The sequence below is a fragment of the Labeo rohita genome, chromosome 3, assembly GCF_022985175.1.
Source record: "Labeo rohita strain BAU-BD-2019 chromosome 3, IGBB_LRoh.1.0, whole genome shotgun sequence".
Classification (NCBI taxonomy): Eukaryota; Metazoa; Chordata; class Actinopteri; order Cypriniformes; family Cyprinidae; genus Labeo; species Labeo rohita.
The window spans coordinates 9,513,997-9,626,552 of NC_066871.1; the positions used below are offsets into that span (position 1 = coordinate 9,513,997).

Here is a 112,556-nt window from a genome sequence, read left to right on the forward strand (position 1 = left end):
TTGTCAGTGATTTACAGCTCTTTGTATAAATTGCCACTCTATCTGAACACACATGATGGAGATTTACTACTAAACAAAGTACCGGCTTTGCTTACTAAACGCGCCTGATTTATCGTGCAGCCCTATTCTAGACAAATATGCTAGTGAATTTTAATGTGAGAAGACAACTTTGGCGAAAATGTTATTATGAATTATGGACTCATATTTTGGCCAGGATCAAAATTTACAAATGAAGGATTTGTTTGTTACAAACATGCAGATTTTCATTTCAGAAGACAATAATGGATAGTCTAGAATCGTGTGGATTATTGTGATGTTTTTATCATCTGTTTGGACTCTTTCTCATTCTGATGGCACCCATTCACTGCAGAGGATCCATTGGTGAGTAAGTATTGCGAAATTTCTCTAAATCTAAATGGCCTGAGGATAAGTAAAGTTTCAGCATATTTTTATTTTTTGAGTGAAGTAGTCCTTCAAGTAGTATTTAGTATGGTAGATGTGTTGGGAAGTTGGGTAGATGTGTCACCTCCTTAATCTAGTAAGCTACATTTATACACTTAAACTCTTATTTATGATTATATTCCATAGTTAGAAAGAAAATACAGCTGTTTGTAGTTGAGCAATGCATTTTTTATAAAAAATAATATCTGACGGGTGAAGTGTTTCAGTATCAACTAATAGCGATAGTGGGCTTTGCCTCTGAATGGAAATATGAGTATATTATAAAATGTGAGAAAAAAAATTCTGTCATTACACAGTTAGTTTATGAATATATATGCAGGAAAACAAGACTTAAGTAAGTACTTTTTTTCTATTTTGTGTTCATATTTTTATTTACATGTAAATCACATTCTCCTTTCCATATCTCTGTATCATCAATTCTTTATATAATCTCTAAATAATTAAAATATAATTTCAAGATATACTGGTGACACTTAACAATAAGGTGTCATTTGTTAACATTAATGGATTAACTAACATTAATGAACAATGAATAATACATTTATTACACTATTTATTAATCAAAAATACAGTCGTTCATTGTTTGTTCAAGTTAAAAATTAACTAATGGTAACAACTTGTGATTTTAATAATGCGTTAGTAAATGCTGAAATTAACATTAAGATTAATAAATGCTGTAGAAGTATTGTTCATTCTTAGTTCATAATGTAGTTAACTTACTGTAAAATATTACTGATATATTAGTTTTATGACATTAGTTCTTCGTGGCTCTCTCTCTATGTACTGTTGTAGCTGTTTTTGTTTAACCTCAAATAGCTTAATAGCCCCATTTGAACTCATTTATTTAGAGGTCCCAATTAAACTGGTATTTCAGATGTATTAATTCAGTTGCAATTAAACAATGCAGTTTGCTACTTGAGTAGTATTGTTTTCCAAAAATCTGTTGTTTTGTCATGCATCACAGGTGTACAGCTCAGGTTAAGGAAAGAAAAAAACAAAAACAAGCTTTGATCACTATCATTCAGTTGAGGAATGTAAAATATGCCTTCAGGTATGTAGTAGCAGCACAACTTGATTTGTTTTGTAACCTTAACTTAAGAGTTTTCTTCAAACAAGCATAATAAACATCATATAACTGACTATATAAAAATAGTGAGTGTTGGTGCAAAGATTAATGGAGTTTTCTCAATATATATATATATATATATATATATATTTAGTTAACAGACTCTTTATCCAAAGTGACTTGCAAATGAGGAACAGCAATACATTATTAATTCATTTTCATGAGAAGTGCTAAAATACTAAGTTTTACAAATTACAATAACCCTTTTTCAAATGATAGACACTAAAACTATTTCTGTTTCACACAGGTTGCCAAATAAACAATTGTTCAGAATTCTAATTGAGTTCTGTTTTGTTTTACACCATTTGTTAATATGACAGCGTTTTTGCCAAAACACTGCATTTACTAATCAGAATGTCAGAATTTCACATCTGTTTCATAAAATGGTTAAGCAGAATTGATTGTTTTATGTTTTACTTAAGCAAAATTATGTTTACATTACATTTACATTTATTCTTTTATCAATGTGTCCAAAATGACTTGGAAAGGAGCAACACTGCAAGCAATTTATCATTTATTTTCCTTTTTTTTTTAACCTTGAAAAAGGAGCCATTTATAATTGTCAGATGCAAAAACATCACTGTCATCACTGTCATTAAAAAAGTTAGCTCACGTTGTCATCCTAACCACAACCCTTTTTTGTTTCTAAAAATGAAATGATGAAAAAACGCTGTGGCAGTTCGATGGTGAGAAATGTTTGATCTACGTACAATTTATCTCCAAAGAATGATCCAACTGAACTGTGACCATGCGTCACCCTGACTTCTTAAAAACCTTAGACATGCATAACAAGATACGCCTATTTCTCACATAGCAGGACATAAAGGATATAAAAAAACTTTTTTTTTTTTTGTTTTTTTTTTAGAAAGTGTTTTCCTAATGCTTTGAAGAATAATTTGCAAGGTTTACTTCCTCAAAACAACTTGTGACATTAAATGGGTGTAGCCTTGATAACATGTTTTTTAATAGACATCAGGTACATCACTGCCAGCAATATACGTGACGCATATAATTTTGTACAAAAAAACATGCTACGTGGATTGTGTGAGGTTTGCATCTAAAGAAGATTTTTTTTTAAAGAAGATTCATCACAAAGTTATGTATAACAGTTAAAAATAATAGTTTTTGCTTCTGTCCAGAGCCACTTACAAATCAGAAAAGTGTATAGTTGATTGTTCTGTTTATGTTGTACTGTTAATAATTTCAGAACAAATTATAATTTTAAGTATGTTACCTTTATGTCTTTTAAACAAGATATCAAACCATAAATTTGTAAGGATAGAAACCAGGTGCATGTACACTATGTAATGCATCTTTATTTAAAAGGTCACATTAAATTGATCAAAAGTTCTTCTGAAGTTTCTTATGCAGCAAATCAGCATATTAGAATGATTTCTGAAGGATTATGTGACACTGAAGACAAATACAGCTTCACCCTCACAGGAATAAATTGCATTTTAAAATATATTACAATTGAAAATGTTGTTTTAATATTTCACAGTATTACTGTTTTTACTAAATTTCTGATCAAAACAAATCCTTATTGCTATATATATATATTACTATGTAGGGAGCACAAACAGAAATATCTAATTGGTTAGTATCAGCAAAACAAAAAATACATTTTTGTTTATCGCTGCCATTTGAATAAAAGAAAAAAAATGCAATGGATGCAAACCAGATATGAAGGGAAGCAATTGAAATCTTGTCGCATATATCCAAACCATAGACTGTAAAAAATATCGACGTAGTAGCTGTGTTTCCATCCACCTATTTTTATGTGCATTTTGGAATATCGCATAAAAAAAAACTCTGGATGGAAACGCGAAGATGCGCATAAATTCTAAAAATGCGCATAAAAACCTTATGCGCACAAGTGAGTAGGATAAACTGTTATCCGATAAGAAAAAATGCGCATAAACTATATAGAAACACTTTTACCGAATAAATTCTTCCATGCGCATTAAAAAAAGTCATGTGACTTTTCCAAAAAGGTGATTTTGGAAGCTTTTGGAAGCTCATTGGAAGAACATAGTTTCTTATTTATTTGGTTTTTATTCATTTTGTTTAGAAATTAATCATTTTATGTTCAATATAAGTGAGTTTGTCCTGTTTTATTGTCTGTTCAATCAGTTGACGCTGAACTGCCGCTAATTCAAAACTGAACGTAAAATGTTCACGGGCATTTAAAAGCGAAGAAAAACGTGCAAAAGAAAGAAAACTCTAACAAACTACCCCACAACCTCTCTCCCCGGTGATACCGGTATTACCGGTGTTGACACATGTTGATTAACCGGTGGGAAAATTTCCTTGCACGTCACATCCCTACTGCTCGCCCTGAGGTGCAAGCAATTCATATATTTATTTGAAAATTATTATTTTCAGTGGCTTCTCCTACACTGTTAAAAATAATTTCACCATTTAGTTGTTTCAATTCATTTTTTTAAGTTGACACTACTTGCAGCTACTGAATTTGCTCATTCAACTTAACATCTTAAATTTTACTGTCTCAACTAATTCATAAGTTGACAAAACGTTTTTATTTGCCCCCTCAACTTAAAAAAATGTGTTGGATTTAATAAGGAAATCACGTTCTTAACGTCACATATCGCGAGATCTCGTAAAGACCGTTGCAGAAAGAAGATGTCTGTCAGCCATAGTGAGCTTCTCCACAGAGTTGAAAAATGTTCTCAATCAACAAATTTGGTAAGTAAATATTTGTATTTATTCGTTTAATATATGTACATTTATATATGTTGCCTAAGAAGAGTACAATATGGTTTAAAGCATCGTATTTTCTAGTTGGTTATATGTACTAGTTTCGCGGCACTCTAAGCCTCAAAATATACACGGATCCACAGTATTTTCGATATAAATATTATATTCTCTGCTGCGGTACTGAGCTGAACTTATATGGAGAATGATAAATATACAGTTTGGTTTGTATTATCTGAGGCCAGTGCTGCATTAAAGAGAGAGAACCGTTCAAACAGAGCGCGAGACGGAGAGGAACAAACAACTGTGTGGATTTAGAACCGCGGGAATTTAAAAAAATGAACTTATGAGCGATTAAAATTAAGGGGAGAAAAACAAGATTACTACTCGAAGTGTCATTTTAATGCATGTTATAAGAGAAACAAATGAGCAGCTCCCTCAGAGTTCGTTTGAAGCTCGTATATTTGATATTTCTGACACAAACCAGTAACTCAGTTAACGTGCCTCACCGGAACCCACAGCAAAGCTGCATTAATATACGGTCAGTCTCGTAAATATTTGTATTTATTGGTTTATTATATATGTACATTTACATATGTTGTCTAAGAAGAGTACAAGTATGGTTTAATGCGTCGTATTTTCTCGTTAGTAATATATATTATTTTCGCGGCACTCTGAAGCCTCAAAATACACGGGGTTCGAGCTTGGGAGTTTACGTCACTGCGCGTTGCATTCTGGGTCGTCGCCGCCATGTATTAGGACACGCTAAATAGCGTACAATGACAATAAATACAAATCACTAGAGGAAAAAACGATTGTTTTTGCGTTAATATTTTTAAGAGCTGCTTGCAATTGCTTAGAATAAATGTACCAATATTTGAATCCAATATTTTCATTCGAGCACTGAGTGGTGTGGCCAGAACACAACACATACACACTCACAGAAGTCATATGGCTGCCTTCTATTGTACCACACACAGGACCGAATTAATTTCTCGTTTGCAGTTTTTAATAACTAGATGGCACTGATGTATCTGCCAGATAAAATAAACACACCATAGCTTGATCTCTGCCAGTTGATCATGTAAGTGAACCACCGCTCTGCACATTTTGTGTATCTCAGAAGTCTGTTCTATTCAAAAGTAAGTGCCCTGCGAACTTGAAATATTCCGCCCTGATTATTACAGTTCGAAGACTGTAATCGTATATGTCCCATTCAACGAGCATTAAAGTGTGCAAGACATGAATTTAAATTGCATTTATTTACAATTATGTCACGCTTCTCTAGTAAGTTTAGTCTGTGTGTAAAGACGCAGGTGGTGGCTTAGCGCAAATCCATGAATGAATATTCCTAAGTATTCGCTAATGTATTTAATCATATCGCCCTAATTTCATTAAGGGATGAAGTGCAATAAGTTTGACTGGACTTAAATTGAAAAAAAAAAATACATGATTTCTTACAAAGAGCTGCTGAACAGTAAATCAGATGAGTTGCTTTATGAACAAGGAGCGTGATCTCAACGAGTCATATCACAGATTAAATTACATTTCCAAACGTGTTATTCATAGCGTGTGCACTTAAAAAAAATGTGGATTGGAATTTATGAATCTGTAATAAATAATAAATAGAAACGAGATTTTGAAGTTGTTTATTTTCATTAAGCTGCATTCGGCATTGTGTTGTTTCAAGCTGAAAAGCATAAAATTGCACTTCATTTTAGATCGGTTCTCCACTCCGGTCATGACAGCAGATATGGCAGTTTATGTCACAGTTAAGCGCTCTCCATTCTAATGTGTTTTTAAATGCACAATATAAATTTTAACATCTACCTCCACTATTACCCAGTCTAATCTGTAGTGCCCGTGTCCGAAAGTCCCAGAATGCCGTGCGTTGCTGACGTCACGTTCCCATTCTCTATAAATGTTATACCAAGTATACTCCCATGCGGTACTGAGCTGGCTTTATGTGGAGAATGATAAATATACAGTTTGGTATGTATTATTAGAAAGAGAGCGTTCATGCACAGCGCGAGATGGAGAGGGACGAACAAATGTATGGATTTAGAATGGAGAATTAAAAAAAACTTAACGATTAAAATTAAAAAACAAGATTACTACTGGAACTGTCATTTTAATGCATGTTATAAAAGAAACGAATGAGCAGCTCCCTCAGAGTTCGTTTGAAGCACGTATATTTGATATTGCTGACACAAACCGGTACAAACTCTTCTCTTGGTTATTGAAGTGCCTCACCGGACACATACATTATGAAACTATAGGTTTTTGAATAACAATAAAGGCGTATATCTTGTATAAATAGCCCTGCGATAAGGATTGTCACAAATGTGTACAATTAGCTGTTTTTGGTTGTTCTAATTTCCTGTGTTACGTAGTTTAAAAGCCTTTTCTGTATTGTAAAATGGGTTTTTGGTAATTGAAACGTAAACTTGCAATGACATTTGGCTTTCTCTGTCAAGATTTATTTATTTTTATTTTTAGTGTTGTTTTAACATGTTTCTGTATTTTTCATGTTTGTGATATTCTGGAATGACTGATGATCAACATAGAATTCCACGATCTTGTGGTTGGACCTCAGCAAGTCCTTTTGCAGTTGTAACCATCAGTGCTATGCAGACAAGGGATGATTATCACATTGAACAGCTTGTACATGTTGTAAGTAAATGTATTTATTTATTGCACATATTTACTGGAGTTTGTGAATTAATATTATAAGGCATAGTTTAAGGCTTCCCTTTGTTTTTATTAAAGCACACAGGTTCTCGAGGTATTCATCCAGGACATGACTTTTGGCATTATAGTTGTGGGTGACCAAATTGAGCACCATCAATCTGCAGTGATGTGTTCCTGGTAATAGAAGAAGAATTCTTATTAGCGTATCAGCAGCTGTAACACGTAAGTTTTCGATATGGTACACAGTACTTACTGTATGTCATGATACATGGTACATTCACGATACTAAAAAAGCCAAAAAGTGTTAAAGGGATAGTTCCAGCCCCAGCAACAAAACTGTACCTTTTTTTGAGAGGGTTGGAGTTTAGACTTCGGAGCGAGCAGGGCACATGCATGCCATTATGTAGATATTTGCAATGCACTTGGCAAAGGGAGCAACGTAATTTCCTCATTACCTTCAGCTGGCATGTTTCCGTGACAATACAGCATGGTGTCCGTCAGCAGATGTCGCTGTTTTAATGGCATAAATGTCTTTTTTGTTGTTAGCATTACTGTTGCAAATAAACATACAGTTTATATTTTAAAAAGTTTTATATTAGTTTTAGGGCCCGAGCACTGCAGTGCGAGGACCCTATTGGAATTGATCCATTTATTATTATATATTGTATGTTTAAAACATAAAATGTATGTTTATTTGCAGCAGTAATGCTAACAACAATAAAAAGACATTTTCTATGTCATTAAAACAGTGACATCTGTTGACAGACATGTCGCTACCTTTGCCAAGTGCATTCCAAACATCTACATAATGGCACGCAGTTGCCCTGCTCACTCCAAAGTCTAAACTCCAAGGGCTCTGCCCTTTGAAGGAGTAGGGCATATGGATGACCACTTCCATTTAGAATTTCCCCTGTGAATCGTTCGGTTCTAATACACATACCGTAACACCCCTAGTTGCTATTGTAATTTTTAATATCATTTTATATTAGATTTAAAAAATGTAATTTAGTTTTTTTCAGTCCTTGATGCACATTCACAAGAGTACCATGACAGGCGTGTGCATTCCTCTGTTCGTAAACAAGGCGCAGCGCATGCATGTTCTACATCAGCACCACATACGTGTCGTGATGCTCTTGTGAATGTGTGGGCAAGACTAATAATATAAGTAAATATTTATTTACTAAAAATATTTTGTAACATTATGTAAAATGTAACATTAAAGTGACAATACTTTGAATATAGTCTTTGTAAAACTGTGAAGCAAATATGTCAGAATGTGCCAATAAAAAAATTTAACGACTGGTATTTTCAGCATCGACTAGCAGCAGTAGAATTTTGGCAACTAGTTTCATAAATCCCTAATAGCTACAATTTCAGATAAACAATGATAGGACTAAGAGTTCACAACCAAACTCTTAACATCAACCGAACCTGGTGCACACCAAAAGTGCTAGTGTTGAAACACCCTTATATTCTGGAAATTAAAGTACTTGTTCCAGTTGGTCTAATACTCCCAGCCATGCTCATGTAACTTACACCTTTTTTTAACTTTGCCTCTTAATTGCTGTTTGTTGAGGTTGTTGTTGTTGTTATTATTATTTTTAATGTATTACTATAGTTAAAGTAATGTACAGTAGTATTCTATATTGATTTAATTGTTATATTTGCATGTAAAGAATTAATTTTTTTTTTTTGTTGTTGTTTTTTTCAGGCATCTCATGAAATTGAAGAATTAGTGAAGGGCATAGAAATGGACAACTTGATTGTGACTGAGGAGGAGCAATGGGAAATGCTTCCAAAAGAAACCATTGCCATTGCCATCATTTTGGAAGAGCGTCTTGACCTCACCGATATCTGTGACGTCCTGAAAGCATCTGTGCTTTCAGGACGAAACACTGATTACCCAAAACACATGAAGCACACTTCCGAAGTTCTACAAAAACTTTTCATGAACATTGGCGGGAGCAGCTGTTCTTAGTGTGTTTACGGGCTACGCAACATGCTACTCTGCAAGAAATTTACAATCCCTCATCTGTTCTTTTGATTAAATGTGAATTAGTGAAAGGAATGTAAATATGTACTGCAGTTGTTACACAGAAATGAAATGTCAATGTTTATCTATGTTTTTTAAAGTTAGGGTGTTTTAATACTAAACACAGTAATACTAAGTAGGAGGTTGTCTATTTTGAATTCAAATAAAATAGCCTTCAGCATGTTTTTCAGTGTCCATGAGGCTATTTTCTGCAGTATTGTTAGAAAATAGAAACTTGAGTTGTGTGGGCAAATTACATAGTTCAGCCAGCTGTCAGTCAGTTGAATGAACTTAACATTACAAGTAAGATGAACTATTCTTGAAAAAGTAACCTGGCTGCCTTAAAAATATAAGTTGATTTAACAAAATGCTTAGTTGAGCCAATTTTTATTCAGTTTGCACAACTTATAATTATAAATTTAAACTTAGTTGTGTGGGCAAATTGCGTAGTTCAACCAGTTGAATGAACTTAACATTACAAGTAAGATGAACTATTCTTGAAAAAGTAACCTGGCTGCCTTAAAAATATAAGTTGATTCAACAAGATGCTTCGTTTAGCCAATCTTTATTCAGTCTGCACAACTTATAATTATAAATTTATTCAACAAAATGGTTAGTTTAAACAACTAAACGTTTGTTGGTCTCACTAAGTTTATGTTGTTTCAACTTGGATTTAGGTTAGCACAACTTTCTTGTCATGTTGGTCTCACTAATTTTATGTTGTTCCAACTTGCATTTAGGTTAGCACAACTTTCTCATCTTGCTGGGCTAACTAAAAACCTAAAAGTTGACTCAGCTTCACCTTTGTTATCCCAACTATTAATTCTAGGTTTAAGGAACTCCAACATATGTTTAAACAACATACGTTTTTTAGCTTATTTAACACAACATTTTAAGGCAGCCAGGTTACAAATTATTTTAAGTTGAATCAACTTATTTGTTTTTACAGTGTAGTTTTTTTAGTGATATTTAGTGCATGTTTATCAAGAAGTGACGATTTTATTCTCTTTGTCTCACTGGATGGAAACGGTGCTTTATGCGCAAATGTTTTATGTGATATTCAAGTTTTGCGCGCAAATTAAATTCGCATCTTTGGATGGAAACATAGCTAGTGTCCGTGACGTCACCCGTAGGTTTCTGAAGAGCATTTTTGAAGCTCTTAGTGGGCGGGAGTCGGCCGTCGCCATCTTGGAATCACTCCTGGATAATCGAAAATGGGCAAAGAGGTGGGACGTGTGTGGAGCTGGTTGCTGAAACCACGCCCGCCTAGCACAACAGTGGTGACAGCAGCGGCAATCCACCTGTCACTCAAGTGGCCACGCCCTAAATTATGCAGAAATTTAAGGCTTAATATAATTTAAACGGATGAGTTATAAAAAAAATTCACCCCCCTCACAGGTGACATGAAGGGCACAATTAGATATATAGATATATATACCAAACCCACTTTTTGTACCAGGCTGTAAACATTTTTTTTTCTGCTGTAAAGTTGGGCATTTTAACATGGGGAGTCTATGGGAGTGATTCCCTTTTGGAGCCAGTCGATGAATTGCAGTTTAAGTCACTTCTGTGTTGGTTTCAATAGAGAGAGCGGGAGGTTGCTGCTTGATCCAAACATGCTTTTGCCAGAAGCTTATTTTATTTGTCTGTAAATTAAATTCAGTCTGAATTTTTTTCCTTGCACCAAACTAAATCTATGTGATACATTGCAGACTGTGGGATCAAAGTGTTGGGGGTAACACATTACAAGTAACATAATCAAATTACTTTTTTCAAGTACCTAGTAATGCTTTACTTTTAAATTTACAACAAAAAATCTGCTTGTTGTACTTCTTCAAATACGTAATGCAAGTTACTATTTTTTCACCTTTTATTCACTGACATTATTCTCTTGTTCCCATGTTGAGAAGAATTCACTTTTGGTTTACAGTTGCCAAAAATATAACTTTTGTTGTTGTTGTTATTGTTTGCAGCCCAGGTGACAAAATGTAAAACAAAAGTAATGTAACACATTACTTTCTATAAAAAGTAACTAAGTAATGCAATTAGTTATGCTTTTATGGAGTAACTCAATATTGTAATGCATTACTTTTAAAAGTAACTTCCCCCAACGCTGTATAAAGGTCGCTGGGTTCACAAATGAAATATGATACAAATGTAGGTTTAGGTTTAGTATTTATCATAGAAATTATATTATTTAGAAGAATACTTCAGTGTGAACTGAATGTGATGCTTTCAGACACTTAACTGCATGTCAATTGCATTTAAATAAAAATACATTATTGTTTACGTTTATTAAATCCAATTAGCTGAACTGCTTTTTGGACACACCTAAGGAGCACTTACACAGGCCTATATCTTCATATGTAATTTTAAAGTTCTACTATAACTACACTATAAGTGCACATTCAATACATTTAAGTGCTTTATCACAAGGTCAGCTGACATTAAGAAATGCGCTACTTTCACCCAAAGAATCTAGAATTTCCAGATGGTGTTTTTTCCCCCTTCCTCATAGATTTCTTTTGCATAGATGCCATTGGGTAGTTTCTTCTTACTGAAGTCAGCCGCAAAAACTGAAAGCGAATCACAAACTCGGAGAAATTCACTTCATTTTACTGATGCTTACTGTTATTTGTGTGACTCACTACATTAATATCATAACCAGGTGCAAGGAATTACATTAGTATTTAAAAAGTGAATTCTCCACTGATGATTTTTATACCCAGTGCATTAGTTGTCATAGTTTAACTGAGAAGCAGGTCTGTAAATTAAAGTAGTCATTTCGTTTCTTATCATCCGATAATGTTGTTAATGTTCAGTTTTAAATTTGTCACAGTGTCCTAAAGTGTTCTTTCGTTTGTTCCATGCCACATGAACTGAATGCAGCAGAGATTCCACAGATTTGTTAGATGACACTACCTACAGTCTCAGATGTTGTCTGTGACCATCTGACATGTCTTTCTGCACAAGTGCATGTGTATCGCTTTAAAAAATCTGGAAAATCTGTACTTCTTAACAGATTCCATCACAGATTAAGTAAATGCACAAAAGATTTCCTGGCTATCACATCTCGTCTGATAGTTTCACAGATATTTTCACAGTAGCTTTCGGTTTCCAATTTGTTACACGGCTGTTGTTTTGTGTGTGGTTAAGTTTTGTTTCCAGTTTATCTTGTGCAGGATATTGTTTTAGAAACACCTGTTCCAGACATGGCATTTAACACATTGCATTTCCACTCCACTGGGTTCTAAAGGCATAAGGTCTGGTATTGTAAAAGTCTGGCGGGTTGCATCTGAAAGCGGGACACACAATCTAAACAGGTTAAGTTTGTTTAAATAAATGTTGTTGCACAGCAAGTGGCGCCTGCCTTATTCACTTTGAACAGCATCCAGATGTCATTGTGTGAAGTTAAGGCTCAATTAGGCTGCTGACAAAACATACAATAGAGCACTTCATGTAATTAGGCACGGTATATAAACTACTTATTGAAGGTTTTACTAGATACAGTATGTGTGGGATTGACCTGTATATTACATTTATGTTCAACCTCAAAAGACATTACATTAAAGGGAAAGCTCACCCACAAATGAAAATTCTGTCATCATTTATTCACCCTCACGTCGTTTATTCTGCTAAATGCAAGATGTTTTGAATAACATCGGTAACCAAATAGTACCCATTGACTTACACAGTGTAATTTTTTTTACCATACTATGGAAGTCAACTGTTTGTTTTTCAACTTTTTTATTTTGCATTCACAGAAGAAAGACATTAATACAGGTTTGGAACAACATGAGGGTCAGCAAATGATGACAGCATTTTCAAAGGTTTTAAATTGAGCATTAATGTTTTAAATAGATGGGTCTACCAGTGAAACACTTCCAATGCAACTGGCAACAGCCTAACCAGAAACAGAATATTTGTAATTCACTCAAACGATATTGGTTATTGATAATAAACTGTACGGCTAAATGTACAAACAACCACTTACGGTAAAGTAAATGATACCTTTTCAAACTTGTATGTCATGAATTTCAATATAAATTTGTAATTACGCATTTACAGTAATGAATTTGAAACCTAGTGCATTTAAAAAAAAAATTAAGTATCAGATAACACTTTGCTACAGTTCATGTACTTTATATGTGCTTTGTAAAAGCACAACAAAAGACTTGATTTAAATGTACTTTAAAGTAAACATTTGTGCACCAAAGCTGCAACTTTTACCAGTATAAATTTTAATTTGAAGATTAAACTGTTAAAAAAAAAAAAAAATCAATGCATCACTGTACATGTATGTAGCAGACACATTTTTGATAACAGAAAAATGTGATGTAGTACATTCCCACCTGCTTGTTTTGCCCTTTTCCAGAATGAGTTGTTGGTCTTGTTTTGGATTTACTGACGTTTGTGGCCCACACCCTTTTAATACCTCTGTTAATAGTGCACCTGCTAAGCTGCCTGACAGACACACAGATACTCCTGCGACAGGTAAGTGCTCCGGTCCTTGCACACCTTTCACGCCTTATAGTTAGAATAATATTTGTTATAACTGAAATAGTTATAATAAGAACCGATAATTAATTTAATTAATATATCATATTTAAAAGTACGCATCATTGATCACTACTGCAAGTTTTTATGCAGTTTATTTAAAATAATAATGCTGTGCAATTGTGGCTTGTTAGGATCAGGGGTGTCAGTGTGAAAATGGCGCACTTTCAGCTTTCTGCGCTTATTGCTTTAGGTAAGTAAAGTTTTTTTATTGTTCTAATTAACTACGCAATGTGAGAATTATTATTATTATTTTTAATATTATAGATTTTTAAAAAGACACTTTTTATGAGATGCACTCATTTTTATCTCTTTTAGGTTTCGTCACACTGATAAACGGCCAGGTATTTAAAACTTTCTGCACAACATTATTTTGTCGATGCCTGCATTCAGTCATTTCAAATTTGATTATTTTCCTAGTTTTGCTTGATCAAAATAATGTTCTTATTTTAAGAGTGTGCTCGCACACCAACTAGTTTTCACGGGTTGACAAATAGAACTTGCTTGATTGTGCTTGATTTACCTTTAACAATGAAACGTTTCATGGATTTGATTTATTTCTTTTCTGTTTCCTCAAAGTGTCTGGTGGATTATCAAAATGGTGCGTTTCTGAATACTTAATAATTGCTCATATATGTTATGTTATTGTTTATTTATATTTATTTTATGATTTATTTTACAGGCATAGTTTCCAATAATGGCTCCACATGCACTTCAGTAAGTATTCTTTATGTGGTGTAATACGATGTAATATCATGGTAATATCATGATAATATCATTCCTTTTTCTTTCGTTTTTTCTCGTTTCTGTTTCAGTTCTCACAGTCAGTGTTCAACAACACTCTCACTTGCTCCGGGATACAACAATCAGACTCATCGCAGGGAAATCTCAAAAATCTCAAAGCATTCACTGACGCTGCCTTTGATTTGTACACATTGCTGGTACAGTGAATCTGAATATCAACATATTTCAAAAACATACCCATTTTTAAAAGGAAGTCATCTAATCAGTACCTTTACATCACCCAAACAGAGATCTAGACTTGACGTTAGTAAGGTCGTGCAAAACATAAATCAAGCGAGGGCGGAAGTCTCAGTAGTGGGTTCACTGAGTGATCTGAATTTTACGGGGCTCTGGTTCCAAGTGAAGCTCAATCCATACCTGTCATCACTGTCCAGAGACACGCTGTCCTGTCTGAGTCAAAGCAACCTCGTCTGCAAAAGCTTCCAACAACTGTGCGTATTTTCCACACATAAAACATGCTGCTATTCTCTATAGTTATTTGTTGTCCGAGAAAGTCAACTTAATTCACATGTTTTTTTTGCAGAGTGAGTGATCTAAGCTTCCATATTGGTTCTGAAAGGCAAAAGATGGTGTATCAGAACTTCATAAAGCCTTTTCTGACAAGAAATACAGCTGACGGTAACGTTAACCGTTTTTGTCCACTAATATTAAATGAACTATACTACTGGCCGTTGAATTCTCGAATCTGATTGGCTGACGAACGCACCGCGAACGTAGATCCAGGCAGGTCTTGACCGCATTACATGTCCATATCACTCCGCCAAATGATTTCGGTTATTTCAAACAGGAAATTGGACTACTTTAACACTGTTGCCGCAGATTGTTTTGATGTCTGTGGGGGTTGAATCGACCTCAATAACGTCATATTTAGCCGTTAATAGCGACTTTACCAGGGGAACCCAAACAAAAAACGTGTATTTTATCCCCCTCGAAACGCTAGTTTTGGGCTAGTTTCAAGTAGCATTTGGTGGGGGGGAGTTGTTGTGAAAACCTGGCGTGCCTGATTTCAACGATACTTACAGCCTATAGCAGGAAAATAACCAAAGCGAACAATGGGATAAAAACTTTTTGGCACAAAATTACGTTTTATTATGTATGGAAAGCACTCTAGTTCTCCCGCTCTTTCTGCCTTATTACAAACGCACATTTGTAACGTTACACACGAAAACGCTACTCTGACGATTTTGTCTGTAAAACAGTTTAACAACTTAAAAAAGCTATTTGACATTTCTCATTAACGAGGTGAAGGCGGTATTCTTGAAGAAAATGACAAAAAAAATCAAACAAAAGCGGACGAATGCCTTGAAATATATAATGCTATCCAAGACTTCCCTGGTGAAAAAAACAGCATATGCTGGTTAGGTAGGTTTTGATGCTGGTTTAAGCTGGTCCTTTGCTGGTTTTTGCTGGTCATGTTGCTGGTCAAGGACCAGCATGAACCAGCAAAGGACCAGCTTAAACCAGCAAAGGACCATCATAAACCAGCTAAGGACCAGCTTAAACCAGCAAAGGACCAGCATAAACCAGCTAAGGACCAGCATAAACCAGCTAAGGACCAGCTTAAACCAGCTAAGGACCAGCTTAAACCAGCAAAGGACCAGCTTAAACCAGCATCAAAACCTACCTAACCAGCATTCCAGCATCAAAACATACCTACCAGCATATGCTGGTTTTTTCACCAGGGTTGAGGTTTGTTAACTGTCGTAATTGTAAACAAGGCGTTGAATTATTGGAAAATAATGCACGTTGTTGCATTAGTGCATTATTTTCTAATAATTCAAGGGCCCATCGTCAGTTATTCCTTGCTTAAAAGATAAGTTTCTGGCTATGAGTTTGTGTCTTGAGTTGCTAATGTTGAGTTTTTGTTTTAAAGTTGGCTGTGTGAACAGTACAGTCAACGTTCGGGACTGGTTTCAGCTGTACTTCCAGAAGTTCTCTGCTAGCGCAGCTCTAGGAGATTTCATAGCTCTGAATCCCAACTTTGATGGGGTACGTGAATTAAACCGGGATGTTTTATGGTATAAATCAAATCATAGCATTATTGTTGAGGGGATTCATTTGAATCTTTGTGCTTCTTTTCAGCTGCTTGTCCTAGATTTGCTCACCCCAGAGCAGAAAGCTGAGCTGATCTTTCAGCTGGAAGCATCTGCTAAACTAGACCTCAGTGACATCACTCAGATTTTCCAGAGTTTCCTGCAGCCGCTCACTAACGTAACACTTAACATCACCAGTGTGAGTTCAAATGGACTTGAAAAGGTTAGACTTGAATTTATGTACTTGATTATGATGATGTAGCTGGAATGGTTCTTGTTAATCAGGTCAGAGATGATCCTAATTCTTTTCACGTTTCTGTTTAGAATCTCACCGATTTCCTGGTTTCTTTGAGACCATTGGGAAGATTCATCAGATCATGTGTGATCATTTCTCAGACGGTATGTCTTCTTTTTTGTGTCTATAATAAAACAATTTATAATAGGCCTATTTAAGAATGTTGAACAACTTAACATGTCAAATAATTAATCAGATTATTTGCATATATCAATGCATATATAATCAATATTTGCTTAGTTAATAATTCAAAGACATTACATCGCATGAAAACATTTAATACATATGACAAAATATGGCTTTAGAAGTCAAAATAATGTTCATTTATTTCCATATCATTGCACATTATGCATCTCTTTGTTTTTCAGCATCTTGTGCCACGAGCATCACATTTTTTAACCATCTTAACTGAGAGCCCTAATATGTATAAACCTATTTCTTCTTTTCCAGACAAATGTCAGCAGTATCAGAAATGAAACGATACAGCTTCTGGTGAACTGGACCGAGACCTATGTCACCCAGACCTTAATAAATACTTTCAACATCAGCAGCTTCAGTGATTGGTTCCAGTATGTGGTTCTTCCCATAGTGAGGAAAGCTCTGCTAACTAACCAGACTTTGGCAGAGAACACCACAGAAATATACAACTATGTTTTGTGAGTAGAGTTTCTATCTGCACTATAAACCAAATTATAGCTCTAAGAACAAACAAAAAATGTAAAAGATTTGCAGATTGCAGAGAATTTTTGATCTCTTTAAAAGGCTAAACAGGATTAGTGTCACAGCAACAGGGTTTTTATCTTGTTTTCTAATAAGAAATAGCTGAACATCTTAAAACATGACACATTTTGCAAGATATAAAGACAGATGTTTTCAGAGAATTTGGAAATGAATGCTAATGTTAGCCCTCTAGCAGTGAAAAATTAAAACTGCATGTGTCTTGCAGAAGATCATAGTTTTGGTGGTTTGAGGCAGTGTAGACATATTCGTGTTGTATTTATTTTTCTTTTTTTTTACAACTGATGATTCACCAGTTGTTTTTCATTTCTTTCTGACCAACTTAAAAGTTTTTTTTGCACTCTGTAATTAGTATGTTTGATCAATAAAAAATAGCTTAAGTTTATTTTTCTATACCAATTTCTAGTATTTATTGTTTGTTTATTTTATTTTATTTATTTATATTTATTTTCTCAAGTCCTTTTTTTTGAGGATTATTACATATTTGAAAAAACAAGACAAACATTTAATAATAAATAAGACAGAATTACTGATTAAGCCAGTGTTTGCAATGCATGTTTAGGTTTGCCACTGAGATAACTGGACTGCAATTAGAAACATATGTACTTCAGAGCATCTCATTTGATTTAACTAATGCTGTGCTTTTTATACTTTGTTCAGTGCTGCAGAAACTCAAATCACAGACCCTGTCGACAATTGTAAAGTCACCAGCAATAACAGTTCCTGTTCTGTGAGTCTGACTTTCACAAACCACAATCTTTCAATCTCGCACGTAATTAACCACACCCTGATCAAGTCCAACAAGCCTTCTGGCATGTCACACATCTAAAGAATGTGAAAAGTAAAACTACTGTACAATGTGGTTTTGTTCTCACATGCAAAAATTAGAACACCTAGTGTTATATCTTAGCTCTTTATCTTTAAATGCTGTTTGACTATTCTCAGTCCTTGCGTGGGCCCATGGAAAGAATTATAAACATAATTCTTATATAAACATAATTCTTTCAAGTTTATTGTCTCCCACATTAGATTATAAAGATCTATTTTCAGGGGGTGGTGCTACATATGTGCATTATACAAAACTAAGACATTATTGTGCATATAATGAAGTATCAGATATAGATCTGGGTGTACAATAACCTCTTCCTAAACTCATCCTGTTATTCAAACGAACTATATGTAAAACTGATAAAAACAAGGGGTATAGGGAGGGGGAGTACAGTAAATAGGAGATATCATTTGACACCAGTACATGGTGTAAATGCCTCAAACTGATTTACAGCCCAGATAGCAGTAGCTTGAAATCTTAAACTAAAACTAACAGTACTATCTTCCTGTGCAGACATCACAGGCTGAAGAGAATCTGGCGAAAGTGATAAACTGTGTCGCTAAGACAAATCTGAGCTTCACTGAGGAAAACCTGAAACTTCTGATTGCTGAACTCTCCAGTTCACTACAGACATTGATGGAGCAGTCTAAAGTGGTAATAATAAAAAAGAAAAAAACTTTTTTTTTTGTGCTATATTCAAAGTATTGCCTTTTTTGACAAGGCTTTTTGTTTGTTTGTTTGTTTGTTTCAGGCGACCAACTCATCTCAAAGCAACCTCACAGGCTCATTTGCAGAACTGCCAGCAGAAAGCTTCACATCTAGAAATCTTGATGATGCAGAGTTCATGAGGTTCTGGTTCCAAATCAAGATGAAGCCAATGCTGCCTCAAATTCCACGTGAATTCCTGTCTTGCATCAACACACGTAGCTTCACCTGTCAAGCCTACAGGGCACTGTATGTTCTTTATGTTTTTTTTTTTGTTTTTTTGTTTTTTTTTACTGATGTCTGATAGCTGTTCATTATCAGATTATCACATACCCGTTGGTTTGCACCTGATAAGTTAACAATCAAATCCTTTTTAAGATTGATTTCCTTGTTGTGTGTGGCTAAAAGAATAAATAACAGTTAACAAAAAACAACGAATTAACAAATAATAATAGACAATAGAAATGATAATTATTAAAGCAATAGTCCACCCAAAAATGAAAATTTGCAGAAATGTACTCACCCTCAGACCATCCAAGGTGTAGATGAGTTTGCTTGTTCATTGGAACTGATTTAGCATTACATCACTTGCTCACCAATGGATTCTCTGCAGTGAATGGGTACCGTCAGAATGAAAGTCCAAACAGGTGATTAAAACATCACAGTAATTCAATAAGTAATCCACATGACGTTTAACTTAAAAAAGTATATATATATATATTTTTGGGTGAACTGATTGTTTTAAGCAACTGTATGTACTTTGTGTATTTTGTGACTTTGGAGCCCCCTACAGTCAAATGAGTTGAAGTCACTGTTGCAAATGTAACATTACACTCTGGCTGTATTAAAGGAGAATTTCACTTCCATAACAAAAATGTACAGATAATTTACTCACCCCCCTTTTCATCCAAGATGTTAATTTCTTTCTTTCTTCAGTCGTAAAGAATTTTTTTTTGAGAAAATAAAATTTCAAAATAAAACCTTACATACAGTTGATTTAAATTGACCTATTACAAATAAGGTTGTAATGCAAACACTTTTGTAATCATCATCTCTAACTGTTTTATTGCTACAGTTATGTGGAGCTAAATAATAATTTTGGACTAATGGACAGTGCGACACAGAGATCTGTCCTCAATGACTTCATTCTTCCATTCCTGTTCAAAAATCAAAACACAGGTAGATTTTACTGATCATTTGACTTAACAGACTTATGCAAAATGAATAATTTGTTGACGTATAAAATTTGTTTATGCTGTTTAAATGCTTAATGTGTGTTTATTGAACATTTTTTTGATACATAGTACTTTACAGGTCTTCATTAAAATTAGCTCTCCACTGATGATCAGTAATGAACTAAGTATTTCATTATTTTAATTCAGGTGTCGGATGCACGTTGCCATTTAACAACAGTGTGGACTTCATCCTGCAAAACTTTGGCAATTTCTCTACGCTGGCACTGCTTCAGGATTTTTCCACTTTCAGCCGCAATTTTTCAGCTGTAAGTCAGAAATAGTTCTTGTCATTGAATATTATAGACTGACTGAAGACACATATGCAAAATCTTTGTGAATGCATGTCAGTGAAGTCTCATGTCATTTGCAGGTGGATGCTCTTCCTGTTCTCACACTGGCGCAACTGGGTGAACTGGTGTTCAGTCCTCCTGCTAGACCAGAAGACAGAGGAAACATCCTCACAAGAGTCTTTGACTTCCTTCTTCAATCCTCCAACAGAGACAAACTAAAGGGCTTCATCCCTTCTCTTCAGACACAGGCCAGAAAGGTGTTTAATGCAACTTTACATATTACCTGTGCAGAAATACATTTAACAACAACAATAATAATAACAGCTGTAATAATCAATATTATTTCTACTAATATTACTGTTATTATTATCATTGTTATTATTTGTTTTTTATTTAAAATAAAATTACACATTTATTGTTGTTATTGTTTGTTTGGTCATCAACTTTATTATTAGTCTTGATCCTGTTCAACAATGTCATCATCTCTTTTTTGTCCTGCAGGCAAACTTCAGTTGTGAAAACTACAGAGTCATGTAAGTGGCTTTTATTAAGCAGAACAAATATTGATCTGGATGTGTTAGTCTTGAATAAGATCACATTGATTGTGTTTTTTTTTCTGAATCAGCTTTGACAGGATGGATCAGGCATTATCACCACTCGCTCCAAACCAGACTGAAGCGCTGCTGACGATCAGAGACTCAGTGATGATGATTCCTCCTGATGGTGAGACACAACTGAGCAATAACACTTTGCTCCTGAATACATGATCATATCAAAACAGTTGCATGGAAAATTCTACCAGAATTAAAGTGTGAACTGTGTTTTATTTCCCTCTAGAGTGCATCGAGAGAACAGCCCAAGTAAGTAATGATGAACAGAAAGATCAAGTTCATGTTGAGGAGATTTTATGTCTGTTTTTATATTTCAACAAACAAAATAATTATAATACAATATTTGTTCTCACTCCTGCAGTGCACAACAATTCCTGTAAATGGTGAGTGACTGATCATGTCTGATTAATTTGAGATGTCAGTGATGTTGCTAAAACTCAAAGTCTTTGTTTTGTCCTTTTCAGAGTCTGTCCTCTGTGCAAATGTCAGCAGGTGAGCTGTTCTGTCTGCACTCAAATGACTTAAACACTGAGCCCATGATGGTCTGTAATAAATGCTTCATGTTCTTCTGGTTTGCAGCTCTGCTTTGGATCAGTTCTTGAGCGGAACGGCTCCAAATACAACAGGAATTTGTGACTTTACTGTGTTGCAGTTCGCCTGTCTACCAACGGTAATAGTCACTGCCTCATTATTCATTCTTTATGTGCATTATTGTTTCAGTTTTGATAACAGCTCTTTTCTGTCATCAGCTGTCACAGTTAAACTCTCAACAAGTGGCTGACCTGTTGGCTTGTAAACTGTCCAGCAATGTGACAAAAGAGACGTGGAAGCTTTTCTTCACCAAAATCAGCACAAACCTTGATGATGCACTTGTGAAATTTTCCAACAAGGTATGAAAATTATAATTGATTGAATTTTACTTTATTTTGTTTATACACTTTCAAGCTGATATAAACTATAAAATATGTTTAATTCCAGACTCTCAATGAAAGCAGTGTGGCTCTATCCGATGTGCTGGATGTGATTGCTGACGCCCGCATTAGTCGATTTAGTCCCCAGAGACTGAGAGATCCCGTCTTCATTCAGTCATGGTTCCAGGGGCGACTAAAAGCCTTCCTACCATCGGTATCTCAAAGACTCCTGTCCTGCTTCAGCACCAGAAACTTCACCTGTGAAAGTTACCGCACTATGTAAGTTTATCTTACATGGCAACACACAGTATTGGTCTTTCTTTCCTTAATAAATCAGTGTTTTAAACAAATGGGTTGAGTAAACGATTCAATGATTCCCTCATAAAACAGTCACTTGCATTTGTTCATGAATGAATCAGTGTTTCTGAACAAGTCAGTTTATTGAATGATATAATGATTCACTATAATGCATCTTAAGGTTTGCAAGTTCACATCATTGCACCCTCACATCTCTGTTTTTTTGCTACAGTTATGTGGAGCTAAATAGTAAATTTGGACTGATGGACAGTGCGACACAGAGATTTGTCCTAAATGAATTCATTCGTCCATTCCTGTCAAGACAATACAACACAGGTAGATGTTACATTATCATTTAATTTAACACACTTTGAATAAACTAAATCTATAAGAAATACTGATATTGTTTGAAGATTTGTAAATGATTTCAGTTAGTATATACTATTCAAATGTGTAATGTATGTTTCTTGAAATTGACATAATACTTTACAGGACTCTATTTAAATGACCTCTGATGATCAGTAATGAACAAAGAATTTCATTATTTTAATTCAGGTGTCCAGTGCACATTGCCATTTAACAACAGTGTGGACTTCATTCTGCAAAACTTTGGCAGTTTCTCTCCACTGGCACTGCTTCAAGATTTTTCCAGTTTGAGCCGCAATTTTTCAGCTGTAAGTCAGAAATTGTTCTTGTCATTGAATATTAAAGACTGACTGAAGACACATATGCAAAATCTTTGTGAATGCATGTCAGTGAAGTCTCATGTCATTTGCAGGTGGATGCTCTTCCTGTTCTCACACTGGCGCAACTGGGTGAACTGGTGTTCAGTCCTCCTGCTAGACCAGAAGACAGAGGAAACATCCTCACAAGAGTCTTTGACTTCCTTCTTCAATCCTCCAACAGAGACAAACTAAATGGCTTCATCCCTTCTCTTCAGACACAGGCCAGAAAGGTGTTTAATGCAACTTTACATATTACCTGTGCAGAAATACATTTAACAACAACAATAATAATAACAGCTGTAATAATCAATATTATTTCTACTACTATTACTGTTATTATTATCATTGTTATTATTCGTTTTTTTATTTAAAATAAAATTACACATTTATTGTTGTTATTGTTTGTTTGGTCATCAACTTTATTATTAGTCTTGATCCTGTTCAACAATGTCATCATCTCTTTTTTGTCCTGCAGGCAAATTTCAGTTGTGAAAACTACAGAGTCATGTAAGTGGCTTTTATTAAGCAGAACAAATATTGATCTGGATGTGTTAGTCTTGAATAAGATCACATTGATTGTGTTTTTTTTCTTCTCTGAATCAGCTTTGACAGGATGGATCAGGCATTATCACCACTCGCTCCAAACCAGACTGAAGCGCTGCTGATGATCAGAGACTCAGTGATGATGATTCCTCCTGATGGTGAGACACAACTGAGCAATAACACTTTGCTCCTAAACACATGATCATATCAAAATAATTGCTTGCAAAATCCTGCCAGAATTAATGTGTGAACTGTGTTTTATTTCCCTCTAGAGTGCATTGAGAGAACAGCCCAAGTAAGTAATGATGAACAGAAAGATCAAGCTCATGTTCAGGAGATTTTATGTCTGTTTTTATGTTTCAACAAACAAAATAATAATAATGCAATATTTGTTCTCACTCCTGCAGTGCACAACAATTCCTGTAAATGGTGAGTGACTGATCATGTCTGATTAATTTGAGATGTCAGTGATGTTGCTAAAACTCAAAGTCTTTGTTTTGTCCTTTTCAGAGTCTGTCCTCTGTGCAAATGTCAGCAGGTGAGCTGTTCTGTCTGCACTCAAATGACTTAAACACTGAGCCCATGATGGTCTGCAATAAATGCTTCATGTTCTTCTGGTTTGCAGCTCTGCTTTGGATCAGTTCTTGAACGGAACAGCTCCAAATACAACAGGAGTTTGTGACTTTACTGTGTTGCAGTTCGCCTGTCTACCAACGGTAGTAGTCACTGCCTCATTATTCATTCTTTATGTGCATTATTGCTTCAGTTTTGATAACAGCTCTTTTCTGTCATCAGCTGTCACAGTTAAACTCTCAACAAGTGGCTGACCTGTTGGCTTGTAAACTGTCCAGCAATGTGACAAAAGAGACGTGGAAGCTTTTCTTCACCAAAATCAGCACAAACCTTGATGATGCACTTGTGAAATTTTCCAACAAGGTATGAAGATTATAATTGATTGAATTTTACTTTATTTTGTTTATACACTTTCAAGCTGATATAAACTATAAAATATGTTTAATTCCAGACTCTCAGTGCAAGCAGTGTGGCTCTATCCGATGTGCTGGATGTGATTGCTGACACCCGCATTAGTCGATTTAGTCCCCAGAGACTGAGAGATCCCGTCTTCATTCAGTCATGGTTCCAGGGGCGACTAAAAGCCTTCCTACCATCAGTATCTCAAAGACTCCTGTCCTGCTTCAGCACCAGAAACTTCACCTGTGAAAGTTACCGCACTATGTAAGTTTATCTTACATGGCAACACACAGTATTGGTCTTTCTTTCCTTAATGAATCAGTGTTTTAAACAAATGGGTTGAGTAAACGATTCAATGATTCCCTCATAAAACAGTCACTTGCATTTGTTCATGAATGAATCAGTGTTTCTGAACAAGTCAGTTTATTGAATGATATAATGATTCACTATAATGCATCTTAAGGTTTGCAAGTTCACATCATTGCACCCTCACATCTCTGTTTTTTTGCTACAGTTATGTGGAGCTAAATAGTAAATTTGGACTGATGGACAGTGCGACACAGAGATTTGTCCTAAATGAATTCATTCGTCCATTCCTGTCAAGACAATACAACACAGGTAGATGTTACATTATCATTTAATTTAACACACTTTGAATAAACTAAATCTATAAGAAATACTGATGTTGTTTGAAGATTTGTAAATGATTTCAGTTAGTATATACTATTCAAATGTGTAATGTATGTTTCTTGAAATTGACATAATACTTTACAGGACTCTATTTAAATGACCTCTGATGATCAGTAATGAACAAAGAATTTCATTATTTTAATTCAGGTGTCCAGTGCACATTGCCATTTAACAACAGTGTGGACTTCATTCTGCAAAACTTTGGCAGTTTCTCTCCACTGGCACTGCTTCAAGATTTTTCCAGTTTGAGCCGCAATTTTTCAGCTGTAAGTCAAAAATTGTTCTTGTCATTGAATATTAAATTAAAGACTGACTGAAGACACATATGCAAAATCTTTGTGAATGCATGTCAATGAAGTCTCATGTCATTTGCAGGTGGATGCTCTTCCTGTTCTCACACTGGCGCAACTGGGTGAACTGGTGTTCAGTCCTCCTGCTAGACCAGAAGACAGAGGAAACATCCTCACAAGAGTCTTTGACTTCCTTCTTCAATCCTCCAACAGAGACAAACTAAAGGGCTTCATCCCTTCTCTTCAGACACAGGCCAGAAAGGTGTTTAATGCAACTTTACATATTACCTGTGTAGAAATACATTTAACAACAACAATAATAATAACAGCTGTAATAATCAATATTATTTCTACTACTATTACTGTTATTATTATTATTGTTATTATTCATTTTTTTATTTAAAATAAAATTACACAATTATTGTTGTTATTGTTTGTTTGGTCATCAACTTTATTATTAGTCTTGATCCTGTTCAACAATGTCATGATCTCTTTTTTGTCCTGCAGGCAAATTTCAGTTGTGAAAACTACAGAGTCATGTAAGTGGCTTTTATTAAGCAGAACAAATATTGATCTGGATGTGTTAGTCTTGAATAAGATCACATTGATTGTGTTTTTTTTTTCTCTGAATCAGCTTTGACAGGATGGATCAGGCATTATCACCACTCGCTCCAAACCAGACTGAAGCGCTGCTGATGATCAGAGACTCAGTGATGATGATTCCTCCTGATGGTGAGACACAACTGAGCAATAACACTTTGCTCCTGAATACATGATCATATCAAAATAATTGCATGGAAAATTCTACCAGAATTAAAGTGTGAACTGTGTTTTATTTCCCTCTAGAGTGCATCGAGAGAACAGCCCAAGTAAGTAATGATGAACAGAAAGATCAAGCTCATGTTCAATAGATTATATGTCTGATTTTGTGTTTTAACCAACAAAAAAATAATAATACGTTGTAATATATAACATATGTTTGTTCTCACTCCTGCAGTGCACAACAATTCCTGTAAATGGTGAGTGACTGATCATGTCTGATTAATTTGAGATGTCAGTGATGTTGCTAAAACTCAAAGTCTTTGTTTTGTCCTTTTCAGAGTCTGTCCTCTGTGCAAATGTCAGCAGGTGAGCTGTTCTGTCTGCACTCAAATGACTTAAACACTGAGCCCATGATGGTCTGTAATAAATGCTTCATGTTCTTCTGGTTTGCAGCTCTGCTTTGGATCAGTTCTTGAGCGGAACAGCTCCAAATACAACAGGAGTTTGTAACTTCACTGTGTTGCAGTTCGCCTGTCTACCAACGGTAATAGTCACTGCCTCATTATTATCTCTTTATGTGTGTCATTGCTTCAGTTTTGATAACAGCTCTTTTCTGTCATCAGCTGTCACAGTTAAACTCTCAACAAGTGGCTGACCTGTTGGCTTGTAAACTGTCCAGCAATGTGACAAAAAGGACGTGGAAGCTTTTCTTCACCAAAATCAGCACAAACCTTGATGATGCACTTGTGAAATTTTCCAACAAGGTATGAAGATTATAATTGATTGAATTTTACTTTATTTTGTTTATACATTTTCAAGCTGATATAAACTATAAAATATGTTTAATTCCAGACTCTCAGTGAAAGCAGTATGGCTCTATCCGATGTGCTGGATGTGATTGCTGACACCCGCATTAGTCGATTTAGTCCCCAGAGACTGAGAGACCCTGTCTTCATTCAGTCATGGTTCCAGGGGCGACTAAAACACTTCCTACCATCAGTATCCCAAAGGCTCCTGTCCTGCCTCAGCACCAAAAACCTCACCTGTGAAGCTTACCGCGCGATGTAAGTTGGTTTTACTTACACGGTATGAACTGACAATGTAATTTTGGAGGTACTAAAATATAAAGTAAATACGTTGTTTATCTTTCAGCACTACAACTTTTGTGAATGCACCTCTACGTGATGGACAAGACATTTGCAGTCTCAATGTCACTGAAAAACAGCAGCAGGTCTACACAGACTTTATGAAAGCCTTCCTCTCTCGCAAGGACATTGATGGTTGGTTTAAAATATTTTCTTAACTACTTTAAATTCAACTTAAAAGCATGAAAATGCTTACAGTATAAAGTCATCTGCACAAACATCTCTTTATCTCCTATTATGGATGAGGAAAAACACCTGAAAGGTTCACATAATGGATCTCAATGTAAATGTTCTCGTTGCTCTTCCAGATCCCGGGTGCCTTAAAGACACATCCGACAGTGCGCAGTGGGTCACCAAAAACTTTGGGCCGTTCGTTCAGTCAGCTCCCCTAACTGACCTTGTGACACTAAACAAAAACTTCACAGCGGTTAGTGCTAAATGATGCAATTTCTGCAGAATTCCTCTTGGTAAAAAACATTGTAACAGCTGTTTTGTTTTTGGATTTAGGTGGATGTTCTACCTCAGTTGGGTCTAAAACAACTAGCTGAGTTCTCTCGCACTCCTGGTGCACTAACTACTCTTCAAAACGTCACCAATGTCATGCAGTATGTTAAGGATTGCCAGCTTCCTGCTTTCTTTGACCTATTTTCTGAGAAAGTGCAGGTGCGAAAAGAACATTCATGCTAAAAGAACTTCCTCTGAAAGATCCAGAAAACATTGCTTATGCTCTGATTATATTATTTTCTCCTGTACAGGAAATCCTGCCCACACTAGAAGTAAAAACAGCTCTGATTAAAAATGTATTTGACAGACCCATCTTGTCTAATCTAAGCATCACTAATCAGGAAGTTGTAGTCTGGCTCCAAAAGAGACTAAATCCTCTGTTAGCCAACTTTTCAGAAAGTCTGGTGTCACCATTTTTCACCATCCTTAACACAAGGGACTGCAATATCACTCAAACAGCGTAAGACCGATAGACTTTAAAGGCAATACATTTACATTTGCAGTGTATTATGCTAATTTATTTGACTGTAGACATTATACATTGTTTAATTTCAATTTACAGACTGGTGCTCTTAGACGCAGTTCGGCCTTCATTACCCATAATCACCACAAATGCAATCTACAATAACATTCTCAACTCCTTCAAAGGTATTTTTTCATGTCGCTGATATTAACATCACATTAAAGTCTTTTTCAAAAATCCACCGCCCCTGTGTGGCTGGATAATAAATCAGATCATAAAAAGAAAGAAAAGGTATAGAAAGATCTTTTTTGTTCTTGTAGGGCCACAGCCACTGAGGTGCTACATAAGCAACAGCTTTATCAAGTTCTTAAATGAAAGCCTGTATGGCTTTGGGCCACTTCCGGATCTGGCCACCTTCCTCACTCTGATACCACCAACTCGAAAATCTGAGGTACGCTGCGTATCAGGTCTACAGTTCTGATGCTCAATGCTCAATGTAAATGTAAACTGACGTTTGGCTTGTGTTTTTCAGCTTATAAACTCTATAGCTCCTTCTGAGCTGGGAAGCTACTTGAGACAGCCGAAAGTGGTGAACAACGATTCACAAACCTGTGCCGTTTTTAACAGCTTTACCAAAACCCCTGAGTTCTTGGAAACCGTGAGTTTGAAAATAAATTATGAAATGTTCAAATCACATTTATGTAGAGAAACTTCAGTGGAATAATTTTTAAATTCATCTTTTTTTTTTTTTTTTTTTTTTTACAGGAAGAGGTTCCAGATAATGTTAAAAGCACCATCCTTCCCTGTGTCTGGCCTCTGGCGTTGACAAGTGACAATGAGACAGAGGCTGATTTGTGGTTTAACCGTAGGCTGAAGCTTTACTTGAAGTTCCTGAATAAAGATCTAATGGGGTCAAATGACACACTGAACGCATCTTGCCAATCATACAAGACTATGTAAGTGTAATTGGCTGTGGTGAAATTTAGGTAGTAAAAGTCTTCAGGAACGTTTCAAATGCTTTCTCTTTTCTTTTAGGGTCGGTGTTTTGGGCAGCAGTTTCAACTTTACTGGCTCTCAGATTACCAAGGGCGATGTGTACGCCACCATCAAGACATATCTGAAAACAGGTAAATTAATCTTTTTTTTCTTCATAAGCATGTTTGTTCTTTGCTTAAAGGAGACCTGCTGCGCCCCTTTTTACAATAGGTGTCCTCAAAATGTGTCTGTGAAGTTTCAGCTCAAAATATCCCACAGATCATTTATTATATCAATATCTATTTTGAGTGGAAGCAGAAAGCAGTTATTTTACGTGCATGTATTTTTAAATGCAAATGAGCTGCTGCTCCCCGCCTCTTTTTGCAGAATAGGACTGTGCCTTAACAGCTCGTAACTCAGATTGCCAAAAAACTGATCAAAACTGACCTGTTTAGTTTTGATTATCATGTCTTTGTACTGAAATCATGCGGTTTAAAGACACGTTAGTCTAAACTTATAATATATATACGGTTTTCTGAGCACACACATCACACGGCGTGTGAGTACTAAACTAAGTTCTCTTTCATGTCTTATTGCGCTTAAACTGTCAAATACACACAAGTTTAAGTTAAAAACACACGAGAAACAAAAAAGACAGTTATGTCAGTGAAAGCAAAGAGCTGGGAAAGAAATCGCATGGTTATATTAGAACTGTGTGGCAGCAGCGTGATATACAGTAAATAAATCAATAAATCCACTGCTCTCTTGTCTTGTCTGAGGCTGGGACTTTAAATAGTGTTCTGTGCTCATCTGTGTAGCCAACGACAGAGCAGATAGCATGCTTTGCTTGAACTTTTGCCATGGCGTTAGAACTGGTACATTGTGGTCACTTGTGCCATGGGTGGAAACGTGCAGATTAAGGGGTGGTTATATTATAAGAAGTTCCCCTTTCTACGTCACGGGGGGAGCGAAATCTGAGCGGCTCTTTTTTCACATGCTTGCAGAGAAAGGCTTACGAAATCAAAGTTACTGGGTTGTCCTTTTTCACGTTTTCTGGGTTGGTAGATCCCCTGGGGACTCGACTTTAGCAGTTAAACATGGAAAAAGTCATATTTTCATGATATGTGTCCTTTAGGAATGCAATAAGAAAACAATCAAGCTAAGCCAGTTGTAGTTTTAACAGTGTCATGTAAACATGGCTGAAGATGCAAAAAAAGAAACAGATGAACCAAATCAATTGAGTCATTTACGCTGGAACTGCTCCGATTGATTCAAACTCGTGACTTTGATCATTCATTTCAAGTGATTCACTAGCAAAAACCAGATCAAATTACAAGAGACATCCATTGTCGAATTGAATGATTCAAATCAAATGGTTTGTGATAAGCAATTTGAACGTGGATTGCGAATCATTTGATTCAAAGCGTAACTTCAGAGTGCGGGTTGCGAATCATTTGATTCGGATCGGGACTTCGGTGCGGGTTTGTGAATCATTTGTTTTTGATCAGGATTTCAGAGCGATTTTGCGAAAGTATACAAAAATTCAAATCCTTCAAGAAAATTAACAGTGGTTGGATGATAGTAAAAGTATAGTATACTTTGTAATACTTTAGTGGTAATACTTTGCATGCGCGTCACTTTATTTTTTCTATTTTTTATTAGTATGAGTTTATTTATCTGTTTCTCTTTTTTTAGAATTTGAAATGGAACACATTGTTTAAAAAGTGAGATCTCTTATTGAAGTCCTTGAAAATAAAAAAAGTAGTGCTTGAAAAGTCCTTGAAAGTCCTGGAATTTCATTTTACGGTATCTGTATGAGCTCTGATATTATGATTTTTTTTCTTTTAGATGCTGAAGCAAAATGCTACAGCTCCACTGACGCAAAATTAAGTTCAACTGCGTGGTTTGTCAACTACATTGGCGTATTTATAACTTCATTGACTCTGGACGATCTCTACTCTTTCGGCCCTGATAAGACGGTATGAACCGTATTCACTTGTTCATATAGACCATCAATATTTACATTATCATACCATGTTTTGTGTGACGTTATATTGGTGAAAGCAAATGAATGCATATTGTTAATTCCTGTCTGTTCTTGTTGTTTGCAGATGAAAATCTTCGCTGTCAACTCTGAGAACATAAAGCTGTTCAATCAAAAGGAACTTCCGAAGAAAGTCATCAGCCGCTACACTGAACTCATCTTTCTGCAAAACTCCAGCTTTAATCTTTTTGAGTTAGTTTGAATAGAAACCAGAACAAAATCTCAAACGTTCTCTGATTTCAGCTTGTTTAACATGTTCTCTGTGCTCCACTAGATTGCCTTCGGTTTTGCAGTGTGATGCCCCAGTATCAGCCTTCACTACACTAAGTGAAAGTCAAGCTAATACTATTCTTGGAAACTTCAAGACATCTTGCTCAGATGTGGATCCTGCGGTAAGCATTCCATTAAAGCCTAAAGTCAAGTTATTTCTTCATGTTACCGTGATGTAACCGAATATTCCTTGCACTCATCTTCAGATATCTACTGCCCTTACGGGACACATCAAGACCATAGATGCTAGTACTATTACCACCTTGGGAAGCCAAATTGTTGGCCTAACAACTACACAAATAAACTCGGCACCTCCAGGGGTTTTGGTCAACAGTGTCTCAACACTGGGCAATATGTCTGGATGGTCACTCGGACAAGCCAAGGCAATCGTAGAAGTGCTTCTCAGTGAAAATTTTAAGGTAAAATTTAATTCACCAGTGGAAGACATTTGCCTTAAAACGTGTTAAAATGAACGTGCAAAGATTTAAGATGCATTTAAGTACTTTTTTTTTTCAAAATATCCTTCTCAGTAGACCATAAAATCCTACAAAAGAAATGACTTTTCTTGACTTTCTGACAGATCGAAACTTCCAGCACGTTGCTGACTCTTGGATCCCTGATTGGAGGGATCCCTTCAACAGTACTGACAATCATTCAGCCAGCACAAATTCTTGAAACATCTAAAAACACAGAATTTGTAAAAAACATAGTGGCTGCTCCAGAGATTGTTCAGAAGACCGTTGTGAACCAGGTAGGTGAACAGCATTTAAGCATATTAAAAGATATTTCAAATGCAAAAAAAAAAAAAAAAACGGGCATTTAACTATCTTTTTTTATTTAATCTCTAGATAATCAAAGTGGGATCGACACCATCTGTTTTAATGACAAACGTTCCCAGTGACTTGGCCAGTCAAATTCCAAGACAGTTCCTGGATCTTACCACCACTGTAGATGTAACAGTTCTGCAAGAGTTTAACAAAAAAAAGTGGAAACCTGAACAGGTACTATAGCAAAATACAAATATAAACCAAAATAAAGGGGTTTTCGCAGTGAAGATCCATTTTTGGTTCTCCAATGAACCTTTTCTTGAACAGTGCTTAAGAGAACCTCAGACGAACAGTTCAATAACCTTAAGAACCTTTTTCCATTATAAAGAACTTTGGATGTTTAATGGAACCATCGATGTCAATGAAGATCCTTTATTTAAGAATATAGTTTTTCAATGTTCTTCTGCTAATGTCATTTTTTTCATCTAAAATTTTTTATAGGCAGTTCTTTTCTTCGATTCTGTGGCAGAGGCTTTTACTGAACCTGATAAGTAAGTATTTTTGCTTTTTTAACCGTTGCGTAAAAAAATACCTTATGAATATGCACTGAAAGCGAAATTTTGACATTTGTGATTTTGTTTTTGTCTGCAGCGTGTCAGTGGAAGTTTTGCAAGGATTTACATGCTCACGAGTGCAGACATTCACCCAAACCAAAATCAAAGGCCTGATCAAAGCCTGCCGACCAAGATCAGGCAGAAATAGGGTGGTACTGAGCGAGACTCAGGTGAGATCTGACGAAAACGCTATTCAAAAATGTGATTAATTGAGCTTAAAGTCGGAACACGAACAGTGAATATGCTTTGTTTCTAATTGTTTTCCCAGCTGACATGCATGTACAGCTTTATCAGAAAGGAACCAGTTGTTGATTTTGAGAACTATCCTTCAGATGTATTGCTGTACTTCGAGTAAGTGCTTACTGCCATTTTTTAACCATTTAATCTATTTCTTTAAAAATGTATTGTTTGCAAGTTGTAAAATGCTTTGTTGTCCTCTTTAGTTACGGTACAATCAACAAAACCCTCTGCAAGGCATATTTCACACAAGTCGGAGCAGCAGATCTCTCAATCTTTTCAAGCACACTAAACGGAAGAAAGGAGATTTTGTTAAGCAATGCTATAGATTGCTTGGTAAGTATTGCCTAATGATATAGATCATTTAGGCCCAGACACATGAAGCTGATATCAAAGAACTAGTGGTGACGAAAGGCCACTAAAGCTGTGTTTACACTAGTGCGTTTTTATTTTAAAACACATAACTTTTGCTACAGTTGCACTTATCGTTTACACTACTCCGGCATTTTCGACCCTCGAAAACTGAGACTTTCGAAAATGCTGCAGGTTTTAGTTTGAAAACTCCAGGGATGCTTTTCAGTGTAAATGGGCCAAAACTGAGACTTTTGAAAACGATGACATGGCTGCCCACATTCGCTCTGATGACCCTGTAAACAATAACATAATGCTCATTGTTGTACCTATAGATATGTGTAGGTAGATTCCCCATACGACCACTTCAAGCATGTTGACGCGTCCGCCATCTAAATAATAGGGCACCTACCTATACATATCTATGCTTGTACCTGCATGAATGCTCATGTGGCATACATTTTCAGTTGTGTAGTGTAAACGGAGATTGTTTCTAAAACGCAGTGAAAATGCCAGTGTAGATTATGATCGTTTTCATTTTAAAACGTGAATCCAAATGTAATTCCGCGAATTGAAACACTTCATTAATTATCACATTTCATTTCCCCTTTTTTCTTGAATTTGTGTTGGCATTTTTGCCACAAGCCCTCGTTAAAGGTAAAGTCCACTTCCAGAACAGCAATCTACAGATAATGTACTCACCCGCTTGTCTTCCAAGATGTTATCTTTCTTTCTTCAGTCGTAAAGAAATTGTGTTTTTTGAGAAAAAACATTTCAGGATTTTTCTCCATATAACTCGGTGCCCCGAGTTTGAACTTCCAAAATGCAGTTTAAATGCGTCTTCAAACGGTCCCAGATGTGGTTGTAAATGATCCCAGCCGAGCAAGAAGGGTCTTTTCTAGTGAAACCATCGGTTATTTTCATTAAAAAAATACAATTTAAATACTTTTTAAACTCAAACGCTCGTCTTGTCTTGTTCTCCCTGAACTCTGTGTATTCTGACTCAAGACAGTTATGTCGAAAAACACCAATCATATTTTCTCCCTCAACTTCAAAAATCATTTTAAAGTCATCCTACATCACTGCAGAAGTACTGACCCAGTCTTTGCAAAGTGAATATGCAAAGAAGATCAAACACCCTCAACAAAAAATGGGAGTTTTTCGACGTACCCTAACTGTCATGAACCGGAAAAAAACAGAGGTTGGGAAGAGCAAGACAAGATGAGCGTTTGACATTAAAAAGTATATAAATTGTATTATTTTTATGAAAATTACTGATAATTTCACTAGATAAGACTCTTCTTCCTCGGCTGGGATTGTTTACAACCACATTTGGGATCGTTTGAAGCCACATTTAAACTGCATTTTGGAACTTTAAACTCTGGGGCACCATGTCATTCCATTATATGGAGAAAAATGTTTTTTCTCAAAAAACACAATTTCTTTACGACTGAAGAAAGAAAGACATGAACATCTTGGATGACAAGGGGGTGAGTACATTATCTGTAAATTGTTGTTCTGGAAGTGAACTTCTCCTTTAATTACCTAACCTTGTGAGAGAAAATAACTCTACATACCAGCAGGTGGCAGTAGTTTGTGTTTATTATTCAAAAAGGGAAATTGGAAGAGCTGCGGACATACAAACCATAAACGAAGCTCTATGACTTTGTTGACTGTTTGGCTTCATCAATTCAGTTTTTCTTCTGGTGCACTGGTTCACTAAGCTAAACCATCAATCGGAGTGCTCTCTTTTACCAACAGACTCTGCCGCCAATTCAACATGGTCACATGGCAAAAAAGCAAATTAGTGGTCCAACTAGTACAGTGCAGAACAGACACTGGCTGAAGGCCGATCATGTGTCCCAGCCTTTAGATATTATTATTTAGTATTATATTAAAACTGTAATTATTCTTATTTTTCAATTCAGGGCATTAATAGAACAAGCATCAAGAAACAGGATCTGACAGTGCTGGGCAACTTGGTATGTGCTGTGAGCAGTGACGTCATCAGAAACTCAGACCCAGAAATACTTGAGAACCTGAAGAACTGCAAAGATCTCTCAGATTCACAAATATCAGCCATGCAGGAACTTCTCATGAAGGGAACTTCAGTATATGGGCAAGTTATCTTGAGTCGATTTATCAGTATGCAGGAGAATCTTATTTTTAGTCCATATTCGGTGCACTGGTTATGGTTGTGTGGTAATGGAAGATTATGTCTTTACTATTTAGACCAACAAGCAAGTGGAATCAGAAAACACTTGATGATCTGGGAATTCTGCCTTTGTACTTCTCACGAAGCTTTTGGGCATCATTCTACGAGGTACATTACATGTAAACATCAAACACAGCCACATTATAAAATACTGTAAATGAAACAAATGCTATTGGATTTCAGTCTTTTACTCTACTTCAAATTTCAGTGAGCTATTTGAAAATTGTTTTAAAGTAAATCCTACACCATTTTTTTTTGAGTGACAATGCCTTTACCTAACCCTGTTATTTTAAACATGTCTCTTGTTTTATACAGAATGATTTAGCCAGGTTCATGAAAACCTTTTTGAAATTTGTGCGTGGACGAAACACACCAAAGTTACAAATGAAAAAGCTGTTCCAAGCAATCATTGTAACCTCAACTAGAACCAAGAGGGCAGGTATGCTATCTTTATCTCAGTTTTTTTTTTGGATTCTCAGCTAATTCACAAATCTCCACAATTAAGCAATATCACACTCTTATTCATGATGATGTACTGAATACTGAATCAGATGGCCTTCATTCTGCCTTAGGCAGTGATATTCATCACTAAATACGGTTTAAAAAATACAAAATTTCCTAAATTATGTATTCACTTGTGTTCCAAGCGAGTGACTGTATCAAGGGCAACATCACTAGTGTTATCATCAACGATGACTCCTTCCCCTTTGGATATACTGAGGCGCAGTTTGGCCACTGTCTGAGTTCAACCGTAGTGAAGGAAAACCTCGCTAGCCTGTGTGAAAAAATTGATGATAGTGCCTTTCAGAGAATAATTTTGGACAAACTTAAAGAGGTAATATGACATATATTAAAATCAGTTAAAATCTTCCAGGAAATCCAGGACGGTTTTAATGTGGAGGTGTTGCTCTTGTCCATCAGGTGCAGCCAAATGGCCTTTCAGAAGATCAGGTCCAGGTGCTGAAGTCTGTGTCCAGGAACGCGACAGTGGATGAAATAAGTAAATGGAACATCACTAAATCTGACACACTGGCAGCGTTAATGAACGCCAATGATGGCGACTGGTCCTCTGCGCAGGTGAATTTTCAGATCAATCCTTCTTATTTTACAGATGCTAAATATTTAGGTTTGTGTTAACGTGTTAATTTATCTTTCAGAGCGAACTAATCATTACCAAATACCTAAGTGCCAAAAACAATCTGACCGCCACTGAGATCAATCTAGTGAAAGGACCAAATCTCTGCTCTCTGAATGCCAGCGTATTGTCAACAATATTGCCTGAAGATCTACGGTAAAGAAAATATCCTTTACGCCAGTCTTCAGTGTCACATGATCCTTCAGAAATCATTCTAATATGCTGATTTGCTGCTCAAGAAACATTTCTTCTGGCTACCACTATTAGAAAGTTCAAAAGAACCGAATTTATTTGAAATAGAATCTTTTGTAACATTATAAATGTCTTTGATCACTTTATTGCCACCTTGCTGAATAGTTTTACATATTTGCATGCCATTTAAATGCTTAATAACCAGATTTCTCCTTATTATTCTCAATAACAGGGGATCTGATGCCTTGAATGTGGTGAAATGTTCCTCTGAGAAAAAGAAGGCACTCTTCACCATCGCCAACAAAGCATTTCCCATATCCTCCACAAGGAGTTCACGTAGCATCCTGTCAGCCTACCAGCTCATTGAAAGCTATCTTGGTAAAACGCCCTTTAAATGTCATTTCAAGCCCGTTGAATGTACAGTTGAGGTCAAAAGTTTACATACACCTTGCAGAATCTGCAAAATGTTAAGTATTTTACCAAAATAAGATGGGATGATACAAAATGCATGTTATTTTTTTATTTAGTACTGACCTGAATAAGATATTTCACATAAAAGATGTGTACATATAGTCCACAACAGAAAATAATAGTTGAATTTATAAAAATGACCCTGTTCAAAAGTTTACATACACTTGATTCTTAATACTGTGTTGTTACCTGAATGATCCACACCTGTGTTTATTTGTTTAGTGATAGTTGTTCATGAGTCCCTTGTCCTGACGTTAAACTGGCCGCTGGTCCCACAAATCAGGGTTCCTACAAGGTGCTTAAAGTCCTTAAAGTGCTTGAATTTGACTTTTTGAAATTTAAGGCCTGGAAAGCCATTAAAAATAGCAGTATTCCTGAAGAGGTACTTGAAAAGTGCTTGAGTTATTGAAAGGCAATGTATCTATGAAATAAGTGTTTAATTTATTTAGAAACACATATCTTTTCATGCAAAATTCACACAATTAAACGACAGTGTTGTGTAAACATGATGCAAGAAGAGGAACAGAAAACTGAATCTATTGAGTAAATCATTTAAGGTGGAACCGCTCCCATTGATTCAAACTCATGACTTCTTTTCATTTCAAGCGATTTACTGAAAACTACCAAAATAAAAGAGCCATTTATTTCAACGTCACTTGTAATGATTTTAAAAAGTATTTGAAATCATTGTGTTGCAACATGATCCACTGTTTCGAAGCACCCCAATTGGATCGCGAATCATTTGATTCAGATCGGGCCTTCAAATCGCATATCATGAATCATTTGATTTAGATCAGGACTTTGGAGCAGGTTCACAAATCATTCCATGATTTGAATCATTTGCGAATCCTTTTTCTCTCACACAAACAGTAGAAAATATCAAACCATAAAGGAGATCACTGATTGAAGTCCTTGAAAAAAAAATAATGCTTGAAAAGTCCTTTTGTTTTACAGTATCTGTGCGATACCTGACAAATTTTTGTGTAACAGTGACTGTAGAATTTTGAAAAAATCTTCTTTTCACACTGAGGACAACTGAGGGACTCATATGCAACTATTACAGAAGGTTCAAACACTCACTGATGCTTCAGAAGGAAACATGATGCATTAAGTATGCATGAAAACCTTTTAAATTTGATTATCAGGGTAAATTAAACTTATTTTGTCTTCTGGGAAACATGCAAGTATCTTCTGTAGCTTCTGAATGGCAGTACTAAATGAAAAAAAAAAAGATATTTAGGCAAAATAAGAAAAACGCATACATCTTTATTCTGTCCAAAAGTTTTCACCCCCCCAGCTCTTAATGCATTGTGTTTGAACTTTCTAGTTATAGTTGCATATGAGTCCCTCAGTTGTCCTTAGTGTGAAAACATGGATCTCAAAACCATACAGTCATTGCTAGAAAGGGTTCAAATACGCAAACATCCTGAAAAACCAAAAACTTTGTGTGACCTGAAGGATTTTTTTGAAGAACAGCAGGCAGTTTAACTGTTCAGGATGGACAAAGGACTCATGAACAACTATCACTAAACAAAAAATTCAAAATCATTCATGTAACAACACAGTATTAAGAATCAAGCGTATGTAAACTTTTGAACAGGGTCATTTTTATAAATTCAACTATTATTTTCTTTTATGGATTATACTTTTTACCTCAACTGTACATACAATTTAAAATGATGTCAGTCAACATGTCACTTTTAAATACCAGCTTTGGTTCGCACACGGATTGACAGAGAGTTAGCTCACGTTAAGTATTTGCTTTTTGATTTGTTTATAGGAGGTGCAGATCTAGGCTACATTAGGAATCTGTCATCATATAATGTCAGCATGAGCCTGTCCACTTTCATAACTCTGGATACAAGCGTGATCTCGGTGAGCAAAGAAAATGTTTTTGTAATGTTATTCATTAATGTCTTCATCACAGATGCACTGTTTAAAGGAGAAGTCCACTTCCAGAACAACAATTCACAAATAATTTACTCACCCCCTTGTCATCCAAGATGTTCATGTCTTTCTGTCTTCAGTCGTAAAGAAATTATGGTTTTCGAGGAAAGCATTTCAGGATTTTTCTCCATATAATGGACTTCACTGGTGCCCTGATTTTGAACTTCCAAAATGCAGTTTAAAAGCAGCTTCAAAGGGCTCTAAACGATCCCGGCCGAGGAAGAAGGGTCTTATCTAGTGAAACGATCTGTCATTTTTTTGGAAAATAAAAATTTGTAAACTTTTTAAGCACAAAAGCTTGTGTAGCACAGGCTCTGGGATGCGCGTTCACGTAATATTGAATCATGTCGAAAGGTTATGCTGAATGTAGGCGGAACCACAGACCCAGTGTTTACAAAGCGAATGTACAAAGACTAAGAAAGTGCAAGTAAGTCAAACGCTGTTTACAAACAAAACGATGTCGGACAATTCTGAAGTTGTAGGAGAAAATAAGATGGAGTTTTTCGCCATACTCCTTTTTGAGCCAGAGTACACAGATGATGAACTTAGACGTGATCGTTGTAGTGATGGGAAGTTCGGATCATTTTACCGACTCGGACCTTTGAGTCTCGTTCAGCAAAATGAACGAATCTGTTTTTGAGTCATTTTGTTCATTTTGGCAAAATATAATTAAAATGTTATGTGTTACTTCCCTAACACATCTACTGCTTACACAAACTTTGATCACACTACAAACAAGACAAAACTGTAATGCTATAAGAAACAGAAAAGATTAATTCATTGTTTACCTGGGTCTTTAGTCTATGATTAGCTCACCTCACCTCTTATCTGACAAGTTTTCGGGTTTGAGTCGTTCGTCATCACGTGACAGCCCCATAAGATGAAAGAACGACTCGAAAACCTGAAGACTCGAAACAGGTGAACTTATTCCAGTACAGAACCTAACAGGATGTTGCGCATGCGTGACTGAACGAATCACTCCCTGAGACGACTCGTTCTTTCCGAGTCACATTAAAGATCTGTTCAAAATGAACTAATCATTCAAGAACGACCCATCACTAATTCGTAGCATTGTGGACGTGCATTCCAGAGCCTGTGCTACACAAGCTTTTATGCTTAAAAAGTATACAAATTTTTATTTTTCGAAAAAATTACAGATCGTTTCGCTAGATAAGACCCTTCTTCCTCGACTGGGATCGTTTAGAGCCTTTTGAAGCTGCATTTAAACTACATTTTGGAAGTTCAAAATCGGGGCACCAATCAAGTCCATTACATGAAGAAAAACCCTAAAATGTTTTCCTCAAAAACCATAATTTCTTTACGACTGAAGACAGAAAGACATGAACATCTTGGATGACAAGGGGGTGAATAAATTATTTGTAAATTATTGCTCTGGAAGTGGACTTCTCCTTTAATGTTCATATTTGATCTGATATCCCGACGTCCACTTGTTATATATTACAGAGCCTCACCATAGCAGAGGTAGTGGGTCTTCTTGGTATCAATTTGCGGGATCTAAAAACATATGAAAACGATACAGTCGTGCGGAGCTGGATCTCCCTGCAGTTACAGTCAGAGCTGGATAAACTCAATCTCACTCTGACTGGAGGAAAAGCAACAGCAGACACAACCACTGCGTCTGTTACATCTACTGTGACTGTGACTGCGACTGCGACTGCGACTGCAACTGCGACTGCAACTGCGACTGCGACTGCGACTGCGACTGCGACTGCAACTGCTACCACGTACAACAACACTTCAGGCGCTCGAGGTGAGGCGTCACACACACTGTAAAGATATGTTTAAAATGCTAAAGTCCATTAGAAATCATAAATAAACTTTTCATTGTTGTCATTTTTATTTTTCTAGGAATTGGACCCAATTGGTGCACAGTTTCCTTCAGCATTCTTGTGCTCATTTTTACCATCATCAAAGTTGAGATTATATAGCAGCACTGACCCCAAATCAGCCACACTGTAATCTTACCAAGATGGTATATCTGTGAGACTCTGCAGTTGAAGGAATATAAATATATAGAATATTACTTTCTGCTTAATCAGTTAATAATCACGTATTTTCTTTGGCATTCTGTTGTTCATCCTATTCATCCTATTTTTATATAGTTATCCTATTCATTATATATTTTATATAGTATACAAGACATTATAATTGACATAAAAAGAATTTTGCACTACTAGTCAAAGCAAAGATGATGTAGCATTTTGATAGAAATACTTGTACAACTATCTCTAGGTGTTTCAAACGTTTAGAATTGCTATATGAATTCCTTGTACCCTTTTTGCCCATGACCAAAAAATGTTAAATGTTCTATGACTGGTACCTGTTTATTTGTGACAGTGATCATAGCTAATAAATGTAGTCATTCAGAAATTAATAAAAGGTACTCAATGATGAACAAAACAGCTATTCGATTGGATTCTTTCTTTGCAGGTCTTTACATAAGTTTATAAAGAAACAATAAATCAGAATGTAGGTGGTTGGGAGTATCTTCCTCCCTCCTTTTTAAAATCAAGATGGGCTTGAATAGAATATTTAAATTATGTAATTTTTGCTTCTAAAAAAGAATCATTGTCGATCAGACAGGAAGGATCTGTTCAAGAAAATGTACTCTATTTTATGCATGTTGATGTACTGCTTTTTTGTGACTGGTACTAGCCAAAAAAAAAAAAAAAAAAAAAACAGCGTAAGGTATGAGGGTAGTGGTTTCAGAAACTATAGGGATATAAAGTCAAAGACAAGGAAAAAGATGACAAAAACGCCCCCAATAACGGGACGCTTATATAAATGCGACCACTGGAGGGCGCAGCCAGATATAATACAGATAAGGTCAAAAGTTTACCCACACGTTAATCATTTTACCAAAAGAAGAGGGATCATACAAATGCATGTAATTTTTGATTTAGGACTGACTTGGAAAAAGATATTTTACCTAAAAGGTGCTTACATAAAGGACAACTAAGGGACTCATATGCAACTCTTAAAGACGTTTTCAAACGCTCACTGATGCTCCAGAAGGAAACACGATGGATGAAAACTTGTTGAATTTGAAGATCAGGGTAAATTTAACTTATTTTGTCTTCTGGAAAACATGTAAGTATCTTCTGTAGTTTCTGAAGAGCAGTACTAAATGAAAAAATAATAATAATAATAATTACGCAAAATAAGAAAAATTTACACATCTTCATTCTGTTCAAAAGTTTTCACCCCCCGGCTCTTAATGCATAATTTTTCCATCTGGAGCATCAATGAACGCTTAAACGTTCTGTAATAGTTGCATATGAGTCCCTCAGTTGTCCTCAGTGTGAAAATATGGATCTCAAAATCATACAGTCACTGATGGAAAGGGTTCAAATACACAAAAATGGTGAAAAACCAGAGAATTTGTGGGACCCGAAGAATTTTTCTGAAGAACGGTGAGCAGTTTAACTGTTTAGGACAAACGGGGGTCTCATGAACAACTATCACTAAACCAAAAAAAAAAAAAAAAAAAAAAAAAAAAAAAAAACAGCTGTGGATCATTCAGGTAACAGCACGCACAGTATTAAGACTTAAGCATATGTAAACTTTTGGAGGGGGTCATTTTTATAAATCCAACTATTATTTTCTCTTATAGACTTTATTTAAACAGCTTTTACATGAAATATCTTATTCAAGTCAGTACTAAATAAAAAATAACATGCATTTTGTATGATCCCTCTTATTTTGGTAAAATAATTACATTTGCAGATTCTGCAAGGTGTATGTAAACATTTGACCTCAACTGTATATAATATATAAATTGGAACGGCCTCTTTGACAGTCTAAATTGGAAGAATACAGTCCATGCAACAACATTTCCTCACAAAGTAAAAGAAATATCTTTTAAATTAATCCATAACATTCACCCTGTCAACCCATTTTTCAAATTCAAATCTGATATTCACACTAAATGCTCCATTTGTCAGATCGACACTTAAAACTCTTCTTCATCAAATATTATCTTGCAGTGTTTTTTTGTAAATCAATGTTTTTGGATGTTTTGAAGCAGATCTAAGTGATTGTGTTGTAATACATTACATTATTTTTCTACGTAGATTCTATATTTACACATGTACATTTTTGGACTGTAAACCTATTTCCTAGTATTCTTATAAGAGATACATTTTCTCATTAACTACTGTGATTCTTAAAAATTATGTTCTAATTTTGTTGTACTATCCGCACAGAAGTAAGCTGTTTTCTGGAAACAGCGAGAAGAATAGGCCCTTTCACAAGACTGTAATGACGAGTTTTTCATATTTTGACTTAAAAAAAAAAAAAATTATGTAATGTTACTGTACTGTACTTTGTATTATATCACCTTTAAATCAAATTACAAAAAAAAAAAAAACTAAACGCTAATGCGTTTCTAATGGAGCATCTATGCGAGGAACGGTAAATTTGACATTGTTCTCTTCTCTTCTGTCTGCTGTTTTCAGTCTCTCAATTTTTTTCCTTTTTTAAAAGTTGTGAAAACACTATCAAGGAGTTTTTCTATTTGAGCAAATGGGAATGCAAAAAATATATTTGTGGTACTCTCCAAAAATGTGAATTCAATTCAAATGTATTTGTATAGCGCTTTTCACGATGCATATCGTTGCAAAGCAGCTTTACACCAAATTGACATTTTTACAATATATGTAGTAGTAGCTTGATGTACATATGGAAGAAATGTGTGGTAAAGATCAAGTAATGACGTAATCAAACAGACAAAGAACGCTATAAATTAGTAGCAGAATTTGGTATTGCTGTATGTTTTTAGGGTTGGCATCATCTGAAGTCCTCTGTGGGGCTGGCATCATCTCTTCTTAAGTGTTCTGGATCCACACTGAAGCTTGTGAATTCCTAGTTACCATGGGATGTCAATCCCAAGGCAAAAACAGAGAACAAATAGGAACGTAATTAGCGTAGCTGCTGTTCAAACTAAGAAAAGGAAGATTTGTTAAACCAGAGCTAAAAGATTAATAATGAACATTTGATCAGATATAGCTGCAGGAAAAGTTTATGAGATGCATTATTGGAATGCTTGGCTAAAAAGATGTATCTTTAATCTAGATTTAAACAGAGAGAGTGTGTCTGAACCCCGAACGTTATCAGGAAGGCTGTTCCAGAGTTTAGGAGCCAAATGCGAAAAAGCTCTACCTCCTTTAGTGGACTTTGCTATCCTAGGAACTACCAACAGTCCAGAATGCCTATAACAAAGTGCAGTAAACAGTCAAACTGTTTGCACTACAAACCACTGTGTTTATAATTAAGATAATACATTAAAATAATATGGTAAGACACACCAGTTTGCAAAACGAGCTGTTTTGTACAGCTAAAAATAGCTGGACACGGATGAGACCGGAAGCCAGACCCGTAAATTTGACAAATTCGGCAAAAATAAGGTGGATACTGTCAACTGAATGCTCAAATAAAGCTAAAATAAATAAATAAATATAAATTACATTACACACACGTACGTATGTGTGCATGTACGTATAGCTTATTTATACTGTTAAATACAGTATGTTATTAAGTGGTCTAAAATGAACAAAAATATTTCGTCTCTCCAACATTAACTCAAACGAGTTGATGGTACTTGTTTCTACTGTAAAATATAATATCCTGTGTGCCTTTATTTTGAAACAAGTCGTCACGTCCGGACCGTTTGTTTTTTTCACCCGTGTCAAAAACATACCGCGTTTTTAAGCAGCAGTACTGAAGATGATGGGAACCAGCTTTCTGAGTGCAGACAGAGCTCGCAGTCCGCCGGTGAAAGTGTTGTCCAGCCAGCTGCGTGAAGGCAAAGAGTCCCAGACAGCAAGCGGGAAATCAGAGTATGTTATCAGACGACTGGGTCCCGGTGAACAGCGCTCGTTACAGGTGTCTGTGGTCTGGATGCAGGGGACTGTGCTGGAGGTGCAGTCCGATCTAAACACAGCGCTCATCCTGGACGAGACCGGGAACTTTGTCGTCAGCGGCATTAACAACGTGCCGAAAGGAAAACCCTGTCTGAGTCCTGGTTAGTAGATTTATTTTGCAGTGTTTTAAGGCACCTCCTAGTTAGAAACATATATTTTCTCTGGGTCCTTGTTGACGAAGGGGAAAAATATACACAAGGTGAATAAAATATACATTAGTTACAAGTCAAAAGTTTTTGAACAGTAAGATTTGTTTTAAGAAGTCTCTTCTGCTCACCAAGCCTGCTTGTATTTGATCCAAAGTACAGCAAAAACAGTAAAACGATGAAATATTTGTACTATTTAAAATAACTGTTTTTAAAATGTATTTTAAAGTATGATTTATTCCTGTGATTTCAAAACTGAATTTTTAGCATCATTACTCCAGTCACATGATGCTTCAGAAATCATTCTAATATTCTGATTTGCTGCTCAAAAAACAGTGTTAAAACAGCTGAGTTTCTTTAATGAATAGAAAGTTCAGAAGAACAGCATTTATCTGAAATCTTTTGTTACATAAATGTCTTCATCATCAATTTAAAGCATCCTTGCTGAATGAAAGTATTAATTTATATCATTTCTTTCCCAAAAAAGAAAAAAATATATATACTGACTCCAAGCTTTTGAATGGTGTAGTGTATAATGTTACAAAAGCTTTTTATTTAAGATAAATGCTGATCTTTGGATCTTTCTATTAATCAGAGAATCCTGAAGAAAAAGTACTTTTTCAAGACCTTTTGCAACTCAGAAGTTTTAAATATTGATAATAATAATAATAATAGTCATATTAATAATAATAATTATTATAATAAATGTTTCTTAAGCAGCAAATCAGCATATTAGAATGATTTCTGAAGGATCATGTGACACTGAAGACTGGATTAATAATGCAAAAAACATTGCTTTGATCACAGGAATAAATTACATTTTTAAATATATTCAAATATAACGCAGTTGTTTTAAATAGTAAAAATATTTCACAATATTACTGGTTTTGCTGTACTTTTAATCAAATACACGCAGACTTCTTTAAAAACATTAAAAATCTTACTGTTCAAAAAATTTTGACTGGTAGTGTACGTTTAGTTTTTCTGTTTGTGTGTTTACATGTTCTATATGACAAAAAAACACAACTCATGAATATTAATTAGGTCACGTGAGCAAACAATCCACAAAGTAAATGTTTTAAATACTGATGTACTTTTGTATTTTTAACTTTTGAATTTGCTTGGAGTTTTCTGATTTACAATGAAAACAAACAGCCATTTTTATTTATATATATATTTTTTTCCCCACAGGTAAATACGTCATGGTTATGGGTGTCATCCAGTCACACAATCCAGAGCCGTTGCTGCGCGCTGTGAAGATGGCAGATCTTTCTGAAAACGCTTTGATTCACAGGAAAAACTGGATCTATGAAGTAGAAGATCTCCAGCAGATTTTGCCATAATAATTTTTTTTCACAAGACTGATGTTTTCGTTCCGGTGCAGCACTTATATTTGCCAAGCAAACAGAGGGAACAAACTGAAATTGCATTACACGACAAGACTTTTAAGGGTGAAAGCATATACATATTTATTTATATAATATGTTTCTTTATTTGTTTGATTACAGAAAGAACTGAGATAAATTGCACTGTAATGTTAGAGATTTCTTTATATTTGTGAGGTTAAATAAAATTATTTTATAAAATATTAAACATTATTTTTCGTTAAATCACATTGAGAAGACAAGTATGTGTGTGCGCCTACATATGAATACGTGTTAGTGTGTCGGTGGCACAGCTACTGAATTAACTCTTGCTAAATAAGTTCACTGTAACTTTTTCCCCGTATAAATACAGAGTCAGTTATTACACGACTCTTTCACATTTTCTGCAGCTGCTTTAGATTCTCTTGTAGACTCCTAAAACGCTGCTGCAGTTTGGACAGATGTGTGTCACATCCTTCAGGCTGTCCATACAGAAGGGAATCAGGCAGCAGCCGTAGATGCAACTACAACATGCGAGACGTGAACAGAACAATCAGGGGAGTGTCTTTTTGTGAAAGAAGAAAACCGTAAGAGTGTATATTACATAATGTTTCGTCTTACCCAAAAATGGCCAGACCTGCGCAAGAGAGCCAGGTTAATGCTCCTGATGTATGCTCAAGGCGAGTTATCACGTTCTGTGTGCATGCTGGGCAATGCGCCTGCACTGGAATACTTCCGAACACCAGACCAGGCTGAACGTACACCGTCTGAACAGATACTGAAGACAAAAACAAGAGTGCTTAGAAATGCTGTGCTGCATATGTTTAGTATTATTCAAAGACATAGACTTCTTATTAACTTAAACTTTAACGGTTTAAATAGCAGGGTCTTAACAAAAAGGATGTGCTGGAATCAATGTGTATGAATTTATATTTTAGTCTATCCTATTAAAAAAAAAAAAACATGTTAACTGTAAAGCTAATAATCTTATTATTGAATGTAACTCTTGAAATATGTAATGTAAGATGTATTTGTCAATGTAATTTCTTATATAAAAGAAAAATAATTGTTTGAATGTAAATAAATTAAGGTTTTGATTAATGTATTAACCAACATGAACAAACAATGAGCAATACATTTATTACAGTATTTATTCGTCTTTGTTAATGTTAGTTAATGAAAATACAGTCGTTCATTGTTGGTTCACAGTGCGTTAACTAATGTTAACAAGCACAACTTTTTAAAAATAATGCGTTGGTAAATGTTGAAATTTACATTAACTAAAATTAATAAATGCTGTAGAAGTATTGTTCATTCTTAGTTCATGTTAACTAATGAACCTTATTGTAAGTGCTGCCATAAAATCAAATATTTATTTTATTATTAAATATATATATATTTTTAAAGAATAATTGTTTAAATAAATTGTAATAGATAGATTGATATTAAATATATTACATGTAATTCTTTTATAAAAGAAAATAACTGAAAAATGATGTACATTTTAAGAAATTATGCATAAAAATAAATATTTAAACTCATTTTTATTTAAATGAAGTTAAATATAATTTCTTATATATAAAATAAATTGACATTTTCTAGTTTAAATTGTAAATAAAAGAACTGGAATCAGTGTGTATGAATTTAGTCAATGGAAACGTATTTTTTTAATTTTATTTACAAAAAACAAACAAACATTAATATGGTAAATAACTAAGGCTAAAGGAATCATTTTTTATTGAACGTAACTCTTAGAATATGCAATGCAAGTAATATTTGTCAAATTAAAATATTTTTATTTTAAAGACAGCTTCTTATATACAAGAACAAAATAACTGTTTAAATGTAAATATATTATATATAAGTATATATGTGAACCTGGTCATAAGGGTCAGGATAGGACAATATTTGGCCGAGATACAACTGTTTGAAAATCTGGAATCTAAGAGTGCAAAAACATCAAAATATTGAGAAAATCGCCTTTGAAGTTGTCCAAATGAAGTTCTAAACAATGCATATACATTTTAATATATTTACTTTTATTTATATATATATATATATATATATATATATATTTTTTTTTTTTTATGTGCTAGGGTTTAACTGGAAAAACCAGATTCGGCCAGCTTCTGTTTCAGCTTGCCCAGGTTGGTTTAGGTGGTTGATCAACAGCACTACCAATCAATGAGACAGAAGTCAACCAGGTTAGTCTTTAAAAAAAACTCTACATTCTTCTCTTTTGAGTGATGTATACAACCTTTTTCTTGTAAATACTTGCGTTTTAAAATGTGTGATCAGAAAAGGCCATAACATACAAAGAGTAAGGGTCATTACCAACGGGACTGGTGACAGGTTGACCTTGTTGAGGTGGTGGTGGATACACATGGCCGTAGGCTTGCATTGGATAAGGAGGCACAGATGTCTTGGCATCGCCTGGAGCATAGGCCATTGGTGGATAAGGTGGATTTGATCCCAGTGCCTCCTCATATGATGGAGGAGGTGGGTGTCCCACAAGTGTCGCTGTCTCCAGAGGAGGTGCGCTTGCCATCGTCTTAATGAGCGTTTTAAAACATAATAACAAAGCTTCTTAGTAAGCATTACGGTTGTGGTTATAATAGTATAACGTCATTCATAGTCTTGTCCAATTCTTGACAGATTCGAACTTTACTTCTCCAAGGCGCTTTTAAAATACATGTAAACTACTAACACAATGTTCAACACGAGAAATAAAAGTTGTAACTTCACCTTAAAACGTTAAAAACGATAAACCGACACTTGTTCAAAACAATACAACCAGCTGGGAATGATTAACACTTACGGTTAGTGTCGCTGTCTTGAGAACACACTCACGAACGATCCAGAAGAAACGTTTCCTGCTTCTTAGTTTTGTTACGTACTTGCTGTATTTCCGCAATAGAGATGGGTGGGCTGAGCTCTCTTTTAAGATTATCAGACCAGAACGGAACACCGTCGACCAAAAGAGCTCTTTATAAAGTCAATACGTATGTCTCAGTGCATTTAGTAAGTAGCGACTGAGGGGTTTTTAAACGTAGGAAAGACTTTTAGACGTTCCCGTTAAGTTCCGCATTTGGTCACATGAGTTACAGACAGCGATTCCCTCGTGATTATAACAACTGCTTTGTTTGTGTTTATTGTTTATCCTGTTCTTGGCTAAATAATTTTATATGATATGACTTTTGGGTAGGTGTATGTGCAGTTCTTTTTATTTTTATTTTTTCCTTTTTTTAATAAAAATCAAACTTGCAATTGCATCAACATATGGATATATAACGTATATATAACGTAAATATAAAATGTGCATTTACACGTCCTTTGCAAGATGCGTAAATAAAAGTAAACAATTTAAATTTTATTTGAGTAACATACGTATATTAATTAAAATGCATGCAATTATTTTTATTATAATGGTTTGACTGTGTTTTGCCTTTTCTATTTTTATCTATCTCATCCAAGGGATTTAGAAAGAATGTGCACATATTCTGCGAAAATGGCTTCTGAGTCATTTATCAGTGCAAAACATGCGCGTGTCTGTAGGTGGGAAGATATAGCAGTGCGTTTCATATTAACAAAGAAATACATAAATGAATCTCTTTCCATTTGTCTGTTAATGCAAAACAAATGTCACGCATAGGAACAATCTGTACTACATCCGCTTCTCGGACCACCTCGTCTACTGGTTAAAACACCATTGCTTTTAGGCTGTTTGATTGGATATTTGCCCTTTTCACTCGTGATCTCATTTCCTGTACAGCGACAAGCTATTTATTTATTTATTTATTTATTTCTACGCTCGGGCTAGGAATGTGAGCGGCTGGCTTTAGATGTTACTGTATATAACATAACAGCTGGATCTCTGGAGACTGAGGGAGTGTTTATGCATCTGTCAGCACGCGCAAGCGTCAACTCTAGTCAGTGCACGAAATGATTCGCAAAACGCACCTAAGCGTTATTCTTTGATAAAAAAGCGGCCTAGTTTTGGTAAGCTTCTCTTTAAATGATTCTTTCTTCATGTTATATTAGTACTTGTCTAGAAAGAAACTGTCTGTTCTATTCAGGGCTTCTTTAGATCGCGCGTAAATCGCTGTGATTGTAAATAGGAATCTGGTAGTTAAAACTGCATGTGAAAGCAATGTGAAGTTGACCGCTTGCATTTATCTGTATGGGAGCAAATGCTTTCTTTCCGTTCAAAAGGATTGTTTAGGTAAAGATATCAAACGGCTGCAACGATATTTGCTACAGTCCGCGTCGTAAAAGCACGAAAAGGCGCATTTAACACTGACGCGTGGGCAACATGGAAAGTCTTTTCGCCAAGATGCTCGCAGCAAATGCGTTGCATAACCTGTGGCTTTCGTAAAGGGAACCATGACACGAGCAGTGGTGGCTGGTAAAGCTGTATGAAACGTTTTTCCCATTTCTCAAAAATGAGTGAGAGTGATGGGAGAAATAAAGCATTTCGAAACTTTGAATAGTTGAACCACTTATTTGGCAGAATGATTCACTGTTTCGAAACGCTAGAAACACCACACGAAAACTCTGGCCGAATATGCTTAAAAACACCTTTTACAAACCAATTGCAAATGTGTTATTGGAAGGTGAATCTGTTAAATATGGGAAGCCCGTTTCCGCTGCTGAATTTAAAAAAAAATTCTCAGAATTGTGAGATATAAAGTCAGAATTGCGTAATATAAACTCACGATGCTTACTTTTTTCTCATAATTTCGTAATATAAACTCGCAATTGCGAGAAATAAAATCAGAATTGTGAGATAAAAACACAATTTTGACTTTTTTTTTGAGTCATAATTCTGACTTTTTTCTCAGAATTTTATGATATAAACTCAATTACGAGTTATGAAATCAGAATTTTTCTTCGCAAATGCTAGTTTGCCTCACAATTCTGAAATTTTTCTCAAAAATGCGAAAAATTTTGACTTTGAAATATGAGTCACAATTCTAACTTTTTTCTCACAATTCTTTTTTTCTCACAATTTCGTGATATAAACTCACAATTGTAAGTTATAAAGTCGCAAATGTGAGTTTGTCTCGCAATTCTGACTTTTTCTTGCAATTCTGACTTCTCAGAACTGTGAGATATAAACTCGCAATTGAGTTATTTGCAAGGTATAAACTCCTAATTATGAGTTATAAAGTCAGAATTGCTAGATATAAACTTCATTGCGAGACATAAACTCAAAATTGCGAGTTATAAAGTTACAATTGTGTGATATAAACTTACTTGGAATTCTGACTTTCTATCTTGCAAATACGCGTTTGTGTGACTTCTCAGAATTGTAAGATATAAATTTGCGATGGAGAGTTACTTGCGAGAAAGTCAGAATTGTGTGATATAGTCAATTCTGACTTTTCTCGGAATTTCATGATATAAACTCACAATTACGAGTTATGAAGTCAGAATTCTAAGATTTGCAGTTCTGACTTTTTCCTCGCAAATGTCAGTTTGTCTCACAATTCTGACATTTTTCTCAAAAAATGTGAGTTTATCTCGTAATTCTGACTTTTTTTTTGTTTTTTGCAAATGTGAGTTTGTCTCGCAATTTTGACTTTTTTCTTGCAATTCTGAGTTCTCGGAATTGCGAAATATAAACTGGCAATTTTGACTTTGAAATACGAGTCACAATTCTAACTTTTTTCTCACAATTCTTACTTTTTTCTCAGAATTTCGTGATATAAACTCACAATTGCAAGTTATAAAGTCGCAAATACGAGTTTGTCTCACAATTCTGACCTTTGTCTCGTAAATGCGAGTTTATATCTCGCAATTCTGACTTTTTTTTTCTTGCAAATGAGTTTGTCTCGTAATTCTGACTTTTTTCTTGCAATTCTGACTTCTCAGAATTGTGAGATATAAACTCGCAATTGAGTTATTTGCAAGGTATAAACTCCTAATTATGAGTTATAAAGTCAGAATTGCTAGATATAAACTTCATTGCGAGACATAAACTCAAAATTGCGAGTTATAAAGTTACAATTGTGTGATATAAACTTACAATTGCAAGTTATAAAGTCAGAATTGCGAGATAAAAACTCGGAATTCTGACTTTCTATCTTGCAAATGCGCGTTTGTGTGACTTCTCAGAATTGTAAGATATAAATTTGCGATGGAGAGTAACTTGCGAGAAAGTCAGAATTGTGTGATAGTCAATTCTGACTTTTCTCTGAATTGCGTAATATAAACTCACAATTGCGAGTTATAGATGAAAACTCGCAATTCTGATTTTTTTCTTGAAAATGCAAGTTTATATCTTGCAATTCTGATACTTTTTTTCAAGTTTATATCTCGCCATTCTGACTTTTTTCTCGCAATTCTGACTGATATAAACTCGCAATTGCGAGTTATAAAGTCCAGTTTTGAGGAGAAAAAAAGACAGATACATTCCCAGAATTGAGTTTATATCTCAAAATTCTTAGTAACTCACAATTCTGAGTTTGTCTTGCAATTCTGACTTTATAACTTTATAATTCTGAGAAAAAAAAAGTCAGAATTGTCTGTTTACATTTCGCAACTGCTTTCAATCTCTGCTTTGAAACAAATGATTTTCAAAGGTTTCGATGATTCACAAAGCAGTGTTTCGATAACATTTATCGCTAGTGAGAACGTTACCAGAATGTTTCTCAGAATATGGGCTCATTTGTAGAATCATCCTAATTTGTTTCTTTCAGATGTAGCCGCAGTGACAACCCAAACCTACAGCAACTCTGCAGAACTGCCTCACGTGGACTTTTGAAGGCCTGTTGTTGTTGAACTTCTCCCGACTGACAGGATGTCTATCACGGACCATAGCCCCACCACTGGGGTCGTCACAATTATTGTAATACTCATTGCCATTGCCGCACTGGGGGCTTTAATTCTCGGTTGTTGGTGCTATTTGCGGCTGCAGCGCATCAGTCAGTCTGAAGACGAGGAAAGCATTGTTGGTGAAGGTGAAACCAAGGAGCCCTTCTTGCTGGTCCAGTATTCGGCCAAAGGCCCGCGGGTGGAGCACAAGACCAAGCTCACCCCAAACGGCACCGAGAGCCACACCTAAGTCCTCTCATCTCCCTTCACAATGCATACTGTGTCGTGTTTGTACACTCCGTCAGTCTTAAAGAATTTCAAACCTTACAGTGTCGCTCAACACTGAAATGAAACCACTCCACCTTTTCAACAAGCTGATGAACAAAGACAAACCTAGTGCATGCAGTTATCTAGTTGCTTTGACTTGATTTTTTTTCGCCCATTTTGTGGTGGTAGAGCCCTGTTATAATGTGAAATCGACAACTGTCAGCGTTTTGTGCAATGCTGTTTTTTTGTTAAGCCGTAACTGAGTTCTCAAGCTAAATCAGACTGAATTTTCCTTTATTTTTTTAAATTATTCTTTATTTTTGCATCCAGAGCTGGCTCTAGGATTCAGAAATTCAACACATTTAAACAGACTGATTTCACAACCATGTCAAAGTTTTTTATCCAGTTCATTCCATTTACTTTTAAAAATAAAGGTTATTTATTGGCGTCTGTGGTTCCATAAAGAACTTTAACATCCATGGAATCTCTCCATTACACAAAAGTTTGTTCATAGTGGAAAAACAATGTCTCTTCTATGGCATTGCTGTGAAAACCCCCTTTTTGAACGTTTATTTTTAAGCGTTGAATTGCAATACAAAAGGAAACATGGTTTTCATTACAAATAAGCAATTCAGGATACCATAACTTGCCAAATTATGTAACTGGCTTTGAAAAGCTCTTACATTATATTTAGTCCTGTTTAGAAACATGGTTTCATTAGCACTTTCTATCTTTAATGTGACATACACGTGATTTTGTAACAGCGTTTGCTGGTGCTGGTTTAATTCTGCTAGGAAACCACTATAAGAACGAAAGCCAATGACTGTGGTCTTTTTAAATAGTATTGGGACACCAGAGGCGTTCGTTTTTCGTGGTTGAGCACATTTCGACATCGCAAGGTGTCGTTTGAAAGTGTAAATATTATTTTTATAGATGGCTTAATGCGTAAATGGATACTGAAAAGTCATTGTCTTGAGTTTTTAACCTGTTCCTTCACCGTATTATTTTTTTGTTCATTAAATCCAGCTGGTTTTTGTGATATTGCAGTGTTTGCTGTTTGTACATGTAAGATGAAAGTGAGAGAAATTATTTATTTTTATACAATACTCATGCAAATGTTGTCTGTAGAAGCAAAATCAAAGGTCAGGATATTAGGGAGGCAGATGAAGCCTAAAAATGCAGCTGAAATGATTTATTTGATGTCACTAATATCAGATGTTTAGGGTTCTGTCATACATTTGAAGTCGACAGATTTTGTGTGTGTGTGTGTGTGTGTGTGTGTGTGCACTATGTGCTGTTCTATATAAAGAAAATACAAGGACAGCACATGCATGTTATTTTAATCTGCATATTTGAGAAAAAGCTACTTTTTATCAGTAAAGCGCTCAGTATATTGCTTATATCACCCCAGCCAGTGTCTGTCCAGTGTGTTTGACTGTCCTGAACAATAAAACCTCTGTTAATATGGAAATGTCTGCTTGGGAGTTTTCTTCGCATTTGCATTGTTTAAAAAAAATCTAAATCCTAATGTAGGATTGTACTGTTGTTAACTCCTGAAATACGTGTAAGTGATAAGCATTTATGAACCGTTTTCTTATAACATAATAGGTTAGTCTAGTAAACTTACATAGTTTTAGGGTATATGCCATACCCTGAAACTATGTAAGTTTACTAGACTAACCTATTATGTCGATGTTAGTCATACAGGCTTGTGTTTGTGATGGAAACAGTTTTTGGTTTTGATTCAAAACCCACATTTAAGGTCTGAGGTTGACTTGCCTAGATCTAACGCAAAGGTCTTTTTTTAAATATATATAAGCTATAGAAGATGACCACAGTGATTTACTGGAATCAGTTGCTGCTGGTGTATAACAACACAAAGCAGATGAAGATATTTTAGATGCATCTAACAAGCTCAGATGAAGGCAAACCACAGTATATGCAGAGCAGAACTGTGAAGGAAATGCGACACATTTCTAAGCGTGTGTGCAGTGTACACTATTCATCAGTGTTGTTTGAAGGATAGTTTACCAAACAGTTTTTGCATGCAACTTGTGCTTCAACTAAGCCTTTCATCTAGAAAGACAATTAAACAATAAAAAAGGTGAGGTGAGATTTGGAGAAAAGAAGCTTTTATGCTCACAAAGGCTACATGTATTTGATTAAACATACATTAAAACAGTAATACTGTGAAATAGTATTACAGTTAAAAATAACTTTCCTATTTAAAAATATTGTAAAATGTAATTATTCCTGTGATGTCAAAGCTGAATAGTCAGCATCATTACTCCAGTCTTCAGTGCCACATGATTAGCAATGTTAAAAATAGTTGTGCTGCTGATAGATAGACAGACAGATAGATAGATTATGCTCAGCCATTCATTTTAATACTTCATTTGTTCTAACTATTTTTGAATTTTTCGGATCATCAGTAATTAAATATTATAATTTATAGTAATTAAATATTATTAAATAAATATTATAATATAATTAAATATAATTGGTAAATATAGCTGCAAGCAGCGATGACGGGCCCTCGCCGCCAGCGCATCCGCAACCCTGGTGCCATCAGAAGAACGGTGCCCAGCGGGCACATGCATTAACAGTAACCCTGTACCAGTTTGTATTGAAGGGTTACAGCAATGAAAGGGTTAAAATCAAAATGCTTTTAAGTCATTCTGAAACAATGAGACTGAAATGGGATTAGAGTTAAAAAGATTCCTTATCCTATGAGGTCATCTTGTGTTCATCCTTGGTATTACAGTCTTTATCTGCCAGTTTAGAAATGTGATTTTTTAAATATTTTTGCGGTCTCTGAAAACATGATAAACATATTTCCTAAGAATGACTTGTTTTTCATATGTAAAAAGTTGTGAAGAGTTAGGATAATGCACTTTAAATGCACTCTGTCTTCTCTGTCTCTCTCTCTCTCACACACACACACACAGCCACCCAACTACCCCCAGTCACACTTACACACACACATACACAGACTTAAGCCCATCCCCCCGAGACAGAGTTAGAGTGAGAGAGTTAGAGTGAGATCAGATGTTTAATAGTTTTTTAATTTTCTATTTTTTGTAGACTATTTTATATCGATGGAATTAAGCATTTATTTTTCAGAATGGCTAGTTCTGTGTATGTAAAAAGTTTTGAAGTGTTTGGATGCTGCATTTTAAAGATTATGGATATGTTTTTTTAACTGCTACTTTAATAAATCACCATAAATCAACTGTTCAAGATATCCCAAATCCGCTCACAATTTAACATCCTCAGTATGTTGGCATCATGTTGACAAAGTTTGGTGTGACCTGCTTATTCCTGCTTGGAGGAGTATGAATTTATTTATAGCCTGATTTTTCCAGAAATCCACATTCAAATCAAAATAGCAGACTTCCTGTTGGTCGCAGCTAATGGGTGTAAATTAGAAAGTTGTCCAGCTTGATGAGACCAATATACATGCTGAGTTTGGTGTCTGTAGCTAAAACTAACCCCCCCCCACTTTTGACAAAAGGTGGCGCTATAGAGCGCCTCCTCCATGCCCATTTATGACCTTTTGCCAGTGTGTTGAGTTTCATGAAAATCTAAGCTTATTAAGTGCCCCAAAAACACAGGAAACAAATGTTAAAGTTTGACACGTTGCCATGACAACAGCATTTAATGTATCAACAACCCCTTTACAGATTCTCATCGGCCGTGTTTTGACATTATTCTGATGAAGTTTGAAGCAAATCGGGTAAAAATAACCATGTGATGTCAAAGCATTTTTAAAAGAGACACACTTCCTGCTGCCAGTTGGTGGCGCTATAACTTTGACTCCTAATAGTCACATCTATGTGATCGGCATCATACAACAAACAAACCGCTGAAGTTTCATCCGAATCAGACAATGTGTGCAATAGTTATTAGCCATTTCCTGTTTCTCATTTCTCGCCATAATTTCAAAGCCTCGCCACGGCCAAACTGTTCGAGATATCAAAAATCCCCTCACAATTTTTCATCCCCAATGTCTTGAGATCAGGTTGACCGAGTTTAGTGGCAATTGGGTAAAAAACCTAGGACTAGTATATCAAATTACAGAGCATGTGTTTTTGACAAAACCCAGAATAACCAACTTCCTGTTGGGATTAGCTAATGACATAGAGTGCGAAAGTTGTTCAACTTGATGAGTTCTATATGTGTACCGAGTTTCATATGTGTATGTGCAAGTATGTGTGCTATATGACCCTCCAAATTCCAGGGGGCGCTGTAGAGTCCCCTTGCCACGCCCATGTACCAGTCTCTGCCCGGCCCTAATGGCCGCAGATTCCAAGGTGTGTGCCAATTTTTAAGAGTTTTTGAGTATGTTAAGGGCCCCAAAACCCCCCAAAACCTTGAAGAAAAATAATTAAAAAAAAAGAATAATCTCGCCCTTTCAGGGCTTGGGCCCTAAATATGGTCATAGACACTGAGATTTACTTCAGATTTCACCAAGCTGATTACTCAATAAACACTCCCACAGATCACATTGTCATGCCATTTTATATCTTATTTTAACTTAACAAAGTGGTTATATTTAAGTGTGTGAGTTGTTTACTTACCTTTTAATTTAGTCTTCCCATTAACGCCATATTGCTCATTCAGGCTGATTCGCAAACGCGCACGAACACAAGAGGCGGGATTTATCTCATGAACCATTCACAGCCAATCATAACCAATCCAATTATAGACCCTTTTCCTTACCAATTTACGAACTTATTGTGCTTTTTAAAAACATTTTAATATGTTTAACATCAGATTGTAAACTCGGAAAATATGCTAATTTGACTAGAAACACTGGAGACCGGAAATGCAAAGCATTCTTCCATTTAAGAGTCAGACGTGACTTCGTATCGCGATGGAGGCATTGCCTCCTCTCACCTTATTTTCCCCCATTCATTCTCAGTTACCCCAAACTTACCACGCTTTAGGGCAGGGATAAGCAACTTAGTCCTGGAGGGCCGCTGTCCTGCAGAGTTTAGCTCCAACCAGGGTTGCCAGGTTTTCACAACAAAACCCGCCCAATTGCTACTCAAAACTAGACCAGTCGCGATTCGAGGGGTGTCCCCGTTAAATACACTTTTTTTGTCGGGCTACCCCTGGTACATTTGTATTTCAGGGGCTAAATATGACGTTTTTGGGGTCACTTAAACCCGCGGATATCAAAACAACCCGCGGCAACACTGTTAAAAGTAGCCCAATTCCGCGGGAAAACCGCGGACTTGGCAACACTGGCTCCAACCCCAATCAAACACCTGAACAAGCTAATCAAGGTCTTCAAGATCACTAGAAACAGAAAATTTCCTCATATGGGGAGATGAGAGGGTCTGTATTAATTACTATTTGAGAAAGTGTAATAGTAAACTTGCATCACGTGCGCCTGCCAAACACATTGCAGCCTTGACATCGCTGCATTTCAGTTCAGAGTTGTGCCAAAGCATAGGAATGAATTGGAAGTGCCCTAAGCTGAATCCCACCTGTCGCAAAAAGTCAGTGACTTCTTTTATAAAACCGCATTTTTCGCTGTTAACTAAAAATAGTTAAATCCAAAAGTATTTTTTAGTGTAAAACAGGTTGAAAATTAGCCAATACGCAGTCTTTTCATTAAATGATAAGGTGTTTCTGATAAAAAGCCGTTTATTCAGGGTTAGAGAAGCCTCTCCTCCATTGACATCATTTTAAAGAAAACTACTAAAGGTTGTAGGCTTGCCTTTTATTGGCTTTGCTAGAAGCAGCATTTTTCTCATCCAATATTTTGAGTAGACACTGCTCCTCAGAAGAAAAGCCCCTGATTTTTTTTTTTTACCTCAGGATTCTTTAATGAATATAAAGTTCAAAAGAACAATATTTACTGTAATTTTAAAGTTTGATTAACTTATCACATCCTAGCTGAATATAAGTATTCATTTATTTAAAAAAAAAAAAAAAAAAAAAAAAAATTCAAATGAATTGAAATAATTATTACAGGGAACGCACAGCAGATCCAACCCATGATGCGTTTATTCATATACAGAGGTGCAGCTGGCAGGTTATCGCTTATTCAGTGTCTCCCCCTAGTGGATAAAATACGTCTTGACATAATTCGCATACAGCATGGCAACTCCTCGTTTTACATTTTCATCAATCCACTGTTGCAGTATTATATCTCTCAGTGTTTAGCTTTCAGGAACTGCGGACACTGAACACAAGAAGACTTTATTGTGTTTATGTCGGTCCATAAATAATACCAACAGGCATTAACACAGCAACAACACAACATAGTAAATTGGTGCAGATGTAGAATAACAGATTCAGGACCCAACATTCCAAAACAAAACGCAGTTAAGAAAAAAAAAAACGAAAAGGCGGGAATTTGATGCTGGAATCTCAGATGCCATACACATACTGCACTTCTGCTTTGGGTTTTAAGAGCAAAATCCAGTTCCTGAAAGGTGATCCGCTGTGTGCTATTTAATAAAAGAAACATAAAAGGCGATGGTGCGTATTTTAACCGGTGATAAAAGCAACAAAGCCGTGATTACTCTGAACACAAGGCCAGCTCTGTGCTTTCCGTGAAAACCCAGAAGGAGGACGCCCTCTTTCTCCGGAAGAGCCACACCGCGCTCGCCCGATTCAATACTGAACTCAAGACATCATAGTTCCAGAACACCCTGCATTAACAGATTCAGATTAATTAAAACATTACTTAATATCTTTAAGCAGAAAACTATATTTGCCAAAGTCATTATCGTTTGGTGCTATCAAGTGATCTTTTCTGGCTTTGGCAAGTTTCATCAAAAGGAATTCTCTTCGGTCCTTCCATTCCTTCAGCTCCTCATCTCCATGTGCCAGCTTACAAAGCTCCTCCTCCGTGCAGGTGCCCTTGAGAAACCTTGAAGGAATCAAAACCAATCCGTTAGCGACGGCTGTTAACTGTTAATGCGATATGAGTGGCGTTACACATTAGCGTTAGACTCACCGTTCGCAAACTTTGAAGGTTCCTGTGGGGAAGCGATACTGCCAGCAGTTCTGATCGTCCTCAGAGTTGAACACTCGCTCTTTGTGCTTCTCGGAGGTGATATGCTGCTGCCACTGCTTATCGCTGTTGCAGTTCTTCCCACACAACCAGCAATGGTTGCCAGTCTGATGAAACAGCATTCAGAGGTTATGAGGAATACATTCATGAAAATTTATTTATGTGAGAATGTGAGAACGTGTACAATGTGCAGTGAAAAATGAACACGTATCGAAGACTGACAGAATAGAAGATATAGTTGCAGTCATTATTTTTGTTTTCTTTGTGCACAAAAAGTATTTGTGTAGTTTCATAAATTTACGGTTGAACCACTGATGTCACATGGACTATTTTAGCGATGTCCTTACTACCTTTCTGTGCCTTGAATGTGGTAGTACCTTTGTGGTATTACCGTTTGTGTTCTGAAGATGAACTGAAGTTGTTAATTAATATTACTCTTCAAAATATTAAATTACTTGAAGGACTTTCCCATGTGAAACTTGAAGAGTTTAGAATTACATGTTATCTCACTGCAATGTGCTGTTTCCTTGGTTTGAGAACAGCAGCCAACATGTTAAAGCATACATTTACTGTTTTGACAGCTAAGGTCACAAAGGTCACAAGGACCTTTCATCTACATGATCAATTTACAATTAAACCATTTACTTTATTTTGCATTTTTAAACATTTAAAAATAATGAAGAATATTGTCTAAAAACCTCTAGCTGAGAAAAGTACTTCATATCTGTATGTTTGGGGAAAGCTGCTGATTAGACCTTGGGTTTGAACAACTCAGCCTTGAAGTTAAAGCATATTCTCTATGTGTGTGTGTGTTAGTATCTGTCTGTGCAAGACTGGTCTCTAGAGAGATTCGTAACAGGAGTCAGGATGGAATACACATATGGACATCTACCGTCACCCTGATGCCTCTGGGGCAGTTATGTGTCTTGGGAGTGACACGTTGCATGTGAACTCTAATTGATTGCCCTTGGAGATAATGTAATTAATTCCTGTAGGTTTCTTGAGGAGCAAATCAGCATATTAGAATGAATTAACTGAAGACTGGTGTAATGATGCTGAAAATTCAGCTTTGAATCACAGGAATAAATTATATTTTAAAATGTATTCACATAAAAACAAAGTTATTACAAATTGAAAAAATTCTCACAATATTACACAATATTTTTGTATTTTTGATCAAATAAATGCAGCCTTGGTAAGCATTAGAGACGTCTTTCAAAAACATTTTAAAAATCCTATTGATCCCGAACTTTGGTTATATATTTTAAATTAACTAATAATTTTTTTTTTTTTCCATAGTATTTTTGTTCTGAGAGTTGTGCGCGATGTTGCACTTTTTTTTTTTTTTTTCCCACAAGATTGTCCCACACACACAGATCAGCTGTGCAAGACTCAACTGGTGCGATGTTAATGTCAATACATTACTCTTTATCAATCGTCACTTACAACAAATGTAATAAAATCAGAATCATTCTCGCCGAAATTACTCAAAACGCACTACACAATTTCTTATAGAATTTATGAAATTTACATTTTGGTTTACATTTTTACTTTCCCAGGAAGTAAATCAGAGGCTGTCCAAATATCCGACGTTATGGCAATTTCGCACCGACTGGAAGCAATTACCACACTTAGAACATTTAATGACTTTTAATGCTAATTAAGGCCTTAATTTTCGTAAAAATCAATTTAATGATTTTTAATGCTGATATGCTGTTAACTTTATGTATATCTGTTAAGATTTTAACAAATCAGAATTCTTTTTACCCAAGTGATGACGTCATTAGTGACCTCTGTTAGACAGGGTTCGTACAGATACTGTAAAATTGAAATTCCAACGACTCGAAACTCACCAATCACTACATCCTTTTTAAAATGGTTACAAGTAATGACTAAATTTAAAAGTGACATTGGCTCTTTTAATTTTATCAGTTTTTTTACTAGTGTATTGCTTGAAATGAATGATCAAAGTCACAAGTTTCAATAAGTCGGTGCGGTTCCAGCGTAAGTGACTCACTCAATTGATTCAGCTAATTTGTTCCTCTTTTCACATTTTCAGCCATGTTTACACAACACTGTCAGTAATACTTCTCGCTTAGCTCGCCAGTTTTATGCTTTATTCCATTTCTTTTTTTTACTAGTTTTAGTAACCTAAATATAAGAAAAAAAGTTTTTTTTTTTTTTTAATTGCGTGAATTTTGTGTGAAAAGATATTAAAGATATATAAAATATTAAACACCTATTTTATAAATACTTTGTCTTTTAATAATCCAAGCACTTTTCAAGCACCTCTGCTGTACTCAGAGTGTACGCAGAGCGGCCTACGAACCCCTCGCTAGTTGAAGCTGACTTCTGCTGATGAAACTGCAAACTATTTTTATCAGCTGATTGCATCTCTGACTTCTGGTCTTCGTTCATCATTTCTGTTCCTTGGGTTTTAACTGTAAATTCCCCTACAGAACGAAGGTCTTATGGGTTTGGAACGACATGAGGGTGAGAAATTCATGACAGAATTTTCATTTTTGTATGAACTAACCTTTTAACAAAAAATTATTATAAAGCACTAACAATCCATATACAAACCCCCTTTGGTTTTTCAGAGTCACTATGCTGTATTTTACTTGTAAAGTCCTATTTGGGTGAAGGATTTTCTCATGAATATTAATTGCATTAAGTGACATTTGCCCAGTAGGCCAAACTCACTGCTTGAAATACAGATGTTGAGTGTGTGCTAATCAGTTGACAAACTAACATGGTTCATGAATATTTATTATGTTTCGACAGTTCTCCCAATAAGGTTACAAAGCAAAATTGGAATGACACAATTAGTATTCGCTCACTATATTCTCTACCTTATTAATTTGAAATACAAGACGTGTTTAGTGTTTAAACAGCTAGAGGCGGGACTGGAACACACTGCAGATGTCGAAAGAACTATTTTTGATTTGAAACGCCAAATTGTAGTCCAGTTGTAGCCCTGGGCATGTATGCCATCCCTGCCAGTCAGCATTTTGTAATTTCCCTGACTACATGTACAGGACACTCTGAGATAGACCAAGGTTGTGTCAGAGAAAGACAAGCGTGATGATGATGTGTGGAAATATAAATGCTGCTCAAGTTTCCATACCAGTTCTTCAGCATAGTCCGTGGGCATGTGAATCTGTTTGCCATTCTCTCGGGTAGCGCTGTTGCTGCTGGTCTCCTCGCTGCAGCCCGGCTTCTGAGACTGCATCCACATTTCATACAGCTGCTCCACGTCTGCAACTACGTACACACAAACACAAATATAAGGGTACATGATAAATCAGTCACAATATTAGTATCTGTCAGCACTGGGACCAGTTGTTTAAAAAGCTTAATCTGGATCAGAATGATCTGGATTTGGAAATCCTGTGTTTTGCCATCCAAGATCTTACTTTCTGACAGTTTTTAAAGCCAAATTGGATGGGATCACAATCCAGAAACACACTTTTTCTAGATTACTAGTGCTCTACATGGTGATGGAAAAAATATGAGGGAGTGGGAGGAAAAAAGAAAAAAGAAAAAGTGTCGATGTTTTGCATTCTCTCAGGAATATTTTGCATTGCACTGCATTCACACAGAAAACTTTCCATTTGCTCACAAATAACACAAATAACTACTTTTGACTGGTTTGACTGATTGTGCCAACATAGTTTACGAACAGTCAACAGCCAAGCACATCTCTTTTTAATGTACTACAGGCTACTGAAAGGCTTAAGAGGTAGTGTAATGTGTATATTATATGCTAGTTTCATTTAAAGGCGCATGCTATGAGTGACAAGCAGACAGCCAATAAGTTGTGATGTCTGAGTACACAAACACATGCAGAAATGAGTAACACGCCTACCTGCAATGAGGAGATTGGGAATTAAAAAAGGGAGTATTGCATTTAAAATAAAAATTTGCAGTCAAACTTTAGGTGTGCGTCAGGGAGACTTATCAGTCGTGCATGAGATGCAGTGATGATGATGTAAGTGTCGTTCAGCATTTCAATATTACTTGATAGCCTATCCAATAGTACCCATGAGATGGCACTGCGTTTTCATTCAAAACAGAAATATAGAAGCTCAATGCAGAGAAAATATTGGTTAGGTTAAAACCAAAACCAAGCCATTCACACAGAACACATATTCGGCACATTTCTGAGACAAACAACTGTGAGTGTTGTACTCGCATCTCGCACAAGAGATCCATAGAAAGCCAGGTCTCAAGAATTGGTGGGCGTTTTTATTTCATTCCACTGAGTCTCATGTGTTTTTAAATGCAATCTGTATGATCTGCACTTTGGCTCTTTGTATTAGGCCACACATAACACTTGGCGCTGCTTTGTTCATAACCGATTATGCAATTTACGAAATTATACTTAATCTATAAACGGTAGTTTAGACATTGGGCTTTTTTTTTTTTTTTAAATAGACAGTCGTTATTTAATTGTATTGAATAAACTATTTAATGCAGGTGCATCATTTTGCTTATTGCACCCTCCTGTGACTTCAGGAGACAAGCCAAAAGGTATCTCATTACTTATTTAATCTGCATTTAAAACAAAGGAGGTCTTAGTTAAAATTGTATTTTGTGTTTGACTGTTAAAACTAAAATTATTTGTTGTTTGTCTAAACAAATTGGGCAAATTAAAAATACAATGGTTAAATAGAAACCTTTTCTCTACTGCTCTTTGTTTATAAAGGGTCATAAATGTCAATTATTGATACCAAATAATATGAAACATTATATCAATCAATTTTTTGGCTATATCATCCAGCCCTATTTCAGAATAATTCTTTTTTTGAACAACCCTTTTTCAAGAATTGATCCAATCTGATAGCTGAAATTACTACTGAAGTATTTTAAGAACATAATATTTAGGGGTGCTCTGATCAGGATTTGAGGCTGATCACGTATCCCCAATCACAGAAAGCAGTATCTGCCGATCCAATCACCAATACTGATCTTTTTAAAGCTTTCTTATCATCATGTATAATTATTTACAGCGATACTCTAATCAGAACTTTTAGACACTTATTCAGGGCCTCGTCTAACATCTCACCTAAATGTTTGATCATGCAGTGCATTTTTTTTTGGAATTGTGCAATTATTGCACAATAGCTTACACAGAGCACAAGCTTGATTTCCACAAATGCATTCATCCATTATTTTGATTTCATATCCAAACATAGTTATTGAAATTCTTTTTTCTTTTACACAGTACAGTAATCTTTCAGACGGGTTTAAAAGCAATAAATATAAGCAACACATTACGAAATGTTTTTACTTTTGCATTTACTTCTAGATTTATACATTAAACTGCTCAAGCAAGTGGCTAAACATTTAAACTACTTACAATACTACTACAATAAATTAAAAACGTACTATAGACAGAAACAGTCAGTTCTACTGCCTTTTTGTTTGCATTTATTACAAGAAATCCTGCTGATAATAAAGAACTTTGTTTTCCTACCTCCATGAGTGCCATCTATTATTGCCTTGTTTATCTAAATGTGCTCTTTTTCTTTAAAACCTAGGCAAAAACTCATGTGTATGCAAGTAACAATTCCTGTGTCATCTGTGCAGCTCGCTTATCAGACGCAATATCGTGATTGGAAGCTATTTGCGCAATTTTGAGAGAGAAAAAGAGAGAGCGCACGGTCGTTCACATGCACTGTTTGTGAAATGAGGGCTCACATAAGGTTTTCAAATTACTTATTTAATGAAGGAATAGGAATTGTACCTCACCTTCAGCATTATAATTGTTTTACCCACGCCGAACAAAGACTGAGATGGTGTGCCAAACCTCACACGACAGACGCGTTATCAGTTTTAGTTCGGTTTATGGGATCAGCCTTTTTAGAGACCGCCGATCAAACGTCCCAAAGAGATTATCGCTAGATAGTGATTGGTAGCCAATCAATCAGAGCGCCCTTACTAATATCTAGAAAAGTAGGTGTCCATGAAAATCCTTGAACTAAACTAGAATTAAAATGGGCGAAACGATCTGTACTGTATAAACCGCTGTATATAAAGGCAACCAAAAGTCACAGTAAAGACATTCACAATTTCTTTTTCAAATAAATGCTGAACTCATGGTTTCCGCAAACATATTAAGCAGCACAACTGTTTTCAAGAGTCATAATAAATGTTTCTTGAGCAGAAAACCAGCATATCTGAATGATTTCTGAAGGATCATGTGACACAGAAGACTGGATGATGCTGGAAATTCAGCTTTGCCATCACAGGAATAAAGTTTAAAATAAAATAATGATTAAAATAGAAAATGGAAATTGTAATAATCCACAGTATTACAATTTTTACTGTATTTTTGATATTGACTTTTTTCATAAACATAAAATCTTACCGACCACAAGCTTGAACAGTAGTGTTTGTATAAGCTTTTGGTTAATATTGACTGATGTCAGCAGAACAGGAAATTTGTTTACGAGGAAGAGCGAGTTAGATTATTTTGATTAAACATTAATTTAAACATAGTACATAATATTACCGCTCACAGCACTGATTGTCTTCATCCGAAAATAAATTACCTATAAATCCTAAACTAGAGCAAACCTTGAACAACAATTTTGTAAATCAAACTGAACAGAATAAACATATTGTCCCTAAATAATTGGCATGCACTCAAACGCATAGTGAACTTACTATTGTTATCTTTCATGAAGGTCCACAGATCTCTCTCCTCTGTGCTGTGAGCAAAGGTGCAGTTTCCAATGTACTGACACTTTTTGCCAGATGCCACATGCATACAAATCTGCAAACATCCAGGAATGACAATTATTCAAGAGACAGTGACAATATTTACAAATGATCAATTTCTACTGATATAGAAAAAAAGGCCAATTTTTAAAGCATGAAATAAAAATATTACACTTACTTCAAACTGAGCAGGAACAGGCTTTTTGGTTGGGAGAGGTCGAACCGTTGTCCACTTTTTCCGTTCAACAGACATAACCAGAACCACCCGTCTCTCTTTAGACCAACTGGTCAACAGAAAGTGACAAATTATGAGATGTTATCAGAAGATTAAATTTATATTTGCTGTTTCACCCAAACATTCTGTCATAATTTATTCCATGAAACAAGGGAGCATTTTTGAAAAACAAACTAGCCATTTTTACCTATAAAATATAAGGGGATTCATATTCTTCTATTCACTTTCATAATCATTTCTCCTTTAGTGTTCCACGAAAGAAGGTTGTGTGGGTTTGATACAAAATTAGTGGATACATATGAGCTGGACTCACGGATGCCGGGCCTTTGCACTGCAGTACTTCTTGTTTTTGTCTGGCTCGCTGACTTGGCCGTTCCTCCAACACTGAGCACATACAAACAGCATCCTTAGGTTAGCTGGTCCAAATCTACGCAGGGCCGGTGGGAGCTCCTATGGGATTGAACGTCATAAGACCAGTTTTAGAAATGATCCTTTCCATTAAGGGGCAATATTTGACCTTCTAAAATAGACTTCCAGGGGCATTTTTTTTTACATTTGTGAGAGCATTATTTTATATAATCACCATATTATTATAATAATCCCCACACTATGTTGTCTTCAGTGTCAAATACTTACATTTAATTACTTTAATCAATATTTTAAACTGTTGTCAATAACAATGGACTGTGTAAAACTGTATCTAAATTATACAAGTAAAAAACAGGAGCTGATGTGCTTCAATATTATGACAAAAATCAATACTGTAGATTATTGTTCTTCATATTGTAATAATGATTGTTAATACCGATACAGAATATTGTCTGCATTTTGGGCACGTCACATTACTTCACAGACAAACATGTCAGTACATGACGTTAGTCTAGTCTAGCGGAAGTTATACAAAAACCCCACTTACAAGCACTGAAGCTATGAAATTAATAGGGCTGTGCCCTAATAGTCGACAGAAAAAGGCTTGGTCATCCAAAAATTGTATTAGCTGCAGAAAAAAAAAAAATCCACAGGAAGTGGAGGTCTATGTTGTAATACAGTACACCAGGCAGGACATGCAAGTGCTCTCCTATCACTCATCAACCTCAAATATAGCTTGTAGCAGCAACTTTACATGGCTGTTAACATAGAAAAATATGCGCTATTCAAGTGTCTGTGTGGAGTGTGGAAGAATAGTGGTGCGTTCACTGCATGACAGGTGGAGGCGGTGGTGCGCTCACTTGCACTTAAAATACTCCGTCATTTTTGGTCATGCAGATAAAAGTACCCTCCTTCGAATCTGTACAGTCTCTATGTTTATTTGTGTGCACTCACAATGAAACGTTGCACTTTTGTAAAATAAAACAAACAGGATGTGCTTTCTGCCATCTCAGTCTCTGTGAACTTGAGTGCAAAACTTCGAAACTTAGTATGCTTGCCTTACAGACAGGAAAAATGTATCTATAGAGCATGAAATGTCTACTTTCAAATAAACCAATTCAAATAGAAAAATATAGACTATGTCATCTGTATAAAACATGCATACATGCGCATCACTACTGCGGAGATAATGAGTCAGTGTCACAGACTTCATCTCTTAAGCTGATAAAAAGCACTAGTTTATCAATAAATTATTAAAACTTTAATGCAGTCTCCTTGCTGTTTTTCCCCAAACATTCGTAATTATTATATTTGCAGATGCACTGTAGCAAACATTTTTTTGCATGCGCTTGAGCGCTTATTAGGCTATATAGGCAATTAAAGGCTCATTATTATGATTTATATGGTTTATTAATAAACGTGCGGCTAATAGTCGACCAATGCTTAAAATGAATGATCAGAAAAATCTTTAGTCGAGGACAGCCCTAGAAATTAATCTTTCATTTACATCATATCTGTACTCGGTTTATGATGAAGGAACTTCATGCACGTATGCACTCAACGCAGCTCCGGCATTCACAGCGCTGCCTAATCTAAGACCTTCTGATTGGCAAATGCGTTCCGAAGTTAATCAGAAATGCGTCTGATTGGTTATAAGACTTAACGCTGCACAAATCAGTGCAACAAAGCAATGTGATGCAGTGTGAGTGAATTTAGATGTAATTTTGCAAATTGACCCTTTACATTTATTTTTACATTTTATTTTAATCATAACAGCAGTTGTACACTTAATTGTGCAGGGGCATTTTTCCTTAATCAGAATTTTGTCCATTTATAGGGGTGGTATTTTTGCCACAAGCCCTCGTTAATTTCTGACCCTGCATAAGACTCCTCTCATAGGAATACTATACTATCGATCAGTACTCATGCATAAATTCTACCTGGGCATGAACAGCAGCATCCATATTCCAATATTTCTGTGACTCCTGGACAATACCTTCATGTGTGATACCTGAAAGAAACCAATACAGTTAGTGTTTCCTCTCAGGCTTTGTGTCGGATAATTCATGAGTCCCGAGCGACAGCTCACCTCGTTCACTCTGCATCATCCATACTTTGAGCTCGATGAGGCTGTGGGCGTAAAAGCAGGAATCCTCTCGCTGACAGCCATACCGCACCTCATGCCTACACAGGTCCATCTGGCAAAGAGGGACGTAAGGACGGATTTTGGAGTACCTCACCGTTTTGTCCCTTAAATAGTGTACAAGGCACCTGAGAAATAAAAAGTGTGTTAATTATACATGACTAAAAAAAAAAAAAAAAAACCCACACACTACCTAGGGCCAGGCAATATAGATTATAAAATCTGAGAATCTAATCACTATAGCTCTCTAGAAGGATTTATACACAAATATTTGACCCAGTAAAAACTCCAAACTGCATCTGATTGTACACGTCTAGAAAATCACCTACACCTAACACTTTTTTTTTTCCTCAAATAAAGAAATGCTTTTAAAAGCTTTATTCTTAATGGCACATTACCATTTTATTACATACCAATATATTGTAATATTGGTAACCATTTACAATAAGGTTCCTTAGTTAACATTAGTTAACTGCATTAACATAAACTAAGAATGACCAATATTCTACACCATTTACTAATCTTAGTTAATGTGAATTTCAGCATTTACTAATGCATTATAAAAAAAACAAGTTTGTTAACATTAGTTAATGCACTGTGAACTAACATGAATTAACAATGAACGACTATATTTTTAACTAAGATTAACAGATTAATAAAGTGTATTAAATGCATTGTCCATAGTTTGTTCATGTTAGTTAATACATAAACTAATGTTAACAAATGACACATTGTAAAATGTTACCGTAATATTTAAAACTACATTTATTTTTATGAATACTTTATATTTTTAATACCATATTATTAATACTACCTAACAGAGCAGATCTGTATGTAGTGCTAATGTACTGATTCACTAAAAGAGTTTGCCTAAATGAATTTTAGTCTTAAGACTCTCATACAAGTCATGACAAGGTGTGGCTGTGAAGATGACCTACTGACACAGTTTCGAAATTTAATGGTCAAATAAAAAGGCACTGAATATATCGCCCAGCCCTGATCTGGTCAGATGTAGTCATTAATTCAGACCAACGGCATTCACTGCAAAGCATGAATCTGCACATCTGGACATGTCTTCACAAGAAGAGATGCTTACTTCTTATCCTCAAACACATGCTTTGTCACTGGGTGAGAGCACAGATTGGGGTTGTCCTTATTGGTTTTGCTGATTATTCGGGGTTTGTGATCAAAGCACACCTACAGATCAAGTCACACATGTTAGGTATTCGTACAGCTTCTTTACACTGTAAACCAACACAAATTTCAGCAATGATGTAAGACAAACAGCTAAACTAAAAATCCATTCTTTGAAAACCGGTCATTCCAGTTCAATGACGAAATGAGAAGGCGTGTTACACACACATACAGTCAGCTGCTTAAAAGAAAGAAGTGCTAACTCATAAACGTGATTTATTTTGACCTCCAGGTGTATAATGGATTAGTTATTCATTCCAGCTATTAATTCAAACAATGGCACACTTTACCCCACAGAGGAACATAAAAATCCCATGGTGCTCCTGTAAGATTTTGGCCACAGTCAAATTGATCGTAGGTTTAGATCCATAGGGATCACACAGATTTTCCCTGCAGATGAAGCCTTTGCGTTCTAGTGTCCACACATCAATTTCTTCTTGGCAATAAGCAAAGGTACAATGGCCAAGATACCGGCATTCTTGTCCAATGGCCACATCTATAAAGCAGAGCATTTTAGTAAACAATCTGTGAAACCATTAAACAAAGCCATAAAGGAGATCACTGCAATTACCTTTGCAAATATAATAAGGCCCCATGTACTGGTTTTTAGTGGGTCTCGGGCGAATAAGCTTCCATGTTGGAAGTTCAGAATGTTTTGTTCTTCCCAAAAGCAAATCTTTTTTGCATTTGTGGTCCTCTGGATGGTAAGTGTAATCCAGCACCCCAGGTCCTGTAAGAACAATCAGGTGACAAATATGCTTATGCAAAACCTCAATGTTTTCATGTGCGCTTAAAAGGTCATACGCTAAAAACGCTGCTTAGCAACACTCCCGCATGACTGCTGCTTACCGGTTTTAATGTAGCATGAGGAGCAGGCCTGTTTAAATTCATGGGTATCAGCAAGTGGGTTCTTGGCAAGGTCTAACTGCGGTGGATAATCCTGCGCAAAGGTCCCATCGGATGTGCTGAAACCCATGCCGATGGGTGGAATGGTTGGCACTGACATGTCGCTGTTACTCAGCTGAAAGAGCAAATAACTGAGATTAAGCAAAGAGCACAGTTCAGGAATGTTCAGGGAAATGTTTACCATATTGATGCGAATTAACTCTTACCGGCATAAAATGATGCTGGCTAAAAGGTTTATCTGGTCCGTAACAAAAACAAAAGGGAAATCAGAAATGAGCAAAGAACAAAAAAATAAATAAAAATAGTGGCAGGAGGGTCCAAAGTTAATATTTGTCAAGAGCCAAATGGGACTAAATTTAAAAAGCACTGCATATACACAGCACTACGTAGCACTAAGATCTTTCTGTCCCTGCATGGACAGCAATGCAACTGACACGTTCAAGGCCCAGAAAGGTAGTAAGGACACTGGTAAAATAGTCCACGTGACATCAGTGGTTTAACCGTAATGTTATGAAGCAGGGCTGTAGATGGAGACCAAACGGTCACATTTGCGATCATTTAAGAATGTGCAAATTAAAATTTTATGTTGTCGCATTTGAGCGAGTGCATGTTCTTAGTGTTGGTCACAAAAGAACAACCAGTGGGAAGAATGAGTCTATGAGTCTAGAGCCCTATGAAACTATGAGAATACTTTTTGTGTACAAAGAAAACTAAATATTTTCCGTGCCTGACACGGAAGAGCGTCACAAAATTTCAAATGAACAACCGATGACACAAGGAACAGTTTTAACAATGTCCTTACTTCCTTTCTGGGCGTTGAACGTGGTAGTTGTGTTGCGGTCCATGCAGGGTCAGAAAGCTCTCAGATTTCATCAAAATATCTTAATTTGTTCTGAAGATGAACAAAGGTTTTATGGGTTTGAAACGACATGAGGGTGAGTAATTAATGACAGGATTTTCATTTTTGGCTGAACTTTGCCTATAAAGTTTCAGTAAATGACAATGACTCATGCCATTTATTACAAATATACCAGGAAATGCGCTCAATAACGTCACATTGCTCAGTAACACATGTATTGCTGGTAAGTTATTGAAATTCACTCAGCATTTTTTTTTAGGTGAGACAAACAGCTAATTTTGGACCCTGGTTGCAAGTTAGTTGAGACGGCTAAAGCCCAATGTACAATTTTTTACTGTATTAATACGATGACTTGGGGTACAGCCTTTCTAACATATACACCATTTAACATATACAACACATACACCATAACATGCACAGAAACACTCGACACGTATGCACTAAATTTGTCTTTGTCCAGTGTCTGCACATTTCTTCTCCAGAAATTATAAGCACTAAAAATGTGTTTGTACTATTTTATACTAGATTTCAACACATGGTCCTATTGTTGTTGCGTCTCCAGTAGTTTGTTATTGTTTTGTCTCCTCAATTTCTTTTTTCTATTCAATAACAGAAGACAGGGCCAGTGTTGCCATAAAACTACTGCAAAATATTTGGCTGCACTTGTACTATGCTAAGGCTGAATACTGCATCACATACATCATGTACTGTATGCAAACCCTAGCGTATTTATTAAATCTGAATAAAACTTTGCCATTAAAATACAAGCCATAGCCATAATGAGCAACATACCTGTCGGAGAATCTGAAATTGACAAACTATCCAATGAATCCAGAGGTGATGAAAAAGTATCCAGACCAAGAGCAAATGATGAAATTGGCTTGTGATACAGTTCAGGCAAATTTACTGTGCACTGTGGAGCCATACTCATAAACGGATGGCTGAGGTGGGAAGGCATGAGCAAAGAACTCTGTATCGAACTGCTGACTGCAATACTGGTTGGTAAAGGAATAGGTCCGTCCACTGTGGGAATATCCTGAGTGGGAAAAAAAAGAGAGACAAATATTACCATGATGTCTTGTATGGACTAAAACATAAGCAAAAATGTGGTCCTCCTTAAGCTTACCATAGACGACTCAGGAGGACTTGCTCTGTCCAACAGCTCATCCAGATCATCCCCGATTATATCTGTATCATAGTCCAAGCGGGTGTCTGGTACCGCGTAAGAGTCACTGGGCCTGGTTCCATTAACCAGAGGCATATGTATGGGCATGGTAATAGGGTCTGGATTATGCATCTCAGCTGGGACGACTGGTGGTGAGATGACACTGACAAGAAGCGTAGACTCTACTTCTTCCTTCTCACTTACTGCAGAACACGACGGCATGCTGACTGGTACCGGGCCACCCATAACCTGCATAGACTCGTCCAATTCTGTGGAGACAAGGAGGCATTAATGAGCCGATTTATTTTCTCTTATGCTCAGCAAGGCTGCATTTATGTGATTAAATACACCGAAAAAGAAAAAGCTATACTGTTAGATATTATAGCAATTTAAAATAACTTTTAATTGAAAATTTGTTTTTAATTAATTTTATTCCTGTGATGGTAAAGATGAATTTTCAGCAGTCAATTGTCATATGACCCTTCAGAAATCAGTTGTGTCACTTAATATTTTAAATACATTATAATATTTATACAACTTTAATATTACTTTCAGGACTTTGATAAATTGAATTGAAAACCAGTCTTTGAAATAAAAATCTTAGAAAAATAGAAATAGTTTGTACACTATTTTACTATCACTTTTGATCAATTTACTGTACACTACCAGTCAAAAGTTTTTGAACAGTATGATTTTTAATGTTTTTTTAAAGTAATGACCAAGCCTGCATATATTTGACCCAAAGTACAGTAAATATGAAATATTTTTACTATTTAAACTAATTGTTTTCTATTTGAATATATTTTAAAATGTAATTTATTCCTGTGATCAAACTAAATGTATCATCATTACTCTAGTCTTCAGTCTAACATGATCGTTCAGAAATCATTCTAATATGCTGATTTGCATTTTTCATTATTATTATCAATATTTAATACTTATCAGGATTTTTTGATGAATAGAAAGACCCGAAGATCAGCATTTATCTGAAATAAAAAGCTTTACTATATTAAAATAGAACACAGTTATTTTAAATAGTAAAAACATTTCAAAACTTTACTGTTTTTGCTGTACTTTGGATCAAATAAATGCAGGTTTGGTGAGCAGAATGATTTTTTAAAACATTAAAAAAAAATCTTACTGTTTTGACTGGTAGTGTATGCTTGCTGAATAAATATTTTAACTTCTTAAAATAAATTAATAAAATAAAATATAATTTAATAATATTAATAATAATAATAATAATAATAATAATAATAATAATAATAATTATAATAATTATATATATATATATATATATATATAAAAAATATACCAATATTATACAAATATTATAAAAATATAAATCTTACTGCACCCAAACTTTTGAACAGTAGTAAACATTACTCACAGTAGGTATACACTAACTTACCCATTTCAATATCCTCCACAGAGGCAGAGCTTTGAGAATGCTGTAAGGAAATAAAGCAGCTCAGTAGGTTTGCTGAAATTAGTCTTTATTTTAAACACACACACACCCACAAACACACCCACCCAGCATCTTACCTTATCATTTGCTGCTCCTGGTAGATTTGTACCAGGCAAAACATTTAAGGCAGGCTGATTTCAGAAAAGAAAAGAAAGACTGGTCAGAGATGATTACAGATTATGAGCTTTATTTTCCCTGGCACAATTATAACCAATTATTCTAATTAATTATTTTTTCCATAATTATCTAGAACGTAGACACACCCCTTTTTCATTTTTTTTTCTTTACCTTGCTTCTGACATAAGCCTTACGGATTTTTAATCCCAACATTTTGGCAAGCTCCTGTGTCATTTCAATCACGTGAGTATCCTGCAAGGCAAATGAAACATGAAGAACACGCAATAATGTAAAAAAGGCTTGATTAAAACCTCAGAGTAAAGTGCTCTGACCTGAGGCACTGCCATGGAGCATTTAGCAACCGCCTCATAAGCCTCTTGATGTCTTCCCATTTCTTTTAGACACCGAGCTTTCCGGTAAAGTGCTCTGTAGTTGCCCTCATTGAGATGAAGAGCTTTTTCAGAGTCCTCCAGGGCTTGATCGTGCAGTCCCTGCATCAATAACCACAAACAAATTACAGTGAATTAAAAAACCAACTGGGACAATTAACTTTGCAGCATAAGCAGTCATCAAACACTGCATGGAGGAAAAAAATAAATAAAAAATAATCACTGCTTGCATGTACATTTCCATTCAAAAGTTTGGAGCCTCTTATGCTCAGCAAGACTGTATTTATCAAACTGAGCAAATGTACAGCACTAATTGTGATAATTACTTAAATGATCAGTTTACTTTTTTAAAGTGCAATTTATTCCTGGGTTCGCAAAGCTGAATTTTCAGCATCATTACTCCAGTCTTCAGTGTCACACGATGCTTCAGAAATCCGACTAACATGACGATTCACTGCTCAAGAAACATTTTTTACTCAATGTTAAAAACTGCTTAATATTTTTGTGAAAAGTCTGATACACTTTTATAGGATTTGAACAACATTACAAATGTCTTTGCTGTCATTTTTGATCAATTTGACGCAACGCTGCTGAAGAAAACATGCATATCCATATGCAAGCATATTCTTACAATGTTCAAGTAGGACGCAGCACGGTTCGCATGAAGCTTCTCTCTCAGGTCTTGAGATATCATGATGTCCTCCGATTCTGCATACTCTGCTATGTTTAAGGCCTCTGTGTGTAATTCAACAGATCGCGCCCATTCGCCTTCAAGGAACACATCGTTTCCCTCACCAAACAGATTCCTCACCAAACTCCGGATGAACACCTAGAGAAACGAATCGATGCATAATATAAACATCTAACCCACAACTGCAATCAGTGCTGGACTGATTGCGAATGGAAACCACATACCTCATACTGCTCTTGACTGCCAGGAAAAGGTAGGGTAGACCTACGATTAAGCAGAAGATTAGAAAAAACATTTGCAACCATTAAAACACAGGTGCAAAGAACATGAGCAATGACAGATTTGCCTGAGAAACTTGTCATGAATTACTGAGGTTTGGTGGCATGAAGCCGTGTGCGATTTGCATTCCAGAAAGTGTTTGAACTGCAACCAAATTCTTTTCACAGGACAGAAATAAAGCATGGATGAAGTCAGGCTGAAACTATTTCTCTCTTTTTCCCTCTATAACACAAACTGAAGCTACTTTAGTTGTCTTTTGATGACCAAAACTTGGTGCTCACAGGTTTACTTACTGAATGAACTGCAAGCCCTTCTGAATGTCCTGCCACCGGCTGCTTCGGTCTTGGCCCGTGGCTGACATCTTCCCATATGTGTGTAGGACTTGCCTGTGGTCAACACCTATGATTTATATAAATATATACAGAAATCAGAAAGATATATTGATTGAACAAAGATTTCCCCAAGTATCACAAATTGACAAGTGTCTTACAGCAAAGTTACAGTGGGATGCTTGACTTTTATTGGTTCTTCAGAACAGTTTGTTCCAAAGAATTGAACAATGAAGTAAAATCGTGATACATGTGTGACCCTGGACCACAAAACCAGTCATAAATAGTATGGGTATATTTGTAGCATTCTGCAGAATGGCCCATCTGTCAAAATTATAGGTTATTAGGTAAAGATCACATTCCATGAAGATATTTTGTAAATTTCCTACCGTAGATGCATCAAAACTTAATTTTTGATTAGTAATATGCATTGCTAAGAATTTAATTCTGACAAATTTAAAGGTGATTTTCTCAATATTTTGATTTTTTTTGCACTCTCAGATTCCAGATTTTCAAATAGCTGTATCTCAGCCAAATATTGCCCTTTCACAACTAACAAAACAACATAGGAACGCTTATTTATTCAGCTTTCAGGTGATGCAATTTCTAACAAACCCTTATGACTGGTTCTGTGCTCCAGGGTCACATATGCTCAAATACACATTAATTTTACTGTTTTTTTATTTTTTTTTTTTATCTTTTGTTAGTTTCAAGCAACAATAATTCAGTTTTGACACACCTAAGTAACCTAAAAACTAAATACGTGACCCTCGACTACAAAACCAGTCTTAAGTCGCTGGGGTATATTTGTAGCAATAGCCAAAAATACATTGTATGGGTCGAAATTGTCGATTTTTCTTTTATGCCAAAAATCATTAGGATATTAAGTAAAGATCATGTTCCATGAAGGTACAGTATTTTGTAAATTTCCTACTGCAAATATATCAAAACTTATTTTCTGATTACTAATATGCATTGGACAACTTTAAAGACAATTTTCTCCTTTTGTTTTTTTTTTTTTTTTTTTTTTTTTTTTGGCTTCCTCAGATTCTATTTTTTCAAATAGTTGCATCTCAGCCAAACATTGTCCTAACCTAATAAACCATGCATCAATGGAAAGCTTTCAGCTTTTCAGCTTTCAGATGATGTATAATTCTCAACTTCAAAGAAACTGACCCTTATGACTGGTTCAGTGGTCCAGTGGTCCAGGGTCACATATGCTCAAACACACATACATTTCACTGTTTATTTTTATCTATTGTTAGTTTCTTGCAACAACAATTAAGCTTCGATACACCTAAGTAGCTTAAAAACGAAATATAATGCATTTATAATGCAAAGGCTAAACTAGTTCACATATCTGTATTGTTGATCTCACTATCAACTCATCCATCGGTTCTCGGCCTGTTACAAGCCTGACAGATACAATGCGACAAACCGTTCAGATCGGTGTGGATTCATTCAAATCATCCGGCTCAAAAGAACGATTCACTCCTAAATAGGACACCGCTACATTAGATTTCTGACTATACGCCGCAAAACCTGTGAGGAATGCAGTATAAAACAACAAACTTCCTTAACTTTAGTCCCCTTGTGGGCAGGCAAGAGAAATTAATCGAAAAGCGGTGTCTCATATCGGTTGAAACTTCTCGTATAGCTCATAAAGAAAGCCGCGTTTTAAAGCATTCGCAATAACTTTGTCTCAGACTGACGTATGTTCCAACGCGCATTCGACGTCTAGATAGGCAGCCCGCTTTTTATTGAAACACATCCATTGTATAACCAAATGTTTTCATAAACTGATCATTCCAGTGGGTATTTTTACCATAAGACTGGTATCGGGACTCCTATTTATTCGTGAAACCAGGAACACGTAGGTGTTGTGCGCCAGCCAAATGGTTGGTCAAGCAAACTCTTCTGTGAACAGTCGCTAGGTAAACTAGCATGATAGCATTTTTACCGCGCACCTCTGCCCACTCACCCAGCAGGCAGCGGCCACCCGAGCATACATACGAGAAAAAATATAGACATACTACCCTGAACATAAACACTCACCTTTAGTTGATCAACGTTCCACGGGAAAGAGAGTCATCCATACAATCACTAATGTTTTCATGTGTTCGTCAATCCTGTCTCTCTTCTTTGGGCAACGTGATCTTTGTGACGTCTTGTTCACTTTTTCGGTTAGTCGCTGAAGGTGGTTATAGCGCCCCCTTTTAGACGTACTCGAAAACAGCTGCGTTCATTTTCAAATTAATGGCATGCAAACTAGCAAATCACTTATAGAAATATAAATTTGGATATGGGCCATTCTTCAGAATTGGTGCAAACTGCTGCCCCACCATAAACAAACACGTTTTAAAAGCATTTAAGTATTCAAATCTGAGATGTTTACTAAGATCCTTTTGAAAACCACAATAACATTTAACATATCAGTAAGCTTAGTATATAAAATCATCATTTTATTGGGTATTTTAGTCCATTGGCTGAGATTTTAACTACAGCCCTAGATTTATGATCAGGAAATATTCCTGTCTCACTCTCTCATAGCTAAGGTGTAAGTAGATACCATCATTTTGAGGTAAATGTTTTCAGAAGTATGAACAATCAGTGTGTAACTTTAAAGAATGTCTCTACCAAACATCATTTATTCCATAACATTTAGGTTTTACATGTGTACAACTGTTCTGAAGTGTGCTAGCTAACTATGTGCTGATTAGCATCTTTGAGCTAGCTTCAAAAGTATGTGAAATTGTCACTACCGAAACTTTACCAAATGTTTTGATTATGACTGTTTCGGTAGTAACAATTTTAGATACTTTTGAAGCTAGCTCAAAGATGCATCTTTGTTTTTTTTTTGGGGTGTTATCCCATAAAACTATCACCACCAAAACATGTCATCATTGTTTCAGAAGTGACAAAAGGGAAATATTATTTTGGGGAAATATTCATACTAATGAATCCTTAAGTCTGAAATCAGCATGATCAACTTTTTGCCTTTTGCAAAGAAAAACTGGATTCAAAATACAATAAATCTCATAAATCACACTTGAAATATAGTTAAAATTATAACTGTTGTTGATTTACCTCTGAAAACTATTTGATAAAATAGAATATATATATATATATATATATTTAGAGGACACATATTCCAAAACTTTCTGAAAATACAATATGAGAATTAACAGCACAATTACTAGAAATGTGTACCTTGGATATTATACAATTAGCATACATACAAAATATGTGGAAAAAGACACATTTTCCCCAAAAAGTTGAATGGCCCATATATATTTTCTCTACAGTATAGGAACATGTATTTACTTAAGTAACTGTGTAAATCTGTAATTACAATAAGCATATTCTTTCCAAAGTTCTTCATTTTAACATGGGGTTAAACAATAGTAAATTAATGCGTCTTATCTGACGTCAAACAACAGTAAATAACATTACTTTACTATGACCAGTAAAGTAGTGCAAAAAAATACAAAGTCCAAAAAATAAAAAATAAAAATTCAAAATAAAAATACAAGTAAAACACCTGTAAAAAAAATAAAAATTCTTAAAAATTCTAGTTATGTCTTACCTCCCAAAACCCCTCACAATCTTATTCATTTCAAAACTGTGCACAAAATCTATTGTACAAAATGTAATGAAACTCTCATCAAATCCTAATTGCAGTCTGTGTAATAATAATTCAAAAGGTACTTTTTTTGCACATGTTTTGGGACTGTTTAGTAATATCCAATTTCTGGAAACATGTAGTTCAAGTGCTAAGTATATCACAAAGTTGCAGTTTGATCTTGATTCTTGTCTTATATTGTTAAATGATGATTCTTCTTACAAGTTTACATTAGTTAATGTCTGGCTTCACTGCTGCTAAAAAAACAATTCTACGGCAATGGTTTACACCTGACATGGATCTTAGAAGACTCTGGCTGCTTTCTTTTCATCATATTGTTTGTTTAGAACATAGCACTGCAAGAATTAATGGGGCTAAAATACAATCTGTCACCTACTGGAGTAATACAGCCCAAGCTTTAAAAGAATTGTTTTAAACTGAAAATCCATTATTCTGTATGATAATTTGCCGCTGTATGTTCCTTTTAAGTTACTCTTAAGTATTAATCACCACACTTGTGGTGTGGTTTGTGGTTTTTTCTTCCTTGGTACTCACACTTTCACTCAAGGTCTGCAGCGTTATTATTTCAAATAAAAAAACAATCATAAAAAAAAAAAAAAAAAATCTAGTTATTAAAAAAATTAAACTGAAAAATTCTACTTATTCTACTTTTTAAACTAACTTCCACCTTGAAAAATAAAATGGATTTTGAATTTGTCTTAACAAAGATGCTATTAAAACAAATTGAGTCAAAACTCTCAATACGTAAAAATAAACAATGAAGATTAATACGTAAAAAAAGAAGAAAAACAAGAAAAGAAGCCCAGATGATTAGGTGCCTTTAAATAGCACTTATTTGTCTACTTTCCAAATAAATAAATGCACAAGACAGAACATTAATTTTAATTAAGATAAACATTTTTGGGGGGATTTAATATTATTTTTGAGAATTATGAGGAACGGAACACTAGCATAATTTATTTAGAAAACACTGATTTTGCAACGGCCTCGATTGACCAACCAGAATCAAATATTCCAGATAGCGTCGTAATACTAATCAAGTATACGAAGTGCGAAATACTACATCGGATGGTACAGTGCAGATTTTCCAAATTGTTCCAGCTGTCCAGACAGCGGCGTGGCCCTAAAGTCTAAATTAGTTCATGAATAGTTCATTTACAGATGCGGGAGAGAGCAAATAGCGTCGTGCTGGCGTGTTCGATCATGACCTCCCAGTTGGCAGCGTATCCAGCTCAAACTGTTTGTATGGAAAAGCCAACCAGCCATCACAGGGCGGATCCGAAAAGAACACCCAACCACTCATCAGAGGGGGTACACATTATCTGACATCCCAGACTTTAACTTTTAACGTAATTTTAACCCAGCAGCCGGCAGGAGTGAGAGAGCTCGAGGATTACAGTAGGAGTGATGTCCTGAGATTACTCAGTGTCTAAATAAAGCCCAGCACTGAGGAAGTCTGTTTATCCGAGACTGAGCAGAGACTGGACTATTACCTGTGAACACAATGACTGCGCTGTATCACACATTCCTGCTATTTACAGGTGAGGCTGCTCACATCTCATTTAGCTATTCACTCTCACACTGCTTTCTTACAGATGGTATCACATCTAAATTTACTGTTGAATAAATATAAGATTAGGTTGATACTGAACACTTGTAGTGTGTGTGTGTGTGTACCTACTTAACCATATTTTGGGGACAAATTTGTACCCAAAAGTGTGCAAAACCTGACAAAATCTCCAAAAACCTTCCTTTGGGGATGTCCTCTTTTGTAAAACTGTTAATAAAATAAAGATTTTTTGAAATTGTATAAATGCATAAAGTTTTCTGTCACAGGTAGATTTAGGTTAGAAAATGTATAATTATCTGTGTATAGAAACAATAGAAATGTGGCCCTGGACCACAAAACCAGTCATAAGGGTCCATTTTTTGAAAATTGAGCTTTATACATCATTTGAAAGCTGAATAAGCTTTCCATTGATGTATGGTTTGTTAGGATAGGACAATATTTGGCTGAGATACAACTATTTGAATTTATAAAATCTGAGGGTGCAAAAAAAAGTTGTCCAAATGTAGCTCTTACTAATGCATATTACTAATCAAAAATTAAGTTTTTTAAGGAATTTTACAAAATATCTTCATGGAACATGATCTTTACTTAATATCCTAATGATTTTTGGCATAAAAGAAAAATCAATTATTTTTACCCATACAATGTATTTTTGGCTATTGCTACAAATATACCCCAGCGACTTAAGACTGGTTTTTTGGTCCAGGGTCACAAATATGTAATGTCCCCATTTAGGTAGCTAAACTTGTGTGTGAATAGTATATCATTAGTATATCATTTTGTTTATTAAAAACAAAAATAAGTAATGCATTCTTTGAGTAATGCATTTAGTATTTTCAAAATGCATGCATTTACTGAGTAGCTTTTAACAATTAATTTTAATGTTTTAAAAACTTTTTGATAATACAGTCAAAATGGCAACACTATGAAAACGTTTATTTTAAAGTTTAAACCTAGGCTTGCTTTATTTATTTATTTTTTATGAGAGTAGAGTGGACAAAATTAGGCTGAAAATTGCTTTTTAAAAAATTTCACTCAGAAATCGCTAGTAAATTTCACAAATAATTGCAAATATATTTAAAGTAATACAGTAATACAGTAAATTAAATACAATGTTTTAAAGTAGAAAGACAAAAATAGTATTTTCTTGTAAAACTTACTCCGATAATCTTAAAAATGAGTTTTTACACAATGAAAATTTTAGAAACTGAATTTTTACAGTGTAGGTAAAAAAATCAGTGTTAATTAAATTACCAGAGTGATTCATGCAAATCATAAAAAATATACTTATGACTAAGAGCGAAACACTAGTCATTTAGACCCTTTAGAAATCCCACACAACTGGAATCTAACACTTCATCAGTGGAATCTGACACTGCATTGGTGAAAAATGGCCCTATTCTTTCTTTGGGACACTTGGGACAATAGATTTCAAGCTGTTCCGTGAGACTTACAGACAGTTACAATAACTTATCTGTGATATGGTATCATAACAGCAGAGCATTATAAGTGAGAATGTGGCAAAATATTTTAAAAGCATACACGGTAATGTTAAATATAAATGAATAAATATTAATGTAAAGGTAAATAGTAAATAGGTTATATTATAATGAAAAGTAGTGGTGTCAAACGATTAATCGCAATTAATCGCATCGAAAATAAAAGTTTTTGTTTACATAATATGTGTACTGTGTATATTTATTATTCATATATATAAACACACATGCACATATATATTTACACAGTACACACACGCATATTATGTAAAAAACAACAAAAAACATTTATTTTGGATGCGATTAATCACGATTAATACTAATGAAAAGCCGTAACATAATTCACCATTTTACTCTTTTTAGTCAGTATGGCTTCCCTGCAGCCGCAGAGGTCTTCACGGAGCAAAAGGGGTTTGCTGGAACTAGCTGGCGTGATCAAGTGCAGCACGGGACGATCGGCTTTAACTTATGCGATGTATGGATGCTACTGTGGTCTCGGGGGTCAAGGGTGGCCCAGAGACAGAGCGGACTGGTGAGACACCACATTACCTATAAATATCTGTGTAATGGAAGCAACAAATATTATTTTTACAGTGGTTTTGCATTTTCTTCTTAAGTTTCCTCCATGCATCTTGGTCAAAGTGTGCCCGTTTCTGTGGCATTCCCTCAGACATCCGGAAGAAGGCTTACTCCCAGCTCTCCCACACACAAAATTACAATTTCCCTTAACCTCAGTTTAGGATGCAGAAACCAATATCGCCGTTCCCAGTGAAAGAGCTCTTCGGTAGTAGACAGCGGGAGGAAAATGTATAAACAAACCTGCTGATATTATTACTCCGCATTCCACAGAGGGATTGCTCAATCTAATCTTACAGAGTCAGCAGTTTATCTGGCTGACATTCTCAGCAGCCCTCCACCTATGAAATCACATAGTATACTTGAATTATACGTTACATAATGAGCAAACAATTCAAAACCAGACAGAACTGGGCTAGGTCCTCTGTGGCATTTCATTACAGATTATCTCAAAGATCATTCGTTCTTCTTTAGGTGTTGCCACAAACATGACTGCTGTTATGGGGATGCAGAATTCGCAGGTTGTCAGACGAAAACGGACAGGTATCATTGGACGTGCGAAGACGAGGAGGCTGACTGTGGTATGATGTGTTATATTTACATTCTTTAGAATAACTTTTTACATTACAATAGCCTGGGAATCAAAATAAGAAACTGAAAAAGTCAGTGAAGCTTAATAGGGGAAAGTGAACTTGTGGAAAAAGTATGACTGTGAATGTTTTGTTTGGTCTTTTCCTTCAGCTTCAGGAAGTAGTAGTAATACAGGGTGTGTATTATAACAGATGGGAGACTTCTGGCCTAAGAGGCAGTGTTTTTAACCAAACCACAAGATATTTTAAGATCTTGCTCCTGCAGTAAACACCGTAACGTGCTATAGGAAACACTCGAAGAGGCATGAAGTGATGGTTTTAATGCATGGATAAAATATGGTTTCCTTCACTCTATATGCAAACTACTCATTTTACGCCGCCAACAATTTGCATTTGTCTTCAACGCAGACTTGCTTAATGACAGATGTGCGAAAATCCTCTGCCGATGTGACAGGGAAGCAGCCAGATGCCTCCGAAAGGCGCCGTACAACCAAAAATATGCTCTGTGGCCAGATTTCCTCTGTGGATGTGTTCATCCTACCTGCAACATTTACTAATGCCAGTCTAACATTTGGTAAACACATCTTTTTGAGATTATATTGTATGTTTGATGCTTATTATAGACTTTATATTGTTCAAATGGTTTTCATTTTCTACATATATGTATTTTGTATTTTATAGTTAACTTTCCAAATTGAATTGATTAAAATACATGCAAAATAATCACAGTTTTGCTCATTTTTTAGATAAGACTAAATTCTGTCGTGACATCAGAGCAGTTTCTGAACAGCACTCCTCCACTTTGGTCTGTAGGGGAGAGGGGGGCTAGTTTTGTTTAGACAAATGTGTCACAAATAATAGTTAGAGTACTGTTGGGACCTCTGCATGCAGACACATTACACAAATACACAAAATAGCTGCAAGAAATGCTGGATTCCCACTTCCTGAGGAACACTTTGCTTTTGATGTTCTGATTGTATGGACAATTTGGTTTACGCCCTTACAGACAGAGAAGCAGTTTATTGCGTCTGGGGCACAGTCAACTTAATTGAATCTGATATTCACACCATCTAATGAATGCAGCTGACATAATCTTTCAATAGGTCTTTCCATTTAATGGCTTTCTTTCAAAATCCACTCATTAAACAGCAAAAAATTGGAAACGGTAGCATTAAATAAATAAATAAAAATAGTTTATGGCAAAAGAAATTGTACTAAGTTTATTATAACATATCAAAATGTTATTAAACATCAAACAATAGCCCTGGTAAGACTGACTGACTGACTGATTGATTGATTAAGTAATAAATGACAAAAAAGGCAGGTAGACAAATGGCAGACTGATTTACAGCAGCAACAGATGCGTATGTATAGCGATGCACTGTAATTAAAACAGTAATATATTTACAACAGGAATTCCATTTAACTGTAGGGGGCGCCAAAGACGCAAAAAAAAATCTAGATACAGCATATTAAAAAGTGCCCTAGTAAAACAAAACAAAACAAAAAACTATGCCATAATTTATTTAAATTACATTTATTTTATACTAAGTATACTTTTAATTAATTTACAGACTATTGACATATTTACTGACACAGTTTAGTATACCAAAAGTACAACAGGAGCGTGTGTTAGGCTGGAGCCATGGGGACATGGAGCAAAAATGACACCAAGCAGGACAAAAATGTCCCCGCACGTCTGTTGCTAACAAAGTGAAAGAGAATTAAAAGTGTTGACTGCGGCATTGCACCGTACTCCTTTTTAGACGCTTTTACAGTGTTGCCTATTGTAACCAATCAAATCAGATTCTGATTAACTTGAATGAAATGGCCAATCAGAGGCGTTCAGATGAGTCATCACTGAAACGCCGGTTTTGTTGAGTAGGCGCTTGCTGACACAGTTCTGCCTTTTTATATGTTCTCTCATCATAAACAACAAAACGCAGATGAACGTACTATGTAAGTAAGAAATTCATATCACAGTGTAGTCAGCTTCAGTGATTATAATGATAGTTTTGATTTTTTTGAGCGCTTATACGCGCGATAGATCTAAGTGCTCTTCACTAATTCAGCTAACGTAAAGTAATTCAGCTAGTTCTTCAGCTAACGTAAAATTTATTTGCTATTTAAATAACCGTGGAAATTAAATCTTTATAATTACCAACTTACACTTTTGGTATTAAATTGTGATCATGTTAAATACAAATTCAGTCCTATTAAAAATATTTCAGCCTACACTGTAAAAAATAAAAAATTATCAATTTTTCTTTTATGCCAAAAATCATTAGGATATTAAGTAATCCATGAAGTAATGTTCCATGAAGATATTTAGTAAATGTCCCACCGCGAATATATCAAAACTTAATTTTTGAATACTTAATATACATTGCTACGAACTTAATTTGGACAACTTTAAAGGCGATTTTCTCAGTATTTTGATTTTTTTGCACCATCAGATTCCAGATTTTAAAATAGTTGTATCTCAGCCAAACATTGTCCTATCCTAACAAAGCATACATCAATGGAAAGCTTATTTATTCATAGGATAATGTATGAATCTCAATTTTGAGAAATTTACACTTATGACTGGTTTTGTGGTCCAGGGTCACACATAACGTCCACACAGTTTATGCCTAGAAGAATTTCTATGTAACATTAATTCAACATACACACAGAACATGATGAATGGATCCTTCTGGAGCTTTGAATATGACCATAGCTGGTCTGGTGTGCAATTTCCTTTACCTAAAATGAATGTGTTAATATCCAGAGAATGATGGGAATTCTGAAGCTGGCAACGATTGTGTTGTCTTTTCTAGGCCAAAGAGGAAATCTAGCTCCCACCCACCTCGCGTCCTTAAAAGTCTCCTCATAAATGGAGTGCGTCCTTTCTCAAGGTCTAATGCTTATCCTCGCTCTCATTCCCTGCATTACACAGAAATGACATCAGCTTCATTAATAGAGCTTGTTGTCTTTTATACGAATGTATGAGCTGAATGAAACTAGACATAGGTCTGCCGGTCACAAGAAATCTACCACTAGGTGGCATCATACCATCAGTTTTTATGTACACACGAACCACAGACAACAATAGGATTTTGATCGTTTTCACTTTATTGTTTGAGAGTTGTCAACGTTATTATGCAATACACAACATAATATAATCAATATTTTAATTCTATATTTTATAAACGCAGTCAAGCCCAGACAACGACTAGCCTGAAGTCGTTCGTGCATAGCCTTAATGCTAATAGGGAATATTTCCTATTTTCTATATGCAGTTTTGGTCTAACCAATATTCACGACCTTACAGTCCGGTGTACAAAACTATTAATGAACAAAGAATACACGGTGTTTGCATATAGCTATTCCACTGTCTATATAATAAACTCAATTAGTTCACTCATGTGTAGATGAGGTAATTTAATAATACTGCTATGGTAAATCATTCTAATCTGCCTTTTGTTTGCTGTGGTGCTTGTTAAAGGATTTGAAAACGGACATAACTGGCCTTTGTATCCCAAGTTCATTCCTTACATGGGACTCTCATGTGAAGCTCCTCACGGTCTGTTGCCAGGCAGGGTGAAGCTATCTGAAACAGGAGAAGATCTGCCCAACAGCTAAAGCCAAGGCCTGAGATCTGAATATCGAGGCCACAAACACTCACTCAATTGTGTCCTGCCATCAGCGGTTAATGAGCGACAAAGTTATGGAAGTCATATGCTTCTGCAGTCACATGGAAGGGGGGGGAAGAAGAGGGCTCTTAATTTCACGTCTGCATGTCTGCTTGTTTACGTCCTCCGAGAGCATCTTGAGATTGTAGACAATGCTCTTACTTGTTTGACTTATTAACTTCTGGCGCATGGGGTTTTCTTTATCTATCTCCATGAAGTACATCTGGTTGCTGGAAGCTGAAAAACAAAACTGTAACTTCAATCCTTCTGCATTTTCGGTCTAGGATAAACACAAAATAACCATAAAAAGCAATCGGTCTTAATATGCTTAATCTTAGACAGCATGATACCTTCAGTCAATCAATCCAAGTCTTTCACAGTCCAAAACAATCTGCAAGCATTTGAACAGTATTGAATGAAGTCATTTCCCCTCAGGTTCACACCGAATAACCATTATAGACATAATGTTGCACTAATGATTGGCGCTGAATTTATTTTAAAATGACTTACAATATTCTAATGTGTTTTTGAGGGCCTCTGTACAACTTCCCAGAACGACACAAGGGAAAAGCAACATGCAAACATGATCATGAACTCGAGTACAATTGTGCAATTGTCCCGAACACCTGGACTCAGTTGAGTGTAAAGTGGAAAACTAGGAAGAAATATCACAATCGGCACCTTTAAACACCTTTAACAAGTAGCTGTTGGGAGAAGGGAACAGGAAGGTCTCCAGTGGCTTCTTCCGAACATTTAAAGGAATCTAGTGATCACAATAAACAAAGGTTTTGTTAGTCGCAATGTCTTCGAACAGACAATAAATGGAACTTTTAGAAACATCCATGCAATATACATAACACGAGTGGTTAAGACAGTTAATAAAACGTTGTAACATTACTACAGTTGTACCAGGGGTGTAATTGCTTCTCTTCAGAAAGTGCTGTATAATTTTGTTCCCATGTGTAATCCAGCCTAGATGATCACCTTCATAATAGCAAGCCATATAATTACTCTTAAGGTGTAATGACCTGCACTCGAACAGCTCTACAAGTTGTAAGAGCGGGTTTATTTGGAGCTTGGCATTAGCTAGTCATCCCAAAAAAAAAAAAAAAAAAAAGAAGCATTCCTCATGTCTTTCCAGAAAAGGGCTTTAAACTCTGCATTTGGCTGGGTAGAAAGCATTATGATCACACGATAAGGCTGACCATGGCTTAATTGGTGTAACACGATAGCATATTGCTATGGCTTTCACACCCTGAGAGATGGATCTAATTGAAGTCTCTGGAGATCACAGCTAGCATATGGAGCTCCTCTCACTGTCTCCTACCTGGCAACTGGCACAAGCCTATTTATTTATTTATTTTTTATTTTTTTAATTCAAGTAACAGTGCTTCGAGTGTAGATGGTGTTGTATCAGCTGACCTGTAGTCTCATGATATTAGCTACCATTTCTGGTTTTCTGTAACTATTTTTCAGTAAAGTCACCATTTCAAGTATGATTGTATTTTTCATGGGTTTTTCCATCTATTTTGTTCAAACTGCAAAACTGTTTGGATGGTCTACGTGAATGAACATTTGTTTTGGTGAGCTACTGATCCAACATGCTACTGCCAGTTTATAGACGCCAGTTCATTTACTAAATGAGCTTTTATTTAATTAACTGTTGCCTCTTTGCCACAAAAGGACACTGAAAAACAAGTTCTTGACCAAAAACAATAGAAAGCTTGACATGGCATTCAGAACTGATTTTGCTGACAAACTAAAAGACTGAATTTGCCATAAAAGAAATAGCGAATCGTTATTGTTTATTTTATTAAAGAGATTTTTTTAATGGACTAAAACCATTTTGTTAGTTTGCCCTAGTGGAAAATAAATATACTAAAATGTGTTTAAAATACATTTACATATTATGTACTTAAAGGGGTCATTGGATGCAAAGTTCACTTTTACATGTTGTTTGAACATTAATGTGTGTTGCACATGTATGTGTTGTATGTACACATCTACCCTATAATGATAAAAATCCATGGAGTGGTTTTTTAATTAATCTGTAAAAATAATATCCCCTTTTTCAAATCGAGCTGTTCTCAGATGCCTGACAGTGTGACGTCACACAGACAGAGGCCACTCCCATGATAATTGATTGACAGGAGCGTCTTACCTCAGACCCGCACTACATCAGCTGTAACAGTCCGATTGCCATTGTTTCGATGCCGGAGCAGGGATGCAATTTAGACAAGAATTGAGCGACTGAGGTGTTGCGTTGCTGGATGTAATAATGAACATCGTCATTTACTTCCGACATCCGAGCCGCTGAAGATGCAGTGGATTACGTTTGTTTGTGAAGGGAATGCGCCTACCGATCTACATATATCTGTCTATGTTCACGCAAATCATTTGTAAACTGGCTCGTCACTCCACAGAGAAGAGAGGGGCGGGGTGAGCAGAGCTCATTAACATTTAAAGCAACCTCGACCAGAATAGGATTATTTTTGCAGAGCTCATTTTGATAAGGTAAAAAGGGTGTTGTTTTACACAACCATTGAGAATTTTTAACCAAAGTATATTATAGACTTTTCATTGAGACCCTAAAGAATCATGTCAACTTGTGGAAAATAGGCATCTGATGACCCTTTTAACAAAAATACCCTGCAGTTGTACTTTTAGTATATTAAACTGTTATATTTAAAGTCTGCCAAATCGGGACAACTAATTTTGTTGTTAATGCACTTTAATTGTGTGAAAGTAGTGCTGAAGTCCAAATAAAGATATAAGTATATTTGATTGTGCTAAAATGGAACTATTGCAAGTATATTTTAGACACTTCACATATCCAGCATTTATATTTTTACATATTTTGGGCTTAATATTAAGAAATATGCATTGTGAACAAGTAGTACTCCAAAGTTTAATTACAATTTTTATATTGTCACAAGCGATGCAACCCTGCACCATAAAACCAGTCATAAGGGTCACTTTTTTGATTTATAGATATATACAGGTCATAGATGTATAAAGTCAAATAAACATGCTTTGTATTGATGAATGATTTGATATGATAGGACAATATTTGGCTGAGATACAACTATCTGAAAATCAAAAAAAAAAAAAGAGAAAAATCGCCTTAGCTGTCCAAATGAAGTTTGTTAGCAATGCATATTACTATATTACAAAATATATTAATGGAACATAATCTTTACTTAATATCCTAATGAGTTTGGCATAAAAAAAGATAATTTTGAGCCATACAATGTATTGCTGGCTATTGCTACAAATACACCCATACACATCATAGAGAATCTATGGGGTACTGTCAAGAGGAAAATGAGAAACAAGAGACCAAAAATTGCAGATGAGCTGAAGGCCACTGTCAAAGAAACCTGGGCTTCCATACAACCTCAGCAGTGCCACAGACTGATCACCTCCATGCCACGGCGAATTGAGGCAGTAATTAAAGCAAAAGGAGCCCCTACCAAGTATTGAGTACTTGCAATAGTTCCACTTTAGCACAATCATATATAGTTCAATATATCTTTAGATGGAGCTCAGCACAATTAAAGTGCATTAAGCATACAATTAGTTGTTTCAATTTAGCAAAATCTAAATATAGCAGTTTTGTATACTAAAAGTACAACTGCAGGGTATTTTTTTATTAAGTACACACATATGTAAAGGTATTTATAGTATACTTAGCATAAAATAAATGCATTTTAAATACATTTGAGTATATTTATTTTTCACTAGGGATGTTTACAGATGTTTACTGTACTGTAATGTTGTTTTTCTTTTTTGTAGCTATTTTTTTATGATTTGTTTGTATTTCATCAATACTGCAAATACCAATTCCATGTGTTGTTTTTGATAGACAGACAGCTAGCTAGAACGCTAGACATAGTCAGATAGATAGATAGATAGATAGATAGACAGATAGATAGACAGATAGATAGATAGATAGATGGGTATGTGAAAATGACATGGATCTGTGATTGATACTTTTATTTGATTTGACTGATGAAATAAATGTCTGGACTTGTAGCATACAGTGAATCTCTTCTCTCAAACAACTGGCTGTTTCTCTGGGAGCAGTGATTCAAGTCGTAACCTGTCTCATCTGTTTCAGCCGAAAAAGTCTTCCGTGGCCTTGTCAAATAAACATGTAAATGAAAGATAGGGAAGCGCTTCCAGTGATCCATAGCTGCCCTCTGTCTTTACAGATGTTGCACACACTGTCATTTAATTTATGTGCATCTTGTCCTTCACTCTGAACCTATAAATCCATTCGGTGGGCAGAAACACTGAGGATGTGACTCAGAAATAAAAGCCATGTGCACTGGCTTCCTTTCTCATTTCCCCTTGAAAAAGGCCCAAGACAGAGCAGCCACAAGAGCACACAGGAAGTAAATCTTCAAGGACTACCACTCGGGAATCATCGGAGCGAGTTTCCCCCAAAACCCAAAGACATACAACTGTTCCTCTCTGCAAACGCAGACAAGAAAAATGGCAGGGATGAGACAAACATGCTAGAAAATGAATATCAGATGACTGCCAGCCACCTTAATGCATGAAGCTGGGCTCAGCTTTTATTCAAAATAGACATTCATTCATTTGGTTTGGCTGTGAGGGGGTGGCATGTGGTTTCAGTTAAGAGCTGAACTGCTAGGGAGCTTCGTCCAATGTGTGTGTGTGTCTCTCTCTTGCTTCTCCCTGACCCCATGACTCATGACAGCATGGCTACGCTCCTCTCCCACACAACAGGAGCATTACAGATACACAGAATGCAGACTAATGGTTTGCCACGCGGTAATACCCCTGCAGGAAGAGGATGCATGGATCATAAAATTTAAGCCTCGCAAGGCATTCATCGACAATAGAACCAGTCAGCATTTTCTTCACCCCCTTTGATCTCTTTAATAGATCAATGGAACAAAAAAACATCTCAATAGATAACTTGCACTGTAGTTGACATGTGCTTTCTTTATGTAATATTGGGAGGTGAGGAGCTCGGGCCAGATGCCATTTTCACCACAGCATTACGAAATGTCTTTAAAAGAATAGTTCAAGTTAAAGGAATAGTCCATCTGACTGATTTTCTATCTTCGGTCTTCTAAAGAACATATTTTGTAGAACTTTGGGGAAATCAGCAATGAGATGTTTTTCAAAATACTTTCTTTCATGTTCCAAGAAAGAAAGTCATAAATTGGGAATGATAAGGGTGAGTAAATGATGACAGAATGTTCTTTTTTAGGTGAACCATCATATTAAGTTCTATCTACATTTTTATTTTTCATAAGTGTCAGTGTAACCCAGATTTTTTTTTTGGTTAAAATGGTTAAGATGTCATGAATGCTGTAGATTATAATGAACCTGGAATATTCCTTAGTGCATCCATGATCCATTACGCTTGAACCACTGATGTCAAATTGACTATTTTAACAATGTCCTTACTACCTTTCTGGACCTTGAACATGTCAGTTGCTGTCTATGAAAGGTCAGAAAGCTCTCGGATTTCATCAAAAATATCTTAATTTGTGTTCTGAAGATGAACGGGTTTGGAACATCATGAAGGTGAGTTTTTTGGGTGAACTGTTCCTTTAACATCCATGGAATCTTTCCATTGGACAAATGTTCTTTATAGTAAAAATGTTCATCGGATAATTAAAAAGTGTTTTACACTAAGAATGCAAAAACAGAATCACTGCGAAAAACCTCTTTTGGAACCTTGATTTTTAAGAATGTTGAGAAATAGAATGCTTGCAGCAGCAGTCAGAAGCCAATTTACTGTATCACAGGAGCATGTAGCCAGTGTGTGATGTGCTCGTGATAACCACAAAGACAGCGTAGAAAGCCAAAGAGCATGATCCATTACTGAGCCCACTGGCAAATCAAAACAACAAAACCAGCATTGTCAGGTCTGTAATCTCTTTTAAATGTGCACCAGATGGCAAGACCACTTTGATAGCATGTTTGGGGAGAGATAATTATTTTGTAAACCAACGTCTTTAAAGTTTTGTACTGTTAATCGCCTTGATATCTCTGCTGTGTTGACAAACTATATACTTTTGGGCTTGCAAACAACAGTGGTCAACAAACAAGATAATAAAAACACACAGAAGTATCACTATGCAGTAATGTTGTTAAAAGAGAAGTCCACTTCCAGAACAACAATTTACAGATAATGTACTCACCCCCTTGTCATCCAAGATGTTCATGTCTGTCTTTCTTCAGATGTAAAGAAATTGTTTTTTGAGGAAAACATTTCAGGATTTTTCTCCATATAATGGACTGATATGGTGCCCCGAGTTTGAACTTCCAAAATGCAGTTTAAATGCAGCTTCAAACGATCCCAAATGCGGTTATAAAAAATCCTAGCTGAGGAAGAAGGGTCTTATCTAGTGAAACGATCAGTTATTTTCATAAAATATGCAATTTAAATACTTTTTAATCTCAAACGCTCATCTTGTCTTAGACAGTTAGGGTATGCCGTATTTTTTCCCTCAACTTCAAAATCATCCTATATCACTGTTTTACCTTTTTTGTTAAGGGTGTTTGATCTTCTTTGCATGTTCACTTTGCAAAGACTGGGTCGGTTCTTCTGCAGCGATGTAGGATGATTTTGAAATTATTTTTGAAGTTAAGGGAGAAAATACAGTCAGAGTTTTTCGACATACCCTAACTGTCTTGAGCCAGAATACACAGAGTTCAGGCAGAGTAAGACAAGACAAGTGTTTGAGATTAAAAAGTATTTAAATTGTATTTTTTTTTAATGAAAATAACTGATCATTTCGCTAGATCGTTTCGCTTCTTCCTCGGCTGGGATCCTTTGAAGCCAAAAGTTCAAAGGAAGTTCAAACTCGGGGCACCATAGCAGTCCATTATATGGAGAAAATCCTGAAATGTTTTCTTCAAAAAACAATTTCTTTATGTCTGAAGAAAGAAAGACATGAACATCTTGGATGACAAGGGCAGGAGTACATTATCTGTAAATTGTTGTTCTGGAAGTGGACTTCTCTTTTAACAGTAGCAAAACTATGTTTCTTGGTAGAGAGATGGCAGTGTCACTATTTTCAAAATCACACAGCCTTTCAGTAGCAAAGCTTTTTTAAATAAATAGCGCGTAGTATTGTAAACCACTAAAACGTCAAATTTTTCTTGATAACATTTCAGCAATAAAGACGTGTGTACAGACTTCAGTATTCGCTGATGTGCTGAATAGATTGAGATATCCGATTCAGGAAAAAAACAACGCTTTTAAATCGATTCTATTTAGTCGTTCTAAATCACTGAAGTTATCCGTTTGAGTTTGAATCCATAGTTGTGTACAGGGAGATGCCATATTCGACCGTTCCAGATATGCTGACGTTTCAATATGTCGTCACTCACAATAAAAATAAATGGGCCTCTTAAAAATATAAGTTTATTCTGAGTAATTTCGCAAACGTTCGATCTGTGTATTTTAATAAATTCCAATCATTTGTAAATAGAGCGCTAGTGCACGCTCATTCACAATTAGCATAATCCCCGCCTATCAATTACAACTACTCAAATTACGTGTCCAGGAACTCAATAGAATATTCTGGTCTACTTTCTCAGGTTTGGCTCCAGTATATTGCATAAATGCAAAAAAAAAAAAAAAAAAAAAAAAAAAACAAACAAACAAACAAACAAACAAAAAAACTAATAGGCCATATGCCTGACAATAAACATTCAATAACGTGTTTTTAGAAAACAAAACAAAAAAAGTCAGGCGCGCTTCCTAAAACGGCCAGCTGGTGGCGCTTTGGTGGCACAGCGTTTTTCCAACTGAGACGCTTTAAATGCTATGATTTGGTATATCCACGGCAGCAACGTATTACTAGTATCTCATTTTTAAGAATGTTACTAAATATGAAAAGCAATAACCAGTCATATTGACAAACACTGCGTTTTACAGTTATCAAAAAAAAAAGGGCAAGAACAAATAAACTTGTAATTATTATGGCAGTGCATTAAAATTCAGTGTCATCAGCCAAAAAGAAGACAGAACGTTTTACACGTGGTACGAAGCAGGTATACATTTCTTTCGTACCAACTAACATTTTGAAAATACAAACATTTTCATGAATTCGAAAGTTTATGTCAGAGGTCAGAACAAATGATTTTTTTAAAAATCGTTCTGGTCGAGTTGAATGAGGCCCATTGAGTTTCAAGATGCAACAACATTGCTTAGCTCTAGTTGTAAAAACCGGCTAAATTTAAATTCCTGAAGAAATTGGAAAAAACTTTAACAGGTAAGAATGTGTTGGTTTGTGTTTTTAATATGTACTAACTCAATATTAAAAGTTTTTAAAACTATAGTACCTTTTAAATGTTGTTAGCTAATGGCTTCGTCTTGTTGTATTGTGTGTGTGCAAAATCATCTGCTGAAATCTACTGCAGATTAGTTATTCAAATAGGGTTGCAGACACATGGACAATTTGGTCTCGAGTGTTCACAGACCTGCTTTGACCATTCAAATATGGAATATAGAAACTAGGAAATAGGGCATCTGCCTATACATATCTATGAATCATCTGGGTGGTGAAATTAAGATATTTTTTATGAAACCCGAGAGCTTTCGGAAGAGTAGAAATTGTTAGAAAAAGTTATTTTGTTTTTTTTTTTTTGTGCAAAAAAAGTATTCTTGTGACCGCATAAAGTCACAGTTCAACCACTGATGTCACATGGACTATTTTAATGATGTCCTTACTACCTTTCTGGGTCTTGAACGTGGTAGTTGCTTTGCGGTCTATGCAGGGTCAGAAAGCTTTCACACAAAATATCTTGTGTTGTGAAGATAAACGAAGGTCTTACAGGTTTGGAAAGACATGAGGGTGAGTAAATAATGACAGAATTTTCATTTTTGGGTGAACTCTCTCTTTAACAACACACTGGAGTGTGAAACTCCTATAAAACATTTTCCCCCAGATGATGAATAATAAAAAATTAGAATTTAAAGAGTTCAAGCATTTAAAAATAAATTTTGTCATCATTTACTCACCCTCATGTCTATGGAAGTCAGTGGCTACAGTTTGGTTACCAAACATTCTTCAAAAATCTTTTGTGTTCAGCAGAAACCTATACAGGTTTGGAACGACATGAGGGTGAGTAAATGATGACAGAAGGTTCACTTCTGGGTAGACTCGCTTTAAAGCAGCAGATGACACAAGCGCAGCCCGCGGTTATAATAAACAGACTGTTGCCGTCTGTAAATGTGGTAGACTGGCATCTTTTACTGTGGTGCCATCGTCCGTTTCACACTTTTTAAAAAGATCCCACAATCTTCAGTGCTTGAGCTCTGCAGTTGGATAGTATTGCGCTTTTTTAAAGGCAAAAGCTTGTGATCAGCCCCTTATGGCTATCACTAGGAAATCAAAAAGTGCTGTCAAATTGGACAGATAAAGCACTTCTCATCAGCCATGCAGTGGAAGACAAGAGTTTACCTGTATTTTAATGCTTAATGGCATTTTAAGGGTAAAATGGAAAGATGTTGATTATGTGAACAGGAGATATAATAATTGTAATTTACTGGAAAAGTCAGTCTGACAATTTGAAGGTAATTTATCTAGTTTAATGTGTGGAAAAAAACTATTATCTCTCGGAGGTCTGTCAGTGAAAACGTGTGAAAAAAGGGGGGGGAAAAAATCAAGTGTACAAATTTTAGATTAAAGCAAACTTGTTTGATTAACATCTCAAGAAAGGAATATTAGCCTGTCTGTGTAAATTGTGTATCTTGTTTAAATTGTGGACTTTTCTCTTAGTCTACTGTACAGTTTTGACTTTGTTGTAGCTAATGCACCACAGTTTCTCACACATGATCAATATCTGTCTGTCCACTTGTCTGCTTTTGAAAATATGTTTAAAATGTTGTCCACTCATGAAGACTGCAGTCATTTCAGTGGCCAAAAAAGAAGCAATTTTATTGTACACTGAGCAGACTGCCTCATAGGGGCATGATTAGAATCATATGACTAGCTGAATACTACATGATTTATCTTGGTAAACCCCCATTACCAGACAGTGGACACATTCGCTTACAGAATAAATGAATCATGAGCACTGCGAATAGATCAATTCCACAATGGCATCAGTAAACAACACATGATTCTGCATTCACAGTATCTGTGAATACAAAGGAAAGAATTCTATATATATATATTCTGTGTGATATAACACAGGATATAAACAATAGAAATAACACATTTTAAAACAACACAAAGAAGATATCTAAAAGATACACTCTTAAAAATAAAGGTGCTTCACGATGCCTTAGAAGAACCTTGTTTGTTTAAATGGTTCCATAAAGAACCTTTAACATCTGAAGAGCCTTTTGGTTCTTTTTGGGTTCTTCAGATTATAAAAAGGTAAGAAAGAGATGGTTCTTTAAAGAACCTTTGACTGAATAGTTCTTTGTGGAGCCAAAAATGGTTCTTCTATGGCATCGCTGTGAAGAACCTTTTGAAGCACCTTTATTTTTTAAGAGTGTAAAGCAGTTAGCAGTGGATAGATCTGTCTCAGATATAGATATACTCTCATGTCAGAAGCAGCAAGGTGGCGTTTGATGCTCTCTAATGACACGCACCCTGTTTTCTGTTCAAACTTTCTGTTGATTTCTAAATATAACTGCAGGGCAAGAAACGGTAAACATATTCCTCTTGCATTGCGCAAGGGCAAAAGAGTCACGTGTGAATTTCCTATATATCTTACCCTGCTGACACCTGTGAGAATCATTGCACGGGATGGTGTTTCTACAAACCTCTGACGCACCAGCAGAAGAATTATTGCATGGTTAAGTCTTGACGTTTAAGATATACCTTTCGGCATTTAAAAGCACTGTAACAGTCATATTTAATACTGTGATATTTCCTACGCTGCAAATTAAGCGTTTCTTCTTGTTTATGAAAGATCTTTTTATGAAGAAAACAGCATGCATGAATTACTTCTCTAATTATGGCTGCTGATTGAAGATCTATGCAATGCACTGTATGAACTGTCGAAAAACACATTTTATAGGCCTATTGTGAGCCATATTGATGATTTGGTTGTTTACATTAGTTTTTAAACGGTAATAATTGCATTCTCAGCTCACTGTTTCTAGACAAGTTTATTTCCCAATGGATTCTGTTCAATTTGTCTAAACCTCACAATGCCTGATATTTTGTTAACAAACAAACAAGCATACATAACTGTACTGATTTAGATTGACAAACTAATGAAAAATGACATCATTCTTATGTCAATTTTAAAAATATATTCCTTCTATACAGTCTATCACATGTAAAAATGATCGATTACTAATCCGTTCAATTAAAGGGATAGTTCACTCAAAAATGAAAATTCTGTCATTAATTACTTCTAAACCTGTAAGACCTTTGTTCATCTTCAGAACACAAAATAAGATATTTTTGATAACATCCAAGGCCCAGACATGTAAGGACATTGTTAAAAGAGTCCATGTGACATCAGGGGTTCAACTGTAATTATATGAAAAGTACTTTTTGTGCACAAAGAAAACAAAAATAACAACTTTATTGAACAATTCAGGGTCAGAAAGCTCTCGGATTTCATCAAAAATATCTTAATTTGTGTTCTGAAGTCTTGCGGGTCTGGAACGACATGAGGGTGAGTAATTAATGACAGAATTTACATTTTTGGGGTGAACTATCCCTTTAAACACCCTGAGAGCACTGAAATTAGGTGCTGTTTACAAAATATAAATCTTTTTTTTTTTTTTTTTTTTTTATAAGCCTGCGGCTTTACTCCAAGAACACAGTGATAGATGTAGATTACAGAAGAGAGAAACACTTTTTGCTGCCTGTTTCCAAAGTAACTTTTTTGTTTGATCTGTCTGTCTAGTATTGAGACATGCAAGATGAGCATAATAAAAAATCATAACACTCAGGAGGCACAAGCTGTGTGTTCTCACTTGCATTATGCTCCAACCCATCACTTCTCTAGAGGTTCGCTTGTCTGAGCAAACGATAAGATCTTTTAATCAGTTTTTGATCTTTTGAAATTAAGCTAATATAACGGCTTAGTTTATAATTAGATATAATGAATTTTATTGTTATCAAATCATGTACGCTGACAGTGATGACAACTCTATACAGAATGACTGACTTTACTTTACTTCTATTTGTGTACAATAAATAAAACAAGCCCAAACATTGGAACGGATTTGGGGAAATTTAGCATTACATCACTTGCTCACCAATTGTTCCACTGGAGTGAATGGGTGCCGTCAGAATGAGAGTCCAAACAGCTAATAAAAACATCACAATAAAGTAATACATGACTCCAGTTCTTCAATTAATGTCCTGTGAAAAGCTGTGTATTTGTAAGAAAAACAAATCCATCATTAATATGTTTTTAACTTTAAACTTAAACAATATGTGAATTTGTAAACCAATAATAAAAAACAATAATCCTCCAAAGAAAAAGTCCATCCTCTGTTGTCATCTCACATCAAAATCCACTTACATATTTGTTTTGAACTGTTTCAGCTGGAAAACTGTGCTTGAACGATGTATATTTCTCTCAATTCAGACAAAATGACTTTTTCACTGAAGAAAGCAATATTATGAATAGAGGACTCATGTTTTAGCTAAAAGCAATTGTTTAAAAGGGATAGTTCACCCGAAAGTCTGTCATTAAGTACTCACTTTTATGTTGTTCCAAACCTGTAAAACCTTCGTTCATCTTTGGAAAACAAATATAGATATTTTTTATGGAATCTGACAGCTTTCTGACCCTGCAAAGACAGCAATGCAACTACCTTGTTCAAGGCCCAGAAAGGTAGTAAGGACATCGTTAATATAGTCCATGTAACATCAGTGGTTTAACCATTATTTTATGAAGCTAGAAGAAAATTACTTTTTGTGCGCAAAGAAAATTAAAAATAGCAACTTTATGCAACAATTTCTTCTCTTCCATGTCAATCCCTATTCTCGTAGCATCATAACATTAAGGTTGAACCACTGTGATGGGTCGTTCTTGAACGATTCGTTCACTTGTGGATTATTGTGAAGTTTTTATCCACAGTTTGGACTCTTATTCTGACGGCACCCATTCACTGCAGAGGATCCATTCGTGAGCATGTGATGTAATGCTAAGTTTCTAAAACTCATCTACATCTTAAATAAGAGTGAGCACATTTTCACCAAATTTTCATTCCTTTAAGGAGTGTGAGGACTCTTTTTGTCAGGGCAAGATTCTACATGGGGTTTGTAACAACCCAAACCATTTCATGTAAAACTGTTAATGTGAACTGCCAACTAAGCAAAAATGGCTCTCCAGTGCATTCTTTAAAACTGATTCAGAGCCCTTAACGACGTCAGAAGGAACAATAAGCAAGTGACTTTGCAAGAAATACAACACTACACTTTATGGAGTCAAAATATGTTTGCCGTTTTTAAGATCTTTTATTTAAAGCACTTGTTGCGCACAATGTTTGCTTTCCAATTTATATCAATAAACATTATGAGTGCCGCTGAAATCTATTACTGTACAGGCACAACAACTCTGTCATGTGAAGTGAGTTCAGTGAGGAAGGATGAACTGTGAGCTGTTTGGGGTGTCAATAATTACTTTCCCATCTGAAACTCTCCCTTTCTCCTATTACCATGAGTTGAGCCGTAACAGAGCCACAGAACAGAGAAAGCACCACAGCTAATTCCAGCAGGACCTGTGCCCAGCGCCCAGAGATTTTAAAGACGTACAAGCCAAAATGCTTGCAAAATGATATGTTACTATAGAGATTATGTACCATAGGCCGTTCAATTCTATTAAAGATGACTAAAAATAGACACCGAGTACGTGAACGTTTACTACTCAATAATCTAAGTATTGCACTTTGGCAAGTCGTAACAAAACTATCCCCTACTAACATGTGGCATTAGGCTCTTCACATTCTTGGAATCACATCCTGTTCCCTCAACTAGCAATAGACCCCTTGTTCTTATAATAACATGGCATGATATGTTTTAAAGTGCACTAAAGATCACACTGATGAAAGTCTCTATAGTTTTTTTCTTGTTTTTAATGATCATTCCTTTGATTTCGCTGTTGTCCTACATCGTAAAACTGACGGTATTATTTACATAAAGCACACAACAGCATATAATACTCCAATCTTCATTCATTCTTGTCAGGGCAGCGTCTCATAATTAAATTTAATGACTGATGTGAATGGCCCCTGTTGAGTGTCAAACTCCTATACAACCATTCACGATCAGCATTCTTTGTAACGACAGACAAATGATTTCCATATAGCTGAAATTCCTTTGGTGCTTGTCTGTTCTGTCTGTTTGAGCAGCCCTCGGGGGACGAGCCCGTTCTATATGTTTCAGCAAGAAGATCAAACTGTGCCTGACATAAAATGGAGACTGAGAATGAAACCGGATTGTTGCCACCATCAGCTGGATGACAGAACGCTTGAGTAGATGCAGCAGATGCTTAAGGCGTTTAGTGAACTGCCGTCGGTGCAGCACAACATAATTGTGCACCAAACATAATGCAAGATATTCCCAAATGAATCGAACTGGTGGTGGTATTAGCAATGTCCATTTAGTGTAACACACCGTACGTAAGTTTAGGCAGACTGGAATTGGAATACACAACTCCTTTCTATGCCAAAAGCAAAATTCATCTGCAATAAGAGCAGACGCATTCATAATTTATGCATGTAAAATCTAAAATATAAATGGTGATCAGTGCAAGAGCAATAAGGATTTTTAGGGGCATTATGATGGTGAAACTGAAACACAAGTGCCCCCAAAAGCCCCTCATTCTCCCTGCGGCATTGCATTTAGACTTTACGCTCTTAAAAATAAAGGTTCCAGAAGGGTGTTTTTGAAGTGATGCCATAGAAGAACCATTTTTGGTTCCCCAAAAAACCTTTCAGTGAACAGTTCTTAAAAGAACCTTTGAAGAACATTTTAAAAATCTATAGAACCTTTTTGCATTTGAAAGGTTCCATAGATGTTCAAGGTTAAAGAACCTATATTTTTAAGAGTGCAGTGCAATTTCAGATCATATGCTTTTGTTGATTTCGTGACTACATTATTTCATAAAGAGTGTTTAACCTTCATGGAACCTTTCCATTGCACTAGAAAAGGGCTCTTTACATTATTAAAATTGTAACATTTGAATAATTGTTTACTGAAAGACTCTTTGAAGAGCCAAATTTGTTCTTTTATGCAATCGCTGCGAAAACTCCCTATGTATGATTGAACAAGTTTATGCATATTATGCAATAAAACCATTTGCCTCATAATCATCAGGCACAAACATGTCAACATGATGTAATCTTATTAAATTAAGTACATGTGACTGACACAGTTGATTGAGAAATCACTACTTTAAGTTTAACTAGTGTATTTACTCTTGTCACGCTGTGAGTGTGAGTCCCAGAAGCGGGACTTTGCGGGCCAGTTGGATTGAGATCAATACTCATCTTGCCCCCAAAGTCCCGTCACTGAAATCACAATGCGTATATACTGAAACACTGACAGAAAATAATCTTGTGACTAAATAAATGTGCTACAGTTAGGACTAAAGCATTCATTTCTTCTGTAATTTCATCTCCATGATATGACTAATACTGGGTGAAATACGATTGGGATGTTTTTGACCCAGCGGTTGGGTTAAATGTTTAACCAGGCCTTCTGGGCAGTTTTATTTAAAATCCATATTAATAAATGTTCACCTTTTGATTATTGCTGATGCCTCTAGTAATTATGTGTCTGATTTTAATTTACAACCTATTATGGGTTCATTTTAAGCCAGACATAGTCATTTTTAAACAATAGTTGAGTTAAACAAAACTACCCAGGAGACTGGGTTAAACATTTAACCCAACCACTGGGTCTGTCCATATTTTACCCAGATCTGAGTTGTTTTTTTAGAGTGTATAACCACAACGTGTATGATCTTATAGCTGTAATTACTACCAAATAGGCATTGGTTTGACATACTAATCTCTGAGTGATGACAGAATACTTCCTGACTGTAACACTGAAACATACATTTTCTGTGAAACGACATTGTGAAAAGCGCTATCCAAATAAACAAAGCATGTTCATTAGCTTGATATTTTTAGGCTTGTTTCTATGACATTTGATTATAAATCACAGCATGTGACCTTCTTCAAGCCACGGCTTGAAGTGAAAAATGTTACACATATGCACGAACTACAGTGGTTGCAAAAGCGATCACATGAAGTTTTCAAGCATATGGCTTGAGGAAGAGCTTTTTAAAAACCCTATCCGACCCATCAAGGGCTTTTTGTTAGCAGACAACTGGGCGTCAATTGAGTCCCAGACAGTGTGTTCGACTCCCTAGAGAGTTCAGGTACTCTCTCAGACACAATCTGTCTGCCTCTGTCGGGAAGCAACATCCGCGAAAAGGAGCAATATGCAGCTAAAATGTTAAAACGTCACACTGTTGCTTTAAAAGACGCATCCCGTTGGCGATCTCTATATGTCTGCGTTAAATGCAACCCCAAATTCCCATTGTAGCGGTTAGCAGAATGTCTATTATGACATCACCAGTGGATTAATAAGTATTCTGCCCGCTGCCCCAATTCTGATCACACCTGCCATTGAAAAGACGCGCAAACGCGTATCGATGCAATATCGCTGGAAACTTACCTCGCTTGAATAAAGAAGCACTGTGGGATTGAAAGAAACATCTGGCTGCTCTGAATCAGATCTTGTTTCTTTAAGTGCACGCTATACGTGCTCCCGCTGGTGAGATGAGCAAGCGTCTAGAGCAGCAGACTGACTCTGTGCATGTTAAGATCTCTCTGCTCGTGCATTGCTTCATGGTCACGCTACTAGGTAAGCAGGGGCCGTGCAGGGGGAGATGCCATTTTCAGCAACACACGCCAATTGTGCGCTAAATTCCTTGCGGACAGTCTCCAGTCTATTAATGATCATCAATGGGTGGCAGTATGTAAAATCGCTCACGTGTGAGCGTCCTGCACCCCTATGCTTTTCTTTTGCTTTAAAAGGGAGCGAAGTTAAACACGTGGAACTGGATATGGAGCTGGCAGTTTCTATTTTCCTAGAAGTCATTTCCAAATATAGAAACTAGGAAGAGACGTTCTTAGAAACCCCCGAGTCGTTATAGCCGACTTTACTTCTTTTGACTTTTTTTGTCATCTGAATAGCCTTCGTCGTAGCATCTATCCATTTAGATTTTTTATTAATTTTTTTGGACTGGAATGTCATGTTAGTTGAACGGAAAATTGAAATTACATTAATGACCCAGTTGTACAGTGGCCTATATCCTGTGTAGTTCTATATCGCTGTTTTTCTGCGCTGAACGTCACAATATGTCAGACGTGTAAATGCACGAAAATATGTGATTTATTAATCTGCCATCAAACCTGTAGGATTGCAGCACTGATTCGTTGCTCTATGTCGCCCTCTGTTGTTAAGATTGCGACGTTGCTTTTTGCTAAAGATGATATTACTGTGATGTCACACAACCGACAATCAGCTTCCGGGTTCCTCAGACAAGATGCTATGCTGATACATTATTCCGTGAATATATAATATATTAATATTAGCGATTTTTCAGTGCTACTTGCTGTTTTATAATATGTGACCTTGGACCACAAAACCAGTCTCAAGTAGCACGGGTGTATTTGTAGCAATAGCCAAAAATACATTGTTTACAATGTTTACATACTTTACATCAAAATGATCGATTTTTCTTTTATGCAAAAAAATCATTAGGATATTAAGTATTGTGTTCCATGAAGATATTTTGTAAATTTCCTACCGTAAATAGCCAATATCAAAGCTTAATTTTTTATTAGTAAAATGCATTGCTAAGGACTTCATTTGTACAACTTTTAAGGCGATTTTCTCAATATTTGGATTTTTTTTTTACACCCTCAGATTCCAGATTTTCAAACAGTTATATCTCGACCAAATGTTATCCTATTTTAACAAACCATACATTAGTGGAAAGCTTATTTATTCAGTTTTCAGATATAAATCTCCCTCTCTCTTTAATTACTGGTTTTGTGGTTCAGGGTCACATATTCAGATTTACTTTATTTTATTCAGCATTTGAATTTGTCTGACGTGTTACAGGTTGTTGAATAAAGCAAAATTGGCATATAAAAGTACAAAATAAAATTGAACAACATACTCATCAGACCTACAAGATGTATTTTAAGAGTTGATTACATCAAATAACAGCGCCTTTTTTTTATTTATTTTTATTTTATTCTTTTATATACTTTTATTTAGTCATGACCTAACTTTGCTTATTAATTGTCATAATTTAAATCAGGTTGTACTAATCCACGTATAATGCTGAAAATATAAAATCTCTCGAATTTATCTTCTAAAAGTTCTAAAAATATAAATAAACTAAAATATAAAATAAAATAATGAGTGTGTTTCAGCCTCCCACATTTGGCTTACAGCTGCATTTGAATGGCGCTATAATGCAAAACAAAATCCGGGAACAATCCGGGAGTGGCGCCGCGGAGCGTTTGTTTGTACATTGTAACTTTATCTGTATGGATGGGAGCAAATCTTAGGAGGAAATGCAAAAACAACGCCCTGCACCATTATAGAGGTATTATAGCACACTTCATTAGGCTACTGCGTTATTTTATGCAGATACCACAATAAACAAATCAACCATACAAAGTTTGGCTGCCTGTGAGTGAGATTTCTCATGATGAATGATGTAGTTTCTGGTGACCCACTGTCCTGCAAAGTTCTAACTGGCTGAAATCATAGCAGCAGGTGTGGGGGTGCAGGAGAGGGCTGAACTCCGCCGGGTTCCAGCAGGAGTTGATGACCCTGAATAGGCAATCTTAAGAAGTCCATTTCTGAGTTTATTTAGTTTCCAAGATCTTGTGGTAAACCAACACGGAACGTGGCTGTTCAACTTTTTTGTTCACCAAGTCCATATATTATGAGTCTGTTGGACTCCAATGGACTTAAAAGGCACGGACGGGGTTCGAACCCGCGATCTTCGGTTTACGAGACCGACGCCTTACCACTTGGCCACCGCGCCTGCGCTCTGAAGTCAGAGTTTCCTTTGTTATACTCTATACATCACCCAGTTCCCAGCATCGAGAGCTCACAATCCATAAATCATCAGCGGATGCTCGTATCTCAAACAGCATTTAGCGTCCAAGTGTAATTTTAGCTGAAACACATAACTAACGTTACCCATGAATGTTCAGATTTCCTGAAAACAATGAGTCTTTGATTTTTGACTGCTGGATACATCAGATCACATCTGCTTTCCTCAGTAGGAAAGACGAGTATGAGCATCCAGAAGATAAATGTATGTGAAGTCTATGTTTTAGACTATTTTAACGCTGCCATTGGATACCTATTGTATCAAATGTGTCGCATTTAACATAAAATGGTTATTTCTGATCACTTTAGCCTGGAAGGAAACAGGTTCTTTTTTAATGATTCGTTCGTCTGTTAGAGTCGACTGTAAGGACTCAGTGTGGGACTAAACCAAAACTGTTTCGTGTTAAAATTATAAACAACAGATTTTTGACACGTATAATTAGACAAACAGAAAGGCAGTATTTCACATTTGTTTACTTCTGGAAACGCTGCTGATAGATGAGTTTAGTGTCTCAGTGAATCACTGTTTTGAATCAGTGCATTGCATTGAATTGTCCGAGTGAACCGATTCGCTAAAATGCATCGGACTTCCAAAGGCTGAAAGCGCATCTAGATCTTTCTCGTTACGTACGATTCGTTGCATCCACCAGGGGAGGCTGTTGAATCGTGGCTTTACTTATGATTAAAAAAAAGCATAGTGGAGAGTTCGTTGGTGCACTGTCATGATTGCCATGCGCGTAATATAAATCGAGACTGTCTGTCTAGATCTGATAGTGTATGTCAAAAGTAATGGGCCAAAATATATAAACAGAATATGACCCTGGCTTTGGACTGGATTGCTTTGACACTAGGATTGTTTTATTTTCTATCAAGGTACACAGTCCAGTGTGTACAAAATAATGAGTTTTGCATGATCATCTTAATCAGAACCAAAGTCGGTTCTTCTTAGCTCTTAAACTATATTTACAGAATCTTTGTGGTTGTCTGGTTTTATATGCAGCTCACTCAGAATTATGTAAATATACATAACCTCAATCTGACTCAGCTGTGAAAATAAAATACTTTTGAGCTTTCATTTAAAAAAAAATCACAAAAATCTAACCTGTCATTAAAGCAAAACAACTGAATGTTTTTCTCCCATACACGTTGGACACAATTATTGTCCATTATATTCAATACTTTTTGCAACCTCCATTTGCCAAGATAGCAACTTTGATTTTTTTTTCTTGTAATTCCTGTTGAGTTTGGAGAACATCTCACAAGAGATCAGAGACCATTCCTTAATACAGAATCACTCCAGACCCTTCAGATCAACAGCTCCATATTGGTGCTTCTCCCTTTTCAGTTCACCCCACTCATTTTCTATAGGGTTCAGGTCAGGGCACTGGCTTTGGCAGAAGCTTCATTTAGTGCTCAGTGACACTTTTTGTGTGAATGTGTATGTGTGTTGATTTTAATGTCATTGTCCTGAATAAAGATCAAACCATGACCCATTATAAGATTTCTAACAGAGGCAGTCAGGTTTAAATTTTTTATCTGTTGATATTTGATAGAATCCATGATGCCACATGTCTGAACGAGATGTCCAGGACCTCCAGCAGACAAAACAGGCCCACAAAAGATAAAGCAGTACATTTAACTGTAGTCTATGGGATTTTTTATTTTTTTTTTGTTATCTCTGTGTATTCCTTTAAACCAATCTTGTGTGTGCCAAAAATATATATATTTTTTTAGTTTAATCTGACTACAGCACGCATGTTTTTTTTGGTGAATTTACAGTAGTGTTTGGCAACTCAACATGCTGGAGTTTTTTTTTTTTTTTGTGGCTTTCTGACCCCGAGACTCAACTAATATCTAAATTTCTGCATAGCTGTGTGTATCCTTGTGGAGCCTTTGGCTACTCAAACTCTCCTCCTCCTCACCATGCATTAGGACAATATAGACACATGTCCTCTTTAAGGTAGATTCCTAACATCTCCAGTTGATATGAATGTCTTAATTATTGCCTTGATAGTGGAAATGAAGATTTTCAATGCTATAGCTACTTTCTTAAAGTCGCTTTCTATTTTGTGAAGCTCAACAGTATTTCGATGCACATCTGAACTAGGAAACAGGAAGTCAGCTGGATGATTTCATGTTTTTAGTCACCCTGGTGTTCTAAAAATGTGTATATAAATGGGAATATTCTTAAGAAATATTTTATTTATAAGAATTTCTAGGAGTAATAATAATTGTGGCCAATGTATACTAGAGAAAAACATTTATTTCATAATGTGATTTTTGTGAAAAATCTATCAAATCTATCAAAATCTATCTATCCATTTTTAACAATTTTCAAAAATCATGTTTTTTTCATTGTGCTTTCTAGTTAATCTCAATCCAACTGCAGTTGGGTTATTTTGATTAAGTAGAAATAACAACAACAAAATACAGCTAACACAATAAAAACATAACAATAAAAAAACATGATTTTTGAACTTTAAAAAAAAAAACAGATATATATATATATACAGAACCTTGCTTTCAGACACAAACCCTTCCTGCACATAACCTGCTGCATGTCCATTATTTTTCCAGACCATTTCACAGTCATTTTCAATTTTGATATTATGTTGGAGTGTATGAATACATGGACTCTTTTCTTTTCTAAATGATCTCAGCAGTGAATTCCATGTTCTTTTCTGTAAGCCCCCCCCCCCCCCCACTTAAACACAGATTTCGAAGAATATGCATCAGCTAGATTGTGTCCTTCCGGAAGCATGTCATTTGCATTTTCCGTTCAGCTCAGTGAAGCTCATAAATTTGTATTAGAAATATAACTTCTCCCTCCCTAAATACAACTGCATAAATCTGCAGTATTTGTTATTCATCCATTCCAGTAGATTGCATCAAAACTGGGGGAAGAGCTACACTAGATTTCATGTTGGTTTTGTCAAAAGGTTCTATGCGGGTATGAGTATTGTACGTCTAGCTTGTTCTCGCTGTACTCATTGTATACTTTGCAGCCTCTGTGTCTGAATCCATAAATAAACCCTCATGGTTTGTATTTATGTTGCTGCTTCCTATATGTGGTTGCCTGCACTGCGGTTCTTACACCTCTGCATGTAAGTGTAGGGTAAAAAAAAAATGGTTTTGAGTAGCACAGATGGTTTGGTCAGATGCACTCCTTATATCTCTGTGTCCTTTAATCTTCTCTTGTTTTGTGTGCGCTCTTTCATGGCAGGCCCGGGCTCCAATCTTACAGCCTGAGGGGAGGAATAAACAAGAGTCTCTGGGAGAGACAGCCAGAGGTGGGAGGGGGAGAGCTGTACAAAGATGGGGGTGGGAATGCAAGAAGAGCTCATTTTTGTTGCTGAAACCTGAGCATGCTGAGCTCTTGACTGAGATTTCAGAGCGAATAGGAAAGGCACTGTACAGGCAAGGGCCATATTTTGAATAATGCTCTGTAAGTGATATATTTTCAAAGCACTGTGTGATATCTGCCCATATGGATACTGTTTGTGCTGCTTTTGATGTATATAAGTGTAGACAAAGATGGAAAAGGTATACATATAATGATATTCATAGTTCAGGTTTCACACAGTTCAGAATGTAATATGCATGATGTCAAAAAGAGACATGATACCCTTTTACACAAACATAAAGAAAGGCATCTGATTATATGTAGCGTGTGGGTATATATATATATATATATACACACACACAAACACACACACACACACACACACAGTAATTGCTATAGCCTAGATGAGCAAATATTTATTATCTGTTATTATAAAAATATAATTACTATTAT

The 112,556-nt window shown here is 35.8% G+C and overlaps 6 protein-coding genes, 1 long non-coding RNA gene and 1 other non-coding gene across 28 annotated transcripts; 4 read left to right on the forward strand and 4 right to left on the reverse strand.

Moving 5' to 3' along the window:
* Positions 1 to 13,469: 13,469 nt before the first annotated feature.
* On the forward strand, positions 13,470 to 42,054 carry mslna (mesothelin a). Of its 20 annotated transcripts, XM_051106355.1 has the most exons (77): positions 13,472 to 13,520; positions 13,718 to 13,776; positions 13,902 to 13,927; positions 14,163 to 14,184; positions 14,266 to 14,300; positions 14,399 to 14,524; positions 14,616 to 14,818; positions 14,911 to 15,005; positions 16,261 to 16,376; positions 16,470 to 16,643; positions 16,745 to 16,819; positions 17,166 to 17,371; positions 18,114 to 18,183; positions 18,796 to 18,936; positions 19,034 to 19,236; positions 20,063 to 20,166; positions 20,370 to 20,488; positions 20,593 to 20,769; positions 21,014 to 21,045; positions 21,138 to 21,235; positions 21,350 to 21,372; positions 21,485 to 21,506; positions 21,588 to 21,615; positions 21,703 to 21,793; positions 21,873 to 22,013; positions 22,102 to 22,313; positions 22,564 to 22,667; positions 22,887 to 23,005; positions 23,110 to 23,286; positions 23,532 to 23,563; positions 23,660 to 23,757; positions 23,872 to 23,894; positions 24,007 to 24,028; positions 24,110 to 24,137; positions 24,225 to 24,315; positions 24,395 to 24,535; positions 24,624 to 24,835; positions 25,086 to 25,189; positions 25,409 to 25,527; positions 25,637 to 25,813; positions 26,059 to 26,090; positions 26,186 to 26,283; positions 26,398 to 26,420; positions 26,549 to 26,570; positions 26,652 to 26,679; positions 26,767 to 26,857; positions 26,937 to 27,077; positions 27,166 to 27,377; positions 27,466 to 27,593; positions 27,767 to 27,885; positions 27,966 to 28,121; positions 28,214 to 28,422; positions 28,525 to 28,610; positions 28,746 to 28,876; positions 28,958 to 29,083; positions 29,191 to 29,381; positions 29,461 to 29,552; positions 31,249 to 31,379; positions 31,512 to 31,636; positions 31,719 to 31,836; positions 31,921 to 32,133; positions 32,295 to 32,465; positions 32,563 to 32,715; positions 32,983 to 33,032; positions 33,133 to 33,265; positions 33,364 to 33,446; positions 33,539 to 33,668; positions 35,612 to 35,802; positions 35,916 to 36,006; positions 36,214 to 36,337; positions 36,546 to 36,733; positions 36,820 to 36,975; positions 37,056 to 37,189; positions 37,458 to 37,603; positions 39,477 to 39,571; positions 41,108 to 41,414; positions 41,513 to 42,054. In XM_051106355.1, the coding sequence occupies exons 2-77, from the start codon at positions 13,740 to 13,742 to the stop codon at positions 41,590 to 41,592; spliced, it is 8,727 nt and encodes a 2,908-aa protein (XP_050962312.1). In that variant the 5' UTR covers positions 13,472 to 13,520; positions 13,718 to 13,739; the 3' UTR covers positions 41,593 to 42,054. The 20 variants fall into 20 exon arrangements, with proteins under 20 accessions (XP_050962328.1, XP_050962333.1, XP_050962332.1 ...); XM_051106371.1 differs by lacking the exons at positions 24,624 to 24,835; positions 25,086 to 25,189; positions 25,409 to 25,527; ... (6 more) ...; positions 26,767 to 26,857; positions 26,937 to 27,077 and having other exon boundaries at positions 13,470 to 13,520; XM_051106376.1 differs by lacking the exons at positions 24,395 to 24,535; positions 24,624 to 24,835; positions 25,086 to 25,189; ... (6 more) ...; positions 26,652 to 26,679; positions 26,767 to 26,857 and having other exon boundaries at positions 13,470 to 13,520.
* A 2,176-nt stretch (positions 42,055 to 44,230) lies between these two features.
* Positions 44,231 to 45,452, reverse strand: LOC127163115 (uncharacterized). The gene is made up of 2 exons (XR_007827450.1): positions 45,363 to 45,452; positions 44,231 to 44,527 (listed from the first exon to the last, which is right to left on the reverse strand). It is a non-coding gene; the product is annotated as an uncharacterized LOC127163115 (long non-coding RNA).
* Positions 44,958 to 47,324, forward strand: rmi2 (RecQ mediated genome instability 2). The gene is made up of 2 exons (XM_051106167.1): positions 44,958 to 45,686; positions 46,923 to 47,324. The coding sequence occupies exons 1-2, from the start codon at positions 45,389 to 45,391 to the stop codon at positions 47,072 to 47,074; spliced, it is 450 nt and encodes a 149-aa protein (XP_050962124.1). The 5' UTR covers positions 44,958 to 45,388; the 3' UTR covers positions 47,075 to 47,324.
* On the reverse strand, positions 47,234 to 50,078 carry litaf (lipopolysaccharide-induced TNF factor). The gene is made up of 4 exons (XM_051106166.1): positions 49,914 to 50,078; positions 49,430 to 49,646; positions 47,717 to 47,873; positions 47,234 to 47,619 (listed from the first exon to the last, which is right to left on the reverse strand). The coding sequence occupies exons 2-4, from the start codon at positions 49,641 to 49,643 to the stop codon at positions 47,511 to 47,513; spliced, it is 480 nt and encodes a 159-aa protein (XP_050962123.1). The 5' UTR covers positions 49,644 to 49,646; positions 49,914 to 50,078; the 3' UTR covers positions 47,234 to 47,510.
* snn (stannin) lies at positions 50,024 to 55,643 on the forward strand. Of its 2 annotated transcripts, none has more exons than XM_051106170.1 (2): positions 50,024 to 50,116; positions 53,797 to 55,643. In XM_051106170.1, the coding sequence occupies exon 2, from the start codon at positions 53,898 to 53,900 to the stop codon at positions 54,159 to 54,161; it is 264 nt and encodes an 87-aa protein (XP_050962127.1). In that variant the 5' UTR covers positions 50,024 to 50,116; positions 53,797 to 53,897; the 3' UTR covers positions 54,162 to 55,643. The 2 variants fall into 2 exon arrangements, with proteins under 2 accessions (XP_050962127.1, XP_050962126.1); XM_051106169.1 differs by lacking the exon at positions 50,024 to 50,116 and adding an exon at positions 50,608 to 51,094.
* Positions 55,644 to 60,173: 4,530 nt separating this feature from the next.
* zc3h7a (zinc finger CCCH-type containing 7A) lies at positions 60,174 to 80,284 on the reverse strand. The gene is made up of 23 exons (XM_051105676.1): positions 80,137 to 80,284; positions 78,046 to 78,151; positions 77,698 to 77,737; positions 77,414 to 77,611; positions 76,726 to 76,884; positions 76,565 to 76,645; positions 76,354 to 76,407; positions 76,220 to 76,259; positions 74,770 to 75,077; positions 74,436 to 74,679; positions 72,991 to 73,022; positions 72,728 to 72,899; positions 72,450 to 72,608; positions 72,169 to 72,374; positions 71,781 to 71,881; positions 70,631 to 70,812; positions 70,482 to 70,552; positions 68,486 to 68,622; positions 68,116 to 68,221; positions 67,884 to 67,992; positions 64,339 to 64,475; positions 61,155 to 61,318; positions 60,174 to 61,067 (listed from the first exon to the last, which is right to left on the reverse strand). Exons 2-23 carry the CDS (start codon positions 78,111 to 78,113, stop codon positions 60,878 to 60,880), a joined length of 2,958 nt encoding a protein of 985 aa, XP_050961633.1. The 5' UTR covers positions 78,114 to 78,151; positions 80,137 to 80,284; the 3' UTR covers positions 60,174 to 60,877.
* Positions 80,285 to 82,775: 2,491 nt separating this feature from the next.
* Positions 82,776 to 86,642, forward strand: pla2g10 (phospholipase A2 group X). Its single transcript, XM_051106393.1, has 4 exons — positions 82,776 to 83,265; positions 85,154 to 85,322; positions 85,841 to 85,947; positions 86,365 to 86,642. The coding sequence occupies exons 1-4, from the start codon at positions 83,229 to 83,231 to the stop codon at positions 86,511 to 86,513; spliced, it is 462 nt and encodes a 153-aa protein (XP_050962350.1). The 5' UTR covers positions 82,776 to 83,228; the 3' UTR covers positions 86,514 to 86,642.
* A 21,975-nt stretch (positions 86,643 to 108,617) lies between these two features.
* trnat-cgu (transfer RNA threonine (anticodon CGU)) lies at positions 108,618 to 108,689 on the reverse strand. Its single transcript has one exon. It is a non-coding gene; the product is annotated as a tRNA-Thr (tRNA).
* Positions 108,690 to 112,556: the final 3,867 nt, after the last annotated feature.

Excerpts from the sequence above, each read along its gene's own strand:
- mslna (XM_051106355.1), top strand. The coding sequence starts at position 13,740 with ATGGCGCACTTTCAGCTTTCTGCGCTTATTGCTTTAG. Across the intron at positions 37,604-39,476 it reads GCTCATTGAAAGCTATCTTG|GAGGTGCAGATCTAGGCTAC; the intron begins GTAAAACGCCCT and ends ATTTGTTTATAG. Across the intron at positions 39,572-41,107 it reads TGGATACAAGCGTGATCTCG|AGCCTCACCATAGCAGAGGT; the intron begins GTGAGCAAAGAA and ends TATATATTACAG.
- rmi2 (XM_051106167.1), top strand. The coding sequence starts at position 45,389 with ATGATGGGAACCAGCTTTCTGAGTGCAGACAGAGCTCGCAGTCCGCCG. Across the intron at positions 45,687-46,922 it reads AAAACCCTGTCTGAGTCCTG|GTAAATACGTCATGGTTATG; the intron begins GTTAGTAGATTT and ends TTTTCCCCACAG.
- litaf (XM_051106166.1), bottom strand. The coding sequence starts at position 49,643 with ATGGCAAGCGCACCTCCTCTGGAGACAGCGACACTTGTGGGACACCCA. Across the intron at positions 47,874-49,429 it reads ACCTGTCACCAGTCCCGTTG|TATCTGTTCAGACGGTGTAC; the intron begins GTAATGACCCTT and ends TTTTGTCTTCAG. Across the intron at positions 47,620-47,716 it reads GCAGGTCTGGCCATTTTTGG|TTGCATCTACGGCTGCTGCC; the intron begins GTAAGACGAAAC and ends CGCATGTTGTAG.
- snn (XM_051106170.1), top strand. The coding sequence starts at position 53,898 with ATGTCTATCACGGACCATAGCCCCACCACTGGGGTCGTCACAATTATT.
- zc3h7a (XM_051105676.1), bottom strand. The coding sequence starts at position 78,113 with ATGTCAGCCACGGGCCAAGACCGAAGCAGCCGGTGGCAGGACATTCAG. Across the intron at positions 77,612-77,697 it reads GCAGTCAAGAGCAGTATGAG|GTGTTCATCCGGAGTTTGGT; the intron begins GTATGTGGTTTC and ends TCGTTTCTCTAG. Across the intron at positions 68,623-70,481 it reads ATGCTGCTGTTCATGCCCAG|GAGCTCCCACCGGCCCTGCG; the intron begins GTAGAATTTATG and ends TCAATCCCATAG.
- pla2g10 (XM_051106393.1), top strand. The coding sequence starts at position 83,229 with ATGACTGCGCTGTATCACACATTCCTGCTATTTACAG. Across the intron at positions 85,323-85,840 it reads CCCAGAGACAGAGCGGACTG|GTGTTGCCACAAACATGACT; the intron begins GTGAGACACCAC and ends GTTCTTCTTTAG. Across the intron at positions 85,948-86,364 it reads AGACGAGGAGGCTGACTGTG|ACTTGCTTAATGACAGATGT; the intron begins GTATGATGTGTT and ends TCTTCAACGCAG.